This window comes from Trichomycterus rosablanca, chromosome 20, assembly GCF_030014385.1.
Source record: "Trichomycterus rosablanca isolate fTriRos1 chromosome 20, fTriRos1.hap1, whole genome shotgun sequence".
Taxonomy (NCBI): domain Eukaryota; kingdom Metazoa; phylum Chordata; class Actinopteri; order Siluriformes; family Trichomycteridae; genus Trichomycterus; species Trichomycterus rosablanca.
This window is the reverse complement of record NC_086007.1, coordinates 1,625,459-1,767,718: the sequence shown is the minus strand read 5'-3', so window position 1 is coordinate 1,767,718 and position 142,260 is coordinate 1,625,459. Positions and strand designations below refer to the sequence as shown.

At 42.8% G+C, this 142,260-nt stretch overlaps 9 protein-coding genes across 22 annotated transcripts in view; 5 read left to right on the top strand and 4 right to left on the bottom strand.

Annotated features, from left to right (window-relative positions):
- The window catches only part of dusp12 (dual specificity phosphatase 12), a 3,664-nt gene extending 2,192 nt beyond the window's left edge, over window positions 1-1,472 (bottom strand). Inside the window, exons 1-2 of one of the 2 annotated variants that reach the window (XM_063016907.1) lie at window positions 1,407-1,472; window positions 143-416 (exon numbers count right to left, since the gene is read on the bottom strand). In XM_063016907.1, coding sequence (XP_062872977.1) covers window positions 143-393 — 251 coding nt within the window. In that variant the 5' untranslated portion in view covers window positions 394-416; window positions 1,407-1,472. Of the gene's footprint in view, window positions 1-142; window positions 417-1,335 lie in introns of both variants that reach the window. The other variant, XM_063016906.1, reaches the window with a different exon arrangement.
- Window positions 1,473-7,710: 6,238 nt separating this feature from the next.
- rxrga (retinoid x receptor, gamma a) lies at window positions 7,711-19,993 on the top strand. Of its 6 annotated transcripts, none has more exons than XM_063017250.1 (10): window positions 7,711-7,743; window positions 10,614-10,822; window positions 10,980-11,103; window positions 12,072-12,251; window positions 13,085-13,248; window positions 14,736-14,865; window positions 15,802-15,934; window positions 16,068-16,159; window positions 17,067-17,175; window positions 19,627-19,993. In XM_063017250.1, the coding sequence occupies exons 2-10, from the start codon at window positions 10,631-10,633 to the stop codon at window positions 19,772-19,774; spliced, it is 1,272 nt and encodes a 423-aa protein (XP_062873320.1). In that variant the 5' UTR covers window positions 7,711-7,743; window positions 10,614-10,630; the 3' UTR covers window positions 19,775-19,993. The 6 variants fall into 6 exon arrangements, with proteins under 6 accessions (XP_062873320.1, XP_062873319.1, XP_062873318.1 ...); XM_063017249.1 differs by lacking the exon at window positions 7,711-7,743 and adding an exon at window positions 9,211-9,252 and having other exon boundaries at window positions 10,617-10,822; window positions 17,070-17,175; XM_063017248.1 differs by lacking the exon at window positions 7,711-7,743 and adding an exon at window positions 9,211-9,252 and having other exon boundaries at window positions 10,617-10,822.
- Window positions 19,994-26,139: 6,146 nt separating this feature from the next.
- On the top strand, window positions 26,140-32,862 carry prg4a (proteoglycan 4a). The gene is made up of 12 exons (XM_063017291.1): window positions 26,140-26,212; window positions 27,034-27,150; window positions 27,229-27,342; window positions 27,865-27,915; window positions 29,088-29,228; window positions 29,987-30,174; window positions 30,264-30,345; window positions 30,433-30,572; window positions 30,998-31,154; window positions 31,729-31,830; window positions 31,956-32,084; window positions 32,756-32,862. Exons 1-12 carry the CDS (start codon window positions 26,140-26,142, stop codon window positions 32,860-32,862), a joined length of 1,401 nt encoding a protein of 466 aa, XP_062873361.1.
- tpra (translocated promoter region a, nuclear basket protein) lies at window positions 26,948-65,713 on the bottom strand. Of its 6 annotated transcripts, none has more exons than XR_010015502.1 (52): window positions 65,502-65,713; window positions 64,356-64,460; window positions 64,197-64,252; window positions 63,503-63,599; window positions 63,322-63,425; window positions 62,715-62,879; window positions 62,536-62,628; window positions 62,195-62,275; window positions 61,676-61,763; window positions 61,436-61,576; window positions 58,155-58,249; window positions 57,868-58,065; window positions 57,084-57,191; window positions 55,948-56,168; window positions 54,840-54,988; window positions 54,217-54,344; window positions 53,739-53,887; window positions 53,478-53,640; window positions 52,466-52,600; window positions 52,019-52,159; window positions 50,353-50,509; window positions 49,705-49,877; window positions 48,570-48,722; window positions 48,256-48,372; window positions 47,503-47,706; window positions 47,182-47,369; window positions 46,676-46,823; window positions 46,448-46,585; window positions 45,837-45,968; window positions 45,373-45,503; window positions 44,309-44,519; window positions 43,954-44,097; window positions 43,614-43,812; window positions 42,712-42,908; window positions 42,315-42,388; window positions 42,017-42,213; window positions 41,682-41,930; window positions 40,133-40,281; window positions 39,830-39,910; window positions 39,587-39,742; window positions 38,912-39,022; window positions 38,089-38,179; window positions 37,722-37,930; window positions 36,642-36,713; window positions 36,462-36,553; window positions 35,734-35,843; window positions 35,518-35,616; window positions 35,283-35,427; window positions 34,431-34,543; window positions 34,234-34,308; window positions 32,769-33,185; window positions 26,948-27,542 (listed from the first exon to the last, which is right to left on the bottom strand). XR_010015502.1 is itself a non-coding variant. In XM_063016998.1 (51 exons), the coding sequence occupies exons 1-51, from the start codon at window positions 65,650-65,652 to the stop codon at window positions 33,127-33,129; spliced, it is 6,942 nt and encodes a 2,313-aa protein (XP_062873068.1). In that variant the 5' UTR covers window positions 65,653-65,713; the 3' UTR covers window positions 32,490-33,126. The 6 variants fall into 6 exon arrangements, 4 of the variants coding, with proteins under 4 accessions (XP_062873068.1, XP_062873071.1, XP_062873069.1 ...); XR_010015501.1 differs by lacking the exon at window positions 26,948-27,542 and adding an exon at window positions 32,490-32,674; XM_063016998.1 differs by lacking the exon at window positions 26,948-27,542 and having other exon boundaries at window positions 32,490-33,185.
- A 579-nt stretch (window positions 65,714-66,292) lies between these two features.
- odr4 (odr-4 GPCR localization factor homolog) lies at window positions 66,293-76,601 on the top strand. 2 transcript variants are annotated; one of them, XM_063017004.1, is made up of 15 exons: window positions 66,293-66,370; window positions 67,142-67,242; window positions 67,578-67,677; window positions 67,982-68,119; window positions 68,207-68,302; window positions 68,824-68,930; window positions 69,201-69,237; window positions 69,383-69,511; window positions 69,684-69,779; window positions 69,886-69,945; window positions 70,451-70,582; window positions 71,649-71,727; window positions 72,685-72,867; window positions 73,971-74,075; window positions 76,023-76,601. In XM_063017004.1, the coding sequence occupies exons 3-15, from the start codon at window positions 67,579-67,581 to the stop codon at window positions 76,088-76,090; spliced, it is 1,329 nt and encodes a 442-aa protein (XP_062873074.1). In that variant the 5' UTR covers window positions 66,293-66,370; window positions 67,142-67,242; window position 67,578; the 3' UTR covers window positions 76,091-76,601. The 2 variants fall into 2 exon arrangements, with proteins under 2 accessions (XP_062873074.1, XP_062873073.1); XM_063017003.1 differs by having other exon boundaries at window positions 72,682-72,867.
- Window positions 76,602-78,491: 1,890 nt separating this feature from the next.
- pdca (phosducin a) lies at window positions 78,492-85,040 on the bottom strand. 2 transcript variants are annotated; one of them, XM_063016249.1, is made up of 3 exons: window positions 85,028-85,040; window positions 80,055-80,203; window positions 78,492-79,016 (listed from the first exon to the last, which is right to left on the bottom strand). In XM_063016249.1, the coding sequence occupies exons 2-3, from the start codon at window positions 80,106-80,108 to the stop codon at window positions 78,492-78,494; spliced, it is 579 nt and encodes a 192-aa protein (XP_062872319.1). In that variant the 5' UTR covers window positions 80,109-80,203; window positions 85,028-85,040. The 2 variants fall into 2 exon arrangements, with proteins under 2 accessions (XP_062872319.1, XP_062872318.1); XM_063016248.1 differs by lacking the exon at window positions 85,028-85,040 and adding an exon at window positions 81,591-81,636.
- Window positions 85,041-106,365: 21,325 nt separating this feature from the next.
- On the bottom strand, window positions 106,366-111,576 carry ptgs2a (prostaglandin-endoperoxide synthase 2a). The gene is made up of 9 exons (XM_063016247.1): window positions 111,507-111,576; window positions 110,709-110,825; window positions 110,251-110,394; window positions 109,575-109,888; window positions 109,321-109,404; window positions 108,731-108,977; window positions 107,872-108,158; window positions 107,603-107,750; window positions 106,366-106,805 (listed from the first exon to the last, which is right to left on the bottom strand). Exons 1-9 carry the CDS (start codon window positions 111,574-111,576, stop codon window positions 106,387-106,389), a joined length of 1,830 nt encoding a protein of 609 aa, XP_062872317.1. The 3' UTR covers window positions 106,366-106,386.
- A 4,468-nt stretch (window positions 111,577-116,044) lies between these two features.
- pla2g4aa (phospholipase A2, group IVAa (cytosolic, calcium-dependent)) lies at window positions 116,045-137,923 on the top strand. The gene is made up of 17 exons (XM_063017290.1): window positions 116,045-116,059; window positions 118,180-118,258; window positions 118,352-118,500; window positions 120,110-120,223; window positions 120,297-120,334; window positions 120,414-120,558; window positions 121,185-121,321; window positions 121,448-121,670; window positions 123,174-123,288; window positions 125,297-125,434; window positions 126,034-126,123; window positions 127,202-127,267; window positions 127,782-128,021; window positions 133,211-133,395; window positions 134,000-134,189; window positions 136,262-136,419; window positions 136,777-137,923. The coding sequence occupies exons 1-17, from the start codon at window positions 116,045-116,047 to the stop codon at window positions 136,924-136,926; spliced, it is 2,232 nt and encodes a 743-aa protein (XP_062873360.1). The 3' UTR covers window positions 136,927-137,923.
- Window positions 137,924-139,282: 1,359 nt separating this feature from the next.
- The window catches only part of arpc5a (actin related protein 2/3 complex, subunit 5A), a 4,319-nt gene continuing 1,341 nt past the window's right edge, over window positions 139,283-142,260 (top strand). Inside the window, exons 1-4 of the mRNA XM_063016470.1 lie at window positions 139,283-139,518; window positions 139,798-139,806; window positions 140,253-140,323; window positions 141,705-141,881. Of these exons, the coding sequence (XP_062872540.1) occupies window positions 139,365-139,518; window positions 139,798-139,806; window positions 140,253-140,323; window positions 141,705-141,881 (411 nt within the window). The 5' untranslated portion in view covers window positions 139,283-139,364. The remainder of the gene's footprint in view (window positions 139,519-139,797; window positions 139,807-140,252; window positions 140,324-141,704; window positions 141,882-142,260) is intronic.

Here is a 142,260-nt window from a genome sequence, read left to right as displayed (position 1 = left end):
TTCAAACAACATCACTGATTAAAGCAACATAACAAAAAAAAATCTGTTTTTTGTTAATATCACAAGTACAAATACACTTATTTGACTCTATTTAAACCCTTTAAATGACCCAAAATTAAAGGCTGAGTTTCAAAAAACCCACCAGTGAACAAGTACAGATGACGGCGATGAACTCAGGGCTTCACTGATGAACTGAACACAGCTGTCCAGTCTGCTGAGTAAATCTGTGGACGGATCATCCAGTGCGTGGATGAACTTGGTGTGAAGTCCGGTCAGTGTGGGTTGTTCAGAGTCCACAGTAAGAACGTGAGTAATTCCAGTCTGGATCAGAGCTTCACAATCCTTCAGATCTGACACAGAGCCGATATAGAGACCAGCTTCAACCTGGATCATCTTGTATCCTTCCTAAATCTGCACTGTGTAAAAAATGATAAAATTACTACACTAAAAATTGAATAAAATTGAATAAAAGTGGAATATTATACTGTAGTTATACAACACCATACACATTTTCTGTAGCTATTACAGCGTTAGCAGTATAATCACAACGATGTTACTACAACAGTCACAAGGTATTCCTGTTATTACAATATTCATGTTATTATAAAAATATCTATTTATGTTTAACATATAATTCATTTATTCTTAATACAGTCGGTTTCTACAGTAAATGCTCAAACTCAGAGCAGCCAATTCACCTTCTGCATGTGTAAACAGAGGAAACCCACATCCAGTATCATAAATGATGCAAGTTTATGATATATTAGTACAAAGCATATGGTTTTCCAGTGTCTAACTATATTCTTTTGCAAATTCAGAAAATAATTTAATTCCTTTTCTTCAGTGTAACCTAATCATACAATAAAACCACTATTTTACACTGACATTCAGCCAGAGCAACGATATTTTAAATTACATGAAATCTGATCTATAGAGATCAAATAAAACATTTTAATCTAAAACATTAATTGAACTGATAAACAATGATCAATTTAAAACCTCTACAAATACAAACTGTAATAAACTACAGTAACCACGCTAAAACATTTAAACATGAAAACATAATTACAAATAAAAATAAGATATAAAAACAACCAATCACCAAGCGATCATGTGTACAGTAAGTGTAACAGTGTTCCATACAGTTCATTACTGTGTTTTTATATAAAGAGTAAGACAGAAGACAAAAAGAAGACAGTGTGCAAGGCTATACTCTTGTTTGGCTCACAAAGTTAATTACTAATATATTTACATGAAACACACATGTGTACGGAACACTGTGATGGACCTTTCTGTAATTAAATCACTTATGCTAAAACAATCTAGCATACTCACATCCAAAAACATTTGCATTTCTACCCTTTCTGCTCCGTTTGTAAATAATTCATAATTAGTCAGATATTTACCCGTTAGCTTCTTTTTGATAATATTAATCGCTTTAATTTTGTAAAATTAATATAAAACGTGTTTACATGATGTTAAGGGCTCGCAATAACAGGTTCGATAAAAAACAAACGCATAAGATCTTTAGTTCCGGATCTTTCAGTTCCGATGCATTAGCAAGGTCGAGAGTTTGTCACTAGATGGCAATAAACACCGATTCTTTATCGTTTATTCATCTCCACTAAGTTCTTTATCTTGGTTTGGGTCGCGGTGGGTCCGACATTGTGTGAAAACGCTGTGCGCTGGGCCACAAATATACCCTGAAACACTGACTCAGCCAACAAGCGTTATTAGCATGACTGTGTATGCTAAAGTAATGTCAACCCAGCTAACAAAATTACGTTAGAACGTTCTCCAAACGTTCCATTTTGGTTGTGGGAACGTTGCATTGGAATGTTCCCTCAACGTTATTTTGTCCAGTTTTCTTGATGTTCTCAGAACGTTTTTTTAAAGTTATGAAAACGTTCATAGAACGTTACCTAAACCTCATTTGCAACCATAATTTAACGTTCTGGGAACGTTGTCTTGGAATGTTCTAAGAACATTTTAAATAAGGTCCTCTGAACGTTCCCTTAACATTCCATTTTGGTTGTATAAATGTTTTATTAGAACGTTCCTTCAACGTTATTTTGTCAGTTTTTTGTCAGTTTTCTTAATATTCTCAAGACATTTAATACAAGTTAAAGAACAAAAACATTTTATTAATGCTTGAAATGTTACTGTGTGTAATGTGGGTTACACTTGATAAAATTAATATTTTAAAAGCTATTGAAGTTATTAATATGCTGAATACTTTAAATGTTATTGAAGTTATGAATAAAAATCTGTTTTTTATTATGTAATAAAGGGTAAAAGTGTCAGTATAAGAGTTGTAGTATGTAATGTGAGTTACACTTGATAAAATACAACTTGTTTCGGAGCAATTTGATGAATACTTTAAATGCTATTGAAGTTATGAATAAAAATCTTTGGTTATTATGTAATAAAGGGTAAAAATTAACAGAGTTAACAGAATGCTACAATAACTAAACACGATGGTACAAATGCAGGGTTTTAACTGGGTTGTTGGTGGGCTTAGGTGGTTTAAAGCACACATATAACCTATTATTTGAAAGAAAATTTTGGACCTCCAGTATTTTAAGCGTAGAGAAGAGAGGTTTGTGCAGAATACACATAATAAAAGGCTATAAAGTCATTTAACTGAATGATATGTAATGTAATATTGGTCCTGTATGGATGGGTTCTGATAACCGCAGTTTTTAATGCAGTTTTTATAAAATCATGAAAAATAATGGTTTATTAAATAAAATATTATATAAAGCAAAACTGTTCAGTAGAAAGCAATGAATTCAGTCTTACAGTGGTGCATCTTAAGACCTCTTTAAATCAATGTAAATCAGTTGACTGTACTGTATATATACAGTATAATAATATGCGTCTAAAGAATATCACACACATACTCCTTTAAAATTTTGTTCTAAAAAATGTTAAAAGAACGTTCATATAGCATTACACATTGAACAAAATATTTATTAACTTTATTTACAACAAAATTGTATTAACGTTATTGTGAGAACATTTGCTCATAACATTAGGAGAACTTTCACGTAACGTTAGTGAAAGTTGTGGGAACGTTCCCTGTTAGCTGGGAAAGCATTAAAGGGGTAACAAAAGATGAATATAAAATATTAAACTGTTATATGTCATATATGTGGTGGTGATGGGAAGTATTTGAGGTAAAGATAAGTTCAGGGGGTGGGTGTGGGGGTTGGAGTGGTAGTTTATACTCAAATGACATGTTTCTCAAATGTGGGAGATTTGGATGTATAAATGCCATAGGTTTATTAATATTTTTATTGTTAATTATTGTTTTTTTTTTACAGTAATATCCTCTCCGTTCATTGAATGGGCACGTAAGGTGATCACAGTGCACACAGACCACAGAGAGAATTATCAATCAGTTCCAAAAGAAAAGATTGCAAATAATTTAGATCTACAGTATCTACCATACATAATATTGTAAAAAGATTCAGGGAATCCAGGGAAATCTGGATGGAAACCACTGTTGAATGTGCGTGATAATGCCAGGCCTCATTCTACAACAGCGTGGCTTCGTACAAGTGCTTGGCTGGCCTGCCTGCAGTCCAGATCTGTCTCCTGTTGAAAATGTAAGGCGCATCATATAGAGGAGAAGCAGACAGCGGCGAGCACGGACTGTTGATCGACTGAAGTCTGGTCTCAAGCAAGAATCCTGACTGTCATATTATGGGAACCTTTTAAAGCAGTAGGGACTAGCGCTAGCAGTAGTCAGGTTTGGTGAGACAATAAACACTATATGGCCAAATATATCAGGACACCTTACAATGAGCCTGTTGGACACCACATTTAAAAACCTCAGACATTGATATGGTAACACCACCACCCTTTTTAAGGAAGTGACAGCCTTTACTCTTTTGGGACAGGCTTTCAACAAGATTTTGGAGTGTGCCTTGCTCGCATTGCTTGCAGTCAACATTCCAAATCATCCCAGTGGTGTTCAGCAGGATTAAAGGTCAGGGCCCTGTATAGTTTATCCTCACCAAACTTGTCCACCCAAACCACATCTGTATTTAAAGTAGTTTCTTTTAATTTTATACTTACAAATAAAACGACTGATGAAAATGCCTACCTTAAGAAGTTCCTCATCAGGGAATGTAACATCCTTGATTATTCCCCTTTCCCATAAGCACCCGTGCCCTTTTGTCCTTGTTTTGAACTCCAAGTGCATAGTTGGCGTCGTTCGCCCCGCTCTAAGGATGCCAGCTTTGTTAATGACAGGTTCTAAAGCTATTCTCTGTGAACCGGCTTGGCAGCGTGAAGGTGTTTTTCCTGTGAGAGACGATGAGACATTCGGCTTGGACATTCCCATCACACAATGATCTGACCCCTTCGCTTCCTCTCTAAAGTTAGTACAGCTTCGGGTACAATTTCAGCTGCTATTGTAGAGCCTTTATAGATCAGAGCTTCCTGTCAGAGCACGTTCACGTATTTGTCTGTTCTGATCAGTTATTTTTATTTCTATTGTAATCAAATATATTTAGATATGCTTCTGATCTGATTATTGTGTGAAAGGTTCTTCTGCTGGTACTAAATGTAATTAATCAGCCAAAACATGTTCAGTATCTAAAGTTTGCTCTTTAGGGCTTGCACTGGATATTTCTAGCTTCAGTTTAATTTCATTGTTCGTTTTCATCAACCACTTTATGTTGGTCAGGGTCACAACTGGCCAGGTTTTACAGGTAAACACTGGGCACAGGGCAGAAATATTCTGGACAAGGCAGCAAACCATATCATGCATGTCTGTGTAGATGATTCGAACCTAGATCTCTGCACTGGTGGGCTAGCATAATAGAACGCTGCACCATCCGAGCACCTACCCTTGCTGCTAATGCAATGTAAGTCTAGCAGTTCATTATACATCATCCAGTCTGCATGTGTAAATCAGTACACACTCACCTCTGGCTCAGTGGTACCATTTTCAAAAAGATTTGGAGTGTATCTACAAGAATTTGTTCCCGTTTAGCCAAAAAATGTGTGAAGTCAGGTGCTATTGTTGGACAGGAAGGCCTGGTTTCCAATCAAACTTCTAATTTCACTTCCAATTCATCCTAAAAAGTCTTTTTGGACCTCACTTTTATTTGTATTCACCTGTTGGGGCGGCACGGTGGCTCGGTGACCTAGTGGGCAGCACTGTCGCCTCACAGCAAGAAGGTCCTGGGTTTGATCACCAGGTGGGGCGGTCCAGGTTCTTTCTGTGTGGAGTTTGCATGTTCTCCCCGTGTCTGCGTGGGTTTTCTACCACAGTCCAAAGACCTGCAGTCAGGTGAATTTGAGATATCAAATTGTCCATGACTGTGTTTGACATTAAACTTAAACTGATGAATCTTGTGTAAGCAGTAACTACCGTTTCTGTCATGAATGTAACCAAAGTGTGTAAAACACGACGTTAAAATCCTAATAAATAAATAAATAAATATTCACCTGTTAAGTGTCTACATCAGGATTGGTGTCCACATAATTAGTGCAGACAGAGAAGTGTTTTTGGTCTTGATACGAGTTAAAATGACTACTAAGGGTGATCAGACATTCAGATGTGCAGGACAGTAGTTGCTTTGTGTGTGTGTGTGAGTGTGATAAATGTGTGATGATCAGTATGTCATGGGTCATGTCCCTCGAGCTTCTCGTTTAGAGGAAGATTTATTACGTACTTCCTGTAGGAAGGAGGTTGAGGGAGGTCAAGGCTCATCTTCTCCTTCTCAATACATCACGATATCTGCACACAACGTCCCATCATCACACACACGGCCAGACCTAGTCCAGCTTTACACACACGTTATGGCTGTTTTTTTTGGTTTATAGTGATCTATCATCTCTCATCACAAGTATGTCTGTGGGAATTTGTGGTTAGGGGTCTGTATGTAATTTACTTTATGTAATTGATTGATTACAACAAGCTCACGGTCAGGGGTCCAGATACTTTTGGCCTTATAGTGTCAGTGTTGTATCAGAATAAATCAGAAAGTGAGATTTAGATCATGTGTCTGATAAAGCTGCAGATTTACACCTCAATCATCACCCACTTTCTCATTCAGCTATTTACCCTGTGTGTGTGTGTGTGTGTGTGTGTGTGTGTGTGTGTGTGTGTGTTGTCCTGAGGGTGAAGGATTGCAGCTGATGATTATTTCTCCTGTCAGGGCTGTCGGTTCGATCTGTGTTGGGATAAACTGAGAGCTTTCAGTGCTGAGTGATGGATGGAGAGTGACACACACACACACACACACACACACACACACACACACACATACACATACACACACACATACACACTCACAGAGTTTTCAGTGGGTTATGGAATCAGATGTAGCAGAGGTTTCATTACACACTGAACATTCATTCATCATTTACCACCACTTTATCCTGGTCAGGGTCGCTGTGGTTCCAGTTTTCCTGGAATCACCAGGCGCAATGCAGTAACACACCGAACAGGACGGCAAATAATGCCCCCCCCTTCCTCCAACTCAGCCAATCACGTCTGTATGTAGAAGCACGACCGGCCGACAGCACCGCAAGGGGTTCCAACCCTGCACCACCCGAGTCCCCCCGCTAAAACTAAAAAAGGAAAAACTGTTTAGGAGCTTAATAGTTCTTAATTTAAATAAATAATAATCACACTCTGCCACACACTCTTATTTACACACACTCACCCATACACACTCTCCATTACACAAACACACACACACTCACCCATACACACTCTCTCTTACACACACACACACACTCACCCATACACACTCTCCCTTACACATACACACACACACTCACCCATACACACTCTCCATTACACACACACACGCTCACCCACACACTCTCCCTTACACACACACACTAACCCATACACACTCTCCATTACACAAACACACACACACACCCATACACACTCTCTCTTACACACACACACACACTCACCCATACACACTCTCCCTTACACATACACACACACACTCACCCATACACACTCTCCATTACACACACACACGCTCACCCACACACTCTCCCTTACACACACACACTAACCCATACACACTCTCCATTACACAAACACACACACTCACCCATACACACTCTCTCTTACACACACACACACACTCACCCATACACACTCTCCCTTACACATACACACACACACTCACCCATACACACTCTCCATTACACACACACACGCTCACCCACACACTCTCCCTTACACACACACACTAACCCATACACACTCTCCATTACACAAACACACACACACACACCCATGCACATTCTCCATTACACAAACACACACACCCTCTTTTCTACACACTCTTCCTTACAAGCACACACACACACACCCATGTACACTCTCCTACACACTCACACACATTGTCTTAAACACTTCACACATACACACTCACCCTACACCACTTATACACACTCGGCCTAAAACTCCTCTTTCTAAATTGTCTCTCACCCGGTAGTTAGTAAGTTAGTAGTTAGTAAGTTAGTAGTTAGTAAGTGTAACCGCTGCTGACTCCTGAATAACCTTCCTCCACAACACCAGCTCACCCTTAAATGACCCCACATGGTGCAGGGGGGGGGGGGGGTGCAGGGGGTCTTCAGCCTTTCATCAGCCTTGCAGGGACTCATCGGCTGGAATTCGGTGAATTTCTTTCTTCTCAGATTGCTTCAAGCTGGTGGCGCTCTGCAGATCGTCCAGCACATATGGACATACGAGCGGTCAGTAAAAGTAAAAAGTGTGGTGAATAAAACTGAAACCAAACAGAATTATTAATTTAATAACATTTTATACACTCTATAGTTTAAAAACAGCAGCAGTTTATGTATATATATATATATATATATATATATATATATATATATATATAATTTTTTGTTACTGTAAGAACATTTACTATATTTTATTTGTTATTTACAGGGAACAAATCAATCAATCAATTATTTGTCTACTATAAAAACAATAGTTTGAACAAAATGTTTTTATTTAACTGTTTATACATGACCTAAAAATGTAAAAAATATATTTCTTTATTTGGAATTATTTGTGTATTCATTATTAATTGTTATATTTTGATATTTTAAATAAATATTTCCTTGATTTATTCATTCATTAAAATGATTAGACAGCAGTCGTCATTATTTAATTAATTATATTTAATGATTTTTTTATTTATCATTGATTTGATAAGTCAGTATGATGTATTATTTGCCTAATTTAACCATTTATTTATTTATGTATTTATTTATTATTTTTTATGTATTTATGTATTTATTTATTTATGTATTTATTTATTATTTATTTTTTATTTATGTATTTATTTATGTATTTATTCTTTATTTATGTATTTATTATTTATTAGTTTATTTATTTATGTATTTATTCTATATTTATGTATTTATTATTTATTTATTATTTATTTATGTGTTTGTTTAGGCATTTATTATGTATTTATTTATGTATTTATTAATTATTTATGTACAACGATAAAGTACTCTGGCCCACTACTGCTGAGATTTGAGGACCCAGGGTTCCAATCTCAGTGATGATATCATTCTCAGTGCGCTCTCAGTGCCGGTCACAAGCCCAGATAGAAACAGCGGTGTTGCATCAGGAAGGGCATCCGGTGTAAAAAGTCTGGTATGACGACCAGATCTGCTGTGGCGACTCCTAAATAGGGAGCAGCTAAAACAACTAACCGTTGGGTGCCAGGAAAACACGGGGGGCCAGGTGGAATGCACCATAAACCGTGCCAATGTCCTCATGCCTACGCTGCACTGTGGCACCCGGTGACAGTTAAGAAATCCAGTGCATGAATCTAATAATCTTTTCACCCCCTGAAGTTTTAATTGGTTGTATTTATTAATCATTTACTCATTTCACTAATTAATACGTTAGTTTATTTGAATTGTAGTTATTTATTGATTTGTTGATCAGCATGTGAATGGTGGTGTAAGGAACACTCAATGCACCGGTGTGAACATTAAACAGTAGTGGATTCCTCTGTGTGTGTGTGTGTGTGTGTGTGTATGTGGGTTGGGATAGGCGCCCTCCCCTGATTCCCCTCCTTCATCGCTGTGTGTGGTGAGCAGAGCCTCCTCAGCAGGACACACACCCACCCACCCACACACCCACCCACACACCCACCCACACACACACACACACAGAGTTACAGTGGATCTGATTACACACACACATGCAGATGGATCAGATCGAGTTCATGCGTCTGAGTGAGTCGTCCTGCTTTTCTGATTTCTCTCTGATGTTTTTCTGTTATGTGTGTATGTATGTATGTGTGTGTGTGTGTGTGTGTGTGTGTATGTGTTTGCTGTATGGATTGTTGATATGCACTTTGGACCAGATGGCCATAAATCCAGCGCACATCACAGGACTGTGTACTTGTGTGTGTGTGTATGTGTGTGTATGTGTTTACGTGTGTGTGTGTGTGTGTGTGTGTGTGTGTATTGCTGAAGCGTGCAGGTGAACGAGACTCTCATGCAGGGGTGAAAGGTCGGCGTTTTTACTGCGCTTTACAGATTTATGGCTCAGCGGTGTTTGCTCTCACTGGTTAGATGCTTTCTAGAGAGTAAAAATGCTGCTGCTGTAGTGTGGGTGCTGCACAGCAGCGAGGCTCCTGGAGCCCTGGGTTCAATCCTCCTCTGAGGTTCCTGGGCTGAGTTTGAGAAGTTTTGCCTGTAAAACTTTCCTATCTGTGGATGTGTGAGGGACCGACTCTGTCCTGGAGGTTCTCCTGTCCTGTGTCCAGTGTTTTCTGAGCAGAACTCACAGTTTCCACTAGATTTATTAATTCATAAAAAATAATTATACAGCAGCCATCATTAATGCATTCATTTCAATTTAATGATTTATTTATTTATGATCCGTTTGATTTTATTTTAAAATTAAATGTACAGTATATACCATTTGCCTCATTATATTTAATTACTTTTATATTTATTTATTTGATTTGGTTTGTGTCGTTCTGTTCTGTCTTGTAGTTATGTTCTATCTCTAGTAGTTCTGTGTCATCTCTTGTAGTTCTGTGTAGTTCTGTTCTGTCTCTTGTAGTTCTTTGTGTTTCTTGTAGTTCTGTGTCATTTTTCTGTAGTTCTGTGTCGTCTCTTAAAGTTCTGTTCTGTCTCTTGTAGTTCAGTGTCGCCTTTAGTTATGTGTTGTTATTTTGTAGTTCTGTGTGTAGTTCTGTTCTGTCTCTTGTAGTTCTGTGTCATCTCATTCTTTGCATCTCTTGTAGTTCTGTTCTGTCGTTCTGTGTTGTTCTGTAAAGTTCTTTTGTAATTCTGTTCTGTCTATTCTAATTCTTTGCATCTCTTGTAGTTCTGTGTCGTCTCTTGTAGTTCTTTGCGTCTTTTGTAGTTCTGTGTAGTTCTGTGTCGTCTCTTCTAGTTCTTTGCGTCTCTTATAGTTCTGTTCTTTCGTTCTGTGTAGTTCTGTCTCATGTAGTTCTGTGTAGTTCTGTGTCGTCTCTAGTAGTTCTGTCATTCTTTTGTAGTTCTTCGTAGGTTCTGTTCTGTCTCTTGTAGTTCTGTGTCATTCTGTGTCCAACTGACCTTCTGTTTATTGCTCTTGACAGCAGGTTCTTCAGTACAGATGAACCACAGTCACCCGAGGACTCCTCACTCCCATCCATCCATGCTAACACACCTCCACTCATCCGTCATAAGTGGCCTGGCATCACCCTACTCCATCACCACCTCATCACCCTACTCCATCACCTCCTCATCACTGGGCTCCATCACCTCCTCCGTGCACCCTACACCAGACATGGGCTTCAGTCCTCAGGTAACACAACCAACACCACTTTGTGTAATCACTGTTGTATTATTTGTATTAATACTGTTGTATTATTATTATTATTATTACCATTGTATCATGGTGTATTGTATAATTTACAGATGATTCATGATTATTTACAGTACTGATTTGATTTCTCCTGTAGCTAAACACACTGGGCACCACAGTGGATGTTAAACCTCACGAGCAGATGAATCAGAGCTACTGCTGTATCAGTCCTGGTTCTCTGTCCAAACATCTCTGTTCCATCTGTGGAGATCGATCATCAGGTAACGTCTGTATGGCCTGGTACACAATCACAAACACCTTAAATTAATAGTTAGAAGAGGTTTACACATACTTGTAGCCATGAAGTGTGATTTTTGGTGTTTAGTAGAGCTGTGTTTGGGTTCTGAATGACGTGCAGCTCTGTGTTATATTCTACACTCGTTTCTACACTCACTGTCCATTTTATCAGCTCCACTTACTATATAGAAGCACTTTGTAGTTCTACAATTACTGACTGTAGTCCACCTGTTTCTCTACATGCTTTGTTACCCCCTTTTACCCTGTTCTTCACTGGTCAGGACCCCCACAGGACCACCACAGAGCAGGTATTATTTAGGTGGTGGATGATTCTCAGCACTGCAGTGACACTGACATGGTGGTGGTGTGTTGTGCTGGTATGAGTGGATCAGACCCAGCAGCACTGCTGGGGCCTTTAAATACCGTGTCCACTCACCGTCCACTCTATTAGACACTCCTACCTAGTCGGTCCACCTTGTAGATGTAAAGTCAGAGACGATCGCTCATCTATTGCTGCTGTTTGAGTCGGTCATCTTCTAGACCTTTATCAGGGGTCACAGGACGCTGCCCACGGGGCGCTGTTGGCTGGATGTTTTTGGTTGGTGGACTATTCTTAGTCCAGCAGTGACAGTGATGTGTTTAAAAACTCCAGCAGCGCTGCTGTGTCTGAGCACAACACACACTAACACACCACCACCATGTCAGTGTCACTGCAGTGCTGAGAATCATCCACCACCTAAATAATACCTGCTCTGTGGTGGTCCTGACCATTGAAGAACAGCATGAAAGGAGGCTAACAAAGCATGCAGAAAAACAGACGGACTACAGTCAGTAATTGTAGAACTACAAAGTGCCTCTATATGGTAAGTGAAGCTGATAAAATGGACAGTGAGTGTAGAAACAAGGAGGTGGTTTTAATGTTATGGCTGATCGGTGTATATGTATATTTTAGGGAAACATTACGGAGTGTACAGCTGTGAGGGGTGTAAAGGTTTCTTCAAGAGGACGGTGAGGAAGGACCTGACGTACACGTGCCGCGACAGTAAGGAGTGTCTGATAGATAAACGTCAGAGGAACCGCTGCCAGTACTGCCGTTATCAGAAATGCCTGGCAACGGGCATGAAGAGGGAAGGTAAGGTGGCACCGACGCTGCGGTACATCAGTATCACATCAAAATCTATTAAAATATTAATTGGATACGAACCATATAGACACTGTACGGACAAAAGTATTAGGACACACAGCTTTGGAATGAACTGGAACATCAACTGAGGCGTTCTCGACCAAGCCATGCAAACGCTCTTTTAAATTAAAGGGCACAAATTCCCACAGACATGTTTCAAAGTCTGGAAAGAAGCCTTCTCACAGGCTGAAAAGATCTCTGTGTTTTAATAGCATTTATTGTTGAAATGAGACGTCCGACAAGATCATGCTCGGGTGTCCAAATACTTTTGGCTTTATACTAGGGATGTAACGATGCACCACAAGACAGTTAAAAATTTATTCACACGTGTAACGATTCAAATGGGTTTACATGTATAATGAATCGATATTCACTTTAAACTGCAGAGGGCGCTGGCGCTATTCACCTCGCCTGGTTGACGTCACTACAGGGTTGCCAGGTTCGGAATTTTCCAGCCAAACAAGGAAATGTGCAGCATAGTTTTGCATAGTTTGTACCTACCTCAGAAATAAAAGGACGTTCAGTATTTAGATAAATAAAAGATAATCACAAATACAGTATTTTATTGTATTTTTTAAGAGAAATAATAAAAGGAAACTTTGTCATAATTTGTCTTCAATTTAATTTTGTTTAAAAAAAATCGGGGAAAAATCATATCGTGAACCCAGTATCGTGAATCACATGGCATTGTGAGTAGAGTGTATCGTTACATCCCTACTTTATACTGTTTCTTATGGTTTTAATGTCACTGTGTGTGTGTGTGTGTGTGTGTGTGTGTGTAGCTGTGCAGGAGGAGCGGCAGCGCGGCCGAGATAAAAACGATAACGAGGTTGATTCCAGCGGCACTCTGAATGAAGACATCATGCCGGTGGAGAAGATTCTACACGCTGAATTAGCAGTGGAGCCCAAAACTGAAGCGGACATCCAGACTAGCGCCGATAACATAGTAAGAAACCAAGTAACTAGCGTCTCTTTTACTGGAGTTAGCGTTTATCCTCACCACGTCTCTGCTTAGGTTAGGGTTTCACTCATTAACCTTTAATAAAATAGTAATAACAGCTCCGCCATCCGGCTGGACCGGGCAGCTACATGAACAACGATTGGCTGGACCAGGGTTCCTCATAACTGGTGCAATTACGACCTCTGCTGGCTGAAGAGTCGAGGAATAATGCTGATCAGGGTGTGGCTCTCTGTACACAAGGCTGATCCGCATATGAACTCGCCTCGGGCAGGTGAAAAGATGCAGTCGGCTACTGCGCATGTGTCAGAGTTGCGAGGCTTCTCAGTCAGCAGAGGAGGGTTGTATCGGTAAAGGTAAAGCGTAACGCAATCAGGGTAATTGGATACGACTAAATTAGGGGAGAAAAATGGGGGGGATAGTAATAAGTGATAGGCAGTAATCATTTGATTCTAAATGATGCTACCTGGTACTATACAACTATTCCACTCCTGAGTGTTTACAACATGCACATAGGACACCTGAGCATGAGCTTGTCGGACACCCCATTTCAAAAGCAAATGTGATCTTTCCAGCTTTGATATCGGCCGCTCTTCTGAGAGGGCTTCTCACAAGACTATGGAGTATGTCTGTGGGAATTTGTGCCCATTCAGTCAAAAGATGACAGCATTCTGTGGCTGGGTTGGTCAAGAAAGCCTCAGTTGTTGTTCCGGTTCATTCCAGAGCACTGTCACCTCACAGCAAGAAGGTCCTGGGTTCGATCCGCAGGCAGGGCGGTCCGGGTCCTTTCTGTGTGGAGTTTGCATGTTCTCCCCGTGTCTGTGTGAGTTTCCTCCGGGAGCTCCGGTTTCCTCCCACAGTCCAAAAACATGCAGGTTAATTGGAGACACTGAATTGCCCTATAGGTGAATGGGTGTGTGTATGTGTGTGTTTGCCCTGCGATGGACTGGCGCCCCATCCAGGGTGTTACTGTGTGCCTTGCGCCCGTTGAAAAGCTGGGATAGGCTCCGAGCCCCCCCCCCACGACCCTAACTGGATAAGCGGTTAAGTGAGTGAGTGAGTGTTCTTCATGTCTTTATAGACCTCGCTTTGCTGGAACAGAAAAGGTCCTTCCCTAAACTGTTGCTGCAAAGTTGATAGCATATGATTTCCTTTATATAATTAATTTATTACACCTGTTAGCAACTGTTGTGGCTGAAACACATGAATTCAATAACTGAAAGGGGTGTCCCAATACTTTTGTCCATATAGTTAAGGGCTACTGAGTCACAGTCTCTCACACACCTGAAACTAAGAGCATCTTACTTGAGTATTAGATCCCATCAGTCCTACTCTTAGAGAGCGTGATCGTCTGGTTCCAGGCAGGTGAAGATCATGTCCTCAGGTCGTCCACATCAGTGTTTCTCATTTACACTTAGAAAACCCTAACGCACACTTCTCTGTAACGCTTGTGAACACATCCCGCTCTCTTCCAGAACAACGACCCCGTCACCAACATCTGTCAGGCGGCGGATAAGCAGCTGTTTACGCTGGTGGAGTGGGCAAAGCGCATCCCACACTTCTCACAGCTACCTCTAGATGACCAGGTCATCCTTCTGAGAGCGGGTCAGTAAAGGAGGTGAAGTTTGGTACGCTGGTACACTACACTTCATGGCCGAAAGTATTCGGACGCCAGACCGTGAGCTTGTCGGACGTCCCGTTTCAGAAACAAATGGTATTAAAACAGTGACCTTTGTCGCTCTTCTGAGAAGCTTCTCACAAGACTTTGTAGTATGTCTGTGGGGATTTGTGCCCATTCAGTCACTTGTATGGCATATACTTTCCTTTATATCACTGATGAAACACATGAATTCAGTAATTGACATTTACATTTTTGACATTTAGCGGATGCTTTTATCCAAAGCGACTTACAGTAGTGTGACAGTATACTGTCTAATCAATCGAGGGTTGAGGGCCTTGCTCAAGGGCCAAACAGTGGCAGCCTGGCAGTGGTGGGGCTCAAACCAGCAACCTTTTGATTACTAGTCCAGTACCTTAACTGCCCTAATCAGCAATTAGAAGGGGTGTCCCAATACTTTTGTCTATACAGTGTATGTTGAGATCTAGTGATTACAAACTAAACATTACATCGAGTGATGTGTGACATATACTGTACATTCACTGTCTGTTTTACCACTGCTTCATCCTGGTCAGGGTCACAGTGGGTCTGATTCACTGGGTGAAAGGCAGGAAACACCCCAGACGAGTCACCAGCCACACACACACACACACACACACACACACACACACACACACACACACACACACACACACACACACACACACACACACACCTTAGGCCAATATCTAGTAGCTCCAATTAACCTGACTGCATGTCTGTGGGAGGAAACCGGAGCACCCGGAGGAAACCCACACAGACAGGGGAGAACATGCAAATTCCACACAGAAAGGACCCTGGGAATGTGCTACCTACTACACCACTATGCTGCCCACTGTAAACAGAATTAAAAGCAGTGTGTGTGTGTGTGTGTGTGTGTTCAGGCTGGAACGAGCTCCTCATCGCATCGTTCTCTCATCGCTCGGTGTCGGTGAACGACGGCATCGTGTTGGGTTCCGGTCTGCATGTCCATCGCAGCAGCGCCCACACTGCAGGAGTGGGATCTATATTCGACAGGTCTGATCCACACACACACACCCACAGTTATTTTTTTACTCTCTATTTTAATTGTCTCGCCTCTGTCTGATCAGTGGTGTGTGTGTGTGTGTGTGATGTGGTGTGATCGATGTGTGTGTGTGTGTGTGTGTAGGGTTTTATCTGAGCTGGTATCTAAGATGAAGGACATGCAGATGGACCGGACAGAGCTTGGCTGTCTCAGAGCCATCGTTTTATTTAACCCAGGTAAAGACGCTACGTTTCATTATTAACCGTAAATAACACTAAACTTCATCATATGGCCAAAAATATGTGGACACCTGAGCATGAGAACGTTGGAATAACGTTGAGCATGGAAGTTGGAATTGACTTAATGCAAAAGACCTGGGCAATCAGGGTCCTTTCTTTGTGGAGTTTGCATGTTCTCCCTGTGTCTATGTGGGTTTCCTCCAATAAATCCAAAGATGGGCAGTCAGTTCAACTGAAGCTACAAAAAATTGTATGTGTATGACCTGTGATTAGGGATGTAACAATACACTCTACCCACGATGCATTGCGATTCACGATACTGGGTTCATGATACGAAGTATTAAAACAAAATGAAATTGAACACAAATTATGACAACGTTTCCTTTTATGAGTTCTCTTTAAAATCCTGTATTTGTGCTTATCTTTTATTTATCTACATAATGAATGTCCTTTTATTTTTGAGGTAGCTACAAACTATGCAAAACAATGCTGCACATTTCCTACATAAAATAAATAAACAAATAGTACAAGAAAATTCCGGCTGGAAAATTCCAAACCTGGCAACCCTGTAGTGACGTCAACCAGGCGAGGTGAATAGCGCCAGCGCCCTCTGCTGTTTAAAGTGAATATCGATTCATTATACATGTAAAACGATTTGAATCGTTACACATGTGAATCGATTTTTAACTGTCTTGTGGTGCGTCGTTACATCCTACCTTTCACCCAATTAATAAGACCCACCGCAACCCTGATCAGGACAAAGTGGTTGTGAAACAGTGGTTTGGTTAAACATCTAATCTCAATAACTGTGAGGTGTCGACATACTTTCGGCTGTATGGTATGTTTTATTTTTGTTGTATGAGGTTTTACTGTATTTGCAGTGATTGTTTTTAAATTGGACCAGTAGATGCTAAAGGATTATCCAGCGTGTGTAAGGTGGAGGCGCTCAGGGAAAAAGTTTATGCCTCCCTGGAATCCTACACCAAACACAGATACCCCGAGCAGCCCGGCAGGTGAGACTCGATCATACTCACGTACAGGTGAGGTCAGGTGTTCACGCACACTCACCTCGGGATTTCAGTGATGTTTAGTGTAGTTGCAGTAGACACTAACACAATCACACTATTGTTATCCGTTAGTCTTCTTCTTCTTATTATTATTATTATTACGAGACATCAATGCCGTTCCAATTCTAAATCGTCCGGCCTATTGATGACACCGCGGCTTGTAAAGGGTGTCCCAAAATTCACGCAAGATTTGAATTTGGCGCCATTTGTGCGGTAAAGTGTTGCCAACGAAAAAAAAGACAGCGTGACAGCTCACAGTTCAGGGTTATTAAAAATGGAGCGCTACACGAAAGAACAACGCGTTTTCATTGTTGAGCAATATTTTAAAAATAATGAAGGTTTGGCAGCTACAGTTTCGTACAACATATGGTCAGAATAGTGATTTAACTTCATTTCGACAAAAGAGTGCGTATGTGCCAGCAAAGCCGTGGAGGCCATTTACCTGATATGCTATTCCATACATAACCCTATACTGTATACCTTATGAATCAATTAAAATTTTTTATTAAAAACCTGTGTTTACTTCTTGCGTGAATTTTGGGACACCCTATATATAGCTTTTAGATACGCACACCCTCTCACCCACCACGCCCGTTTTCATACCTAATTTTTGCCCCTTTTATTTCCATTAATGTTTTGCATTTTTGAGATATCAACGCCGTTCCAACTCTAAATCGTTCGTCTCAGAGATGACACTGCGACTTGTATACAATTTTTGGATACGCTCACTTGCCACACCCGTTTTTTTGCCACATTCACTTCCATTCATTTGGGGCGACACGGTGGCTAAGTGGGTAGCACTGGCGCCTCACAGCAAGAAGGTCCTGGGTTCGATCCCCAGGTGGGGCGGTCCGGGTCCTTTCTGTGTGGAGTTTGCATGTTCTCCCCGTGTCTGCGTGGACTTACTCTGGGAGCTCCGGTTTCCTCCCACAGTCCAAAGACATGCAAGTGAGGTGAACTGGAGATACTAAATTGTCCATGACTGTGTTTGATATAACCTTGTGTGAACTGATGAATCTTGTGTAATGAGTAACTACCGTTCCTGTCATGAACGTAACCAAAGTGTAAAACATGACGTTAAAATCCTAATAAACAAACAAACATTCATTTTTTTACATTTTGAGATATCAATGATTTCGAGATATTTTTCAGTGATTACAAAATTGCCACTCAGCCACTTAGATGATGAATTTGATTATATACTGTATATACACACTATATGACCAAAAGTATCTGGACACCTGACCATGAGCATAACCATTTTAAAAACAAATAATATTAAAACAGAGCAACCTCTGTGTGATCTTTTTAGCTAGAACAACAACCACTCTTCTGAGAAGGCTTCTCACAAGACTTATCATCCACTCATCCACCCTACAAATCTACCAGTTCATCCATCCATCTATACACCCACTCATCCAACTATCCATCCATCCATCCATCCATCTACCAATTTGTTAATTCATCCATTTACCAACACATTCATTCATCTGTCCGGCATTTGATCATGATGTGGGAGACAATTTTCAACCCTCTGACAATAAGACAAGTCTAATTCAGGACCTCACAGTAGATGAGAGCACGTCTGTGAAATGTTCATGCAGTAGATGTTTTACTGAAGCTGCAGTTAGAAGTCTGTCTGATCTCTTTTTGTTCCCATCAATCACTATCTAACGTTCTAACATTTAATAACATCTTTACTTATAACAGCACTATACGTGTATGGGCAAAAGTATGCACATCCTCTCCTCACGTGCACAAAGCAAGGTCCACAAATCCCAGTGCATATAGCACTTCTATACCACCTGAACCACACCCGCTCAGGCCGCAGGATGGCTGCAGACTGTCAAGCACCCCCCACACATGCACATTATAGCGGCGTAGCTTCTTATTCACCGGCCACCAGTCCAATTATGCCTATTAGACGCCTGGCCAAGTCATTAGCACAGCTGAGATTTGAACTCGGTCACTTCAGACCAATTGTTTTAGAACAGGAGCCTACATTCTGGTGTCCATATAGTTTTGAAAATAGGGCATGAAATCTCCTACAAGGAAGAAACTGTTTGGTTGCTGCAGCAGTCTGTTGGGCACATAACTAACAGATACCCCTAGGGGTAATTTAAAGCAGCTAATCCACCTACTGCATATATCTGGGTGGTGGGAGGAAACTGGAGTAATCAAATAAGACCCATAGACAGCTAGAGCACACTAAACTCCTAACAGACAGACGAGGATTGAACCCAGGTCCTTAGGACTCTGGTGTATGGCACTCAAACCACCTGCTGTGCCAACATGACGCTCCTCTACTGTATATGTTCCACATGTTTATTTGGCTGGATCCTCTGAGATGACCCCATATTGAGGTGCTGACCCAAACTTGTGTTTTCTGACCTGCAGGTTTGCGAAGCTGCTGCTGCGACTGCCCGCTCTCCGTTCCATCGGCCTCAAGTGTCTGGAACATCTTTTCTTTTTTAAGCTCATCGGTGATACGCCAATAGAAACGTTTCTTATGGAGATGCTGGAAACCCCACACCAGATCACATGATGCTACTTCTTCATGTTTCCCACAGCTCACTTTGGCATGTTCTTCTTTTGTACTACAGTGCAAATAGAAAATGATTTTTATTGCTGTTGTTAGGAAATGAAGATGATTGTAAATGTTGTAAATATGTTTAAAGGTTACACCAGTGAGAGATCTCACATCACTACAGCTCACTGACGATTAAAAAAAATGTACAAATAATAAAAACACACCTTAAATGACTATGTGAGCCATTTTGTTTTATTTATTTTATTTTTATTTATTCAACCCAACACTGCTGGAGTTTTTAAACACCTCACTGTCACTGCTGGACTGAGAATAGTCCACAAATCAATAACATCCAGCCAACAGCGCCCCGTAGGCAGCGTCCTGTGCCCACTGATGAAGGTCTAGATGATGACCGACTCAAACAGCAGCAATAGATGAGCGATCGTCTCTGACTTTACATCTACAAGGTGGACCAACTAGGTAGGAGTGTCTAATAGAGTGGACAGTGAGTGGACACGGTATTTAAAATCTCCAGCAGCGCTGCTGTGTCTGATCCACTCATACTAGCACAACACACACTAACACACCACCACCATGTCAGTGTCACTGCAGTGCTGAGAATCATCCACCACCTAAATAATACCTGCTCTGTGGGGGTCCTGTGGTGGTCCTGACCATTGAACAGGGTGAAAGCAGGTTAAAAAATGTATGTAGAGAAACAGATGGACTGCAGTCAGTAATTGTAGAACTACAAAGTGCTTCTATATGGTAAGTGGAGCTGATAAAATGGACAGTGAGTGTAGAAACAAGGAGGTGGTTTTAATGTTATGCCTTATCGGTGTACATCGCCCCAGTCATTCGATGTTCTATTTTAATTGCAAAACAACTTGCACATTTAATAACTCGTCATTCAAAACTGAACATTCTGTATAAAAAAATACAGTAAACTTACACATTTATACGATTCTTCTGGTACATTTAATAGACTTATTAACCATTTTAAATTAGCAGCAACGCATCCCACTGAATCACTATATTTGAATCAATGAATCTGAATCATTTAGTATGAATCATTGACTTTGAATCAACAAAACAATTAACCACAAAACGAACTTTGTTTGATTTATATTGATTTAAAGTTATATAAACATTTTATATTACTTACCTAATAACTATACTGTATATACACATGAACATTACTTAAATAGCTGCAAAAACTGTAGAACACGCTATCAAAGAAGACTACTAATAAACAGTGACACTATTAGCTGAACACACTATTAGCCCACATTCTTGGGATCGGTTAATTGACTAATTAGTCAAAAATAACACATTCTTAATGAACTTTATTACTCAAACAATTCAGTGGAATGTTATAACCTTTCAACAACCCATTATACTTATTTTACAAAGTATTTTAGTGTTTATTTTAGTGAGATTATATACCTGGACCTAGAGATTTTCTGAATTTGCATGGCTCAACCATAAAGACTGTGTTTTAAATGAACAAAAATCTATCATGTTCTTAAATATCCAAAATCCAAAACTTAACATGTACAGTGTATCACAAAAGTGAGTACACCCCTCACATTTCTGCAGATATTTAAGTATATCTTTTCATGGGACAACACTGACAAAATGACACTTTGACACAATGAAAAGTAGTCTGTGTGCAGCTTATATAACAGTGTAAATTTATTCTTCCCTCAAAATAACTCAATATACAGCCATTAATGTCTAAACCACCGGCAACAAAAGTGAGTGCACCCCTTAGTGAAAGTTCCTGAAGTGTCAATATTTTGTGTGGCCACCATTATTTCCCAGAACTGCCTTAACTCTCCTGGGCATGGAGTTTACCAGAGCTTCACAGGTTGCCACTGGAATGCTTTTCCACTCCTCCATGACGACATCACGGAGCTGGCGGATATTCGAGACTTTGCGCTCCTCCACCTTCCGCTTGAGGATGCCCCAAAGATGTTCTATTGGGTTTAGGTCTGGAGACATGCTTGGCCAGTCCATCACCTTTACCCTCAGCCTCTTCAATACAGCAGTGGTCGTCTTAGAGGTGTGTTTGGGGTCATTATCATGCTGGAACACTGCCCTGCGACCCAGTTTCCGGAGGGAAGGGAACATGCTCTGCTTCAGTATTTCACAGTACATATTGGAGTTCGTGTGTCCCTCAATGAAATGTAACTCCCCAACACCTGCTGCACTCACGCAGCCCCAGACCATGGCATTCCCACCACCATGCTTGACTGTAGGCATGACACACTTATCTTTGTACTCCTCACCTGATTGCCGCCACACATGCTTGAGACCATCTGAACCAAACAAATTAATCTTGGTCTCATCAGACCATAGGACATGGTTCCAGTAATCCATGTCCTTTGTTGACATGTCTTCAGCAAACTGTTTGCGGGCTTTCTTGTGTAGAGACTTCAGAAGAGGCTTCCTTCTGGGGTGACAGCCATGCAGACCAATTTGATGTAGTGTGCGGCGTATGGTCTGAGCACTGACAGGCTGACCCCCCACCTTTTCAATCTCTGCAGCAATGCTGACAGCACTCCTGCGCCTATCTTTCAAAGACAGCAGTTGGATGTGACGCTGAGCACGTGCACTCAGCTTCTTTGGACGACCAACGCGAGGTCTGTTCTGAGTGGACCCTGCTCTTTTAAAACGCTGGATGATCTTGGCCACTGTGCTGCAGCTCAGTTTCAGGGTGTTGGCAATCTTCTTGTAGCCTTGGCCATCTTCATGTAGCGCAACAATTCGTCTTTTAAGATCCTCAGAGAGTTCTTTGCCATGAGGTGCCATGTTGGAACTTTCAGTGACCAGTATGAGAGAGTGTGAGAGCTGTACTACTAAATTGAACACACCTGCTCCCTATGCACACCTGAGACCTAGTAACACTAACAAATCACATGACATTTTGGAGGGAAAATGACAAGCAGTGCTCAATTTGGACATTTAGGGGTGTAGTCTCTTAGGGGTGTACTCACTTTTGTTGCCGGTGGTTTAGACATTAATGGCTGTATATTGAGTTATTTTGAGGGAAGAATAAATTTACACTGTTATATAAGCTGCACACAGACTACTTTTCATTGTGTCAAAGTGTCATTTTGTCAGTGTTGTCCCATGAAAAGATATACTTAAATATCTGCAGAAATGTGAGGGGTGTACTCACTTTTGTGATACACTGTATATAATCTTTTTAAGAGTATGTATGTGCTTCTGTGAAATTCACATCATGAATTCATTCATTCAGCATTTAGCTGATGCTTTTATCCAAAGCAACTTACAATCATGACTGATACAGTTTGAGCAATTGAGGGTTAGGGACATTGCTCAGGGGCCCAACAGTTGTGGTGAGGCTTAAACAGACAAACTTATGATTACTAGTCCAGTATCTTAACCACTGAGCTACCACATAATGTCAGAACTCAGTGGTCATCATCCAGTGATGCCGTGCACCAGTGAGGAAACCCAATACAACCAATTTCATTTACAGTATTTAGCAAAGCAACTTACAATTGTGACCTTAAACAATACAAGCATTTGAGTGTTAAGGGCCTCGCTTAGGGTTTACAGTCAAATACCTTAATTGCTAAGTTACCCCTGCTTGGTTGGACTGAAGACCTGCAGCCACAGAACTCTGGATGATACCCTATAAAGCCAAACATATACGGACACCTGACCATGAGCTTGTTGGACGTCCCATTTAAAAACATAAAGGATATTAAAATAGAGCGACCTCTATGTAGAACTACTGAAAAGGCTTCCCACAAGAATCTGAGGAAATGTAGGCCCATTCAACCAGATGTATTAAAATAGCTGGGCACTGATGTTGATGTCACAGATCATTCCAAAGCTGTTGAGTGGGGCTGAAGTCAGGGCTCTTCATGTTCTTCATGTCTTTATAGAGCTTGCTTTGAACACAGCCTGGGCACCATCATGCTGGAACAGGAAAGAACCTTCCCTAAACTGTTGCTGCAAAGTTGGAAGCATTTTCTTTATATAATTGATTTACTACACCTGTTAGCAACTGTTGTGGTTGAAACACATTAATTTAAACACTATTGGACCTCTGAGTTACCAGATGTTCCTGTTTAATGAGGCTGTCTGAGAGTGTTAGTTTTATAAGTAGTGACAGAAGTCAGTAGGCAGCAGCCACACGTCTGGACAGCAGCGTTCTGAAGTGTAATATCAAGAACAGAAACCTTTTATTAATCAGAACCATGTGTTTTTAGGTGTGGAAGGACATTTTCATTAGAAAGACATTACCTCAGCAAAGAGGAACTTCCCACAGAGCGGATATGTTCCCTCACATTTACTTCTGTTCCTCACACGCCCTCTTTTTAATCCTTCAATTAAAATGTTTTTACATCTAACGCTGAGTCATTTAAGCTCTTAGATGAGAGAGTGCCAGTGCTGCACGTGTTAATTAATTCATTTATTTATACCATACTACCGTAGTGGATCCAACACCAAGTGTATACACTAAGCGCAAAGCAGAAATACGCCATGCTCAGGGCGCCAATCCATATCCTGGCATTACATAATCCCATATAGCTAGGGCAAATCTGATGCAGCCAATCCACCTTCCTTCCCTTCCCTTAAGGAAACTCAGGGGCACGACTCTCAACGTGGAGCAGCACCATGTTTCATTCATCTAGTCACAAAAGAGAACAGATGCAGACAGACATGACATTCAGGACATGTCCATAACTCTTATTCCAGCTCTTGATGAAAGTTACAGCTTTTAATCATTCTTACAGAATAAGTTTCAGGTTTCGACGTTTAATTTCTTTATATGAATGTTTGGGCACAGATCTGGAGATGAAATCAGCAGACAGGACGTGCTGAAGTGTTTTGTGTGACTGGTGCATTCCGCTCACGCTAATAAATATTTATTGCATGAAGTGGGAGTCTGAAAAGATGATTTGAGTTGCAGTTTGATCCTGAAGCCATAAAAACACCACAAGAACTAATTGTACGATTGAAATAAAGTCGTTTGGCTTTAGTTAAACCAGCTTCTGTCGGGTCGCTCTGACATGAGTGCGTCTGCGGTCGAATCCATAACAATTAGTGAATGAACAGGAAGGTGAAATGAAACGCGGCTGGTGGTGCTGAATGTTTCTGCAGCTGTAATTAAACACTAGACGAGGCCAGACAACAAGACGTGTTTTCATTCAGTCTCATTTTCATACATGAGCAAAAGTATTGGGACACCTCTTCTAAAGATTGAAGTCACGTGTTTTAGCCACTGTACTTTCTAATCACAGGATGAAAAAAATCCCAACAACACTGCTGCACCTGATACACTCATACCAGAACAACACACTACTATGTTTGTTTATTTGTTTATTAGAATTTTAATGTCATGTTTTACACTTTGGTTACATTCATGGCAGGACAGTAGTTACTCATTACACAAGATTCATCAGTTCACAAGGTTATATCAAACACAGTCTTGAACAATCTAGTGTCTCCAATTCACCTCACTTGCATGTCTTTAGACTGTGGGAGGAAACCAGTGCACCCAGAGGAAACCTACACGGACACGGGGAGAACATGCAAACTGCACACAGAAAGGACCCGGACCGCCCCACCTGGGGATCAAACCCAGGACCTTCTTGCTGTGAGGCGACAGTGCTACCCACTTAGCCACCGTGCCACCCCACACTACTATGTTATGACCATGTTAATGTGATTGCAGTGCTAAGAATAGTCCACCGTCCAAGTAACATCTGGTCAGTGGGGGTCCGAAAGCCAGCAATTTTACACCCACAAAGTTCATCTAAATGATAACTTAAAAATAAATAATGAACGTAATACCAGGTAGGTGCATTTAATAAAGTACTCTGTGCGTGTGTAGTGTGTGTGTAGGAGGTCAGTGTTTGAATCGTTGTGGTTTAATTAAACAGCAGTGGTGAATTACACAATGTCCCGGCGCTTCGGAGGAGAAATCCAGCTGTTCACTGCTATATATACACCGAGTACAGCCAAATTAACCAAATTTCATTCAACTGAGATCAACCTGCAGGTAAGAACTCTTTATCCTCTGTCCTAATATTCATGGTCTAACTGTAAATCACTTCATTAAATGTGTATGGTAACATCTATATACTTCTTCTATGACAAACAAAATTGTCCTCTAAATGCCTTAAATGTATTATATAAATTTCCAGTTTTTTTAAATCTCAGTGTCGCTTGTTGTTAAATCTCAGGCATCAGTGTTGCTTGGGTACGACACTTTTTCTAAACACTACAATGTCTTCAAGTAACACTGAAACACTCCGTTAATACTAGACTTTTATTTTGTGTTTCCTGTAGATTTTACGTGTGGATCGTTTGGTTTTGACAGTGAACATTGTGTTACGATGGCTGGATCGACTCTTGTCTGCTCTGTGCTGCTGATGTTCGGCTTCGTCCTGCAGCTCTCAACTGCTCAAAGTCAGCAGCTTTACTCACACATGACGTGTTTTATTTTTATTGTCTACCAGAGTCCAGTTTTACAATTTATTTTCCTCTAGTGGTTCTGTATTAACTCTTGATACAAGATATATACACACACAGTCATAAAACATACCAGTAATACCATTAGACATCATTGGAAACGTAACCTTGCATGATGTCGAGTGTAAATACTGAATTATTCATGCATTGACTTTTGTTTTTATTTAATAGTCATAAATGTAAATGTTTTATTGATTTTTTATTTCATTTCCATGTTTTACCACCTCTTTATTCTGGTTGGAGTCGCTGGCACAATAACACCAGCACTGCTGGGTATTTAAACCCTGGATCCCAGGGTAGCGGGCTAGCATAATATACCACTGATTATAGAGTTTATAATTCTATTCATCCAGTTAGCCGGTTGTTTCTCCTCTACTGCTGCAGACCTTGACTCTGACCAAGGAGGACCGTTGCTAACACACACACCCCTCGGTTGCCAACCACTTCTTTTCACCAGCCAGAGATGGTTTCACAATAGATCAGCCAGAGGGCGCTATTCTGTTCGACCATACCTGTGTGTGTAGGCACCTGAATGGTCGATAACAGCAGATATTCGAACTTGAATCTCAGCAGTGGAGGGCCAGCGGATTGTACAGATACAATTATTTATGTTACCATTAATGAACCTAAAACGTTGCAGTGACTTTGTAGGAACGTTTATAAAATTTTCTTGAAAGCCTGTTCAGAAGAGTGAAGGCTGATGAATTAATAATTGTTTTTTATTTCATGTGTGTGTGTGTGTGTGTGTGTGTGTGTAGTGAGCTGTAAGGACCGCTGTGGAGAACCGTTCTCCCGTGGTCAGGTGTGTAGCTGTGATGAAGGCTGTCTCACCCACGATGACTGCTGCAAGGACTATGAGGAAGTTTGCACCAACCGTAAGATCCACAAATGTAATAATCATGACAGACGTTCACGTGAGGACGATGAAGATAAAGCTCGCTGTTTTTTGGCAGGTGCTTCATGCCGGGGTCGTTGTCAGGAAGCGTTTCGCAGAGGGAGGGAGTGTGAGTGTGACCCTGACTGCACCCGCTACAACTCCTGCTGCTCCGACTACAGCGCTCACTGCAGTAAGACCCTGCACCCGTGTCCTCTCAGACTCATACACTGTTATACTCGCTTCCTGGACAAAAAATGTGCACCTGGTTGAACGTAGACTAATTCTGAACAGACAGTTGTTGACCCGACTTGTTTGGAGGCTGTGGGAGGTAGGGTCAGATGGGGTTTCTGCTTACTAGCCCAGTACCTTAATCGTTAGGCTACAACTGCCCTAGAGACAGATAGAGACAGACAGATAAATTATTTTAATCACCACTTTTTAATACAATTAAAATGCAGTTTATTTAATTAATTTAGATTATTTAAAACAGTTTTAAATGATTTCATATGTAATTTTTTTAATATTATTTTTCTATTTTAAATTATTTGTAAAAATTTTATTATTAGAAATTGTATTTAAAAACTTTTATTTATAATTTTATTTACATTATGTCTGTGTAAGGCTGTAGTGCACACGTTTTTCAGTAACACACCACTTAAATTTGTGCTATGATTGACTTAAATATGACTTAAATATAATTCTATGATTTCAGATGTGAACGATGCACCAGCAGCCAAGAACGCCAAACAGGCCAAACCAGCAGGTACAGTCCGATCTTCATCTAACACACCTACTGGAAATCAGTTCTGAATAGAAGCAGATGGAGTTACAGATCTTAGTCCTGGGATGTGAACTCATAGCCTTTGTTTGAAACTGCTTTTCCTTCTTGATATGTCCTAGATTTTAAATTCGAGTTGCTATTTCAGTAAATACCTGCTTCAATGAGGCTCGGAATTAAAACAACTGTTTTATTTGTGTATATGTGTTAATTAACCAACAAATAGTCAAACAAAAGTATTTTAAATAAATAATAGTATTTTTTGTGCTGTGTTTATTAAGAATGTGTTGCTGGTGAGCTCATGGTGACGCTGTCGGGTGGAGAACAACGTCCAGATACTTTTGGAGAGGGTGAGTTTTACATGCACAGAATTAAACCATGTACGGGGGGGGGGGTTCCGATGCATGTGAATCAACATTCAATTTCAATACTTTGCATGTATCTGTTTACAGTTACAGTATTTTAATAATATACAATTTTATTATTTTAGATTATGTATAGTTTACACATGATCAGAAGGTTGCCGGTTCAAACCCCACCTCCTCCAAGTTGCTCTGGTGTTAAATCTGGTGCCGCTGATTAAACTGTTTACAGTTACAGTATTTAGTAGATGCTTTTATTCAATGCCACTTACAATTATATCCATAATATCTGATTACAATGCAAGCATTGGAGAATTAAGGGCCTTCATCAGGGGCCCAACAGTGGCAACATGGCAGTAGTGGGGCTTAAACAAGTAACCTTCTAATTTCTAGTCCAGTATCTTAACCACGGAGCTACCACTGAATCCAAAAAAAGTGTCTGCTCTGTTGGTCTGTTGCCTTTGTTGGGCCCCTGAGCAAGGCCCCTAACCCTTAATTCTTATTATACTTGGTCACAACTTCATAAAAGCCTCTGCTAAGGACTCAGGTTCGATCACGTATTCAGTTCTCTAGGTTCTGAATGGCATTTTCTCTGCATTTTATATGACCAAGGATGGGTTTAAACAGAATTTAGGTACTCGAGTTCCTGAGATTTGATTATTAAAGTGATGGTCAGAACCATTTAACCAGTTTTGGTTGTCAGTCATTGACATCCAGGTCATTTTATTTTTGGAACAAGGTAAAAAACAGCCAGTCCAGTGATCTGACCTTCTGTGACATGGTTTACTCTCCCAGGAGCTGGACCCACTGGTCTGGGTGGTACGGGTGAGTTAATGCCCCTGACTGCAGATCTAGGAGCCCCTACTGGGGGCCCTTCTCCTCTTGACGCTGGACTATATCAGGCCAAACCTGAAAGCCCTACGCTCCACACACCAGGTAAGACTGACCGTGAGCTTGTCGGACGTCCCAATTCACGAACAAATGGTATTATAATAGATCTGTGTGTGATCTTTTCAGCTAGAACAGCAGCCGCTCTTCTGAGAAGGCTTCTCACAAGACTTTGAAGTATGTCTGTGGGAATTTGTACCCATTCAGTCAAACGATGAAAGCATTTGTATAGCTGGGCACTGATGTCATTCAACCGAGCTTTTCTTCATGTGTTTATAGAGCTTGCTTTGTGCGCAGGGGCACAGCTGTAATAGATCAGTTATATAAAGGAAATTATACAGTTTAGGGAAGGCCCATTCCTGTCACAGCATGACTGTGCCCCTGTGCACAAAGCAAGCGCAATAAAGACATGAAGAAAAGCTCGAAAAGCTTAAAAACCAAGTAACTCCAGTGACCTGTACAGAGACCCTGACCTCAGCCCCACTTTAAAGCTCTGGGATGAACCGGAACATCTGCTGAGGCTTTCTTGACTGATATCAGGGCCCAGCCATACAAATGCTTTTGACTGAATGGGCACAAATTCCCACAGATATACTTCAAAGCTTGCGAGATGCCTTTTGTTATTATAGCTGAAAAGATCACACAGAGGTCGCTCTAGTTTAAGAGCGTTTGTTTTTAAAATGGGACGTCCGACAAGCTCATGGTGAGGCGTCCAAATACTATTGGCAACATAGTGTACATTAGACGTAGGCTGCTGTTGGCATCACTGTAATATTTCTCCTTTATATGATTCGTATCTGGATCAGACCTTCCTCACGCTGATGCTCTTGCGCCTGGAGAAACCCTCACTATCCCCGTTCAGATGTCCCTGTCCATCAGTGGAGATGCTGGTGGAGCTGTGGATCAACCCTCCAGTGTCTTGGACCTTCACGCGGGCAGACCGAGCACGCTGACTGACCTAGCTCAGGCTCTGCAGGACCATGAAACTGCATCAGTGCCCAGTAAGAGCGCATCTTTATTTCAAGAACAGTAAAATATTTACAGCACCTTTGACCTTCTGAACCTCCTCTAATAATAGATGAGAGCTCCAACTCTGACCTCTGTGATAGCCAGCCAATCGACGGCCTCACCGCACCCTTCAACGGCTCCATCATCGTTTTTCGAGGTAATCCGTTAATCCCAGATTAGCATCCACAACCAATATATCAACAATGGAACCTCTTAAATATCATGTCTGCTTCTGTTTACTCAGGTCATTTCTTCTGGATCGTGGACCCTAAGACCAGAGCCGCCGGTCCCGCTCTGAGCATTACAGAAGAGTTGGGCGTGCCATCACCCATCGACACCGCCTTCACCCGCTGCAACTGCCAGGGCAAAACCTACATCATCAAGGTATGCACAATGACTGATGACTCTTCATTGCCCTGCGATACATGGTGCCCTATCCAAGAGTGGCACCATACCCACCACAACCCTGCTGTTTAGTGGTACATTATGTGGTAAAATACGCTAGCCCAATACTGAAGAGATCTGGGGATCCAGGATTCGAATCTCAGCTGTGCTAACAAAAACAAGGGAGGTTGGTGATGGGTGCCAGCCCCAAGCCTGGACAGAAATAGGATGGTGGCGTCAGAAGGGGCATTCAGTGTAAAAACTGTGCCAAGTCCAGTATGTGGACCAGATACACTGTGAACTGGCTGCTTGAAATTGTGGTGGAGTGGCACCAGACCCCACATTCTTGAAATTAACTGAAATATCGAGCCTTCCTGCCTTTATGCTGGTCTTTTTGCATTTAATATGTAGTTTTCTTTCCACAGGGTGATCAGTACTGGAGTTTTGAGAGCGGTGTGATGGAGCCCGGTTACCCCAGGTCTGTGGCCAAGGATTTTGGAGGGCTGACGGGTGAAATAGTCGCCGCTCTGTCTGTTCCCGCCAACAGGAAAAGACCGGAGACCGTCTACTTCTTCAAAAAAGGTGAACGAGGAGATACAGGGCGTCACTTTCGTCACTATCTTACAAGTTTAACAGTTTTTAGAGTAAAAATAAATCAAATGTGGCAGCCTGGGTCCTTTCTGTGTTGGAGTTGGCATGTTCTCCCTGTTTATGTGTGGGTTTCAACCGTCAAGTCCAAAGACATGCAGTCAAGTCAATCGGAGCTACTAAATTTGCCCTACGTGTGTGTGTGTGTGTGTGTGTGTGTGTGATGGACTGGCGACCTCTCCGGGGTGTTTACTGCCTTTCGCTTAATGAATCACACCCACCACGGTCCTGACCAGGATAAACTGGTTGAAAAGGGATGAATCAATAAATGAACAATGAAAAGATCACTCTCGTGATAAAATCAGATAGTAGGGGAGATCATTTGTAGCACAAGTGCGGTTGTGTTTCAGGCAGCACCCTAATTACATAAAAAAATATATATATTTATTTATTTGGATAATTTACACCGTGCTTACACACTTGTTATAGATAACTCTCATATTTCAGTTTATAGTCCTTGTCAAAGCCTAGTATGAGACGCTCAATAATTAAAAATGTTTTTCTCTAGGAGGTTCGGTGCAGAAACTCTCCTACCCAGCTGGAAGTGCACCAACCTGCAATGGTGGTAAAAAGGCAAATAACTCAGTCGCCGCCAAGAACCGCCAAGCAGGTAAGAATAAAAGTCTGGTGATCGCCTGTCACTGTGCATAAAAACCTCAACTAAAAATAAATTAGTAAAGAAATATACCAACATTATGCCACTCACTGCAAATGCTTTTAACATCTCCCAATCAGAGGTGCGTCTGTCTGGAGAGATCAACATCAAGCTAAAGTGGAAGGGATTCCCCACCCCGGTGACCTCCGCCCTCTCCGTGCCCAACTCCAGGAAGCCTGACGGGTTCGAACACTTCGTCTTCTCAGGACGTAAGTCCGGTTTTAGATGTTTAACCATGTCAAAATGTGTTAACATTAGTGAAACGTGTAACATCGCTAACAGAGTATACAAGTCTGTATGCATGGTACAGATGGGAACACATTGCTCCTGTTAAATTAATAATATTGCTGGCCGATTGTGTGCGTATACTGTTGCTGTATTTTGACAGACCCCAAGAACATGGAACAGTTGTTGCTTGCCAAGGTCTGGAAGAAATGAACCAGTAGTTTTTTCCCCCCCAAGGTCCCAATTAACAAAATATTACATTAAAACATTAAAATGCCCAGTTAACACTTTATATTGAGCAAAAACTGCCAAAAAAGAGATAAAAAGCAAGTAAGGTTTACACTGCCACCCTATGACTGGTACAAATGAATTGCTCCTGCAGTCCATACTGTGTTCCTGTGAAGTGTACAAAGATAATTGGCATTCTGCTTTATTTATTTTACGATTTTAACAGTTTATGCAAGTAAATAGAAGTCAAATTTAGCCAAGAAGGGTCTGGGCTGGATTCCCTAGCCAGGCAGCCAGGGTCCTTTCTGTGTGGAGTTTGCATGTTCTCCCTGTCTGTGTGGATTTCCTCCAACAAGTCATAAGACATGCAGTCAGTATTGTATATGAATTATAATTCCTAACAATGACATTTTCATTTGCGTTACAGCTAAAGTCTTTACCATCAAGGTCGTCGGCGAGATCCCTGCCCTGGCGTCTCCTGCTAAACCGTCCGCTGAGCAGAACGACCTGAGGAACTGGCTCGGCTGCCCTTAAAGAGCGAATCACAGCGCGTCTGCAAGCCACCACGTATTAGCAAAAACACTGAACAGCTTTATTGATTTATCAGCAAAACACTGAAAGGCTTCATCATTCATAAAGTAAAAAAAGAAAAGATCGAATGAAAATCTTTAAGTACAATTAAAAAGGCAAAAGCGAAGTTTTAAACAACATCGAAATCTATCAGCGTATGTACAAAACTAACATGTGGGTCAGTGCACTGGTTATCAAGTGCAAACTGCGATTTCAGGTGTCAAACTATTACAAATGGGCGTTTCTGTTATAACCTCGTCCTCGACCGCCCCGAGTGAAGCCCACTCCTGCAGGAAGGAAAGAAGAAAGAGAACAAAGTTTAATTTAGGTTTCTTTCCTGTAACAACTTTAGTGCTCAGATTAGCCAGTTGATTAAATGACTGTATTTTGTCTAAAGAAAGATTTTTTTGTTTTAAAGCTGCTGCTTTTTTGCATTTACTTGCTTTAATAAACCTTGTAGAAGGCACGGCTGACATCTCATGTGTTCCTTGCATTCATATACACTGTCGGGTCACATTGTTATGAGCAACAGTTAATGTCCAGAGTAGATGGGCTAGGAGTGACTCTAGAAGGTCCTGGTGGGTTCTCACAGGTATCTGGAGCCATGCTGACTGCTGTGCATCCCACAGCTGCTGGAGGGGGCATGGGGGAACATCCATAAAGCCAACACGGCCATCCCACAGATGCTCAAATGGGTTCAGCTCTGGGGAATTAGGGGGCCAGCGTAGTATTCGGAAGTCTCGAATACTAAGTCATGCTCTTCCAACCAGTGTGGGACATTTCTAGCCGTGTGACGTGTCGCATCGTCTCACAGGAAGATCCCACACGCCACAGGGAAGATAATCAACATGTATGGGGGTGTACGTGAATCCAGGGTTTGACTCCCAGCGGTGCAGCCACGTCATGGCAGATTGCAAAAGTACTAAATCAAACAGTAAGTACAGGTGTGTTGTGGATTGAACTCTGATTCAGGGGTAAGGTCAAGGAAACTATGTGTACGGAGGTGCTACAAATTGTGCCATTCACTGCCAACTTGTGAGCAGCTCTGCCACCTAAACCCTAAACAAGCAGCAAATACACCAAGCCAGGTCTTTCTCTTCAGTATAAAGTGGCTGGCTCTTTCTCAGTGTTTTATAGGCTTTAATAAACTGACAACTGGCACAAACGTAACTGGTAAATCACGAACATAAATGCAGCTGCCACCTTTTCTTGAAGCAATGCCACAGCTGCCTGACATGACTTTAAATCGAAGTGTTCGACAGTGATACCGATAGCTTGTGGAGTGTGTGTGTGTGTGTGTGTGTGTGTGTGTGTGTGGTGTGAGATTTTACATACCCCTTCTGATGAGATGCCCCCTGTTGGAGGTTCGAGCTCTCTCTGTAGGTCTGGGCTGCTGACTGCTGCTCGTGTCTGAGAATACAGGGTTTAAAAAGATGTGTTAGCTGTAATTCTGTAGGTGTGTGTGTGTGTGTGTGTGTGTGTGTGTGTGTGTGTGTGTGTCCACGCTCTGTCTTGTGCTCGTGTGTGTGCACCTGGAACGGAGCTGGAGGTCGGCTCTTGGCTGGTGGATGGAAGGCTGGCGTCGTCGGAAGGCTGAGCTGGCACCAGTTCAGACTGGCCCTCCAGCGATGCCTCTCCACTGGTCCTGTTTAACAAGTGAACACATTTCAGACTAGTTCTATACACTGGAAAGCATGAAAAGTGGTGCACAAAAAGTAATTGCCCCCTCCTGATTGTATATTTGGACACTGAATGATTTCATTTTCATACTTCTGCCTGCGCTTGATCCTGGTCAGGGACGCTGTGAGTCTGGCTTTCCCAGAATCACTGGGAACAATGCAATACCACACCCAGGACAGGTCGCCATTCATCTCTGTTGTTTACTTGTCAACATGTTTACGATCTGTCACTGGTTGATGTTTTGTACGTTTAGGCACTGTGACTGACTTCATTGCATCTCAAGATACACTAGATGGCCAAAAGTATTTGGACACCTGACTGAGCCTGTTGGTCAAACCGTGTCAACCGTGTATGGGAATTTGTGCCCATTCAGTAGTACAAAAGAGCTTATGTATGGCTGGGCATTGATGTCAGTTAAGAAAGCCACAGTCGATGTTCCGGTTCATTCCAAAGCAGTTCAGTTGGGCTTTTTTTCATGGGTTCATGAAGCTTGCTTTGTGCACAGGGGCACAGTCATGCTGAGGGCCTTCCCTAAACTGTTGCTTCAATGTTGGAAGCATATAATCTTCTTCAATATATTGATTTATTACACTTGTAAGCAACTGATGTGGCTAGAACACATGAATTTAAACGTTACAAGAGGCGTCCCAATACTTTTGTCCTTACAGTGCAGTTATACAGCAGGTAACATCACAGACGCTCACCCTTCACTTTCCGCTTCCGCCATGAAGACGTCGTCGCCGTCGTCTCCGGGTCCGGGCACGGTCGCTGTGGACGTGCTGACCATCGGGACGGACTGTGAGGCCGACTCGGCCACGTCTGAAGGGTGACTCTCCGCGAAAACGTTCACTTCACAAACAAAGACAGGCCGGCGTTAATACGAAAGCCATCGGGTTAACGCGCTCATTCCGTTAACAGACAAGGGGTGTGATTGGCTACCTGGAGCTGCCACCTGCAGAGGGGTGGTGGGGACGCTCCTGCCTCCAGATTCTTCATCGTGAGCCGCCAGAAATAAAGGACTCTCGTACATGCCCAATCCTGTGTGAAAAAAAAAATAAAAATCACATTCTTTTGTGAATATTAACACCACCTATGTGGGCTTATTATATCCCAGGTGGACATCAGTAAAAAACATATTATTATTAGCCAACTCACCACCTTGAGACGCCAGCTGCCCCAGGTCAGAGTGAGACGAGCCTGTCTGGGAAATAATGTCATCTGGAGGACCGAAACGGAATCGAGGGACTCCGGCAACCTGAGGAGAACTGAAGCAGACAGATAGGCAGGCAGCGTGAGTAAAAGTCAGAGTAATGGGCGCATTCGCATGAGAAGCGGCAGAACAGCGAGTCTCGGCTTGAGCGGTGGTGAGGTACTATGAGACGAATCTGCATCTGTGTGGAATAAGCGTCAGATCCAGGGTTACAGCTCCACGTGTATCTGTGTTTACCTGGATTTTCCTCCCTGTTTCACTTTTAAACTTGTGTTACAGCTCCAGCTTCTGAGAAACGGTGAGAATCAGAATCAGCTTCTCCCAGAGTCAAGAGTCGCTTCTGGTTGAAAATAAAGCTTAACGTGGTTTAATGTAGTAAAAGAAGGAGACAGGAGCACTAAACTAAATAAATACTAAAATTAAATACCTCGCTCGTTGTTTTAGTAAAGCTTTGTTCACATTACCGCCTCATATCAAACAGTTCGTCTCATTGGAGGAGCTTCGAGAGGGTCAGCGGCAAACTGGGTCAATCTGGTTTAATCAGGCAAACTAAGCAGCACCACCGCCACACTCCACAGAAAACATGACACAGCCAACGCAAGTGGTTTTGCTTCTTCTCATGTGAACGCGCCCTACGAGCGAAGCACTTCTACACTGTCTTGTTTGCACTCACTGTATAGCCTCGGCGAAGCCGTCGTTGCGGTGAGGAACCACTAGAGTCGGAGTGCTGGGAACCATACGGTCGTCGTCATCGAAGAAGTGTTGCTGCGAGATGAAAAGAAGCACAAAATGTTCACAAAAGACTCGAACCGGTATGTCGAGTAATTCAGAGAATGAAGGCTCGTTCTTTTACCATGCTTCCAATGCCAGGAGTGAGCTGTGGTACACGGCTCATTGAGGGGCGTCTAGTCTGGTTTGACTGTCTCTGTAAAACATTTTTAATAGTGAGAAAGTTGTGATAAATCAATCATATTGTACTCTTTTAAGCCAAAAGTATATAGACAGACTCTCAGGTATATTTCATCTAATCTTATTTTGGTTAGTAGAGATTTTAATGCCAGGGGCAACTCATAGAGCAGTTTTATGGCATAAACAGGGGTTGCTGTCCCGGGGTCGGATGTGAGGGATTAAACCGTGGGTGTAGGAGCGCCTTTCATGTATATACACCGATCAGCCATAACATTAAAACCACCTCCTTGTTTCTACACTCACTGTCCATTTTATCAGCTCCACTTACCACATAGAAGCACTTTGTAGTTCTACAATTACTGACTGTAATCCATCTGTTTCTCTGCATGCTTTGTTACCCCCTTTCACCCTGTTCTTCAATAATCAGGACTCTCCCAGGACCACCACAGAGCAGGTATTATTTAGGTGCTGGATCATTCTCAGCACTGCAGTGACACTGACATGGTGGTGGTGTGTTAGTGTGTGTTGTGCTGGTATGAGTGGATCAGACACAGCAGCGCTGCTGGAGTTTTTAAATACCGTGTCCACTCACTGTCCACTCTATTAGACTCTCCTACGTAGTCGGTCCACCTTGTAGATGTAAAGTCAGAGACGATCGCTCATCTATTGCTGCTGTTTGAGTCGGTCATTTTCTAGACCTTCATCAGTGGTCACAGGACGCTGTCCACGGGGCGCTCTAGGCTGGATATTTTTGGTTGGTGGACGATACTCAGTCCAGCTAAATAATACCTGCTCTGTGGGGGTCCTGACCATTAAAGAACAGCATGAAAGGGGGCTAAAACAGCATGCAGAGAAACAGATGGACTACAGTCAGTAATTGTAGAACTACAAAGTGCTTCTATATGGTAAGTGGAGCTGATAAAATGGACAGTGTGTGTAGAAACAAGGAGGTGGTTTTAATGTTATGCCTGATCGGTGTATATCGTACATAAGGGGTTCCCTTTGGATGGCCAATAGAGCATACCTGTGTGAGAGGGGGGCCGAGCTCGGGGACGGGGTGGATGTTGAGGCGTGGTGGGGGTGTGTGATGGGGTCTGCGAGGAGACTGGGGCAGTCGGGGAGCCTGGGAGGACAAGGAGCTGCTGGAGGCGCTGGTTGTGCTGGTGGAGGGCTGCACGTCCCTGGTGGGTTCGGCCGCGGGGCTCGGAGCCATCGTGCTGACGCTCGCCTCGCCTACAAAGACAGAAGTTCAAAGGTCAGAATGAGCATGGATCAGAATAGCTGCTTATTGATGTCATACTCAAGTACCCGAGGACTCATGGCCAACCCTAGTGTACGTGTGTGTGTGTGTGTGTGTGTGTGTGCGTGTGTGTGTGTGTGTGTATATATACCACTGCTCTGAGAATCTGCATGTTTCTGGGTCGAGTCTGATGCTTCCTGGCTCTCGTTATTCTCAGTGTCCAGCTCGGTGGCTTCAGCTGCCTGTGATAAAGCAAAACCAAACAAGGTCAGCAACAGTTTAGGGAAGAACCTCTCCTCTTTCAGCATGACTGACTTTGTGCACAAAACAAGCTCTTTAAAAGAACACAATGGACACAAATTCCCACAGATATTTACATTTTCGGCATTTAAGTTAGTTACAGTATGAGCAATTGAGGGTTGAGGGCTTTGCTCAAGGGCCCAATAGCGGCAACCTAGCAGTGGTGGGGCTTGAACCAGCAACCTTCGGATTACAAGTCCTGTACCTCTACTAATAGGCTACGGCTTGCCTAGCCTAATTTAAAGTCTTGTGAGAACCCTGCATAGCTAAAAAGATCACATATTAATACCATTTGTTTATGAAATGGGACGTCCAACAAGCTCATAGTCAGGTGTCCAAACACTTTTGGCCATATAACGTATATATGGTCTGCGGTTTTCCCAGCCGAAACGATTTTCCAATCTGGGCAATAGGAAATGACCACTCAGATTCTTGTCCAGTCTTAAAGACGGGACTGCTGCAACTCCACCCGGCAGGTCATCGTAAGTCGACTATCAGACCTCCATAACTAATGCAGCAGCATTTTATCCACCTTTCAGGACTCAAGGAAGATAAGCATGAAGGCAGGGGAATGACGTCCCAGGACGTTCTAGTTTGTGAAGATATCTACCAAGAGAAGCACGTCTAGATAAGAAAATCTTCAAGTTACAGCTTAGCGTGTACAAACTATGTACCTCAGCATCATCTGCTTCAAACGGCTCGTTCCCGTCTCCACTGCCTTGGTTACTCTCCTCTCCTTCTGCCATCGCTGCCTCTCCATCTTCATCCTCCTCCTCATCTTCATACTGCCGTAGAAGACCGAGAGGTTTAAGACACTCCAACAGTCAGAGTACGCTATCAAACACTTACTGTGGCACAGCGGGATACTCCGATAGCACACCAGCGCCGAGATTCTGAACTCCTCGGTTCGAAACTCGGTGCTGCCACCAGGCATAATTGGCAGTGCCTACAGGGAGGGATGACCGGACGACGTGGGCGGGGTCTTCAAAATGCTGTGTAAGGACCCCGATTGGCGGATTGAGGCACCTGTGCAGAGGCGTGAGCAGCAATATACCCACCTCGACTGCAAAAAATATATATATCGGGGATCCCCCAGCAGTGGAAGACAAACTGACTACACTAATATTGGGGTTTGAATATTAGTTATATGTGATAACTATGGTTACCACAACATCTTTAGAAGCACTTAAATGGAATCTAACCCTGAACATACTGATCTATTGAGCTTCTTCTACCTGTACTTTGGTTCTAACAGGGTCTCAGCAGCAGATGTGTGTTCCAAGGCTGGCGTCTAATTGTATGTCTAAAAGCCATGCGTATCTGCAAGTTCCTATTGCTAACTGTCTGACCTGCCCGGCCTCCTCTTCGCCCTCCTCGTCTTCGCTGTTGATGGTAATGACATCCGGCCTCTGCTGGTCAGTCGAGTCTTGAGACTCGCTCGCCTGATAAGCGGGGGCGGACTGGGACGACTCGTCTTCACCCTCCGCCAACGCAGAGTAACCATCCTGCAAAATCACAACACAGTACATAAGCGGACAATGAAAAGGATTAAAGGTTGTGTTTAGGAATAGGAAAGGTAGGAATAAATTTACCTCACTAGCATCTGGGGCTTCCAGCGCACCTCCAGGAGTAGCAGGATCGGCATCGTTGCTCTCTTCAGTGCCGATATCCTCCTGTAAAGAGAAGGGAGTCTTAAAGACTGTTTTACTTCAAACAAACACGGAAATCTTCCACATACAATAAAAATATTTAATAAAACTATTCTCTTCATTGGTTATAATATCCTTCTGTCAAATTAGGTACCTCACATTCTTACTTAAACTAAATTGTCCTAATAATGGATTAAAAAATTCTAGACGCAGCATGTTTTAGAAGAAATGTGACGTGAAGCGCACCTCCATGCCGAGACTCTGAACGAAGCGGATCTTCTTCAGCACCGGAGGCTCCCCGAGGTCGTCCTGAGTGCTGTCGGTCACCTCGCTGGAGCTCTCCAGATCCTCCTCTCTGACACGCTTCTGTAGAGAAGAACCTGCGCTCGCCGTCACTAGAACACAACACACAAAATAAATTCACTGCAGCCATCCAGCGCGCACACGCACACATCTGACAGCGATGCATCTCAGACGTAGTACCAACACTATTCGATCTAATTAAAAGTCATCAGTGTCTATAAAACGTGAAGCAGGTTTATTAGTTCTGACCCCACTGAAGGCCTTTTCTTAAGTCGCTATGTACAGTAAATGAGGCAAACGGGTCCGGTTCCCCTCAAGGTTTCAATCCTTGTCATTTTAATGAACGTTTTCCTTGCGAGCCGGAGCCTAGTGGTTAAGGTACTGGATTAGCACACGGAAAGTCGCTGGTTCAAGCCCCACCACTGCCAGGTTGCTGCTGTTGGGCCCTTGAGCAAGGTCCTTAACCCACAGTTGCTCAGACTGTTAACTGTAACCGTAATGCAAGTCGCTCTGGATAAAGGCGTCCACTAATCGCTGAAAACGTAAACGCATCTGTTGCCCTTGCCTGCTCATCAGGGTTTTTTGGGTTCTGGAATGTGTTTTTCTAACCGCAGGTTTTCACATTTTAGAATTCTGATGACGGGAATCTGTGTTTTATTTATTTATTTATTTAACACTTTGGTTACATTCATGACAGAAACGGTAGTTATTCATTACTCAAAATTCATTAGTTCACAAGTTTCATGCCAAACACAGTCATGGACCATTTAGTGTCTCTAATTCACTTCACTTGCACGTCTTGGTACTGTGGGAGGAAAACGGAGCTCTCGGAGGAAACCCACACAGACACGGGGAGAACATGCAAACTCCACACAGAACGGACCCGGACCGTTCCAGCTGGGGATCGAACTTTCTAGCTGTGAAGCGACAGTGCTACCCACCGAGCCACCGTGCCGTCCGTGTGTTTAATTTCACGGACCTTTTTTTTCCGAAATCACAAATTGTGCCACATTTCACGGTGGTCAGTAAATTACTCATAAATTGAATGATGGAATAAATGGAAGCTACGATACACAGCATAGCCTGTATAAATGGTTTAATGTAACGCGTTGACACCCCTCCCTTCCCGCAGCCACAGAATTGGTTAGGAGTTTTCCCCCCGAGTCGTTTACCATTTTGTCTACCTGACTGCTAACTGAATTGCCGTAGGATCGCTAGTGTAAGTGAGCGTCTTCAGAGTTTGCCAAGTTTGATCATGTGTGTAGAGAAACACACTTTTCCTTTGACTATGGGACCCACAAAGGAACAAAATGCCTCAGTATGCGATTGAAAAAATGTTAAATTGTTAAATTTAATTGCATAGTAGAAGGGGAAATGCTCAATTAGGTAGGACCTTAGTTATATGTATGCTTTCAATCTTATATTATAGAGGAATTTAAGGGAGTTGCTTTAAAACGACGTCCCTAAATGTGACTTGATAGAGCCAGTTCACCTGTGCCAAACAGGGTGGTGGAGGTGGACGGCCTCTCCATCTGAGAGCTGTGCACCGCCTCCACCATGGGCGCGGCGGCTGCCGGCTCCTGATTGGCCTGCTGCTGAGTGGGCTGGACGAACGCCGTGGTCTGGCTCTGCTGCAGCGAGATGATGGGCTGAGTGCTCTGGACGTTCGGACTGGTCGAGCGTACCGAGCCGCTGCCGAACACGGTGACGTGCTCTACAGGAGCGTCAGACGGCTGCAGGGCTGGAATAAAAAATGTAAATAAAAACACATCATCACTGTAACTGACAGTAAAGGCGAATATAAAGATAGCTTGCATTCTTCGTTACCTTCTTGTGTCTCAGTCTGCGCAGTGGGCATGACCGTGGCGGTGGGTGTCAGCGTGCTGACAGGAGCGGGTGTTATCATCGGCCGGATGCTGGCTCTAGGCGTGGCCTTGCTGCCCGGGATAGGGGAGGGTTTGCTGGCAGCTCCAGCTACAGGAGTGGGCTTGATATTAGCTGTCGGAGGCTCACTGCTGCTGGCGCTAAAGACGAGTTAGAAACGGAGCGTCGTTTTGCGTCAGTGATCAAATTCAGGTGAACTAGCTCATCAGTAGCTCAAATCTATGACCAGAAGGTCCTTTACCTTCCTCGGTCAGCAGCCGGAGTGGGTTTCAGGCTGATCTGTCTGCTTTCGGACGGCCTCGGCTGCTCCTGAGCCTGCAACGTGTAAAAGGTTAAAACAAAAAACATACAACACGGTTTTATGATTAAAAAACATATTAAACAAGAACTGTCTGTGGTAAGTTGACTCTCTTCTTTTTTTTCTACAGCTTGACACGCTCACTGATGCCCTTCATGCAGAAAAACCTACTATTCTTTAGTTCCAGCTGGAAATTAAAGCTCCTGATTCATAACCTGTCTATTTTTGTTGAAAAAGAGCCAAACGGTTCAAAATTAGGCCCTGAACTGGAACGGAACCCATTCTATGTTGGTCAAAACAAGACCTAACAAGCTCTGACTGATTCCAACCGGTCCCGTACCTTGGTGCTTCCCGGCTCCAAAGACTCGTCTCTCTGTTCTCCGTGTCTCTCCTGTTGCTCCCGTAGCTCCCTCAGCTCGCGTTCCTGTCGGCTCATGCGTGCTTCGTACTGAGACTTCAGCGCGCTCATCCTGACCTCCAGCTCCTCCCGCTGCTGCTTCATCTCCTCGTTTTCTTTGGTCAGTTTCTCCTTAGCAGCTAATCACAGTAACACGTGGATTATTAATACTGCGTGTGGGATTTTATACTTCTGGGTATTGGTGTGTCACAATAAATAAAGCAGCAATGCTAAAAGAACTAGAGAATTTGGCAGGGGCGCGGGGGGTGGACCGATATACTTAATGACCAGAGGTATCTGGACACCGGACCATAAGTTTGTCTCTTTTTTAAAAATAGAGTGACCTATGCGGGATCTTTTCAGTTGGAACAGCCACTCTTCTGAGGAGGCTTCTGATGGGCACTGATGTTGATGTTCAAATTCATTCCAGAGCTGTTGAGTGGAGCTGAGGTCAGGGCTCTGTGCTGGACACTGAAGGTTCTTCAAACTGAGCTTTTCTTAATGTCTATATAAAGCTTATAAGGCCTTCCCTAAACTGTTGCTGCAAAATAGGAAGCATGTAATTTCCTCCATATAATGGGGCAGGGGGTGGACAGATATACTATATGACCAAAGGTATCTGGACACCTGACCATGGGCTTGTGGAATGTCCATTTTTGAAAACAGTGTGATCTTTTCAGTTGGAACAGCCACTCTTCTGAGGAGGCTTCTTACAGGACTATGTCTGTAGGAATTTGTGCCTATTTGCCTGATGTTTCTCCACAAACGAGATTTTGCAGCGGCCTACTGCAACCCTAACGTTACATCCGAATGGCGTGGACGTGTGGACGGTCCTCCTCACTCACCGTTGAGCTGGCTGATCCTCTGCTTGGCTATCAGAATGGCTTTCTTAGTCTTCTCCTCCTTCTCGGTGATCTGCTGCCTGAGCTGCTCCTCCCGAGTGCCCTTCTCCTGGAGTTCTGCACGGAGCCGCGTTAGCTCCGGCTGAACCTGAGCCAGCTGCTCCTGCAGGCCCTTCGCCTCGGCCCCTCTCTCCCCGACCGCCTGCGTGTAGAACGTTTAAAAATGAATAAACGAAATGGGCATTTAAATGGTCAAACCGTTGTATAAACAGCAGCTATATAAAACAAACAAGCCAGGAGGATGCAGGGTTTAAATCCTCAGTCATGTAATATAATCTTGTACCTTCTGCATGTTCTCCACTTGGGCCTCCAGCTCTGTGGTTCTGCTCTGAGCCTGGGTTAATGAGCCTTTCAGGTTCTCGACCTCCTGAGCGTCCTGCGGTACCGCCTCCGTCTGCGCAGGCTTAGCAGCTGCTTCCGTGACCATCTAAAATACAAAAAGAAAGACACAGAAAGTATAAGGTACATTAGGACAGTGTTGCTCAGTGCTTAACCCTTAAATGATCTGCAACCATTCAAAAATAAGGGGTGTCCCAACCTTTTCACCCACATAGTGATTCATTCCTTGTGTGTTCTGTCAGGAGTTGAAATGACCAGGCTGCACTTTCCTATGGCTGGAAGAAATGAGTGTGATATACCTTGTCATGCTGTGCCTTGAGCTCCTCGTACTGGGTCTTGTACCGGCGCCCGATCTTCTTCACCTGCATGATGGTTTTAAGTTTCTCCTGGATGTCCTGAGTCTTGGTTTCCAGCTCCTTCTTCAGACTGTCCCTCTCGGCCGTGAGTTTTCCCATGGTCTCCTTGAGGTTCTGGCCCTGGCTCTGTGCCGTGGTGGCGGACGCATTGGCTCTGCTCGCAGACAGAAATAAATGCGGTCTGAGAAAGCCGTCTGGTAACCATATTAGTTGAGAATTCACTAGCAGACCGAGTATAATTTTGACAATGAGAGGTTAATACATGCACATACATCTGAAGGTAGTTTTTTTTATGCATTTTACCCCCTTTTTCTCCCAATTTAACATAGCCAATCCCCAATGAGGGCGTATATTCGGTCCTTACACAGCGTTAATAACCCCACCCCTTAATCCGGTCTTTCCCACCCAGCAGACTGAAAGCCAATTATGTCTGCTAGAGGGCGCCCAGCCGACCGGCAGCAGAGCCAAAACTCAAACTCGGGAGTTCAGAATCCTGGCACTGGTGTGTTAGGGGATTGTCCCACTGCGCCACCTGGGCGCCCACATCTAAGGGTAGTTGACCGACGACTCATAATTCATAACGGCTACCCCTGCTTCGGTCTGATCCTAATTCCCTAAAGACATATACATGAGCAGTCTAGGCTGGAATATCAGACCACTAACGTGAAGTACGATTGCCAAGCAAGTACAGGGGCCTGTTTGCAGGGGCACTGTAAATTTAAGGATGGGGGATAGGATGATTCTAAGGGCCTGTGACTGACCGGGGCCCCTAAATTGGGTGTTTTTATTCAATATTAAATTATTAAACTTTTATTATTAGTTGAATTTTTTACTTAATCTATACTGATAGAGCCTCTGTGTTTATATCATACCCCGCCCCCCTCCCAAACCTTGTATTTACATGAAATGGCTCGGTTCGCTCTCGGATCAGACTGTGAGTGAGAAGTGGAGCATCATGTCTCTAGGCGTATCTCATTTATTATAAGTGAAGTTTTTGTTTGACTGACCTGGCCAGCTCGCTCTTCAGTTTGGCCGCCTCCTCTGTGAGCTGCTGGATGCGTTTCTGCTGGGCCTCCTTCTCTGACTGGAGCTTCTTACTCTCCTCCTGATTGCTGTCCTTCTGCTGGCTCATTAATTGCTGCACGTCGACACACAAACACACATTTTCAACGACAGCCCTTTAAAACTTCTCAGAAATTTACTTTTTAAGATTCTGCAAATCATGTGGCATAAACAGCAGCCCATCCTGATATTTTGGTGCCTCGTGTGAGGATGTGTATGCCACATGTAATGCCCTGCGTGTGTACCCAGTGTACAAACCCCTTTAAAATTGGAACACACCACATATAGTGGCGATTGAGGCATCCCCCCCCCATGCATTTTCCAATATATCCAATAAAAAAAAAGTGATGTTATGGTGTTTTCTACAACTTTAGGTGGGAAATGTTATAATCCAGCAAGGACTTCAGACCTGGTTGCGGTTCTTCCAGCGCTTGACGTCCTCCTCCAGCAGTCGCTTCTCAGCCTGCAGCATGCCATTGTTCATGCTGAGCTCAGTGTTGCTCTCCTGCAGAGGCTTCAGATCCACCTCCAGCTTATGCACCTGATGGAGAAACATAAGAAGATCTAAAAACACTGGTCAACTGAAGGCCACGTTAACCTGCTGGATACCCAAGATGTCTTGGCTGATTAGCTACATTCCTAAACATCAGAGAGGAACTGTCACAGCCCTCTGGGCCATAAATAATAATATATCTGCTAAAGTTTTATCTACTTATATTTTAAATGGCAATAAAATTGACCGATCATATCGTCTCCCTAAATGGGTGAGCTTTGTTATGGCTAAATTTATGGCATGTTCCGTCCACTGTGCCAGCTCCTTATGTTGTCTATATATTCCTTTGCAATGCAAATAGAACTTACATTTAAGAACTTACGACACACTGATAAATTTGGTCTTATTTTGAAGAACACAAGCTAGGGTAAGCTTCTGTATTTCTTTCACATTGTATTTTCTTTGCTTTTTGCTACACGTCTAAGAAAAGCATCATGTTTAACGTTGCTGAGAGAGTCTGTCCTTGCCTTGGCCCGACACTGTTGCATCTCCTGCTCTAGCCTGTTCTTCTCCTCCTTCAGCACTTTATTGGTCTCGGTGAGCGTGTTCAGGTTCTCCAGCCTCTTCAGCTTGTCCTCCTGCTGAGCCATGGCCTTCGCCATGACCTGCAAACATCGAGAAAACATGTTATAAGACAAAGAAACTTCACATCATGGAACACATTCTGTATGATACAGAATGCTTCGTTCTCTTACCTGCAGTTTATCTCGCTCGGCGGTCAGGGAGTCCTGGAGCTCCTTCAGCTCTTTCTCCAGGTGCTCCATTTGCTGCTGGTAGCGTTGAGTTTCTACTTGAGCCACTTCAAAGCGAGCTTCGGCGATCTCCTTCTCCCGACGAACAAACCTACAGATTAGACATGCCATCAATCGCAACACGTTATTCACCACTTGATGCATTTCCACCCTGGTTTTCCTCCCAATCTAGTCGTATACATTCACCGGATCGTATATAGATGCAGACCTCAACCCCGGGGCCGATAAGGGCTATAAACGTGTGCAGTATTGAGCTCTTTTTTTTTTTTAAACCTGCACTGGAGGGGTTCATATGGAGATCTGTATTGCGCACAGAGTGACATACCAATCCCAATAATCCCTAGTCTCTGTGCAGCACCATCAATCAGCCAGCAGAGGTTCTGACGAATCCTCTCCAGCTCACCCTCCCTCGGACAAGCCAATCACTTTCAGGTATGCACCCGGCTCACCTGAGGATCTCCAGGATCTGCTCATGAGTCTTGCCGTCCTCGTTAAGAGACACGTTCAGGACGTCTCGCTCTGCGTGCTGCTGAACCGTGGTGGCCAGCTTCACGCTCAGACTCTCCATCTCTTCGTGGAGCATGTTGTTTTGTTTCTGCAGGTCCTCCACACGCTTCTTCTGCTTCAACAGCTCCTCCTGAAAAGACACAATCGACTCCAGAGTGTGAAATGAGGGACACGGATTAGAAACGCCAGGACTAAACTGGACTAATCAATAAGAACACCTTTATTTTTATAAATATAATTAATGACGCAAATGTAATTATGACCTTTAAGTTTTTCTCCTGCTGTTCCCAGCCAGAGCGACCTCGCTGCAGCTCAGACGTGGCTTTTTGGGCCTTCTCCTCCAGGTCTTTGAGCTTCTGCACTGCCTCTTGGGCCTGTTTCTTAGCAGTCTGCAACGCCTCCACGTCAGCAGCGTGAAGCATGAGCTCCCGCTCGTATTTATTCTGCGCCTCGGTAGCCAGCTTGGTCTAAGAGGTGAGAAAAAAAATGCAGGTCAGAACCTAATGGCTTCAGAACTTAATGCCCGTCAGTGGTTGTTAGCTTTGGGATTGTAAATTCTGCAGAAACTCTTATTGCTTTGGAACTGAAGCTGTAAAATAAGAGCAGAAAGTGGTCAGATTAGCACCATGATTAGGATTCAGACGTCTGGCAACCCTGTGAAGTGATTCTCTGTTGAGTCTATCCTGTTTACTGTTTGGGTCTCACATTTTCGACATTTAGTAGAAGCTTTTAACCAAAGTGACAGTATATTGTCTAAGCAATTGTAGGTTAAGGGCCTTGCTTAAGGGCCCAACAGTGAGAACCTGGCAATGGTGGGGCTTGAACCTTTCGATTACTAGTCCAGCACCTTAACCACTACAACAAAGGCTCCATCTGCCATTCAGGCTTCTAAATGTCAGGCTTGTTCATTCCTCCTCTAATTGTACTCATCAATCTTGTGGCTGGCCGTCCTCTTCCTCTTCTACCTTCAGCTTTTCTAAGCAGCTTTTTATGAAAAATGAGTTCCTCCAGCCTACCTGCTGCTGGCTGTCCTGGGTGGCTTGCTGCTCCTTGGCCACGGCGGATGTGGCTCTCTGCAGGGCTTCCTGCAGCTCCGTCTGCAATTCCGTCACGTTCCTCTTCAGATCTTTCACCTGCCACACAGCAAGAGAGGAAGGACGATTTAAACAATAGAGATGGACAACAATAAAGATGCACTATCTGGTCAAAATGTGTGACCACTACTAATTATTGAAAAATCCTTGCGTTCATATTAATGCTCATGATTTAGGGTGTCCATTAAGCTCCCGTCGTTCTCTAAGCTTTGCTGACGATCCGACAAGTTTCTTACGTTTTTCTCCACGTTCTCCACAGCTTTGGTCTTCTCGTCGTGCAGCTCCTGCTTCTCCCGTTCTGCCTCCTCCAGTCGGCTCTCCAGCTGCTTGTTCAGCTCCTGGGCCTCCTTCAGCTGGGTCTCTACGGCCGCCAGGGCGTCCTCAACCGCCTGGAGAAGTCGAGGAGCAGTGGGTGAGTGAATAACGTTAAAAGGACTAAAAGTAAGGATGAGAAGTATTCAATCTGCGACTCATCATGGGCGTGCAGCCCTTACGCTTTAACTTTGACTAAACTTTCTCAAAAATTGTGAATCTCAATACTCAACTGTATGAATTTTACAAAACATGATACTTCTGAAGTGCAGCATCATTGATCAAAAAAACCTTTAACTGTAACCCCGCGTTCACACTGGCAGCGACTTCTCGCCTCTTTATTACCCGAATCGCTGATTGCTCATCGCCCCCTGCGTTCACACCGGCAGGATCATCTTCGCCTGTGGACGTGTTTCTAAACTTGAGCTGACCCTTGGGTTGCCGTTCATTTACTGTCGCCATGCAAAAAAGCAAACGTCATGGCAGTGCAGTGTAATTTGCAAGCTTATATGTACAAATCGTATAGAAAAGTAATAATTTAAGGTGTTCCAGATAAATTATTAATAAAAATCCTGGAAAAGGTCGCTGGTCTATAAATTTCATCCCAGCGTAGTCATCTCAACCATCACTGCCTGTATAGTCAGCATTTATTGCAATTATTTCTAGGAACCAAATGATCTAGGAACCAAAAATAACCTCCACTGTTGCCACGTGGCAATTGCCATGTTGCTTCGACCCTAATCTGCATAAAGTTAAACTTTCCTCGACTTTTGTCACATCACCGACTCTGCCCACCTAATATGGTCAAGGTTTGCACTTCGCACCGCCTCCTGTCACAGGATATCCACAGCTCTAATTGTCCCCAGTGTGAACGCAGGGTAGGAATGAGCATTTAAACATAATTTAAAGCTTCACAGATGCTCACAGTGAACAAACATCTCTTCTCTGAGCAGACCATCTCCTAACAGTCTGAACTATACATATCAAACCCCGATATCACACACTCGGATTTAAGAGACGACCAGTAAAACGCCGCCGTGATGCAGCCGACGGTATCACCTGTTTGTCCTTGCTGATATAATCCTCTAGGCTGAGCACCATGGTCCTGTACTCCTCCAGATTATTGGTGGTGCTCGTCAGACGCTCCTGCAGGTCGGATTTATCGTCCTCGGCCTGCTGCAGGCGTGCGCGCAGTTCCTCCACCTCCTGTACGGGAACGCCGGGAGCTGCGGCTGGAGAAACAACCACATAAAACAATCACGCACCAGCATGAACCTACTGAACTTAGTGGTTTCAGAAAAACCTTTCAAAGATGAATGGAGTGCGGCACAAATAGCAGCGTCTTAATACTTTGTGGTCTCAAAACTGCCAAATTCTGACCTTAACATTCTTATAAGCTACCTCACATGAGTTGATCAAGTACCAGCGCTACTGGAGCTACTTAAAATGTTGAAATAATTGGCACCAGGTACTTTATTTAGGCTTAAGGCACTTGGTTAGAACAACAGACTCCTAGTAAATCCTACTTGCACTATGATGACAGCAGGAAACATTGGCAACATGTGCCTCTTATTACAGCATGTTATACTCTGCATCTTTCTAAGCACATGGACTTCTAAACCCCCCCCTAATCGGTTTTATGTCTATACAACACCTTATAAGCTTGCCCTCCTGGCTATTAATATTTGCCCTCATGGCACATCCTACCGGTGGATGGTGGTTTGATCGGCTGTTTGTTCTCAGAGTTGTTCAGCTGTCGTCTTAGAGTGGAAACCTGCAGCTCGGCCCTCTTCAGGAGCTCCTTGGTCTTCTGGTGAAGAGCGGTCTGAGCGGAGAGCTGCTTTTTAGCCTCCACCAGCTGAGTCTAGACAGCACGGGTTCGAAGAATAAGTAATTACAAGTTCAATGCGATTGTGGAATCACCAGCTTAAAATAATACGGGTCATGTTAGCAAGGTTTATCATTTGCTCTTAGAGCATTTATGCATTTGAATCCAATGATATAGTTGTATTTTCTTTACTGCTGCAGACCCCAATCCTAACCCCGTTAATCCCTTCAGCATCACTCCATCAGACGGAGCAAATCATGTCTGTGCAGGTGCCCAGCTGGCTGATAGCAGAGCTGAGATTCTTTGCACTGCTGCCTAGTCTTTAAAATGCTAAGATCAAGATCAAGAGCATCACGCCAACCATCACGCGTTGGTGGTATAGTGGTTAGTAGAGATGGACCGATTTCCGATCTCCGATCTCCTTTCAGGGACATCGGCCGATAGCCGATTCCGATCGGGTGGGGGGGTGGATTAGCAGTAAATAAACTTAAAAAGAGCCTCACAGTAAAGATAAACCGGAGCAGCGCGCGTGTGTGTGTTTGTGCCTTTAGAAGAGACGCAGTTACAGAGTTACAGAGACGCAGAGTTCACAGTATCGCTATAAGTGATTCATTGATTCATGAGTTGATTCATTTTTATGTGAAGCGTAAGTTTCTCTTCTCAGTTATCTCTCCGTGTTTACTGTTATTAATTAAATGTCGTGGTTTTAAATAAACACCAGCTACTACAGAACATTCTGTGTGACTCTCTTACATTAAAAAGCTTCATTAAACTGCTATTAGCACAGATCTGTAACCGAGTCAGACTCGTTCCGTCTAAGGAGCTAAAAGTTTTCTAAAAGTTCAGCAGATGATCCTGAACTAACGAATTTGGTAATGAATAAACTTTTGCCTCTGATTGGCTCTGTAACGTCTTCTGTTCTCATCTACATCACAAGTAAGAACCGCTTACGATTTACCAAAGTGAACCAGGAGTTTATATAACGTGCTGATAGAATCCACTCAGATGTGACCGGGTCGAATTATCTTTTTAAAGTAAATATTACAATCGGCAAAATGACATCGTAAGAGCTTTCACGATGGTTTCTGTACGATGGTTGATGAATGGTGATGTGATGGTTGGCGCTTCGTAGCTCAAAGTCTGGATCGATCCACTGAGCTGTTAACTTAACGTGGTCTTTATATATCACACGATCGGATCGGCTACTTTTAGGAGATATCGCCGATCGCCGATAGCATATTTTGATAAAAAATCGGCCGATACCGATTCGTAGCCGATCGATCGTCCCATCTCTAGTGGTTAGCATAGCTGCCTTCGAAGCAGTTGACCACGGGTTCGATTCCCGGGCAATGCAAGCCGTTTCCTTAGTTTCCTTCGGGATTATTAAAGCATCTATCGGTCTATCTATCTAGGGATGAACACATAGATAAAAAGATTGTAGACAATGTGGAGAGTTGTATATACATTAGTTGTTAAGCAAAACGATAATCCAAACACAAAACAATGGCAAAACTCGCTTCTTAACAGGAGGAGAAAGGCACTTACATCTTGGTTGCGCTCCACGGCGTGTCTCCGCTCGACCTCCTGTTCGACTCTCTTTTTCAGCTGGGCGATCTCCTTCTGCAGCTGCACGACCTGGGAGGCACAGCGCTGCCTGCTGTCGGCCTCCGTGCGCTCCATCGTCAGCTAGAACGCCACAGAGCAGAAAGGTGTGTCGAGTTTTTGATTGGAAGTTGAATCAATGCCCTTTAAATTGTACTTGAAGACCAAATTTGCACTGGTCTTTAAGAATGAAAATGTTGTGTAGAATCGAACTGCAGGTAACGATTACGTAATCATTAATTAGCTATCATTTTTTCCCTTATATTAATCAATTAGTCAGAAACATAAGCATTAGGCCAGGAAATGTTGGAAAAAAGACTGAAATTGTAATGAAATCCATTTAAAGCTGATGGAGGATGTACAGTGGCTGACCCTGGTTAAGCATGATACCTGAATGGACTTGAGGTTGGTGAGCAGCAGGTTCTGGTTCCGCTGCTCAGCCAGGATGGACTCCTTCTCCTGGGTCAGTCTGCTCTCCACCTGCTTCAAAATGTCCCGCTCCTTACACAGGTTCTCGTTTCGCACCTGAGGTGAAACAGGTTCATTTACATGCTTGTTATTTTATCTATTTTATCAGGATATTAACGTCACGTCTGACGCTCTTTGGTTCCCTTCATGACAGGACAGGTAGTTTTTACTTCTTACACAAGATTCATCAGTTCAAGTTTAATATCAACACAGTCATGGACAATTTCATATCTCCAATTCACCTCACTTGCATATCTGTGTGTGGGTTTCCTCCCACAGTCCAGACACCGGGAGAACATGCAAACTCCTCAAAGAAAGAACAAGGACAACTCCACCTGGGAACCGAACCCAGGACCTTCTTGCTGTGAGGCGACAGTGCTCCCACCAGGTCACCCTACATGGTTGTTAAACGAAAATAATTCGATTGGTTGTTTCCAGTTACCCTACAGTGCTGTGAAAAAGTATTCGCCCCTTACTCGAATTCTTCTACAAGTGCTAATGTCTCTTGTTAACGGTTCAGATCATGAGTGAACACAAAAAGCAGCTTTTAAATGATCATTTGCAGAAGTTAAATATTTAAAAAAATAAAAAAAACAGCAAAAGAATAAAGTGGCTTCATAAAACTATTGTTTTGTTAATCTGTGGACACGTTCAATCTACGAAGCCATGGCGAGCGACTCCAGGATCAGGAAACGTGGGGTCACCAATTAAAATGCAAACCCACTCTCAGCTTGCTAGTCATCGTGCAGTATTTCCCACAATGCCATGCTTCTACAAGCTCTGGAGTGTCTGTGCTTCGCTTCTGACTACATCATAAACAATTTGTCAGACTGGTGGCGTTTTAAAAAGGTTCAATCAGTTCAATAAGTGGTAGGACGCTCGAGACACGGTGTGATGCATCATGTGTTTTCAGCCTTAGCGTAGGTCCACTAACCTCGGCGAGCGCTAGCTTCTCTCCGACCTCCCTCAGATCCTGGGTCATGGTGTGGATGATCTGTTCGTATCTCTGATTGGTGGCGGAGAGTTTCTGAATTCGGTCTCGCATCGCGTTGATCTCCCTCCTGTAGCCGTTCAGGTTGTCGTGTAGCATCTCGTACCTGTGGGCAGGAAGAAGGTTCAGCGCAGCAGAGTTCATTCAAATAAACAAAAGCTGCTACACTGGAATAATGTGCTGCACCAGGTCAGTCCTGCTCACCTTTTAGAGGCAAACTCCAGCTGAGAGGAGAGCTTGGCCTTCTGGGAGATCAGGTCAGACACCTGGCGCTGCAGACGTTCGTTCTGCTCGTTCAGCAGCTTATCGTTCTCGGCCTTCTCCTTCTTGTAGGTGGTAAAAGCGTCGTTTAGCTACGGAAAGCGACAAAAAACAGACAGCATGTTTTACTGACGTTCCAAAGACATCCAGTGAGACGAACTGTTTAATATGAGGCGGTAAAAGCAACACAGCACTTAACGTGACTTATTGTAGTAAAACAGCGAGTGAGGAATGTGATTAGTGGAGGAACTTATGAGCAGTAATAATGAAGAGAAGTTTAGTGCTCCTGTCTCCTTCTTTTATTACATTAAACCAGAAGCGTTTTAGACTCTGGGAGAAGCTGATTCTGATTCTCACCATTTCTCAGAAGCTCGAGCTGTAACGCAAGTTTAAAAGTGAAACAGTGAGTGGTAGGACTAACCTGCTTGAAAGCCACTTTAGTCTGGATGGTCTGGGCCACCTCGGCAGCTACAGACTTGTTTGAGGCGGACTGAGTGGCGCTGATCACCGGCCTGCTGGGTGCGGAAGAGTCCGAGCCGCCCTCCGAGCCTACACAAGCAAAACACATAATTACTTAACCCAAGCGTCCCGTATAGGTCCAAACGACCTGACCATGAGCTTGCTGTACCTCTTATTTTAAACAAACATGGGCAACTAACATATTCTGCTCTTCTGGACGAGCTTTTCCTTAAGATATTCAAGATATGTGAGAATTTGTACACATAAAGAAGAAATAAGGATTTGTGAAGTTAGGAACTGATGTTGGACATAAAAAACCTGCCTCCTGATTGTTTCCCCAATTCATGTAAATGCAGGTCATTCGTTTTTCATAATCGATTTTATACACCTGATAATGATGGATGTGGCTGAAACCGCTGAGCTTAATAATTTGTCTGGGTGTCCACATACTTTTGGTCATGCAGTGCAAACACATTAAACAAGAATGTGGGCTATTCTGTCACAATCTTTAATATTAATAGCTAATAAGTTATAAAAAGTTATATTTATAAGTTATATAAAGCTTTTAGCTTAGGCTGAGCTTACTCTGTGGAGGCAGGTTCACCCCGGCCGTCTGTAGAAGAATGCGGTACATGTCTCTCTGCCTCGTGGCCGAGTCGGCCAGCTGCTTCTGCTGGTTCCTCTGCTCCTTTAACTGCTCCAGCTCCTTCTGCACCTTCTCCAGCTCGACCTGCCTGTCGGGTCATTAGAAAGCGTTCGACATCAGTGCTAAAGGTGCATGATAAAGCATCTTCTAACAGGAATCAATGGAGCTACAGGTCTCCACACAGGAGCACTATAATGAGCTCAGACTACCGATCTGAGACTAAACCTCATTCATTAACCTCAGTGCACATGCAGCCAGCTGACCGTTTATTAGGGTTTATTTGAACGTCATGTTTTACACACTTTGTGTTTGACTGTGTTTGCCGTAACAATTTTTTTTCTCCAATTCACCCGACAACATGACTTTGGACTGTGGGAGGACACTGGAGTACCCGGAGAAGGACAGAAAGGACCTCGACCTCTCCACCTGGGAATCAAACTCAGGACCTTCTTGCTGTGAGGCGACGGTGCCACCCACTAAGCCACCGTGCCACTCGGTTGACAGTTTACCTGCAGAAAATCTTTATTATGGCTGCATGTTAATCTCCCATCATGTCCCAGTATACATGTAGAACTGAGCTTTATCTTATTTACATTTATGCAAATACAGTTTCAGCATTTAGGGGTTAAGGGTCTTGCTCAAGGGCCCAACAGTGGCAACTTGGTGGCAGTGGGGCTTGAACCTTTGACAGACTTGTGATTACTAATTGAGCACCTTATCCTTGATGTGTTATCTTATACTAACGGCACAAATAAGGTCAGAAAAGCTCTTATACTGACTGCATCGTTAATGAACAGTTCGCTACCAGGTCCAGTTTCCCCGAAATCACTGAATAGAATGTGGTAACTAACACCCCCAGACAGGACGTCAATCCAGCCCTGGGCCTCAACTATTCCATCCCTCAATCGTCTGTATGTAGATACGCGACCTGCCAATAGCACTGCTGCCGATTCGAACCCCGAACCCTCAGTAATAGTGGGCTAGTGTAATTAACCACTGTGCCAGCGAGCGCCCTGTTACTGTACCATTATGCTGCATTAAGCATACCTGGCGGTCTTGACCTCAGTCTGGCTCTTCTCCCGCTGCTCCTCCAGCTCTCTAACCTGGACCAGCAGGTTCTGGTTTTGCTGCTGAAGCTCCTCCACGCTGCGGAAAGCGACCTGCCGCGCCCCTTTGACCTCCGAGGTGCTGCTCACAGCCGAGCTCACCTCCTCACGCACAACCTTGGTCCCTCGGGCCTCCTCCAGCTCCACCAGCAACACCCGCACCTGCCGAAAATGTTAGGAAGGAATTCAATTACCGCCCTATACGACCAAATGGTACAAACTGGAGTATTTATCAGGATTTTACATTCATGACAGTTACTTCTTACACAGTCATGGACAATTTTGTATCTCCAATTCACCTCACTCGCACGTCTTTGGACTGTGGGAGGAAACAGATGCTCCCGGAGGAAACCCACGCTCCACCTGGGAATCGAACCCAGGACCTTCGTGCTGTGAGGAGACAGTGCTACCCACTGAGCCACCCATATAAACTGGAATAAGCCTCCGATGTAAATCCACTTTGATCACTAGAGCAAATTCTTCCAGCATTTGAGGGATCCAGGCTTTTTGTAGTTTAGAAACCAGGATTCAATACCTGTCAGAGCAACCTTGAAGAAAACAACACCTAACGGCATGAAACAGCAAAGAAACTAATTCATCTTGCTTTAAGAATATTTCTGTATAAGCTAGCCCACATTTTGTCCAGGATTACTTACTATCTCTGCCCTGTACAATCTGGTCCCACTGTGGTTCCCAACATGTAACATAAAGAGTGTGTTCGAGAACCTAGTGAGCCCTCTACATAGACACATTTTATGTCCTCCTACGTGCGCTGTTCGAATTCTTAGATGCCTTAAAATGCAGGAAATGCAACCACAGGATTAATTCTTCACATGTTCATTTAATTATGTTTAAAATGCCAAGCAACTGCTAGACTGCAAACTTGCTGGTACAGTTCATTCAGTTCATACAGTCCTGGCTAATAATGTCCAGATTGCAATCGTGCACCCCTAATTTACCTCAATACCTGTGAAATTCCTCATAATCCGCTAAGCGCTCGGTATTATATGGCTGGAACTATGTGGATACCTGCCCATAAGCTTGTTGGTTCACCCATATGCACGTGGCTGAACGTACCTGCTGAGACATATCCGCAATCTGTTTCTCGGACCTCCGATTGTCTTTCTCCAGCTCCGAGGCTCGTTTATTGGCCTCGTCCGTTTCTTTCTGCAGTCTGTTCATCTCCTGAAAAACAAACAAAGAATCAGACGATTAATTCTCCAAATCAGGGCTTTCAAAATTATATACCAGTTAAATTAAATGAGTCTCAATTCGATTCAAAGGCAAAAAAAAAGCAGAAATGTAATTAAAAGCATCATTTTAGGTAAGAATATTAATACATCTGTATATGCTGTGATTAATAAATAAAACAAGCACATCTGAACAGCATTTTCTAGTTACGTTTGTTTATTTTTCTAACATCATGTTTATTACATTTATGTCATTCACCGCAGGAATCAGTGTTGTATTATATACATGATTTCAGTCATATATTTTAAGGACAGTAATGATTATTTCTGTATTATCCTTCGTGAGAGTTTCTTTTAAAGTATTGGGCATATTTACACTTTGTCTTTCAGTGTTGTATTTTGGGCATTCGTTCAGGATGTGTTTATGGTTTTGTTGGTGTGTGGCAGTCTACACAAAGTGTGGGGTCTTCTCCTAATATTAAGTGTGTGTGTGTCAATCTGGAACGACCTATTCTGCGTCTAGTGTCTATAACCTGATCTGTACGCTTTCCGTTTAGCCTATTCCTGATGTTGAGGTGTTTGTGTGTTCCACTGAAAATGCCATTTATTTTGAATGTAGTCATTTATAAGGGGCTTGATGTCTGTTGGTGACATAATTACCGTACACCCACCTTCATAGCCTGCTCTAATTTGGAACAAAGGCTTCCCATAGACTTATTCATGTTCTGATACTCCTCCTTCTGCCTCTTGAGCAAAGGCGCCTTACGCTCCACCTCCGTCGTGATCTCGTTTAGCGTCTTGCTGAGGCGCCGGTTTTCCAGCTTCTCCAGCTGCAGCTGGTCCTGAGCATCCACGAACGAATTGTACAGCTGTAATAAGAAATAAACAGACAGAGTTAATATCTCAGTGCCGTGCAGGACCACTCCCGAATGCTGGAGGAGGCTTTTATTTTCTTTACCTCCATGAGTTTCATGCCCGGTTTGACGATTTTGGCCACTGCAGCTGCCGTTGGAGACATGTTGGTCAGCTCTTCTTCAGACAGAGCGGGAACTCCTGTCAGGAAAAACGAACCGATTATTTATTATCATGCCACGCCACTTATGACACTTATTAGCAAGGAAACAGAGTGAATCCGTACTTTGGTGGGCCATTCCCCCCAACTGTGCCAATTCCTTCCCCAGAACCTTATTTGTATGTATATGAAAATTAACCCCTTTATATATATATATATAAATATATACAAATATATTTTATATATATATAGTTTATGTATTTTCTCCCATTTTTCTCCCTTTTTAGCGCGTCCAATTGCACAATTGCCCGATTGCATCATGCTTCCTCTCCACCAATCCCCGCATTGATTGAGGAGAACGAAAGCCAACCCACGCCCCCTCCGACACGTGGGCAGCAGCCGTATGCATCTTGTCACCTACACTTTGACGAGTGCAGTGCAGATCATCAGTGTACGGAGAGACACACCCTGACAGCACTCTTTTCCCCGTCTCTGTGCAGGCGCCATCAATCAGCCAGCAGAGGTCATAATCGCATTAGTTATTCAAGAGAGACTCTATACGACTTAATCCCACCCCTATCTGAACAACAGGCCAATGGTTGTTCATGTGGTCGCTCAGCCTAGACGGCAGGCAGAGCTGAGACTCGATACGATTTATTCAAGATCCCAGTGTGCGTTTTCACCGCTGCGCCACCTGAGCGGCCATTAAAATTAACTTTAAAATGCATTTTATATTGAGCAAAGTGTCCTGCACATTGATCTAATTGCAAATTTAGGCGACATAATTTTAAAAGTTAATAAAAACTCCCTATAACACTCTCTAACACGACACTCCAATAAAATATAATAATAGTAGAGTAAAATCTGCCAGAAATCCTTTTTTTCTGCATAATTTGGTGACTCCAAATCCATCTACATTTTTAATATTTATTTTCCATAAGAAATTCATAATAATGTGGTTAAAATCCATGTTTTAATCACTCAGTCCTGTTACCCTCACATATTCACCCTTCTGATAATAAAATTGTGGAAATATTCTCATTAATCAAGTCACATTTTAAACAGAAACGTACATGATCTGTATCTACTGAAGCTCACGGGAAGAGCATTAGCAGGTTCTCCCTTTTCCCCTGTATGTTTGACAATATTGTAACGTACAATCATGTTACCTACATTTTATCCTTAGTTGTTATTAGTTATACAGTGTATCACAAAAGTGAGTACACCCCTCACATTTCTGCAAATATTTCATTATATCTTTTCATGGGACAACACTATAGACATGAAACTTGGATATAACTTAGAGTAGTCAGTGTACAGCTTGTATAGCAGTGTAGATTTACTGTCTTCTGAAAATAACTCAACACACAGCCATTAATGTCTAAATAGCTGGCAACATAAGTGAGTACACCCCACAGTGAACATGTCCAAATTGTGCCCAAATGTGTCGTTGTCCCTCCCTGGTGTCATGTGTCAAGGTCCCAGGTGTAAATGGGGAGCAGGGCTGTTAAATTTGGTGTTTTGGGTACAATTCTCTCATACTGGCCACTGGATATTCAACATGGCACCTCATGGCAAAGAACTCTCTGAGGATGTGAGAAATAGAATTGTTGCTCTCCACAAAGATGGCCTGGGCTATAAGAAGATTGCTAACACCCTGAAACTGAGCTACAGCATGGTGGCCAAGGTCATACAGCGGTTTTCCAGGACAGGTTCCACTCGGAACAGGCTTCGCCAGGGTCGACCAAAGAAGTTGAGTCCACGTGTTCGGCGTCATATCCAGAGGTTGGCTTTAAAATATAGACACATGAGTGCTGCCAGCATTGCTGCAGAGGTTGAAGACGTGGGAGGTCAGCCTGTCAGTGCTCAGACCATACGCCGCACACTGCATCAACTCGGTCTGCATGGTCGTCATCCCAGAAGGAAGCTGACGCACAAGAAAGCCAGCAAACAGTTTGCTGAAGACAAGCAGTCCAAGAACATGGATTACTGGAATGCCCTGTGGTCTGACGAGACCAAGATAAACTTGTTTGGCTCAGATGGTGTCCAGCATGTGTGGCGGCGCCCTGGTGAGAAGTACCAAGACAACTGTATCTTGCCTACAGTCAAGCATGGTGGTGGTAGCATCATGGTCTTGGGCTGCATGAGTGTTGCTGGCACTGGGGAGCTGCAGTTCATTGAGGGAAACATGAATTCCAACATGTACTGTGACATTCCGAAACAGAGCATGATCCCCTCCCTTCGAAAACTGGGCCTCATGGCAGTTTTACAACAGGATAACGACCCCAAACACAACCTCCAAGATGTCAACTGCCTTGCTGAGGAAGCTGAAGGTAAAGGTGATGGACTAAACCCAATTGAGCACCTGTGGCGCATCCTCAAGTGGAAGGTGGAGGAGTTCAAGGTGTCTAACATCCACCAGCTCCGTGATGTCATCATGGAGGAGTGGAAGAGGATTCCAGTAGCAACCTGTGCAGCTCTGGTGAATTCCATGCCCAGGAGGGTTAAGGCAGTGCTGGATAATAATGGTGGTCACACAAAATATTGACACTTTGGGCACAATTTAGACATGTTCACTGTGGGGTGTACTCACTTATGTTGCCAGCCATTTAGACATTAATGGCTGTGTGTTGAGTTATTTTCAGAAGACAGTAAATCTACACTGCTATACAAGTTGTACACTGACTACTCTAAGTTATATCCAAGTTTCATGTCTATAGTGTTGTCCCATGAAAAGATATAATAAAATATTTGCAGAAATGTGAGGGGTGTACTCACTTTTGTGATACACTGTATATTAAAAAGAACATTTTGTGATGAATCACTACACTGTGCCTGGCGTTCTCGGGCTTTTAGCATGTTCTCCATGCTGCTATATTTTATGCATGCACTAATTCTATGTTAAAAACTCCTAGTCCTGTTACTTTCAGTCCGGTTACTCATACACAGCTCATTTCCACTTAGAAACCTTGTACAAATGAAACGAAGGTGCCTGAGATTCGACCAAAACACCTTCTGAGTAGTTAAGTGTGTGTGTGTTACTAGATTCAGTGTTTAAAAAAATGCATTTTTATTTAATTTGGCACCCATTTGGTGGAACGGCCCAGTGACCCAGTAGCAGCAGACTGCTTTGCTAGGGTTGCCAGATTTCAACCATGCTAAAAATGTCCCATCGTCCCACACCATCATGGGTCTGATGTTAACACCATACAAACAGTCCACTGCACCTCTGCGCTTGAAATCTGCCAGGCTAGTCTTAGCGTTCTCCAGCTCTTTTTCCAGACATTTGATCTTCTCCTGCAGTTCCGCCTCCACCTTCCCCTGGGAGCCCTCCAACTCGGCAAACTTCTTCTCGGTCGCTTTGCTACCTGTTGGCATGAATGGTACATCCACAGCGCTTACAGGCTTCTCATAAACTACCAAAAACCTTCAATATTTAACACAAATATGAGACTCATGTGTCCTACATTCTGCTGCATCTTTTAGTAGTTTGTTGAGTTCTTCTACGGCTCTGGTGAGCTCTACGTTCTTGGTCCCGGAGTCAGCCGCCGCGCTCTGAGGAGAACAGAAAGCTCAGAATATAAGACACCGGTTGCATTCAGAAATATTTAACCCCCCACACCCTAAAAGAAGCATCAATTTGTTTGTTTATTAGGATTTGAACGTCATGCTCCACATTTGAACATTCACGACAGAACAGGTCGTTACTGGTTCAACAGGATTCATCAGTGCACAAGTTTTGGACAATTTTGTATCTCCAATTCACCTCACGTGCATGTCTTTGCACTGTAGGAGGAAACCGGAAGTCCTGGAGGAAACCCACACAGACACGGGGAGAACATGCAAACTCCTCACAGAAAGGACCCGAACCGCCCCGCCTGGGGATCGAACCCAGGACAGTGCGACAGTGCTACCACCACGCCACCCTTACTGGTAGTAAAACTTACCATCGGCACATGTTTATTTAGATTTATTAAACACTTTACCTTGTATAAGTTGCAGAGTCGTGTGTTGGCATTGAGTTCGTTGCGATATTTTCCCTCCATGGCGATGCGCTGGTCTTTTTCCTGCAGAGAATGAAAGCTCATGTTACGTTTATTTTGTATTTAGCTTCTTGGACCTTGGCTGGGGAACATGAGCACAGTCATGGTGAAAAAATAAAGTGAAAATTAATTTATCATCGATTTAACACACTTGGGTGTTACTAAAAACCTGCACGTAGTTATTAGAAGGGGTGTCCACATACTTTTAGCCACCTGCCCTGGGTTACAATCAGATCAGACAGAACAGAACTGAGCTCTGAGGAAAGCAGAAAACACAGACAAACCTCTTTTAGTTTGGCCAACAGCTCCTCTGTGTTCTTCTGCAGGTTCTCACATGAACTCCTCATAGTTTTCACCTCCTCCTGAAGCCTGGTTACCTACAAGATGCATCACTTTCATTAGTTAAAGGCAGCCGACATGCTAATACACACTAACAGTGACCGATCAGGCTTATATATCCAACCTCTTCAGTTTTGCTCTCTAAGGAGCACCGGAGCTGCAGGATCTCTTTGCCTTTATCTCTGGTTACTGTGAGCAGCTCGTCCGTTTTGCTCTTCAGCTCAGTGTTTAACCACGTGTTCTGGTTCTGGAGAAGTTCCTTCTCCTGCTCCATCCTCTTCTCTCGATGCTGCACCAGGACATATACAGTATTTTAGCCCTTGAGACCCAGACACACCATAAACTTGCCATAAAATACACAGGACACCGCTGTGGGATACTCATTCCTCCTTAATATGCCTTGGTACAGGGTCAGAAATACTACTTAATGTCCTGAAATTACCCTGGGGGACCCAATCAGATACTACCATCAAAATCAAAATTAATTTCAATATGATCCCGTATTTATTTGATGTTTGAAATGAATACTTTGTGTGTTTGTCTAATATTGTCATCAGCCTTAATGTATTAATCAAACAAATAAATAAAGTAAGTAAACAAAATAAGTCACGGCAAATGAAAACACACAGCAGCTGAGAGACGTGTAGCTGAAACACTATCTAATAACCACAGCGGTCAGTCCTAAACCCTATCATAACCTGTGTAATCATAAGCAGAGTCACTACGCTTACCTGTATGGAGAGCTCAGATGACTGAAGCTCGTCCAGTTTGAGCTGAATCTCCATTTTTGCTGCACTTACTTCTTCCAGTTTGTCAGTGATGCGCTTGAGGTCCTCTGTACACAAGGCAACAGAGTCACATTTATCATGAATCTATTAGAAACTGGTGACATGAACTGTATGTTTTACTTACCAGTGAGATTTTCCACCTCCTGTGCTTTCTTCTCAAGCAGGCGGGACAGCTCCTTGTTTTCTGCTTCAATCTCAAATTTGGCTTTCTGGGGTTTAGCCTGTGACAGATAATCACATCATCTTCACTGTACTGTTATAAGAGATGCTGGATACCCAGATAACCAAAAACACAATCAATTCCACTGGCGCATTTAAATACCAGCTAAAAACAGTACAGTGATGTTGAAGCTGGCAGTGTGATTACACATCAGCACTTTGGACAGTATTGATTGAAAAGGAACGTCTACAGACTTAAGAGGAAACTCGTACAGTCACAAAATGTTCAGGGCAAGGAGTTCCAGAGCTTAGGAGCTACAGCACTAAAAGATCTGCCTCTTATTGGGGAAGGAACAGTGAGAGGACTTCCATCAGAGGACCTAAGAAAGCGAGGAGGTTTGTAGCTCCCTGAACATATAAGGTTTATTAACAGGAAATCATTTCTGCTAATAAAAAAAAACTGGCTGGTGGGTCACTGACTGTATTAATACAGCATTAATTAGGCATTAATATGATACAAAAAAATGAATAATCAAATCATCAGCCTTAATAAACAACTTAATAAACAGGATAGCCGAACCTTAAGCTTACTTTGGCAAGCAAGCAAGCAATAGGTCATCACATAAATAAGCCTTTATGCATAAAATGCAAATACTTACCAGCTGTGATGACGTTTCCTGCTCCTCATTTTCTTTAAATTTCTTGAGTTCTTCAGCTAAACATGATGACAGTGATATTATTAGATTAATTTAGGGTTATCTGAATGAGCTGGACTATAATTTCAAGTCCTGCAGAGATTATTTCACAAAGTTACTCACTCAGCCGAGAGTTCTCCTCCTTAAGAGCTTCAAATTCTTTACTGTTGGACAGCAGTTGTTCCTGCATGTCAATGAGCTTCTTCTCCACGTTGAAATACTGCTGCTCTGTACACACAACACAGAATGTACGATACAATTACAATGACTGAATAACAAACCTCTGCAGAGCTGCCTATGTTGCTCCTGTAATATAAATAAACACTGAATGCCCATAGCACCAGCAGGATTTGCTCCTTTTCATTAAATGCTTCATTCTGGTCAGAGTCGCCATTGGTCCAGTGTCATCTGGCATGCATAGCAGACAATCAAATGCTTTCATAGCAACCAGGCAGGAGTATTTACCTGAAACAACTAACCAGTTGTGTTTATGTGTGTATGTGTTTGTGGCCCCACTGGCACTTTGTGGATATCATTGGACACCCTTGACACACACCAAGGGCCAATTCCTTACTTTGGGGAGTTGGGAGGTAACCAAAGTACATGGAGTACACCACATGGCCATCAAAGAACATGTGTCCAGAGTGAGTATCAAACCCAAGTGATGAGCTGCTTAGATATGGTAAAGACTGACCACAGCTATATGGACTTCTGTTAATACTACCAGTATTCCATACACAAAGACTGGCAATATATATGGTGTTTTATTTATGAACTAAATTAATAATGAGGCTTAATTATGTAAGTAATGCATTGTCCAAGCAAATAAGTCCAACAGTCCTGGAGCTGGATGAGGTGTGAGGAGCAGGAATAAGCATAATGTTCTGCAGGTCAGTGGACTTTCAGGTCCAGAGGTGGAAAAACCCTAGAATCACGTAATGAATCGTTATCTAGCTAGCTTCATGGCATATTGCTGTATTTAGATTATTCTATATGTATTAATTTAATATACTGTTAAACACGTTTTATTGATAATTGTATTTACATCATGCATTCTTTAAAGTTTCACTTTCTCAACACACCAGGCGCATGAGAAACAGTTCTATAAGCTAGGTTGTGTTCCAAGTCACAAACTAAACTACTACTTAGTGCGCCTAAGTAGTGAGCAATCAATACGGTAGCTGAACACTATAAGGGGGAAAGAGCGCGATTTGGAACACAGCACCTATGTTGCGTCTCCCCGTTAGTTAGCTTAGCATAGTTACCCACCGGAGTCAGTTTTAAAACGTTCATGGTTGATTCTGAGAGACTCCAGTTCCGTCTGCTTGTCCGTGAGAAACTTCTCCAGTTTGTTCTGAACGGCTTTCGGGATTTTATTTATTTCCGTCCGTTCCAACGCCTGCTGTAGAACTGTCGCCATGTTGACCAGAACAAATGCTAACGCTGGCGCTAGCACAAGTTAGCTAAAGCTAAAGCGACATCAATCGGCACAGTTCAGTTAACAAGAAGGGGGCGCGAGCGCTTCTCTCCACGTTCCTGGTTGGTCGGTTTTCTGGTGACGTAAGGAACCGAGTCATTTGAACAACTCTTTGGAGTGTATCGAATTTACCGAATCACGAGTCTTTACATTTCAGGCTCACACCTAGGAGCAATTTGGAGCAGCCAATCCACCTAACGCACTGTATGTCTTGGCAGGTAGAAGAACATTAAAGTACCTGGACATAAGCCAACATAGACACAGAGAAAACAGGCCAAAGTTAAAAGTAGTCGAACTGTAGTTTCGAACCACTAAAGAACGAATCAGTTCAGCTCGGGATTTGAATCATTTGAATCAAAGCGCACTGAACCGAATGAATCGACTTACTTCAATGAATCGTTTGTCCAGCTGTCCAATCAGATTTTTTCTTTGGATGACGTGTAATTTACCGAGCGACACATCGCACCAGGCCGTATTTCAAACCAACTACATATTTCCTAGAGTAGTGCCCTTCATAGTGTACATGCGCACTGATTTTTAGAAGAATATAGCGCACTTATTAGGAAGTAATTTAGAATTTAGGATTGAACCACCTGCCTAGCTGAAACTCCATGCCTCGGCTGCTTATTCTACACACTGGAAGTTAGATAATTAAAACCAGGTTAGTATAAAGGTTTTAATGTTTAGTTTGCATTTTATACTATTTTATGTGCTTTTTGAACATACGTGAACATACAGCCTGGTTGCCATAGATGTCAATCAGTTCTAAAAACTAATAACTTAACAATATGTTCAAAATCATCTCGGTATCACGGTATTCCGCACACTTTTGCACTGACTCTTTAACACGTCCGTGTAATGAAGCAGCAGATGAACCGATGCTCTCAAACGTTAGAGGAAGATCTTAGCTGCATTTTATCACCTGATTATTTACAGTTCCACTAGTTAAACACAAATCACAGACCAATATCCACTGACTGCAGTACTGTATGAAGCACTGTGACTGTTAACCCTAATCCATATGCCAGGGCGGGTGCGTCCTGGTGCTCCGTTTTCCTCCCACAGTCCAAACACATGCAACCAGGTTGATCGGAGCTGCTAAAATTGCACTGTGTGTATGTGTGTTTGCCCTGTGATGGACTGGCGACCTGTCCAGGGTGTTTCCTGCCTTTCCCCCAGAGAATCGGGCCCACCGCGACCCTGACTAGGATAAAGCAGTGGTGAAGAGAGACAATTAATATATAATCCATACACGCTGTTTACCCGTCGCTGTTTTGACCCAAATGCCGAGGATGCTTCCTGCCTTTTGCCCAGTTAATTGAATCTTACGCGACCCTGACCAGGATAAAGCTGTGCTAGAACAGACAATGAATGAATGAATGCATCTCCAGTGATCTCTTTCATCACTAGTTTCTCTATCTTATCATGACAGCTGCTCTGAGTTCCCGCATTCTACAACTTGTAAAGGGACACGTGATAGCATCCTGTTTGCAGTCCAGCAAGCTTCATATTGCCGTGCTGCTGTTCAGAAAGGTTTGTGGACTGTATCAGCCTTTAATTCATGTCAGATCTGTTTAAGTGCTTCTTTGATTACATGTTATATTTTGACCTAAGAATTTCTCGTGGTATGGGATGATGGTTTGGTTTTTCTTTTAGTACTTACCACAAAGACACAACTGTACAGTGTGCATTTTAATAGGCTGAGTAGGTCAATTTATATAGAAAGGTCACCAGCTTTAGTCAATCATAATCACTAATGAGGAATTGGGAGGATGCAACCAGATTATTCTCAGGAAAGTGTAAGTGGAGCAGTCTTGATAATTCAAACAATTAGCAGTGTGTAACGATGCACTGTGTTGTTTCTGCAGAATGGGACGAGGCTACATCGTTGAGGAGAGTGTGGAAAAGTACCTGACTAACTTCTCAACAGCTTCGGGATCATGTGAGACTGGACTGTTCATCGGTCAGGTAAGAAAACTTTGTTTACGATTTCCACTGTGAGCCCTTTTAAAGATTCCTAATGGAAGGGTATCCATAAATGAAGGCTGTTTGACCCTACGTGTACTCTGTGTAAACCCAGTGTTTTCTGGCGGCTCTGGACCCACCACAAATCTTTTTGGTCTGTTTTAAAGAAGTTATAAAATATTTAGTTACCAGAAATATACGTGAAATGTTTGACACAGCCAGAAAAAACAATAACGGTGACATTTCTTGTGATAAAAGTAGATTGTGTGTAATCCTCCACCTCATAATATCGTGCTTATATTTTTAGTCTTCAACACAGAGGGACTTTGTGGTTCTGGCTGTGCCGACACCTCACCGAGAAAACGAGGGGAACGCGGAGGGCCGGAGACAGCTGACCTCCCTGGACAGTATTGATGTGGAGTGGGTTGCAGAGCATGCCAGACAGGTGCGGTACCTGTGAGCGGAAACTAAAACCAAATGTCCGAGTGGCAGCTAATCGTGATTTATGTTGTTCTGCTCTGTGACCGTGTAGGTGTCCCGGATGTTACCGGGAGGCGTGAGCGTTCTCGGATTGTTCCTCGTCGCCCCTCCTGAGACATCGAAAGAGGCCCAGAACACGCTAAAAAGAGTGAGTGTTTAATTACAGTCAGGAGCCGCTGCTTTTAATCCTGATAAAACGGCTCAGATTTTGTGTTAAACATTTTATTCTTCCATAATGAATAATGGATATATTGGACAGTGTAACAGGAATTCAGTTTAGGATCCATCGTTGGCCATAATAAAGCATTTTGGCTGCTAGATGTGGTCAATGCACATTAAAGCTAGCTCTGTTTGATACCACATTCATCCTGCAGCTCCTACAACCTTCTGAAAATGAAATAAAAACAACGATAGAACCCAGGAACCAGGCTCGGCTCCTTTGTCTCCTCATGCACTGATCTAATCTACTTCTGCAGAGCAACAAGCAACCTAATGAGCTACTGATTACTGATTCTGATTACTAGTCCAGTACCTTAACCACTGAGCTACCACTGCCTTATTTATTCACAATCCCGGCTGGAAAAAGGAAATGTAAATCATTGTATTTAATAGCTACATTCTAAAACGGTGTTTTTATTTAATGTTATTTTATTTTATTTCTCTCATTAGCTCGTCTTCGCTGTGGATAAATCCATATCTAAGAGCCGGCTGTGGGATCTGAGTGAGGATGACGTGACCGAGCGGGTCACGCTGCACATCTGCTCCAAAACACGGAAGTATCCTTCAAAGCATCAAGGAGCCTTTAATAGAGTTTAATAGAGTAATTAAATAAAGAAGTGGATAAAAAAAGCTGTGCCAGGGTGCTGCGTAAGAGCCAACAAGGTCCAGGAACGTCCTCACGGTTAAGCGATGACAGGAAAACCCACTCGCACGCCCAGGCTTCCTCCTCTAACTTAAATTTTTTGTAATCTGAAATGTTGAATCATTGTTTTATTTAGTTGTCTGAACTCTATTGCTGTGAAGTCTCCTTAACTCGATGCACCCAGAGCTGTCTGCAAAACGTTTGATGTTAAAGATCCAAAGGTACGAGAGTAACATTCCTACACAGCCATATAAGGAAATTTGCTAAAATTATGTGGACACCAGTACTAATTCTAACTCTACTGTAGTTTTATTTCCTGCTCGATTTAAAGATGCATCACTAATACGCATCTGAAATTCCCTCCAGTGCACAGCGAAACCTGCAGACTGGAAGTATCAGAGCGGCGTCTCGTCCCTGTGGCCCGTCATCACCTGCTCTGTGAAGCTGGACCTGCAGATCCCGGTCACCTCGCAAAACCTGGACATGTGCATAAAGGTAAGTCTGTCGCTTCACCAGCAGATGGCACTAAAGGTTATCAGTACAGTTATGCACAATTCAGCTGGTAACTTCTCTGCGGCCGTATAGTCATTTGACTGGCGTCTGTATACTTACACGATTGGCTGTGTCTGAGGGGGGAGGTGTACTGATGTTGGTGTGTTTTATACAGAATGGACTGAGAAGCTGGGCGAAACAGATGGACTCTGCTCTGTGTCTCATAAACGGCAGACCAGTATCAGACGAATCCGAGCTTCTATCAGGACCGGTTAGTATTTTTATGTATTTATTTATTTATTTATTTTATGGGGTGAGTTGCTGGCAGTTGTTTAGCGCTTCTTTCTAACATAATTTCTGTGTTTGATTGCTTGTAGAAAAAGACGCAGAAGACGAGCCAGCAGCAGACGCTCCGGGCACAGATCCTCGTCTCAGTGGTGAGTAAAAAACAGACTATTGGCGGTGTCTGAGGGAGGGAAGGCTGGCTGAATCAGCTCCTCACTGCTCAACAGTGACTCCTACTGTCGTATCGAGGCAACAGCACGAACACCAGACGAATACAGATGTAGTAACATGGTCCTCAGTACGTGCTGAGGCTCTCTTGGCCATACTTGTGCAGCAGACAGGGGTAGCTTGTCAAAATTGGGTGCAAAGAGAGGTCAAACATGCCAGCAGACCACTGTTGAGCTCGTCCACAAAAATACAATTGGCCGTGTCTGAGGGAGGGAAGGTTGGACGGGGTCTATTTTCTGTGCCGCTGTGCTACGTGGTCACTGAGACTGCTCCGGGACGTGTCGGGAGGTCGTGTGGGGATCCGGATCTCCTTGATCAGATCAGGGTTTGTAAAAGCAGCAGCGCATTCACAATCGCAAATCAGAAATAACTTGACTTGGAGATCAAAATCTAATTTTGTGTGTGTGTGTGTGTGTGTGTGTGCATTAGGAGGATCCAGATGCAGAGCAGAGGTGCACCGCGGTGCTGCTGGAGTGCAGCGGATCACTGAGCGTGAGAGGAACGGTTCACTGTAGAGCTTTCATTCACACCAACAAACCCAAAAGCGGTCACGCCAAACAGGTGAGCAGGACGACACCTCAGGCAATCAGATTCTTCATATAAAGATTGTCAACAGGGGGCGCTCAGGTGCCACAGTGGTAAAACAGCTCACCAGTGCTGAGATCTCAAGTTCTTAAGTTCGAATCTCAGGATCAGTGACTGAATCAGGATTCCTCGTTGCTGGTGCTGGTGAAAAGAAGCGAATAACTGCACAAGGTGGTGTGTGACAGTCTCGCCCCCCCTAGATTGATGATTGGGGCCACGTTAGCGATGAGAGAGAGATATGGGTTATAACTGGCCACGACTAGAGTGATTTAAAATTCAGATCATTGGTAATAAAAGCCAGCATTCAGCTGAAGGTGAACCTGAGATCAATAGTTCATGCTGAACAGTGTGTTAGGTGTTAAATGTTTGCTTTATCTTTAGAAGATTGTAGGGTTTAGTCCAAAAGAGCATACTATTTGGCCCTGGTCTCTGGGGTAAGGAGGGGGCAGTTTATTGGACTCTGTAGGCTTCCTAAAACCCCTCGTGACAGTACTTGAGACCAGGAGGCAGTGGCTGGCATTACAGGTCAAAGAGCGCTTTCTAGTTCTAACCCTGCCCAGTTTGCCGCCGACCTTTTTAAAGCTCCTCTAATGAGACAGACTGTCTGATACGAGGCGGTAAAAGCGGCTCAGGCCGTATGAACAAAACTTTGCGTGACTTATTGTAGTAAAACAGCGAGTGAGGAATGTGATTAGTGGAGGAACTTATGAGCAGTAATAATGAAGAGAAGTTTAGTGCTCCTGTCTCCTTCTTTTAGTACATTAAACCACGTTAAGCTTTATTTTCAACCAGAAGCGTTTTAGACTCTGGGAGAAGCTGATTCTGATTCTCACCATTTCTCAGAAGCTGGAGCTGTAACACAAGTTTAAAAGTGAAACAGGGAGGAAAATCCAGATAAACACAGTTACACGTGGCGCTTTCAGACTGGTTTTGATGTTTATTCCACACAAATGCAGATTCGTCTCATATTCGCACTTTGACGAAGTTGAACAAAGCGGCAAATTGAAACTGTTGCTGATGTGTGTTGTGTTTGACTTTATAGGCCATCAAGAGGGACGCCGTGAACACGGTGTGCAGCCGAGTGGAGATGCTTCTGGAGGATCTACAGATGAACGACGGAGGTAACTAATACGTTTTAATTATCATCATCATATCTAAATACGTTTCAGTATTTAAGCAGGTCAGATTGAACTCTTCATACATTAAATCAGAGCTTCAGGACCTGAATACAGAGCCGTGGTGAGCAGCGGCGGGCTCAGTTACAGAATCATGTCCTTCTGCCTTCTCAAATATGGCCAGCAGAGGGGGCATGGAGGGGCAGATGATTGACGTGTCGGTTCCTTTTAACACTGTTAATTCGCTCCAGGTGGAAGTGATTCTATTTATCATGGTTGTTATTTATTAATTAGTATTTTAACGTCATGTTTTACACACTTTGCTGTACAGGACAGATAATTACAGGTTACACAAGATTCATCAGTTCAAGTTTTAAATGTTTGGACTGTGGGAGGAAACCGGCACTCCTGTAGGAAACCCACACAGACGTGGAGAACATGCAAACTCCACACAGAAAGGACCCGGACCACTCCACCTGGGAATCGAACCCAGGACCTTCTTGCTGTGAGGCGACCATGCCACCCCAGTGGTTACATTGCCGGATTAGTAATCACAAGGTTGCCAGTTCAACCCCCACCACTGCCAGGCAACCTTACCTCTCAATTGCTCAAGTTGTATTTAGTCACAGTTGAGTAAAAGCGTTTGCTAAATGCCTTAAATGTAAATGTATAAATGTTTTATTGTACAGTATTTTATGCAATGCTTCATGAGCTCAGTAAGCTGGGGAGTTTAAAACAGACGCTAGGCGGCGCCACCAGCACTTAAAATCTTAATTTCGACGCTAAGGATTGCCTCCATCTCATGACCTGGGTCTGAAACTGAAGAGCAGATGAGGAACTCTTGTTCAGCAATGTTTATATTATCATTAATAATATATAATTCATTGTGTTGTGTGGAAAGTTCCAGACCGTGTGCACTTAATTAAACCACCGATATACTTCATTTCATGTCCATGTCAGCAGGTCTGGGCTCTGGGCAGCAGGATCTTCCCCGGCGAGTGTTCGCGCCCCTGTCCGGCCCCGGCCTGAGCGTGTGTGATTACGTGTTTCCGGACGAGGGCGCCGCGGACGTGGCCGAGCGTCTGAAGGAGATGCTGGGCTGCGATTTCTCGGAGGGGGACGTGGACATGAGCGTGGAGGCTCAGAGTAATACAGTGTTATACACAGTACAGTATCAATACGTCACAGATGCTACCTGTATTGGTATTAAAATGCTTACATACAGTATATGACCAAAAGTATTTGGACACCTGACCATGAGCTTGTTTTATGCCCTGTTTCAAAAACATGTACTATTAAAACAGAGCGATCTCTATGTCTGTATGTCTGTGAAACCTCAGTAGGTATTCTGGTTCATTCCAGAGCTGTTAAGTGGGGCTGAGGTTAGGGCTCTGTGCAAGTCTTGCTTTGGGCCTTCCCTAAACTGTTGCTGCAATGTTGGCAGCATTTAATTTCCTTTATATTATTGATTTATTCCACCTGTTAGCAACTGTTGTGGCTGAAACACATACATTCAAAAATTAGAAGGGACGTCCCAATACTTTTGTCCATGTAGTGTAGTTTATGGATAGGCTGTCGTTATTCCAGTTTGTCTATTTAAGTTCCATATATATTCAATGATTTATTTGCAATTATTGAACTGCTGGCGCCTTGAGCAGACAATAGGAGGCGCTGTTTCATTGACTCCAGTCAAGAAGCGGTCATTTCCAGTCCAGCCCTACTGCCTTAAAACACAGTCAGACTGGTGGCATCACAGAGACTGAAATGAAGAATCCTTTTTTTTTCTTTTTTTTTTGCCAAATTTTCTTCAAATTTAGTCATATCCAATTACCCGATCGTATTTCCTTCTACTGCTGCAGACCCCTTCTCACATCTGATACATGTGCGCTAGCTGACCGCTTCTTTTCACCTGCACTAGGTGGGTTTATATGGAGATCAGTATCCTGTATGGAGAGTCACGCACCGATCTCCATTATCCCCCGTCTCTGTGCAGCGCCAGCGATCATGCACTGCCACCCTCGGACGAGACGATCATTGACGGTGTAGCACCCGGGCAAGAATGAGATGCCAGCACTGGTGCTTTACCTCTGTGCCACCCGCGCACCCCCCAAAGATTGCACTTTTCATTCAAGTTCTTTAGCTGATTATACGATTTGCAATGAAAAATGTATTACAGTCATGACGAATGCACAGAAACAGTGTGTATACACAAAGATATGGTTGTAATAGTATGTGTGTGTGTGTTTCAGCCTCTTGCTCAGTAATGGAAGAGGAGGATGGTCATGATGATGCAGCCAGTTACGACACATCCTCTACTGAAGCGTCACCCAAACAGACGGTCACCCAGTACGCTGGTACGTTTTCTACTATTTACTTAGTAATCACGGTGACATCGCTGTCTGGGTCCGGAAATACATTTCAGTTCCTAATGAGTAAGCGCTCAAGAATGAGTAGTCCGATCCGATCCAAACTGGAAAACATAGCAGCGGAGTTACGACACAAGTTAGTCTTAGAGATTTTCCCTAAAACGATGTCACACTTGAGCCGTGTCGCAATACTTTTGCACCATGCTGTTACACACTGTGATCGTTTAGTGTTCTGGCTTGATAATTTCATGCTACATGGAATTCTGACCCAACCGTCTTCATGTCGCATCAGAAAGCAAGTTTTTTCTGGCATAGAATCTGTTGTGATATTTTTGGCTTGAACCAGTTTGCCGATTTTTCTCCGACTTCTTTTATCACCTAGGTGTTTTTTGCCACCAGAACTGCCGCTCACTGGATGTTGTATTGTTTGTTTGTACATTTCGGTACACTTCAGAGATCATGAAAATCTTTTGAACATAAAAACCACAAGAGATTTTGGGGTGTATGAAAACAGTGGTCCCCAACCACCAGGACGTGGACCGGTACCGGTCTGTGCGCCATTTATTACCGGGCTGCACAGAAAGGATTTCCAACACACCTCGGGTGTTATTGTCTCCAATCACCCCTAGGTGGGAGCAGCGTCTCGTTGCAGCGAAAAAAAGCTCATCTGTGAGCAGTATTGTTATTGTATTTTAAATCCTCTCGCCCCCGCCAGTCCGTGAAATTATATCTTATATGAAACCGGTCCCTGGCGCAAAAAAAGGTTGGGGACGGCTGCTGTAAAACATCGTCAGTTTATAGCGGTTGATGCTGTGTGTCACTTTTTTGTGACTGACAGTCAGAGCTTTTACATCTTCTATAATTAATAGATGCGGTTTAATAGAATGATCTGATCAGACTTACCTGTATGGCTGTTAGTAATTGTAACTCACTTTAATGGCAAGCGGTCATTATATTGGCTACTGAGGGGCGCTAAGATAAATACCATGGACTCATCAGCTCTACCAAGGGCGACGAGTTCTCTTTATTTTTTTAGCAGTTACTGTATTTAGGAGGATCACTCTGCTCTGTATATTTGATTTGGCACAGTTTTGATTTGGCACAGTCTATTACCCTTACTGATACAACCCTCATATTTTTATCCGGGCTCGGATCGGCACTTATAACACTTTTCGACCAACGGGGAACGGGTTCCGTTCCAGTTCCCACACCTTATTTTGAACCAGGGACGTTTGTTCCCAGCTAAAACCAAAGAATAGAAGTTTTTTTCAGCACAAACCGTTACAACATCCATGGGCGTGTCAAGAGGAGAGACAAAGGAACGATGTTGCTGCAACTCCCTTCGTTAATGACGCATCCTTGGTTCCAATAAAATTGCACCAAGGTTCTAGGAAGCCTGAATGGAACCATTTCAAGATACAGAGATATTATGATCAAAAAGAGCTGTGAATAGCTAGGTAGTTCAGCCACCTCCCTCAGACACAGCTGAATATGTCCATGCAGAGGCCCGACCGGCCAACAGCATCACTGAGATGCTGAGATTCAAACCCAGGATCTTCGGATCTCAGCGTTGGTGGGATAGGGTGCTTAAATACGGTTTTATAAATCAATAAAGCAGATCAATAAAGTATGAACGAAGTTTGGTAGACAGTTTATAGCTTTCTGCTTTGCTGTTTTTTTATTTATGTTATTAAAATGTTGTACTGAAGGGTGCGCTGTCCCCCCATCACTTCTGTGTGCTTGGTGGACTGCAGGAACCTCCTCCTGTTTATCCATGAGCGCTCCAGGTTGTTTGATGTTCGGTTCAGGCTTCTCTCAGAGCCACTTTTAGGAAGCGAATCATCACGAGAAGAAAGTTCATGTTTATAAATGTTATCAGTGATGCATATTTTTCCACCCTGACTCTCCGTTTCCTCTCGTTTCTGTGTTTTCCAGGTATGGCGGCGGCAGCTGCAGTCGCTCTTCTGGCCACAGCTGCTTCTCTGCTCTATCTGAATGAATAAACACCAGGACATTCACACGGTTCTTTGTATACAGAATGAAATGATGAATTGTTGACATTTCGCTTGAGTTTTTGTTGATTTTCTCCACTCGAAACCCACGCCGGCCAAGCAGGCTGCCGCGTTCCTCCTCGGACACGTGTGCGTGGGTTTGTACAGAGAACTTGTGTTGTTGGTACACTCCCAAAAAACTAAAGGGCGACACGGTGGCTAAGTGGGTAGCACTGTCACCTCACAGCAAGAAGGTCCTGGGTTGGATCCCAAGGTGGGGCGGTCCGGGTCCTTTCTGTGTGGAGTTTGCATGTTCTCCCCGTGTTCGCGTGGGTTTTCTCCGGGGGCTCCGGTTTCCTCCCACAGTCCAAAGACGTGCAAGTGAGGTGAATTGGAGATACTAAATTGTCCAGGACTGTGTTTGATATAAACCTGTGTAATGAGTAACTACCGTTCCTGTCATGAATGTAACCACAGTGTGAAACATGATGTTAAAATCCTAATAAACAAACAAATAAACCCAAGAAACTAAAATATGCAAAGAAATATTTTTTTAAACATTATTTTCTTGGTGAGACCATTAAAGGGTTAATAATAATTAAATAATAATACTTTTATTGCAGTTCTCAGCTGATACCGGTAGTTGTCTTACTTTAGGAACTGGTGCGTGTTTCCATTAAACAGCGTAATAACAATAATCAACAATAATACATGATGTCCACCCACATCAGTTACACAAACGATGCCAGATACGTTTCACTGAGTTCATCTCTTTATTATAGCTGAAGCGCTGGGGTTCTAATTGAGCTCTCTGCCTGTTTCAGACATACAGTCGTTTATTTCTCATAGTTACAGCTGATACAGTAATGAGGGTCGGATACAGAGGTGCTACTTACATTGCAATTCTACTACTTCTACTACTACTAATTAAAGCTAACAATCAACTAAACTTATTAAAGATGTAGCTAATCATGCAGATTGAGCTGATGGGTGATAGGGGGTCACACACTACACCATCTATCACCAACTGGAATCGCAGGTGAGCTTCTCTGCTCTCCCAAACACGAAAACAAACGTGAGAGGTGACGAGGGGTTTAATGATACCACGTCCAAAAATGCACGTCAACAAGTAACGAGCGATCAAAGTTTGTGCGCTGATGTGCAGCGTAAAATCAAGGAGAAAAAATAAATGAATCTGAGTGGATTTGGCAACACGAACAGCATGGATTGTTCTATAGTGAGTTGGAGGTTAATAAATATTTTTTGCAATGCAGCGTGGGTGTTTTGTAGAGAACGATAAGATCAGAAATACTGTAAAACTTGTGTGTGTGCTGATGTATTCTGATATAAACTATATTACACCCCTGTGCCACCTTTTTATACTCCTCCTCTGTGTTTCCCCTCACCCTGTATCTTGCGTTCTCATTGGCTGTTCGACATAGCACTCATTGCCAGTCGGGCAACTCAGATCCAGATATCTGACATGCTAGAAATCTGGCTTCGGTCGCCGAGCCGCTCAGATCGAGTTGTTGCGTAGTTCACACACATCGATTGAGAGCCGAGTTTTAAACGCTGAGTTGCTCCCGAGTCGGCAAACTAGTGCCGACCAGTCGCCGAGCGAAAATCAGGGAATAAATCATGTAGTGTGAACCGGGCATAACTGCGCTTTGTTTGAGATGCAGATTTGAAAAGGTGAAATTGAAAGAAAAAAATGGGGAAACTGGTCGACTATAGAACTCGCCCGTATCTCAGAGGTGTCTGTTAGGGCGGAGCCAGTGCGAGGCTAAAACTAATGTAATAAAATATGATTATGATATAAGATCAGGACAGCAGGGTGGTGCAGTGTGTAAGCACTGTTGCGTCACACGAAGAAGGGCTGGGGTTTGATTCCTCGGCCGGGCGGTCAGGATCCTTCCTGTGTGGAGTTTGCATGTTCTCCCTGTGTTCGTGTGGGTTTCCTCCGGGTGCTCCAAACACACTCGGTCAGAACAACTCGGTCGGCCTAGAAGTTAAGATACTGGACTTGTTATCAAAAGGTCACTGATTTAAATCCCACCACTGCCAGGTTGTCACTGTTGGGCCCTTGAGCAAGGCCTTTAACCCTTAATTGCTTAGACGTTATACTGTCATAGTACTGTAAGTTGCTTTGGATGTGTGTGTGTGTGTGTGTGTGCGCCCTGTGATGGACCGGCGACCTGTACAGGGTGTTTCCTGCCTTCTGCTCAATAAATTGGACCCACTGCAACCCTGACCAGGGTAAATTGGTGGTAAAACAGACAACAAATGAATGAATAATATAAAATAGACTTCAGTCCTTTTGTTCTTGGTTAAAGTAATAGTTTGATTCAAATGAGATAAAAGGGGGAATTGATCATAACCCATCTGTACACTCAGTCCCAAACATTTGAGGAAATCACTCCACCCCAAGCTCTTCTCCACCATCATCATCGGGACAGGCGGCGAACTCCTTCTCCGGCAGCAGGCCGTACTCGTTGAGGAAGTTCTCCACGTCCGTAGCGAAGAACTCCTCGTTCAGGTGCTTGGTGAGACAGATGAAGTTCCCCAGCATCTCTCCAGCCCTGTACACCAGCAGGGTGGGTAAGACATCATCAGAGAAGCGCTCCCCGGCCCCTGTGGCGGACGCCCGTATGCGACAGAACTTGATGCCCGGGTACTCGGCCGCCAGGCAGTCCAGGCAGCCGTTGAGACCCTCGCAGCCCTTGACGCCGTCCTCGTAGATGTGCACGATGACCAGCGTGAGCCGGTGCTCCTTCTCGACGGCCTCGAGGAACGCCTCGGCGCTCTCCAGCTCCGACACGGCGCTGAACCTGGGGCCGAAGCTCAGGCGCTCGTGCATCTCCTGCATGCACTGCTTGCGGTACTGTCTCAGGCACTGCTCGTCCTCCTCCCGGATCATCTCGTACTCCTGGACGCTCATCTGTGTTGGGTGGCACAGGAAATCTTGAGCAACGTTGTTTTAAATAGTTTGTGTGTCTTTTTATATCTAAGACTTGGTGTTAAAGTTTAATCTGATGCAAGAGTTTCCACATGAGCTTGTTGGGCATCATAGGCATTAGCACCATAGCCATTTATATGGCCGGAGCCCCCACCAGTTTGTAACTATAACAGCCTCCACTCTTCTGGAAGGTTGTTTTCCCTATTTCATTCCCGCATTTTCTCTCCTGATTTAGCGTAGTCAATTTTGTCTTCCACTGCTGTGGATCACTGATTGCATCGAGGTGGGTATATTGCTGCTCACACGCCCTCCTTCTTTACCCTCCTACTTCTGCACAGATGCCTATATCCACAAACACAGCGTCTGAAGACCCCACCCACTTGGTCCGGTAATTTTCCCACCCAGCAGACAGGGTGGCTAATTTTGTGTCTGCTGCAGGCGTCCGTGTTTTACTTCACAACCTGGAAAAGTTTGGAGGTTTTTAATTATAAGCACGTTTACAAAATAACGGATTCTGTTCCTAATGGGACACACGCTTATAAATTTAATAGCATCTGGAAGAACAGAAGCTAAGGTAAGCAGTATTATGGATTTTTTTATGTGTTTGGGATTTTGGCCGCTGTGCCGTGATTTGCAATGAAAACAAAATGTCAGTTTAAGCTTTTAACTGGTACAGAGGAAAGTAAAGGCACGACGTAAAACAGCTAAATACAGTCGCTAATCTATTGTTTTTTATCTGAACTTACAGATTATTTGTTTATTTCTAAGCTACATTTCCAATATACAGTATGTTTTGTGTAGACTATATTGACTCGTGACTCGACTCGGACTTTCAGGGCAGGGCTTTGTGCTGACCATTGAAGTTCCTGTTACCAGCGGTGTTGATCTTCCCATCATGCCACATGAGATCACGTTTTCAAGTAAAAATTAAAACCAGTCTGCACATAATGTAAAATATATGACTAATAAACATATATGTAATAAACATGCAGGATTAGTTTAATGACCAGGACTACTGACCTTGCGGTTAAGTCTATCACAGTTGTTCTCGTTGTTAGCTTTGGGGTTAGACATCTGTCGGAGGAGCTCTCTTCGTTTCTGCGGCGTGCCCTCGTGGTCCTCGCTTTCCAGTTTGAACTTCCTCCAGTCGTGGATCACACCTTTAGGACCTGCACAAATAACAGACATCAACTTTTCAATCATTATATTACAACAACTCAAAATAACCTTTACCTATTTTAGACCCTTCTTGACACGGAGAACCAGAAATGTAAACAGAATCTTGGGTGCAGTTTTTGAAATCGCTTGTGTTTTGTTTTTGACCAGCTAGTGAAAAAACCTGAATATTTCATAAAGAAAATAAAACATTCATCTTACTTTAACAATGACTGAATAAAAAATAAAAAGTACACGTGTATGTGTGCTTGGTTAAACCAACCCCGGCTGATCCACTTTCTGCCACCTGTTTAATTTGCTTAGTTAAAATTTTGATTATTTATGTATTTATTTGGTATTTTATTGATGCATTGTCTTCTGATTTTTAGATTAATCATCCAATTACAGTACATTACACTTCCTCTCTACTGAGACACGTGAGCAGTACCCGACTGCATCTTTTCACCTGCACGAGGCAAGTTCATATGCGGATCAGCCTTGTGCACGGAGAGCCACACCCTGATCGACACATTCCTCGACTCTGTGCAGGCGCCATCAGTCGCATCAGTTATGAGGAATTCCCATTCCGACATCCTCCCTGAATGAACAACAAGCCAATCGAAATGACGAGTTCGTGATGTCAGCTCTGGTGTGCTAGCGTGTTTTACTAAAAAATGTTTTAAAATTTTGATTATTAACCATGAGAGAAAGTGGCCAGATGGTCAGCAAGATGACTGTGCCCATGTTTTTTTTTGTTAGACATAGTTGACAAACGTCCTCTCCACGTCAACATTCCTCATAAAGCCAAATAAGCTGACTGCAAACAATCGCACGTTACTAAGTAAAACTAGACAACACGCTACGCTACAATCATCAGACATGTTTTAGTTCATAACTGGACGAACTGGATGAGTAATAGTAGATACAGCTGTGTGACGTCAAACAGGTCATGCGCTACATATTTTCTAAACGTTAGCCAAGTATAGTGAAGGAAAGACGCTACGTAATCCACCCACCACTCAGCGTCTGTTTTTTTAAAGAAAATCCAGACTTAGTAACATCATATTGCAGGAATTCGGAACCTTGTCTGTGTTAATGCTTCTCTATTTATCACTGATAGGCATGAAGGCCTACGAGGAAAAGAGGGGGAACCTGGGCGTGGCACGCTGGGCTTTTTCTTACTGGTGTAAATATGGCCTGACATTTACATTGTCTGCATTTAGGAGACGCTTTTATCCAAAGCAACTTAGAGTACCGTGACAGTATAGTGTCTAAGCAATTGAGGGTTAAGGGCCTCACTCAAGGGCCCTTAAAATCCTCCACTTTGCTTTGGTTACTCATCGTGTTAGTTTGTCTTTATAATGAAAGTCATTGAGCATCATGGCATGTAGGGTACAGAACCTGTTTGTGCGGCCGATAGATCTTCTTCCTGCTCTGAGCTGGACATCTGTACGGTAAATCTGCTGCTTCCCGTGGACACAAATAGCACTTCCTGTGTCTGAAAGGAAAAAGCTGTAAATAAAGTGTATAAAAGAAGAAATAAATGAATTTTTGGGCTCTCAGAATTGAACTTCCTCTTGGGTTTCTAGCAGAGGAATGAAAAAAACCCTTTTAGTGAACTGAGGATGTTGCAACATCATGAACGACAGATCATAGATATCAAGAAGTTCAAAAACACATAAAATACACATATTTTTTATACACATAAAAATGTGAGTGGTTGGTTAATGGAAGGTGTGTGTGGTCAGCAGGCGTGGTGGATCACGTGGTGGACTGAGCAGCTGTGATTATGCTGATGTAAGCGGAGGAAAGTGGATTAGTAAAGTACAGAGAGGTGAGATAAAGATCCAGACGGGATTATGAGATTATAGGCATAATTATACACCAGCATTAGATCTGAATGGCCAGCTGTGGTGTGTGTGGGTGAGTTTAGGTGGAAGTAGTAATTACACCGGCTGGATACTCGCTATGAAGTCTCTGTGTGTGTTAGACAGGAATGTAATTATTACTGTGGTTGTGCTGAAGCTCAGGTGTGTAACGTGGCGTTATTGAAGGCTGTGCAAAGGTGAAAGGCGAAGCCCAAATCAATGCACAGCAGCAAGAAGGAGGTCCTGGGTTCGATTCCTAGGTGGAGCAGTCTGGGTCCTTTTTGTGTTGAGTTTGCATGTTCTCCCCGTGTCTGTGTGGGTTTCCTCCGGGAGCTCCGGTTTCCTCCCACAGTACAAAGACGTTCAAGTGAGGTGAACTGGAGACACAAAGTTGTCCATAATCCATAATAATAGTTATAGTAATAATAATAATAATAATAATAATAGTAATAATAATAATAATAGTTATGGTAATAAAAATAATAATAATAATAATAATAGTAATAATAATAATAATAATAATAATAATAATAATAATAATAATAAAATAATAATAATAATAATAATAATAATAATAATATAAAAATAATAATAATACTTATAATAATAATAATAAAAAGAAAAATTATAATAATATAAAAATAATAATAATAATAATGATAATAATAAAAATAATAATAATGATAATAATAGTAATAGTAGTAATAATATTAATAATAATAATAATGATAATAAAACAATAATAATAATAATAATAATAATAATAAAAGAAAAATAATAATAATGATAATAATAATAATTAGGGTCATAATAAAAATGGTAATAATAATAATAATGATGATAATAAAAATAATAATATTAATAATAATAACAATAATAATAATAAAAGAATAATAATAATAATAATAATAAAAGAAAAATAATAATAATAAAAAATTATAATTAAGAAGAAGAAGAAGAATCTTAGGCAGGTGAATGGACTGCCTTTATTTGTCTTATATATACATTTATACGTCTACAGTACGATAAAATTCTTTAGCTTTTCTATAAGCTGGGCTGAGAGGGTTAAGGGCCTTGCTCTAGGGCCCAACAGTTCAAACCCACAACCTTCCAGCCAGTAACCTACAGCTTCATCCACTGGGCTACCATCCAAACATCGATCTCCTGTCTTACCATCATCATCACATACCTCCCTTTATACTAATGATGAGCATTATGTCTGTATATAGACGCCCGACCGGCTGATAGCGCACTAGTGTAATTTCACTCTCGCTCCCCAGGATTATAGGGTGGAATCACTACATGTGATGTAAATAATGATACGTGTTTATGGTGTCTCCTACCTTAGTGTCTGACGTTCCTCTGGCTCCCGGTCGCAGGGTTTGGTCACTGGTGGCCCCACACTGGTGTGGACGTGTGTTGGTGTAACATAAGGGTCTCTGAGTATTAGATATGGGTGTCATTCTGACACGGCAGCTTTAATTTGATGATGTGTAATAGGATTAAAGCTGCAGAATTAAGCTCTCTGTATAAGCTGATCCCTTCATGAAGACAGATGAAAGACAGACAGACGTCCTACACTGATGATTATACAATATATGACCAAAAGTATTCGGACGCCTGATCGTGAGCTTGTCGGACATTGTTTTAAAAACAAACGTATTAAAACAGAGCTTCTCACAAGACTTTAAAGTACAGTGTATCACAAAAGTGAGTACACCCCTCACATTTCTGCAGATATTTAAGTATATCTTTTCATGGGACAACACTGACAAAATGACACTTTGACACAATGAAAAGTAGTCTGTGTGCAGTTTATATAACAGTGTAAATTTATTCTTCCCTCAAAATAACTCAATATACAGCCATTAATGTCTAAACCACCGGCAACAAAAGTGAGTACACCCCTTAGTGAAAGTTCCTGAAGTGTCAATATTTTGTTTGGCCACCATTATTTCCCAGAACTGCCTTAACTCTGCTGGGCATGGAGTTTACCAGAGCTTCACAGGTTGCCACTGGAATGCTTTTCCACTCCTCCATGACGACATCACGGAGCTGGCGGATATTCGAGACTTTGCGCTCCTCCACCTTCCGCTTGAGGATGCCCCAAAGATGTTCTATTGGGTTTAGGTCTGGAGACATGCTTGGCCAGTCCATCACCTTTACCCTCAGCCTCTTCAATAAAGCAGTGGTCGTCTTAGAGGTGTGTTTGGGGTCATTATCATGCTGGAACACTGCCCTGCGACCCAGTTTCCGGAGGGAGGGGATCATGCTCTGCTTCAGTATTTCACAGTACATATTGGAGTTCATGTGTCCCTCAATGAAATGTAACTCCCCAACACCTGCTGCACTCATGCAGCCCCAGACCATGGCATTCCCACCACCATGCTTGACTGTAGGCATGACACACTTATCTTTGTACTCCTCACCTGATTGCCGCCACACATGCTTGAGACCATCTGAACCAAACAAATTAATCTTGGTCTCATCAGACCATAGGACATGGTTCCATTAATCCATGTCCTTTGTTGACATGTCTTCAGCAAACTGTTTGCGGGCTTTCTTGTGTAGAGACTTCAGAAGAGGCTTCCTTCTGGGGTGACAGCCATGCAGACCAATTTGATGTAGTGTGCGGCGTATGGTCTGAGCACTGACAGGCTGACCCCCCACCTTTTCAATCTCTGCAGCAATGCTGACAGCACTCCTGTGCCTATCTTTCAAAGACAGCAGTTGGATGTGACGCTGAGCACGTGCACTCAGCTTCTTTGGACGACCAACGCGAGGTCTGTTCTGAGTGGACCCTGCTCTTTTAAAACGCTGGATGATCTTGGCCACTGTGCTGCAGCTCAGTTTCAGGGTGTTGGCAATCTTCTTGTAGCCTTGGCCATCTTCATGTAGCGCAACAATTCGTCTTTTAAGATCCTCAGAGAGTTCTTTGCCATGAGGTGCCATGTTGGAACTTTCAGTGACCAGTATGAGAGAGTGTGAGAGCTGTACTACTAAATTGAACACACCTGCTCCCTATGCACACCTGAGACCTAATAACACTAACGAGTCACATGACATTTTGGAGGGAAAATGACAAGCAGTGCTCAATTTGGACATTTAGGGGTGTAGTCTCTTAGGGGTGTACTCACTTTTGTTGCCGGTGGTTTAGACATTAATGGCTGTATATTGAGTTATTTTGAGGGAAGAATAAATTTACACTGTTATATAAGCTGCACACAGACTACTTTTCATTGTGTCAAAGTGTCATTTTGTCAGTGTTGTCCCATGAAAAGATATACTTAAATATCTGCAGAAATGTGAGGGGTGTACTCACTTTTGTGATACACTGTATGTATGTGGGAATTTGTGCCCATTTGGTTTCATTAAACCAAGCTTTTCTTCATGCCTTTATAGAGCTTTGCTTTGTGCACAGAGGGACAGTCATGCTGGAACAGGAAAAAGCCTTCCCTAAACTGTTGCTACAAAGTTGGAAACATATGATTTACTTTATATCATTCATTTTTTACTCCTGTTAGCAACTTTTGTGGCTAAAATGCATGAATTTAGTTATTAGAAGACAAATACTTTTGTCTAGGGATGCATCAATACCATTTTTTTCCCAACCGAGTACAAGTACAAGTACATGTATTTTTGTACTTGCCGATACCGATACCGATACCGATACCAATACCTATTTAGAATGATGGAGTTAATGAGTTAATGAGTTGGAGCTTAATAAATATTTTTGCAATGTTGGTGTTTTGTTGTTATGTTTTGTAAAGAACAATCAGGTCAGAAATACTGTAAAAGGTGTGTGTGCCGGTGTATTCTGATATAAACTATATTATCCCCCTGTCCCACCTGTTTACACTCCTCTCCTGCGTTTCCGCTCACACCGTATCCTGCGTTCTCATTGGCTGTTCGACATGTCACTCATTCCCAGTCGCACATCTCAGATCAGATATCTGACATGCTAGAAAACTCGATCCGGTCGCCGAGCGCTCGGCAAGCCGGTCGGATCGAGTTGTTGGATAGTTCACACTTAGCGATCGAGAGCCGAGTTTTGATCACCGAGTGAACGCCAAGTTGCTCCCGAGCCGGCAGAGATCTAGCGCCGACCAGTCGCAGAGCGAAAATCAGGGCAAAAATCGTGTAGTGTGAACCAGGCATAACGCAGCAACGTGCACTAGGCACACGGTATCGGAGCCTCGTTTGCGAATCTGGGGCGGGTCCTTTCTGTGTGTGGGTTTCCTCCCGGAGCTCTGGTTTCTTTCCACGGTCCAAAAACATGCAGTCAGGTGAATTGGAGACACTGAATTGGCCTATAGGTGAATGGGTGTGTGTGTATGTGTGTCTGCCCTGCGATGGACTGGCGCCCCATTCAGGGTGTTACTGTGTGCCCTGCGCCCATTGAAGAGCTGGGATAGGCTCCAGCACCTCCCCGCGACCCTAATTGGATAAGCGGTTAAGAAAGTGAGTGAGTGATGTATATTAAATGACTTAATTTATATAAAAGCTGCAATATAGCAGTTTGTGAGGATGTGATTAGTGGGTTACGCAGCCTAAAGCCTAAAGTTTATACATACTAAGTACACTATATGGACAAAAGGATGTGGACACCCTTCCTAATGATGGATTGTTGTCCTTTCTGCCACTTCCATTGCTAACAAGTGTATAAAAATGATATACGGTCAAATAAAAGCTTTTAACATTGCGGCAACAGTTTGGGGAAGTCCCCTTTCTCTTTTAGCAAGCTCTATAAAGACGTGGTTCAACTAAATGTGTGCAAAGAAGCTGCAGTTTTCTACACAGAACCCTAATAAATACTCAACTTAATACTTTGGCATGAATTAAACTCAGACTGTGGGTCAGGCCTTCTCTTCTCTTCTCTTCCAAGACCAGTGCTTGCATGACCTTACTGACTCTTTGACTGAGTAAGCACAAGTTCCCGTACACACACTCCAATGTCTGCCAAGTAGACATGGAGAGTGGATGATATTAAAGCTACAAAGGAAAACGGGAGCAATAATATATAAATGCTTGTGGTTTTGGAACGGGACGTTTGGACAAGCTCATGGTCAGGTGTCCAGATACTTATACAATAATAGTCCATATATGATTAATTATAATTATCTGAGGCAGAGACACATAGTATGAAGCTACAGGATCTCTTAATGATCACTAGACGGGGGTAAAATGGGTGTAAAGTGGAGCTGTTGAGGAGACCTCGCCCTCCCTGAGGCTGAACAATGGCAGGTGGAGGAAAACCAGAGGCTAAAGAAAGCGGAAACCCTCAGTCGTGCCTCATTTCTTCTCAACAATGTAAATCTGACCCAGAGGGAGTCACGGTTTCGGTGTCATGATTTACTCTTACACACCAGAGAACCGGGACTTCTTAAATTGACATCCATCCAGATCTGACCAGCATCCACCCCACCCACACAGTACACAACACGTGCGGCGGTGAAGAAATGTTGCAAGGCGGCATTGCGTGCATTCTGGGCTTTGTTATTCTTCTGCGTTTACATCATACTGATCATCCTGCTAAGCTCTTTAGTGAAGGGATTCGGTCCGGGGTGTATAAGGATGACTTAGTGTTTCGTGTTCAGTTATGATGTGATTGGAGAGGATCGCGGTCGAACAGCTTCAATTTAACAAAGCAAATGTTTTTTATTTATTTATTTTAATTTATTTAGTGCAGTAATTTCAGACCCCTTGATTTTTTGCACACTTTATTGTGTCAGAATTTAATTTTAAACAGATATTATGGAAATTTTTCCATTAATCTGATAAAAATAACGCCTTTATTTATTTTTCTTATATGCATTTACACACGTACAGTAGAATAAAAATAGTTCTTCTGTGTAATCCAGCTTGTTTGGCGGTCAGGGTCGAAGTGCAGGGTCAGAAGTTGTACGGTGCTCCTGGAGCAGACAGGGTTAAGGGCCATAGCAGAGCCTGGATTTGAACCGACAACCTTCCGATTGATAGCCCGAAGCTCTACCTATAATTATGCTTTTAGAGTTTAAATTAAAGGGAGGCACGGTGAGTAGCAGTCGCCTCACAGCAAGAAGGTCCTGGGTTCGTTCTCCAGACAGGCCGATCTGGGTCCTTTCTGTGTGGACTTTGCATGTTCTCCCCGTGTCTGTGGAGCTCCGGTTTCCTCCCACAGTCCTAAAAACATGCAGTCAGGTTAATTGGAGACACTGAATTACCCTGTAGGTGAATGTGTGTGTGTGTCTGCCCTGTGATGGACTGGCGCCCCATCCAGGGTGTTACTGTGTGCCTTGCGCCCATTGAAAAGCTGGGATAGGCTCCAGCAACCAACAACCCCCCCTCCCGCGCGACCCTGATTGGATAAGTGGTTAAGAAAGTGAGTGAGTGAGTCTTAATTAAAATAAAAGAACGAAACACCCAGGTGGTGCAGCGGGATATTCCACTAGCACACCAGCGCCGAGATTCTGAACTCCTCGGTTCGAAACTCGGCATTGCCACCGGTCGGCTGGGCGCCATCTGGCGGGCATAATTGGCAGTGGCCACCGCATCTGCTAGGGTGGGACAACCGGACTATGTGTGGGTGAGATCTTCATACACTTTGTAAGGACCCTGATGGGCGGAAGAGACACCTGTGCAGAATGCAGGGGCGAGAAGTAGAGGGCTGTGAACGTGTCAGAAGAGGTGTGAGCCTCAAGGCTAGATTAAGCTTAATCTCGTCTTGACCTCAACGTGGACCATTGTCCCGCCCCTTACAAACACACAGCCCATCGTGTGTCTGTGTAAGCGCCCAGCCGGCTGATAGCAGAGCTCCTGATCTCAGCCGTGGTGGGTTAGTGTATATTTATCTCTTTTTTTCTCTCGATTTAGTGTGTAGTCAATCTGTCTTTTGCTGCTCTGGATCCTTGGCCTTTTTGCCCATGCTTTCTGCATAGGCGCCTCTATCTGCTAACCAGGGTTTAAAAACCCCACCCACTTAGTCCGTTCATTCCACCCAGCAGACAAGGTAGCCAATTATTGTCTGCTGCAGGCACTGTCAGCTGTGCCCGCTAGATGGCGTCCAGCTGACCGGTGGCAGAGCCGAGACTCAAACCAATGTGGTTAGTGAGTGTTTTTTACCGCCACGCCATCCAAATGGCCCCGAATCTTCTCTATAATAAACACCTGATAATGCATTCATTTGTGCAAAATATATTTCATGGCGCCCAGGTGGTGCAGCGGGATATTCCACTAGCACACCAGCGCCGAGATTCTGAACTCCTCGGTTCGAAACTCGATCGGCTGGGCGCCATCTGGCGGGCATAATTGGCAGTGCCTGCAGGGTGAGATAACCAGACTATGTGGGTGGGGTCTTCATATGCTGTGTAAGGACCCTGATTGGCAGATAGAGAGGCACCTGTGCAAAGTGCATGGGTGAAAAGGGTTCCGCTAAGGGCTTCTAGCGGGTCGGAGGAGGCGTGAGCAGCAATACACCCACCTCAACTGCAATCAGGGATCCACTAGCAGCGGAAGACAAACTGACGACACTAAATTGAGAGAAAAAGCATAAAATATAATAGAGAAAAAAATATATACTGTATTTCATATCAGTTTTAATTTTTAAATGATAAACCCATGTAGCCGTCATGCTGTGAGACTGAACATCTTTGCATTGATGCATTGACGCAGGGTGGGTTTTGTTTTTGCTGTGGGGTCACAAAAAATTTCAACATGAATATGGGGTCACTGACCAAACAGGTTGACCGAGGCAGCTTCAGGTGTAAATACAGTGTGAGATGGAGTCAGACGGGTCACTATAAGCTCGACGTTTCTTTAAAAACATTGAACTGACTCTCGAGTTTCTTCCAGCGTGTGTTTTTACTGGACTGATTTATACATTTCCTCATGAACTCATCAGTAAACATTTAGCATTTACACAACTCTGGAAAACCATGTTGTCACACTTCAGCAGAACGTAGCAGTAATCATTTCAACACTGTAAATTCAGTTCTAACTTCTTTACTTATACAAGATGGTACCAGAAAACACCGGAACGAACTCCTGCGCTCTCAGATTACACAGCACTGAATACACAGCACAGGCATTTCAGCTATTTGTTCATTACTTAGTGGCTCACATTCGCATCTGTAATGGTTTCCGGTTTCATTAGAGAGATGTTTTACAGTATGATACAGTACGATCAGCTACATAAAATAAACAAGGTTCTTTCCTGTTCTATTATCACTGCAAAAACACGTGGTTTTATGGTTTTGATGTGGAGGTTCCATGCAAAGACTTCAACCCCAATAAGCACCTTTTGGGATAAACAGGAATTTTAATGGTCCAACAAGCTCTCAGCTTTCCTGCCACAGTTTTTAATCAAAAATAGATTATATAGATCTATATACAAGGGATTTTCAAAAAGTTTCAACACTTTTATATGTTGGTTATAAGCGGTGAGGGAGGGAGGAGTAATAATCAGGCGTGTCTGACAGACTGACAGACGCTTATAGTCCGGATTTAGCTCCATCTGATTTCCACCTTTTTTGACGCTCAAAGAAGCTTTAAGGGGAAGAAGATTTTCATGTGATGATGATGTGAAAGCAGCGGCGCATCAGTGGCTACGAGCTCAACCGAAAACATGTTTTGCTGAAAAAATGCATCAGAAGGCGACGATGTAGAAAAGTGATGGAGTTTGTTTTTGAAATTCTTAATAGAGATAAAAAGTGTGGAAACTTTTTGAAGAACCCTCAATTATATATCTATTACAATCCCAAGTCAGAAAAAGTTGGAAAAAATATGACTTTTATTTGATGTCAGACAGGATGAAGCTGAGATATTTCATCTTTTATCTGCTCAACTTCATTTCATTTATTAATAATGCAATTTAGGGCTAGTAAACAGGTGATTGTGATCATGGTTTGGTACAAAAGCAGCATCCAGGAAAGGCTGAGAGTTTCTGATGAGTGAAGATGATCAGAGGATCCAGTTTGTCCACAAATGTGTGAGAAAATGATTGAAATGTTTAAAAACAATGAACCTCAAAGAAAGATTGGAAGGGATTTGCATGTTCTCCCTCTACAGTGCAGAATATCATTAAACCATTCAAGGAATCAGGAGGAATTTCAGTGTGTAACGGTCGAACAGGGTACGGGTACTGGACTGGCCTGCCTGCAGTCCTGACCTGTCCCCAATAGAGAATGTGTGACGACCCCCCGTACTGCTGCACATCTTAAGACGTGTTTGCAGGAAAAACGAGACAAAATAAAAGCTGAAACATTAAATCACTCGCTCTCCTCGGTGCCAAAACCTCTTTTAAGTGGTGAAAAGGAACGGCAACATTACAAAGTGGTAAATGCTTTACTGTCCCAACTTTTTTTGGACTGTGTTGCAGGCCTGAAATGCAGGAATGGATGTTTATTAATAAATGAAATGAAGTTGAGCAGATAAAAGATGAAATATCTCAGGTTCATCCTGTCTGACATCAAATAAAGGTCGAAGTCAATGTAAGAAACTCTGTGTTTTTATTTTATTAGCATTTTCCATCCTGTCCCAACTTTTTCTGATTTGGGGTTGTAGATATATCTATCTATATTTTTATAGATCTAAGATTACTAACTAAACATGACTTAAACAGACTGAAATTAGGTAGGAAATGGGTCACAGAGCCTAAGAACTCGAATTCATAATCAGTTTATTTCATTTTTTAGTTTTTATTGATATGCAAGCAGATTAGGTCCAGTGAAGAACCTGAAAACAAACACAGCAGAGCAAATACATTTTGAAAGGTAAAAAAAAAGAAGAAGAAATAATAAAAATAATAAAATATAATGTTAGAATGTTAGAGCTGCATGGATGAGTCAAAAATTTGATTTAATTTTGTTTAACAAAACATCTCCAGTGTTTATTTGTTCTATTCTTTAATTCAGTAGTACTCGCTTATCGAGGTAAAAATGAGGGCTGTAAAACTTTCACCACTAGACGTAAGTGCGTCTGTAACTGATAAAGGAAAATATTTGTGGTTGAAATCACACCGGTCAGAACTGGTCAGTACCTTGCACTTTCAGCTCAGTAAATTCCCACTTCCGCTTGTGTAAGAGGAGAAATTTAGAGGAAGTGAAGCCCTGCTGTGACTGTGAGACCTGACAGGATTAAGAAATGACGTTCGCTTTCTCTCGGCGCCCTTTCTCTTATTGTTTAGTCACGTCCGATTACCCGAGTGTAATTTTCCACCGCTGCACCGCCTCCACCCTGACCGAGGAGAGCTCCAGCACAAGTGCAGTTTCCAACCGCTTCTTTTCACCAACCAGACACGGAGCCTCACAGAGGGGAGTCTGGTCATGCACCGCTGTTTGGAAATCATCCATCGCTTGTGCAGGCACCCTGAGCAGCCAGCAGAGGAACATCCTCCCTCAGGCACAGCAGGTTGAGATCTCAGGAGCGGTGGGCTAGCGGGTTACACAAAAAGCATAAAGAAAAGTCGATTCTTTAATGTTTTGTTTGTTTGTTTATTAGGATTATAACGTCATGTTTTACACTTCGGTTACGTTCATGACAGGAACGGTAGTTACTCATTACACAAGATTCATCAGTTTACAAGGTTATATCAAACACAGTCATGGACAATTTAGTATCTCCAGTTCACCTCACTTGCACATCTTTGGACTGTGGAAGGAAACAGGAGCTCCCGGAGGAAACCCATGCAGACACGGGGAGAACATGCAAACTCTACACAGAAAGGATCCGGACCACCTCACTTGGGGATCGATCCCAGGACCTTCTTACTGTGAGGCGACAGTGCTACTCACCGAGCCACTGTGCTGCCCAAATATCTGGACGTATTAGCTGCTTTATTTACACACACACACACACACACACACACACACACACACACGGTTCTTTAATGTAAAAATATAATAATTCTTATTAATCAAAACGCACAAACACAAGTTTAAAGAATTTAAAATAAGTAAAGCTATTAAACTCTTTGAAATGTAAATAAATAATTACATTTTACATAAACAATAAATTAAATTAAAACAGCATGTTGTTTTCAGTTCTCATTTCCAGTATAAAAGAGAACCGAGAACTATGGGCGTGTCCCAATCCACTCTATCAATCCCGAGCCAGTGCTGATCCCTCGGATCACTCCCAGTGGTGCCAGGGGTGGCGCTGTCGCCTCACAGTGAGAAGGGCATGGGTTCGATTCCCTGGCAGTCCTTTCTGTGTGGAGTTTGCATGTTCTCGCTGCATCCTTGTGGGTTTCATCCGTGTCTGTGTGTCTGTCTGTCTGTGTGTGTGTGTGTGTGTATCTGCCCTATAATGAACTGGTGACCTGTTACCCACCTTTCACCCAATGAATCAGACCCACCATGACCCTGACCAGGATAAATTAATAGATGATAACGACGACTATGAACTCAGCTCGTGTTATGTGTATTTACACCGGAAGGGGGCGAGATGAAACCATTTACGTGGAGTTTTTTTTCTCGTTTTTTAAAGTGCTCTATTAAGTGCATTCTTTCTTCAGGCCTTTCTGATTTCAAGTCCCAACATGTCGAACACACCTCCAGCTCACCTCCAGCTCACCAGGAGCAAATATATCATCAACCACTCACCCAGTTCCTTCCTTATATCTACAGCCAATTTAGGGTCGCCAATCCATCTTCTGCATGGAAACCAGACATACACAGGACTTACCGAGGACATGAGAAGCTCCTCACGGTGACTGGAAGTGAGGATCAAACCCAGGACTCATGGTGCTGTGTGGCACCCACACTACCTGCTGTGCCACAATAAGAGTTTTAAATCAACAACTAAATAAACACTATATTTCCAAAAGTATTAGGACGCCCGACCAACCGGTATTAAAACTGAGTGACCTCCATGAGAGCCACTCTTCTGAGAAGGCTTCTCACGAGACTTTGAAGAATGTCTGTGGGAATTTGTCGATGTTCCGGTTCATTCCAGAAGCTGTTGACTGGGGCTCAGTGAGGTATCTGGACACCTGACCACGAGCTGGTTGGACACCCCATTCCAAAATAGAAATGTCTCTGTTGGATTTTGTCCCTACTGGACCATAAGACCTCGCAATTGACATTCCAATTAATCCCAAAGCTGTTCACTAGGGCTGAGAGGTTAAGAATCTGTTCCAAAACTTGTTGAAGCTTGTCTTTATGGATCTTGCTTCCTGCACAAGGGGACAGTCATGCTGGAACACGAAAGTTCCTTCTCCAAGCTACTGCCACAAAGCTGAAAGCATATAGATATACACTGATACTTTTGGGACACCAGTTCTGTTTATTGAGTTCCACAGCAATCGCAAACAACTGGAATAAATCAATGATATAGCAACAGTTTAGGGAAGGCCCTTTCCTGTTCCAGAATGACTGTGTTTGGTTTAAAGAAACTCCAGCATCCTGCACAGAGCCTGACATCAGCCCCACTCAGCAGCTCTGAAATGAACCAGAACACCAGCACCAGTGCCCTGCCACACAATAGCTCTCTTCTTTTGACTAAAGGAGCACAAATTCCCATAAACGTATTTTAAAGTCTGATGAGAAGCCTTCTCAGAAGAGCGGCTGTTGTTCTAGCTGAGCGCTGAATTCCTACATCTCATCCAAGCATAACAAGCTCCAGCCGAGAACCACATCAGGAGCAGATTCAGTGATTCAGATCGTTTCCCGTTAGTGTTCATGGTGTCTGGCAAAAACACAATCAAACAGGGATCACAGGGACTTCGTTTAAAATTTCCCAGATGTATTTATTAGGATTATAACGTCACGTTTTTCACTTTGGTTCAATTCAAGACAGGACTGGTTACAGGCTACCCATGATTCATCAGTCATCAAGTTCTTGTGGGAGAAACCGGAGCACCCGGAGGAAACCCGTACAGGATAAAGCGGTGGTAACACAGACAACGAATGCATGAATGTTAATACAAATCATTAATCATTAAGATCAATCATTGTCTTCGTTTCACCCAATGAATCAGACCCACCGTGACCCTGACCAGGATACAGCGGTGCTAAAGCAGACAGTGAATGAACGAATGACTCTATAAGTCACATGTGTGACTGATGACAAAGTGAGACTGTTATAACAGCGATTATAAGCGAGACTCATTGTTTGAATCATTGCTGAACAAACAGTCGCTCAGGTCTTTTTATCGGTGACTTTCAGCTGATTGGCTAAATCGGACACGATTACACAAGGACAGGACGTCTCGCTCAGGTTAAAATCATTCATGTGTTGGTTCTCATGCATGAGGTCCAAGTTCAGGTGAACATCCTGCCAAGTCATTCATCATTCATCTGCTTCATCCTAATCAGGGCTGCGAACAAAACGTGGTCGGTACCGGAGTCTGTACAGCGTACGATGATGACACCCCTCCTAATTACTGAGTTCAGGTGTTTCGACCACGCCCAACAAGGCACACAGTAGCACCCTAGACAGGGTGCCAGTCATTTGCAGGGCAGACACACACACACATATACACACACAGACACACACACATAGTATATACACACACACACATACACACACACACATATACACAAACATACACACACACACACATATACACACACACATATACACACACACATACACACACATATACACACACACATATACACACACATACACACACACATACACACACACATATACACACATATACACAAACATACACACACACACACATATACACACACACATACACACACACACATATACACACACACACACATATACACACACACACATATACACACATACACACACATATACAGTGTATCACAAAAGTGAGTACACCCCTCCCATTTCTGCAAATATTTCATTATATCTTTTCATGGGACAACACTATAGATATGAAACTTGGATATAACTTAGAGTAGTCAGTGTACAACTTGTATAGCAGTGTAGATTTACTGTCTTCTGAAAATAACTCAACACACAGCCATTAATGTCTAAATAGCTGGCAACATAAGTGAGTACACCCCACAGTGAACATGTCCAAATTGTGCCCAAATGTGTCGTTGTCCCTCCCTGGTGTCATGTGTCAAGGTCCCAGGTGTAAATGGGGAGCAGGGCTGTTAAATTTGGTGTTTTGGGTACAATTCTCTCATACTGGCCACTGGATATTCAACATGGCACCTCATGGCAAAGAACTCTCTGAGGATGTGAGAAATAGAATTGTTGCTCTCCACAAAGATGGCCTGGGCTATAAGAAGATTGCTAACACCCTGAAACTGAGCTACAGCATGGTGGCCAAGGTCATACAGCGGTTTTCCAGGACAGGTTCCACCCGGAACAGGCTTCGCCAGGGTCGACCAAAGAAGTCGAGTCCACGTGTTCGGCGTCATATCCAGAGGTTGGCTTTAAAAAATAGACACATGAGTGCTGCCAGCATTGCTGCAGAGGTTGAAGACGTGGGAGGTCAGCCTGTCAGTGCTCAGACCATACGCCGCACACTGCATCAACTCGGTCTGCATGGTCGTCATCCCAGAAGGAAGCTGACGCACAAGAAAGCCCGCAAACAGTTTGCTGAAGACAAGTAGTCCAAGAACATGGATTACTGGAATGCCCTGTGGTCTGACGAGACCAAGATAAACTTGTTTGGCTCAGATGGTGTCCAGCATGTGTGGCGGCGCCCTGGTGAGAAGTACCAAGACAACTGTATCTTGCCTACAGTCAAGTAGTGGTGGTAGCATCATGGTCTTGGTCTGCAGTTCATTGAGGGAAACATGAATTCCAACATGTACTGTGACATTCTGAAACAGAGCATGATCCCCTCCCTTCGAAAACTCAACCTCCAAGATGACAACTGCCTTGCTGAGGAAGCTGAAGGTAAAGGTGATGGACTAAACCCAATTGAGCACCTGTGGCGCATCCTCAAGTGGAAGGTGGAGGAGTTCAAGGTGTCTAACATCCACCAGCTCCGTGATGTCATCATGGAGGAGTGGAAGAGGATTCCAGTAGCAACCTGTGCAGCTCTGGTGAATTCCATGCCCAGGAGGGTTAAGGCAGTGCTGGATAATAATGGTGGTCACACAAAATATTGACACTTTGGGCACAATTTGGACATGTTCACTGTGGGGTGTACTCACTTATGTTGCCAGCCATTTAGACATTAATGGCTGTGTGTTGAGTTATTTTCAGAAGACAGTAAATCTACACTGCTATACAAGTTGTACACTGACTACTCTAAGTTATATCCAAGTTTAATTTCTATAGTGTTGTCCCATGAAAAGATATAATAAAATATTTGCAGAAATGTGAGGGGTGTACTCACTTTTGTGATACACTGTATATCAGTTATGTTCCATACAGTTTGAGGTCTTTTGCTGTTCCAGCTGATTTGACAGGTTTGGTGTGGAAGTGCTCTGGTTTTGAGCACTATCAAACACTTTTGGGATGAACTGGAACATCGATTGTGAGCCAGGACTTCTTGTTTAACATCAGAGATGCTCTTTCGACTGAATGGACACAAATCATCACAGACACACTCTAAATCCTGTGGAAAGTCTTTCCAAAACAGTAAAGGCTGTTATTGGCACAAAAGGGGGGTGGGAGAGACGGTTACTGTTAATGGATTTTTATGAAGCTGGAACAGAAAGGGGACTTCCCTAAACTGTTGCCATTAAGTTGATTTATTGTATATCACTGCACATAAGAAGGAGTGCAGAGCTTTCATCATGTCAGAAAGTTACACAATGACTCGAGGTTACTCAGCTCTGTTTGTATGATAGTACTCAGATATAACTAATCATGACTGTCTAGAGGCAGGGCCAGCTGATAGCACCGCTTAGACACATCCACACACAAATGACTTTGGTGTGGCTAAATTTGACTACAGCACTTTATGAGTGAAAGTACAGCGTGTAATACATCAACAGCATAAACATACAGGCGGGATTATCAAACAGTCTGGTTTCACTTAGTCAAAATACTAAACACCACAGCAACCAGAGAACATTAATCATGTAGCAACATGTACGACGAGCGGGAACAAAGCCGTTACGAGACGGACTGGCGGCGTGACGAAGGTGGAGCCGGTCGAGCCTCGATTTTTATAACTGACTTTTTATTTTGCGCTCTATAGAATTTGCACCATGGCTACCGTAAAACCTAAATAAACTGAGTCACGCTGTATTTAAACATTCAGAGAACAGAGAATGTCACGTCTCTTTGTCCGTTATTTTAGCGGAGCTCCAAACTCACGTCGCTTATGTAACAAGTAAAGAAATAAGTAGCCGCCTGTTTAACGTTATGCTAACGGTCTGATAGATTCAGCACTCTCAGAATCGAAAGGAAAATAAAAGGAGCAGGAAATAGAAAGATAATCAGCTTCTGTTTTGCCAGTAAGCTTTAACTGGGAAGGAAGTTTGTCTTTCTGGATTTCAGGGGGGAAGCCAGACCTAGCGTGACCCTGATCAGGGTCGCTTGTGTCTGATTTACTGAAAATGCCCCGAACTGGTTGCCAGTCCATCACAGAGCACACACATATACACACACATATATAGCTCCAGTTGGCCTGACTGCATGTTTTTGAACTTGCTCTCGGAGAATATCCACACAGACACAGGGAGAACATACAAACTCCACACAGAAAGGACTCTGGACGTCTGGCCGGGGCATCAGGCTGAGGCAACAGCGCTGCCCAATGAGCCTTTGTGCTACCTTAAAAGCAAACACACAAGGTTTAATCAGACTAAGTAGAACCACAGACCACAGGGTTGAAGGGTACAAAAAAGAACGGACGGTACACATTCCTGCACAGTAAAGAAATCTTTTTCTAAAGGTGTGGATGGGTATCACAGATGTATTATTTGGATCTGTGTTCCACCGCCTCTCCGCTTGGTATTTTGGGTCTACAGTACAGTATATTACCTGTACCTGTAATTACCTGTGAAGTCAGACAGGATGGTACATGCCTGTTATTGTCTATGGAATTAAAAGGTGTCCCAATTCTACAGAAAAAATAGTTTCATTTTCTCAAATGAAACAATCGACCATGGGCCACTTCGGCTGTACAAACTCTATGTGGCTAAAAGTATCTGGACGCTCTTAAAACAGAGTGACCTCTGTGTGATCTTTTCAGCTAGAACAACAGCCGCTCTTCTGAGAAGGCTTCTTACCAGAAGGAAGTATACCTGTGGGGATTTGTGCCCATTCAGTCAAAAAGAAATAAGCATTTGTACACTTGGGCACTGATGTTTGTCATGAAAGGTCTAACTTATGTTCCAGTTCATTCCAAAGCTGTTCAGGACTTTAAACCGAGCTTTTCTTCCACATGCCGGAATAGAAAAGGTGGTGCAGGTGGCACAGCGTGATATTCCTCTAGCACACCGGCGCCAAGATTCTGAACTCCTCGGGTTCGAGACTCTGTGTTGGCTGGGCGCCATCTAGCAGGCATAACTGGCAGTGCCTGCAGCAGACACGGTTCTGCTAGGGCAGGATGACCGGACTATGTGGGTGGGGTCTTCAAACGCTGTGTAAGGACCCTGATTAGCAGATAGAGAAGCGCCTGTGTGGGTCGGAGGAGGCGTGAGCGGCGATATACCCACCTCAACTGCGATCAGGGATCCACCAGCAGCGGAAGACAAAAGGGGCCTTCCCTTAACTGTTGGTGCAAGGTTAAAAGCATACCATTTCCTTTATATAGTTGATTTATTACACTGGTTATCAACTGATGTGGCTGAAACACTGGGTGTCCCAATACTTTTTAATATCACACCAGTTTAGGAGAAATCTTGGTGTATATAGTGAATGTTGGTCGTTTCATTCCTGGAAAACCAGTTTAGCGGCTCATGTTGCTGTGTGTGTGTGTGTGTGTGTGTGTGTGTGTGTGTGTGTGTGTGTGTTTATTCTGTGATGCAGACCGAGGGCAGAAGGTGAAGCGGAGGTGAGGATGGTGGGATGGTGGGATGACATTACAGGTGAACCGGTTCCGGGCGGATGTGGAGGTCATATAAGGGTTTTCCTGGACTAAAACGTGAGAGCTTTTGCTTCAGCAGCAGCTGCTTCGTTTCTGTTACGCAAAAGTGACCCGTAACACGTGCAAACATCTGCACGACGCACGACGACTTTCCACCCGCTCAGTTCAGTTCAGCTCAGAGCTCACGTGTCCGGTCTTGTTACAAGATCTAAAGATTTCGGAAGGAAAGTTCGTCATGTAAATATTTACATTAGCAACCAAACGTCAGAGGCAGAAATACACAAATTCCTTCTAAATCCTCATCAAATAAATAATTATTTACATTTATTTACATGCACACACTCACTAACCACTTTATTAGATATACTCACCCACCCACCGGTCTATCAGCACTGTTTAGGAATGTTAGCCCACTCTGTTTGACTGACCTACACCGTAACATTAAAACCACCTCCTTGTTTCTACACTCACTGTCCATTTTATCAGCTCCACTTACCATACAGAAGCACTTTGTAGTTCTACAATTACTGACTGTAGATCTGTTTCTCTGCATGCTTTATTACCCCCTTTCATGCTGTTCTTCAATGGTCAGGACCCCCACAGGACCACCATAGAGCAGGTATTATTTAGGTGGTGGATCATTCTCAGCACTGCAGTGACACTGACATGGTGGTGGTGTGTTAGTGTGTGTTGTGCTGGTATGAGTTTTTAAACACTGTGTCCACTCACTGTCCACTCTATTAGACACTCCTAACTAGTCGGTCCACCTTGTAGATGTAAAGTCAGAGACGATCGCTCATCTATTGCTGCTGTTTGAGTCGCTCATCTTCTAGACCTTCATCAGTGGTCACAGGACGCTGCCCACGGGGCGCTGTCGGCTGGATGTTTTTGGTTGGTGGACTATTCTCAGTCCAGCAGTGAAAGTGAGGTATTTAAAAACTCCAGCAGCGCTGCTGTGTCTGATCCACTCATACCAGCACAACACACACTAACACACCACCACCTTGTCAGTGTCACTGCAGTGCTGAGAATCATCCACCACCTAAATAATACCTGCTCTGTGGGGGTCCTGTGGGCAGATTGTGAATCTGAATCTGAACCAAACCGATGCTGACTGAATGTTATATAATCATGTCTGTGTTTTCTTTGTAAACAGTACTTCAGTTTCACTCCTCTTATACCAGTGGGTGGATTTGCCAGTGAGTTGCCCCCAGGGCCTGTACAGTAGGATGTAGAACTAGGAGTTCTTCAGATCAATTTCACTTGTTTCCCAAGACAAGCCCATTCCTGCTGAGGTAAACCCACATCACCACAATCACTTCATCACTTTCCCACTGACTCATGGGTAAAACCAGCCCGTCAGTTGTTGTGGTTTAAGTGTTTTTGGTAGCTATGAGCACAGTGCCACCTCAGTGCTAAAGATACTGGACTGGTAACTGCAAGTTTGCCGCTGTTGGACCCTAGAGTAAGGTCCTAATGTACCCTAATGGGCCCCGGCCCCCCAGTTGGGAACCACTGTCCTATACTGCCTCATTCACTGACGGCACTCATGCTAAGATTTGGGAAATTTTGGATGCACGCTGGCTCGGTGGGTAGCTCTGTCACCTCACAGCGAGAAGGTCCTGGGTTCGATTCCCAGGTGAAGCTGACCGGGATGTAGCGATGGTAAAACATGAACATGAAACGAGAAAAGGTTCCAGCCACCCAACTAATTAACATAAAAACACAGAAATACAGTAATAATTAAATAAAATTAGAAATACATAAATAAATAAAATTAGTAATACAAAATAAATAAAATTAGAAATACAGAAATAAATAAATAATTGTAGAAATACAGAAAAAATAAAATTAGAAATACAAAATAAATAAATAAATGTAGAAATACAGAAAAAAAAATAATAACAGAAAAAAATTAATTAAGACTTGTGGAAATACAGAAATAAATAAATAAAACTAGAAATATAGAAATAAATAAATAAAATTAGAAAAACATAATCAAATAAAATTAGAAATGCAGAAATAAATAAATAAAATTAGAAAAACATAAATAAATAAAATTAGAAATACAGAAAAAAATTAAATTAGAAATACAGTAATAAATAAATTAAAAAATATGAAAATAAATAAAATTAGAAAAACAAAAATAAACAAATACAGAAATAAAAAAATGAGAAATACAAAATAAATAAATAAATGTAGAAATACAGAAATAAATAAATAAAATTAAAAGTATAAAAATAATCAAATTAAAAAATGTGTAAAAACAAAAATAAACAAATAAAGAAATATTAAAATAAAAAATAAAATTAGAAACACATAAATAAATAAAATAAAAACATAAATAAATGAATGAAGAAATGTAGAAATACAGAAATAAATAAATAGTGAAATACAGAAATACACCAAAATAGACACGAGTACAGATGTATGGAAATAAATTTTTGTTTATTTTTACTTTTTTTTTTTCTGTTTTTCTTCATTTGAATGAAGAATGAAATTTAAATATTCTCTTTTCATGACTAACATTTCTTTATTTATATATTTAACGATTTATTTGTGCATGTATTTATTTCTCGTCCTCTATACAGAGTGAGTCCGGGTTAGTTGAAATGTTGCTGACTCACCCGTCTCCCATCACTCACTTATCCACTTATCCACCAACCAGTTCCAGCTTGTCCCCTCTGATAAATAATTAAAGCTTGTGTGGTTCCACCTTGTACAAGCATCCTGTGGGTGGTAAAGACCGGAGGATCCTGTAATACAACCGCAGGGATTGTGCAGCACCAGTGAATCATTTTACTGCTTCCTTACAAGTTCTGGATCCCACTGAATCCCAGGTCACGACTCGTCGTTACTCAGTCGTTACACGCACGTTACACTACGTGAGCTCTGTCATGAACCTTTCTAAATGCTTTATTCATTATTATAAACATTCAGCCCTCAGTGATTTTACTCTCAGAGCTGAAGGTCTTATAAAACATTTAAAGCTCTCGGAACCTCCCATTTAAAATAACAAATGATATTAAAACAGAGCGACCCTCTGTGTGATCTCAACTAGAACAGCAGCCGCTCTTCTGAGAAGGCTGTCTGTGGGAATTTGTGGCCATTCAATTAAGACAGCATTTATTTAAATAAGTTAATTAATTAATAAAAGTAGAAATACAGAAATAACTGAAGAAACGTAGAAATACTGAAATAAATAAATTGTGAAATACAGAAATAGACCAAAATAAACACTGACCTACAGAAATGAAGAATAACATAAAAAATATGCTTTTTTATTCATGGCTAAAATGATTTTTTTTTTTTTTTATTAATATAATAAACTGTATTAAAGTTCATTTGTGCATTTATTTGTCTGTGTGATCTTCTCAGCTAGAACAGCTGCCACTCTTCTGAGAAGGCTGTCTGTGGGAATTTGTGCCCGTTCAATCAAGAAAGCTTTGGTATGGCTGGGCACTGACGCCTCGGTTGGTGTTCCGGTTTATTCCAGAGCTGTTGAGTGGGGCTAAGGTCAGGGTCTCTGTGCAGGACGCTGGAGCTTCTTTAAACTAAGCTTTTATTTATGTCTGGAACAGGAAAGGGCCTTCCCTAAACCGTTGCTGCAACGTACTATGAAGAAAGCATATCATTTCCTTTACATATCTGGTTTATTACACCTAGTAGCGATTGCTATGGCTGAAACACATGGATTCATTTGTGTATACTGTGTTATTCAGGCGTTACACGACTTTATCTTTATTCTGAAGCTTTGATGAATTATGTTTGCAGTTCATAGACCAGCTTGATCAGCCATAACATTAAAACCACCTCGCTGTCCATTTTATCAGCTCCACTTACCGTATAGAAGCACTTTGTAGTTCTACAATTACTGACTGTAGTCCATCTGTTTCTCTGCATGCTTTGTTAGCTCCCTTTCACCCTGTTCTTCAATGGTCAGGACCCCCACAGGACCACCACAGAGCAGGTATTATTTAGGTGGTGGATGATTCTCAGCACTGCAGTGACACTGACATGGTGGTGGTGTGTTAGTGTGTGTTGTGCTGGTATGAGTGGATCAGACACAGCAGCGCTGCTGGAGATTTTAAATACCGCGTCCACTCACTGTCCACTCTATTAGACACTCCTACCTAGTTGGTCCACCTTGTATATGTAAAGTCAGAGACGATCACTCATCTATCGCTGCTGTTTGAGTCGCTCATCTTCTAGACCTTCATCAGTGGTCACAGGACGCTGCCCACGGGGCGCTGTTGGCTGGATATTTTTGGTTCGTGGACTATTCTGTCTAACAGCGCTGCTGTGTTAACCGATTGCTAACTTAATTGCCGTAGAAATGTGAGTGTATCCGAGCGTATTTAGCGTATTTAAAGAAAGCAATAAACATAACATAGACAAACTCTGGGGAGCAGAATACTTTACTGGCTTGTTCTTTTGAGGCGCAGCACAGACAGAGATGATCACGTGTGTAGAGAAGCACACTTTTACATTGATTATGGATCCACAAAGGGACAAAATGCCCTCAATACATAAACACACATCAAACATTATCAGCACAGCACACGACACCACAGAAAAGTTTCTTACAGTAACGTAATTGATGTATGATTGCTAGGACGCTTCATACTGCATATCACTAATCACAAACCTTACATTTGAAATCTCACAGCAAATTGCATATTATAACCACCTGAAGGGAAACTCCCAATGCCGTTGAACGTGGAACATGTTGAAGTACATTTGGACACTTAACGTCCCATTTTAATTAGAGCGACCTCTATGTAAGCCGGAACAACAAAAAGACTTTGAAGTATGTCTGTGTGTGGGGATTTGTGCCCAATCAGTAAAAAGATGCCAGCGTTTGTATGGCTGGGCACTGTTGTTGGTCAAGAAGCCTCGGTTGACGTTCCGGTTCATTCCAAAGCTGTTAAATGATGCTGAGATCAGAGAGTTTCTTTAAACTGATCATTTCCTCATGTCTTTGTAGAGCTTGCTCATGTTGGAACAGGAAAGGACCTTCCCTAAACTGTTGCTGCAAAGTCAAAAGCACATAATTTCCTTTATGTATTTGATTTATTGCACCTGTTATTGCATTTAAATTTGCAGCATTTAGCGGACGCTTTTATCCAAAGCAACTTACAGCACAGTGACAGTATACTGTCTAAGCAATTGAGGGTTAGCCTTGCTCAAGGGCCCAACAGTGGCAACCTGGCAGTGGTGGGGCTTGAACCAGCAACCTTTGGATTACTAGTCCAGTACCCTAATCGCTAGGCCACAACTGTTATTGCGATTGCTGTTGCTGAAACACGAATTCCCGTGCTTACAAAGGGTGTCCCAATACTTTTGTCCATACAGTGTAGAACAACCGACAGAAAATTTTTTAAAAAATTATACAAATGATTTATTCTGATGCACCAACATAAAAAATAAATAGACAAGAATCAAAAACATCAAGACAGACATTACATTTCAAGGGTGCGTTTCCGGATAACGACTGATCTTAGCGATTTACGAACAACTTTAAGAACGACAATTTTGTGAGTGTTTCCCAAAAGCCCTCGTAAGTCTCCGAAACTACGAACGAGGTGTAAGTAGTTCTTTGTTGACTCCACCTCTTATCATCCCGATTATCATACAATTTCTCATTATTAAGTCACAAAAAGCAAATAATCATTAAGAAAACATTTTTTATAAACTACTAACCAATAGATCTTTAAATTAGTGGTATAAAAACTTTACATTTGCAATCGCTTTCTGTTGCATATCAAGCCTATAAATGTGGGGGTCCTGACAATTGAAGAACAGGGTGAAAAGAACTAACAAAGCATGCAGAGACACAGATGGACTACAGTCAGTAATTGTAGAAAGTTATTATGTAAGTGGAGCTGATAAAATGGGCAGTAAGTGTAGAAACAAGGAGGTGGTTTTAATGTTATGGCTGATCAGTGTGTGTGTGTGTGTGTGTGTATATATTAGGTAAGCATAATTCAAGTATAAAGTAAAATTCTATTCAATACACAGTATATATTTCATAATAGTTCATATTTTTTATAAAGGTGATGTTGCAGTGTATAGAACTTGTGCGTCTGTGAGCTTTTTTAAAGGTAAATTGGCTTAATTTATCGTTTTTGTGCACGCAAAGTTCAAGAAGTACTTAGTGAGTTACGAATGGGTCAGACTACTCGTAATATACGAACGATTTTAAGTACTACGTTAGTTACAAGGGGTTTCGGAAAACACTCGTAAATTTAAGAATGTTTGTAAGTACGAGGTTACGAAGTACTTAGCGTTACGAACGTTTTGGGAACCGCACCCCAGTACAATAAATAAATAAATAAATTACACATGAAATAAATACATTTACATTAAATACAAACATTAAATAATACATGATTTGTTACTCCTGCAGTGCTGCAGTTTGTCGTCCTCAGAGCTCGGAGGCTCGTTCCTTCAGTAAAACCGTCGGCCTGATGTCGGCCTCTCTCGAGGGGGTCGAGTTCAAGTTCTCGTTAGCGTTCGACAAACTGCGAACCTCGCCTTCGGGCACTTTGAACGTCACCATCGGGCACGGCCCTCTCACGTTCAGACAGACCAGCTGCTTCAGAGACGCCGTGTTGACGATGTCGAATCCCACGCTGCCGCCGAACGTGCTGGGCATCCAGTACTCGGGGGAGCAGATGGGATTTCCCATGAGTCCTTTGAGCGAATAGGGGGCGCCCATCTCCACCATGGTCTCTCCGAAGATGGAACCGGGTCTCGGTTTCTCCACCATCAGGCCGGTGTAGAGCTCTACAGCGTTGACGTCTCCGTACAGGCTCTCCAGGTCGGCTGCCAGCTCCTGATCTCCTGAAATACACACACGGATACGGGAGGGATTAGCACAGTCTCGTATCTGCATGTGCTGTTTAATTTAAACAACTGATGGAATTTATTTGCTCATTTGTAAACAGTGTAGTATCCAGGATGGACCTTTAAGATGGAACGGCACAACTACGTTTGACCAATTAAACAAACTGCCAAATATCTTATGGAGGAAGATGATCACCACTGAGCAAGTGTACGAGACGGCCAGAACAGAAAAGGAGCTACTAAACCATGTTAAATCCAAGAAATTCCAGGACTAGAAGATAAGACAGACCAAGAACAAGCTAGATTCCATTATCAGGCTAGTCTGCTACAAATAACCTTTTACTTTTGATGAAATTCCAAAACGGACAGAAGTTTGTTGCTAATTTTGCTCATTTATAGACAGTCTAGTGACCAAGACGGTCCCTTGTGACGGAACAGGTCCCGTAATCCTTACAAAGAGTACCTTTGGATACCCATTCCACAAGGTTAGATACTGCATCACACCCCTGTTGGCACAACTATATTAAGAAAACTGCTGAGAATCTAATAAAGGAAGATGATCATCACTGAGCGAGTGTACGAGACGGCCAGAACAGAAAAGGAGCTACTGAACCACATTAACTCCAAGACCAAGAATCAGCTGGATCTCATTATCAGACATTAGTCTACATTAGCTACAAACGACACGAGACAGTTGGAGAAAGTTGACCCATCTGTGCAGCCAACCATCACAAAGCAATTATGGTGCAGTGACGTGACACACAAAGCTTCGAATCAGTGTCTCAGTTTCTCACCTGTCAGCTCCTCAAAGGAAGCGTAGGGCTGCACGTTGAAGCGTTTCCTGTACGCGTTAAAGGACTGATAGCGCATCTCTCTGCTGTGCTCCAGAACCTTGGTGGCCATTCCCTGAACCACGAACGGCAGGTTCCTTCCACCTGAGATCTAAAGAGACACAAGATAAAGTCAAACACGGTGCTGATGGACAACTGCTAAAGGTCAGGTGTCCAAATACTTTTAACCATATATTATATTTTGAGACTTGATGAGAAGACGAGGTACCCACCCTGCCAGCCTGTTGCCTGCTGAAGCTCTCCACCAGGCTGCTGATGCCATGCTGCGCTACGATGGAGTTGTTGAAGAGGAACTGTGACTGGGTGTAGAGCTGATCCTCCACCTGAAACATGTCAGGCATGAGCGGGTGCCAGTGGTACAGCGTGTTGAACTCAGCGGAGATGCGGTTCTGATACTGGAACCTCTGGTTGAACAGGAGCGAGGGGTCGAACTTCAGTTTGAGGTTGTAGCCGCTCAGGTGCTGGACGTAATCCTCGATCACGATCTTGATGGTTTCACCTGGAGGATCAGAGACAGCGTCGTGGGGTTCAGTCTTTCTATTCTTGTTTTGTTGACCAATCTTTGACCATTTACATTTTATTTTAGAATGACTAAAAGTGGGTCTGGGTGGCACGGGGGTGCAGCAGGTGGAGTGAGTGTCTCAGAACAACATGGGACCTGGAGACCTGAGTTTTGATCTTAGCGGTGATATCGGCCGACCAAGCGTCTACACAGAAATGATTGGCTACGTCTGAGGAGGGGGATGACCGAAGCCCTGCAGTTGCCTCAAGCCCTGTCTGCCTGTCCGGTGTGTATTCACGCCTAGCGCCTAATGATTTCAGATGGAACTGGACCCATGGTGACCCTGTCCAAGATGAATTTTCCTCCCAGTTTAGTCGTATCCAATTCCCTGATCGTATTCCTTCTCTACTGCTGCAGACCTCGACTGCTGACTGAATAACTAACACGTGTGCAGCACCGACCGCTTCTTTTCACCAGCGCTACTCAGGTTCATATGGAGATCCGTATAGCGCACAGAGAGATGCTGACATCATTGAGTTCCTGAAAAGTTTAATATTTATTTTTCTCACCGATCAGAACGAGACGCGCGGTCTGAAACAGGCGCTCGTCGTCCCAGTCTGGATGCTCCTGCCTGAGGACGTCGCACACCCGGTTGTGCTCTCTCAGCCAGATGGTGGCGTACATCATGAGGCCGGGGATCAGCCCGAACGCCTCGTGGCCCACGGCGAAGCGGAACTGCTCGGGAACGTGAGGGGGGTAGTGCATGTCCACCTGGACGTCTTTAACCAGAGGGGGGTACACCTCGCCATCCAGAACCTGGGGTTTGAAGACGCGTTCAGTTAGAATTACAAGCTAAAGCTTCCATGTAGTGATCACAGAGATCAGCACAGATAACATACACTGTATGTCCAAAACTATTTGGACACCTTTCCATGATCTTGTTGGACATCACATTCTAAAATAACAGGCAGTAAAATGAAGTCTTTCTCTCTATGTGGCTATAACAGACTCCACTCATTTGGATAAGCTTATCACAAGATTTTGTAACACTGCTATGAGAACTTAGACAGGGAGAACATGCAAACTACACACAGAAAGGACAAATCAAATCGCACCCAGGCTGTTCTTTCTGTTTTCTGTCCAATATAGTGCAACATACCTGATATTTCAGCTTTCCATCTTTGAAAAGCCTCAGTTTGCGCTGTCTCTCCAAATCGACTCCGTAAATATGACTCAGGTCCACCTGAAACATACCAGAGTAATCGAAAAGTCAGATTTCATCCCCCGTTGAACTGCAACAACACACTCTTTATGGTATCTCATGTTTCTTTAGGGTAAATAGTGCTGATTGTAAATCTTATAATAATAAAAACGAACAGGTGTGATTGCTGTGTGGGCATGAATGGAACTCACCCCATGTCCGGGGGATTTGATAAAGCCTGGTCCTTTCTTAAAGTCGGTCTTGAAGAACTGGTGGGTGAAGTGCTGGGCGAAGAAAGCGAACATCAGACTGGTTCCCTGAGGATCGGGAATGAATCTCCGTCTCAGCAGGACTTTCTCCACCACGTGCTTGGGATCAGGAAGAGCGGCGGAGCTCGCTGACGGGCAGTGTTTGGGCAGCGGGGGCAAGGTGCGGGTGTAGTAGGACGTATTGGAGTACGCCTCCCAACTTTTGTAGCCGTAATCAGCATTGTACGTCGGCGGACTGTCCACCAGATTTGACCTTGCTGTAAATGAAGATGGGAAATTATTGAGAACAGATGCTAAAATATTTATACTGTGTGTTTAAATTACTGGAATTTTAAAAATAGAGGTAAAACAATATAATAAATCTGTGTCATTATGATTGAACAATCCAGAACGACTTTAAATGCTGTAGAACAAACCAGGAGGATGTTCTTTTAGTAATTCATAAAAATGATTTAAAACTAGATATACTAGGTTAAACAACTACCACAACTGAAAATAAATACATTTTTACATATAGTTAGCTCAGCCATAATACAATTTGAGCTTTCAGTATCACTGTGCACCAGTATATTGTCCCACCTCTACTTAAAACCATTTAAGAAGACTATGCATAGCGTACATGTAAGGACGTAGCGCATGAGAGCATCCCTCAGAAACGAGATGTTGTTTAAAATATCCCACATCCATCTGTAATGCGTCAGCAGGTGATGCACTGTGTTCGGGCTGGGCTTTAGAACCGAGCCGATCCACGTGGAAAATTCCGCTGAAGAGACAAACAAAACACAAATTATTAGAATCATAGAATAGATTTATAGTCCATAGCGAGAGAGATTATAACCTAAATATTTTTACATATACTAGAGCTAGAGGAAATTTCTTAGACTGGTCAACTGTAATTCAAGAACCAATAAAAAACAGTCAGGTGAGCTTTACACCAACATGGGCTTAATGGTGCAGCTTCTGGATCTGTTTTGGCCCAGTTTTGGTGTTCTTGGATTACATCTGAATATCAAAAGCAACGATAATCATCAAAAACTGGTTCTGAAGCACAAGTCTAAGAACTGTAGCAGGACTTACGTGTGGTGCAGTTTTCTCCGTAATATCCAGTTCTGGTGCAGTCACACTCATAAGCATCTACACCTTTAGATACACAAACACCTCGGTTCTGACAGGGGTCTGAGCAGCAAGGGTCCACTGCAAAGAGAAAACACAAGCTAGTTAAATTCTGCAATATGTGGACATTAATTTGTTAAAATTAAAAATGAATGACAGAACAAGTGAAAATGGCTTTTTAATGATATCACATTGAAGCTCATAGACTTAAAAGTAATAAATAAATACATTAAAGGTTTGGAATATTCAGATTTATCAATTCTCCAAAGTGCTGTGCATCTTAAACAGATCTTCAAGAATCCTAAATATGTTTTGCTGGCTAACTACAACGTGAAGGTGTTCTACCAGGAACATCCAAAGAAGCATTAAAATCATTTTCCCCAAGTAAAAGAACCAGGACAAGAAAAAAGCTGCAGCCTAATTCAATAAAAATGTCTCTGTAGTAATCGATTATTAAAAGAACCACTCTAAGAAGAACTCTTTTGACAGCTTACAAAAATCCAAGAAATCTAAAAGAAATCTACTACTACTATCTGTAGAACCATCTAAATGTATAATGTCAAAGAAATAGATAAATCAGTAATAATTCTTCCAAATCCTGAAGGTTTACTGCATGTAGACTGCACACAATTTTCTCAAATATGCTTGCAGGGCTCCACACTGTACCTCCAAGGGTTACCCCAGAGAGACAAAGTACAGAACTCCTGGAAGCCTGGATGAAGTTTTGTTTCTAACAGAAATGCTAGAAGGATCTATTAAAACACAAACCTGCATCGCAGAAAAAGATCTTCAGGCTTACAAGCAGGAGCAGACAGATCTTCTTATAACTCATTCCAGAAGTGTCACACTGGGTTAAAGTCAGACTCTCAGTATTTTGTATTGCAGTGGTGGTTTTTTGTGAATCTGAAGCTTTAAATGTCTCTTCATGCTCTCCTGGCTGCTTAAATACTAGTGATGGGTGCTGCTGAGTGCTGACGTCCTTCCTTCCTTTGAGATTTTTTTTTTGTAATGACTAAAAATGTAAGCCTGTGCGCCACTCTGTGGAAAAAAGTGTAAAAATGAACTAGATTGTAATTGGTGTGTTTATCAGGGCCAGCTTTATAACACGACTCATAAATTAATAACACTTAGGACACATTTGAGTAAAAAATTAAAAGTATTTTCCTGAAACTACAGACAGAATCCAGTAACTCTGACAGAACTAAATGCCAGTAAGAATAAAACATGATTCATCAAGCAAGAGCTTCATGTTTGCTTATGCCAAGTTCACACTACACGTCTGGATCTCTTGCAATCGGGAGTCTTTTGAGTCGTTGTGTGTTTTACACTACACGACTGATCGGTGATAGTGGGTCACACACTACACCATCTACCACCGGGATTATCTGGTCTCCCAAACTACGTTTTGTCACGAAAACACATGCAAGAAGTGACGAGGGGTTTAATGATACCACGTCCAAAAATAAGCGTGCGATTAAAGTTGTTTGTGCGCTGATGTGCAGAGGAAAATCAAGTAGGAAAAATAAAAGAATCCGGTTGGATTGGGCTACACGACAAGCAGGGATTATCTGTTCAGTAGTGAGTATTACAGTTTGGCGTGGATGATAAGTCACAAATACTGTAAAGCTTGTGTGTGCCGTTGTATTCTGGTATAAACTATATTACGCCCCTGTCCCACGGTTTTACACTCCTCCCCCGGGTTTCCCCTCATCCTTCCAAAAAGAAAAATAATTTCATTGTACTGTACACGTGTACATGTATATATGACAAATAAAGGCATTCTACCTCGTATATTGGGTTCCCATTGGCTGTAGTTCGACTGGCACTCGCTGCCACTCACAACCTGCTCGCAACGCCTTACACGCTACACGATTTTGAGTCGCTGACTGGTCCAGATATTTAACATGCTAGATATTTTTCTTGAGCCGCTCAGATCGGTTCACACATAGCGATCGAGAGCCGAGTTTTGAGCCCTGGGCGAACGCCGAGTTGCCTCCGAGCTGCCACATCTAGCGGCGACCAGTCGGCGAGCGAAAATCAGGGCAAAAATCGTGTGTAGTGTGAACTAGGCATTAGCAGCCAGTTACAAAATAATAGAAGACAGTAAAGATATTGGAATAAGAATAGAAAATGAAGGACTTGGTAAAGGAAACACCAACTTTACTTTTGATTTTTAATATATATTACAACAGCCAGACTCCTTTTGAGTGACTTTCACTAAGTTTCTTAGTTTATTTGTTTACTTACTTTGTTTACTTTTTTAGGTTCTGGTTAAGCCTTCTGCACTTTAGTTCATCATTTTTTTTCTTTCCACCCTTCGATAACTGTAAGAAATTTGCTTCCTTACTTAATGCTTTTGTTATATCCTCTGACTATGGTGCCACCACTTGTTTATGGACCATGAATTCTGGTCTTGTCCAGCTTTTCAGTTCCTGCCTCATCATCATCCATCAGTCCTTGATCAAAAAGACTCTTTTCATTTAGCATACACATCACCTGCTGAATATTACTAGTTATTTCTGTCACATTTTAGTTGTCTAATTTCATTTTTGTAATGCTGCTCCATCAAACAATGAGTAGTTTAAGTTTGGGAGGAATTTAGGGGGGATAAAGTACGTTTAAAAAAAATATTCAATGGAACTTTGAACTTTTAACAAAAAATTATGACTTTTTTTATCACCTACTGTACATCATACTAGGTAAATTCACTAGGTGGCAGAATGTGGCTGGTTAGAAGTCATGACTGACTTCTAATGACGTTTTGGCACGTCATTTTTATGTTTTAGTTCCACGTTGCCATAATAATTCCAAACACCGAAATGGTTGCACCCAGGACCCATACCTTATGGTCAGACTATTATGTTTCTTAATGACATGAGTGCAGTAGATGTGATGTTGGATTCGTAACTGCAAGCTTTATTAAACCTTCTTCCACTGAGAATTTTTATTCTTAGTTTATGTATTTTTTGACAATAATAGCCATATTTTACTGTCTACTTCATTCAGCTAGAATTTTTTAGTCTATCAAAGAGTTTGGCAGGTTATTGTGATGCCACACTCGAGACTTATCACAACCATAGAAGTGAAACCTAGACATGATTTTACCTTTTTTTGAAAGGAAGACTTAAACTGTTTAAATATAGCAAAATAAAATCAGGATAATTATATTTTATACTTCCATGCTTTACTTTGTGCTGTGAGAGTATTTTTCAGCAAGCAGGGGAAGTGGTAGCTCAGTGGTTACTGGAATATTTATCGCTGGTTGAAGCCCCACCTTAGAGTTGTCAATGTTGGGCCCCTGAGCAAGGCCCTTAACCCACAATTTCTTGCATTTTATAAAAGCGTCTACTAAAATGGAAAAAATGCTATCTAAATCTAAATAAAATAAAATAAAGATCAAATCATTTTTAATAATATTTAATTATATAAATCAACCAAAATTAGCACCACTGTCTAAACCTGCAATGCATTTACATTAACAGAATAACTAATACTTTTGCATTAGTTTATATTCCAGTGACATTTGTTTTTATTTTGTTCGTATTATGCAGTTTTATAATGTTATTTGGTTGCATAAAAAGTTGTATAAAAGCAAAACACTTATTAGGTATTATGTATTATTTTTAATAACATTATAGCTGTGGTATGGCTGTGATGGTATTCATAATAACACAATCCATCTTCTGTTCTACCATGTAAACCAAATGGTAAGTATAAACTTTTAATAAGCAATTAATTGCTATTTAATGTCAATCTCTCTCCCCAGTTCATGGTGTGAAGGCCCCACGTTTATGGATTCATTGGTTTCCCTCAGTGGGTGGGACAGGAGTAGGCAGGTCTATTCGTAGCTTCTCCTGTTTCTTTTTTTCTTTCTTTCTTTCTCCACATTCACAGAGACTGAAGTAAACAGAGCTGAGAGATGAGAGTCAAATGAGAAAGAAATGTTAATAAATGAAGAATATAATTCTACCAGGTGATACAGGTGAGCACAGATAATGCGTGTATTACTATTACTATTGACTATGATGTGACTTATTTCCAGGAAGAAATTACCTAAGTGAGACAGTGCTGTATAAAAGATTAAAGTTAGACAGCTAACAAGTTTTGCTGTTTCGATGTGCTTACTCGAATATAAAGCCTGCATGGAAGAAAGTACTTAAACAATTTATAGAAAAATGGACGCTCAGCTGAACGTCGATACTAAAAAGAGTCGGCTCTCCGAATCCAGGTGTGTGAACACATAATAGACTACAAAGCTAGAGAATCGATTCCTTAGACCCTATTTGATTTTGTCAGACAAAACTTCCTATTTTAATCGTAAATTTAGGAGGTATTTTAGTATTTTACTTTTATAAAAGCAGAACATGACTTTAAGTGTTACATTTGTGACAAAATGTGTGGTTTTCATTGAAGCAAAACCGTTAATGAATGCTAAAGAACGTTCCGGATTTAGCTCTAGTTAACCAGCTAAATGAATCCAGTATAACCTCGTTAATTTAACATTATTAACAGTATTCCGTACAGCAGTTTACATAGTTTAACGTAAAAGTTTACATAACACTTGTAAAGGTCACACGTCAATGGCAGTTTTAGGATTTCTGTGATTTCTTTAAATGTTTTTGTAACTAAATGACTTGAACACACTTATATAAAAATAGCTTTTTATTAGTCTATTGTGTGTTTTCTGCTTAATTTGGTGGTGCAGTTCTGTAACTTTATGAACTTATAAGTTTACATTTGTGACACAGCCTTCAAATTCCTCATAACTGGTTGTGTACTACAGCTGATGGCTTATTCGTGCCTATATAAATACGGCTGGTTTACTGCATTCATACAAAAGTGCAATTTGTCTGGTAGGATTTAATCCAAAAACAACCAAGAAAAAAGAAAATCAGGTCTGACGTGGTTTTGAACTCAAACAAAGGCGAGACAGTCCAAGAATAAAGATCAGAAGCCACAATAAAGGCCCTGCTGTAATAATGGGAAGGTCCTGTAACCCTGACTCTTGGGAAGATCTGTCTGTTTTAGCAGCTTTGGGTGTGGGTCCAGCACTCGGAAAGAAACTTCTCTAACATCTGCTTGTTCTTGTGTGAAATGTCCTGAACATTTTACCAGATGACAAAGAAACCAAAAGAGTCTGGGGTGGGTTTTATCTCTAAACCTTCTGCTAGCCTTCTTATGTTGAAGCTTGGGTTCTAATAACCCACTGGATTACACAGGTGCAAAAGCCAACATCTGTCATTGACACAGAGGTATATATTGGGATATTACATTTACATTATACATATGATGCCATCAAGATGACGTATTTTCACGTGAAATTCATGGTGTAACAGGCCCACATGTCGTACAGATTGTTGACAGATGGATTACAGTATCATGCCCACCTGCCATGCCAGTAAGGGCCGGCAGAGGTCGTGAAGCTGCGTGTGACGGACAGCGCCGGTTCCTTTATTCTGCAGTCTCTGCACCTCATTAGCTGGGAGCGACCTTTAAATACTGGCTTCCCACTGCTGGCCCATTGCCTAACTACCTGCTTTTTCCATGAGGCCGAGACACTGGGCTTATCTCTGCCCATTTTTTTCTGCCAGCTCAATTACCGGCATTCTTTTTATCTTTGTTTTTCTGGTAACCTTTTGAAATTGACCGCTACAAGCAAACTGCCTTGGTGAGCTGCCTTCAGTGAGTTGTGGTAGCATTTCTTTTCCCTTTTTTCCTCCCTTTCAACTGATAAATAGTGTACAATGGTTTGCCAGAGTGTACAAAGCAAGAGATAGGTTACAGTCAGTAATTGTACACATGCAAAATTCATGTCTATGGTGGATATAGCTTATGAAACAATCAGTGAATGCACATATCAGATACATACCTTGACACAACTTGTATAGCTCACCCTCAGGTACAAACCTACAGAAATCAATTCATACAGTAGACATTTATTTGCTGTTAAATTACATTTGGGACTAAAAAAGAACTATTGTGTGAATGTGAGAAGCAGATCCCATTAATCACGCGATTCAATTGTTATTACATCTTTATTGCCTGTCAGAGCCTCTTATGTCACATTTTTCTAGTCCACAGATGCCGCCCAAGAGAAATAGAAGCTTTTCCTGAACTCTAAATGTGTTTCCTCACTTCGAGCCTTTCAGTGCTGCCAGGATGTCCTACTCAGACCCCCATCAGTACATTATAGTAAGTCTGACCTTTAATATCAGTCAGAAACTTCTAACAACTCATACTTTACTGGAAATGTGATTGCATCATTCGGGATCTAAAAAAAACACACATTTCCCTGTCTAGACAGAGATATACCGAATACATGCACGGCCTATTTCCTTATCGTCGTAGGTTTTACCATATTGCATGACAGTAAATGACCAGTCTATAATAGGTCTAAGAATTGTATTTGGGTTCTCTATAATTCTGTATAGTATAAAACTGCTTTCCTTACCGTAAGTGATTTGCATGTGAAAACCCCCTAGTGCTTCCACCACACGCATGCTACTACGCTTTTAGTAGCCTAGCATAGCTGAGACATTTAAACTGCTTGAGTGGTATTAGGGGGGGTCCCCACTTGAGACTGATGTAGCCCGTTCTGTCCACCACAGTTTATAAGAGTGGCACAGCGGTCTGTTACGCTAGCTCACCAGCACTGAGATCGGGGTTTGAATCTCACAGACGTGATTGGCTATGGCTGAGGGGAATGGACTGGCCTGTGCAGGGTATTCCTGCCTTGCTCCCAGCGGTTGATGAAAATTGAATTATTTAAAATAATTACATGAGGGCACTCAGGTGGCGCAGCGGGATATTCCGCTAGCACACCAGCGCCGAGATTCTAAACTCCTCGGTTCGAAACTCGGCATTGCCACCGATTGACTGGGCACCATCTAGCGGCCATAATTGGCAGTGCCCGCAGCAGACACGTTTCTGCCAGGGCGGGATGACCAGACTATGTAGGTGGGGTAGCAGATAGAGGCGCCTGTGCAGAGTGCATGGGTGAAAAAGGGTTCCGCTAAGGGCTGTGCGGGTCAGTGGAGGAGTGAGGAGCAATATACCCACCTCGATTGCAATCAGGGATCCACCAGCAGCGGAAGACAGATTGACTACAAATCTGAAAATGGGAGACAATGCGTAAATAAAATAGGAAAAAAGGAACTAAAATTGGTGTCTATGCGGCAATGCTGAAAATTACTGAATAATTAAATTTACTTTAATAGTTTACCTTTTCTTTTAGTTTTTATACATTTTATACATTGAGATATGTGTAAAATTGTTCCTCTTTCACATATTAGTGTGATCAATTAATAATACTTGCGTCATTTTCCATTTTTAGACTGCTGAGAGCCCACGCCCATCACTATATATTTGTTGTTATGTTTGAATAAGCATTGTGTCGATTGTTAGTCACCCATACAGGTTTGTTTTGTGTCACCAGGATCATCAGTTTTCCCACAGGTTACATGTGACGGTGGTGAAAGCGGAGAATGTTACTAAAGGAGCGCTCGGTGACTTGTGTAAGTGTGCACTTCATTTTTTTAAAAATTATTCATTTATTTTAATAACGTGTAAAAAAGACATCTTTAACTAAGCATGCTGTGTGTGGGCAGTGGACACGCCGGACCCGTACGTGGAGCTGTCTATTCCGACCGCTCCGGAGTCCAGAAAACGGACGCGTCACATAGACAATGACATCCATCCGACGTGGAACGAAACGTTCGAGTTCCTCCTGGACCCCAAACAGGAACATGTGCTGCAGGTGAGCAATTTATACAGGGTAGAAGTCAGCGTGCAACATAAACTGCTGTTGTAGAACATTTACAGTGTTTCAGACAGAATAAACTCAGGATATTTCATGTTTTGTCAACTTCCAGACCCATGTGGTTATATCAGCTGTTGATGATGCAGTTCTGTCTGATGGATTGGAGATCACGGGTCTTCTTAGGCTTGCACCCTTGCCCTTTATGCACTGAAATTCTTCCAGATTTCTTAAATTATAAGGAGTAATATGCAAATCCTTTCCAATATTAATTTGAAAACATTGTTTATACACATTTTAATAATATTCTCACACATTTGCTGACAAACTGGAGATCCTCTGGCCATCTTTGCTGCTCAAAGACTCAGCTTTTTGTGGACACTGGTTTGTACCAAATGATTACAGTCACCAGTTTTGTTATCCGCATTATTGATTTGGCACAGTTTTTACGCCGGATGCCCTTCCTGACACGACCCTCCCTATTTATCCGGGCACTACAATGGTATCTATAGGACAATTCAGTGTCTCCAATTAGCCTGGCTGCATGTTTTTGGACTGTGGAAGGAAACTGGAGCACCCGGAGGAAACCCACGCAGACACGGGGAGAACATGCAAACTCCACACAGAAAGGACACGGACCGCCCTGGGGATCGAACCCAGGACCTTCTTGCTGTGAGGCGACAGTGCTACCCATCGAGCCGCCCAGTTCTTTACCTCATTATTAGCCCTATATTGCCCCTGTCCCAACTATTTTGGAGTGTGTTGCAGGCCTGAAAAGCAGGAATGGATGCATATTAACAAATAAAATCAAGTTGACCAGACAGAGCATGCTTTGTCATGGTGGAACAGGAAATGGCTTTCCCTATACTCCTATACTCTTGCTGCAAAGTTAGAAGCGTATAATTTCCTTAATAATGGGGATTTTACGATGCACCAATACACAGTTAAAAATCGATGCATTTTTGTCACGATTTAAATCAGTAATTCAAGTAAAATGAATCGATATTCACTTTAAACAGCAAAGGGCACTGGCGCTAGCCACCTCGCCTGGTTGCCAAATCGGGCTTCATTCAAAGTGGGTGAAAATTCAAAGGTTGCGGTGGTGATTTATGCCTGACTTGGCAACCCTGTCACTACACAGTTCTAGAAAAAACACTTTTCCAAGCTTAGAAAGAGCACAGGCAAAACCTTAGTTTATTTATTTGAGGTTACTTTTTTATTTGTATTATTTATTTAATGTGGGATTTGTTTTAAAATTTCATTTAAATTGTTTTACACAATGTGAAATGTGAGGGGAAATGTGCAGCATTGTTTTGATTGTTTTTTATTTAGATAAACAAATGATAAGCACAGATAAATGATAAAAGGAAACTGTCATAATTTGTCTTCAGTTTCATTTTGTTTAAAAAATCAGGAAAAATCGTATCGTGAACGCAGTATCGTGAATCGTATCGCATCATGGGCAGAGTGTCTCGTTACATTCCTACTTAATAATGATTTAAAATTGATAAAATTGATTTATTACACCTGTTAGTAACTGATGTAGGAGTGTCAATACTTTTGCCCATATAGTGTATCACAATTAAGATCTTCCTCTGTATGTTTTCAGATGACCCTAATGGATGCCAACTATGTCATGGATGAGACTTTGGGCACTGCGAAATATCTAATCAACAACCTCAAACTAGGGCATAAGGAGATGGTGACTCTGCAAATCGGCAAGGTAATCAAACGAGGGTTTAATCTAATGTTTTTTACTGGTTACGAAACTTAATCGATATGTTTCATTCCACCAGACCACCAAGGTGTACCTGGAGATGTCACTTGAAGTTTGGTAAGCGCGTCGTAGTTCATGCATCGTCTGTAATGCTGTGCGCATCGCTATAACAGTGCTGGTAATGGTTCTTCTGTAGTTCCTCCACAGACCTGCGCTTCAACATGACCCTCTGTGATCAGGAGAAGGTGTTCAGACAGACGCGCAGGGACAGAGTCATGCTCGGCATCAAGAAGCTCCTCAGCATGGAAGACCCACACTCCCTTCCGACCTTGCCGAAAGAGGTGAGCTCAGAACTGTTTAACGTTTAGTTCAGTTGTTTAGTTCAAACATGATACGCCACTTCCACTGAGATCCACTATCAACCAGTTGGGCGTCTGCACAGACACAGTACATCAAAGCCCCCACAAAAGTACAGTACTTAAAATACATGTGTGGGTGCCACACAGCATTAATGTTCTGAGAACCAAGGTTTGTTTCTAACCTTCTTTCACTTCCAGTAAAGAGTTTGGCATGTTCTTTCAGTTTCTGTGTATAAACTTTGGGTTCTTCCGTTTCCTACCACCCAATATACATGTTTGTAGGTGGATTGGCCGCTATTAATTGCCTGTAGGTGGATTGGCTGCTATGAATTGCCTGTAGGTGGATTGACCACTATGAATTGCCTGTAGGTGGATTGGCTGCTATGAATTGCCTGTAGGTGGATTGGCCGCTATGAATTGCCTATATGTGGATTGGCTGTTGTAAATTGCCTGTATTGGGTTGACTGCTATGAATTGCCTGTAGGTGGATTGGCTGCTATGAATTGCCCGTATGTCTATGTAAATAAGTGCATGGATGTGTGTGATGCCGAGAGAACATATCCGACCCGTGCTTGGACTCATTGGTTCTTATTCCTGTGTGTATCTAGGTCCCCACCATCGCTATAGTGGGATCAGGAGGAGGTTTCCGAGCCATGGTGGCATTTTCTGGAGTGATGAAGGCTCTGTACGAGTCTGGAGTCCTCGACTGCGCTACCTACGTGGCGGGGCTCTCCGGATCGACGTGGTATATTTTCCTTCTTTTCCTCCCTAAATGAGGACCTTCACAAATGTCTCTAAGTACTACTGACACACTTTAATACGCACCCATGACATTCCAGAGCGCTGATCCTAATTGTATTTATTTATACAGGTACATGTCTATGCTTTACTCCCACCCCGAATTCCCGGAAAAAGGTCCCCGAGAGATCAACCAGGAGCTGATGAAGAGCGTGAGCAACAATCCTTTAAAACTGCTAATGCCGCAGCACATCAAGCGATACATTAAAGCTCTGTGGAAGAAGAAAGCGGCGGGTCAGCCTGTAACCTTCACCGACTTCTTCGGCATGTTAATCGGAGAGACGCTCATACCGGGGGTGAGGAGACCAAGCGCACACGTTTATACCCCTGTAGACAATTCAAACATACATAGTGTTATTTTATTTTAGTACTAAGAACTGAAAAATTTACACCCACTAGTGTGAATTAAAAAGTAAAAAGTAATCATCCTCCAGCATCCAACGCGGGATTCCATTCTGAGCTGTAGAGCGGCATAGACGAGTGCGCTATAGCATGTGATGACCGGCAGCTAGGCGGCAAAGATGAAAAACATAAGTGAAACTAGGTCGGTAACACAACAAACAAGCTACTCAGTCCACCAGGGTGCCATAACCCAAGTGTGGACCAATGCGTCTCTGTCTAACCCTAACTAATCGAAACAAAAACATAAAGATTCAGCAAAACCGGGCTACTGAATCGTTTAGCCTGATTCGTTTGTAAGAAAGGAGTCAAATGCTCAGGTCACTGATCCGACTGGAACGCTTGAATTTGGGTAAAGAGTGCTGAATGGGAAATGTCGTTTACTTGGAGCGTGCTGTGGTAGGAACAGTCTGGGTGGTAGCACTTGGTCTTTATCCGTCCTCCCTATACTGGCTGTCTGCTGCCAAAAAATACATTTAAGCAGCCAAACACAGGAAATCCTGTTACCTGAATAAACGTGTGAGTGTAATGATGTTATTGGTACAAAAATACATTAAATTCTCATTTCTAGACATAAGTAAACAAGTTCTTGCATCGCTCTTGTTATAATAAACAGCTTATGTTTGATCCTTCTGAATAACATTGAAAATATAACAGCAAGTAAGTCATTTAAATATAAAATATGGACCAAAGTACTTTGTGTTTCAGCCACAACAATTGCTAACAAGTAACAAATATATGCTCAGGGGTTGCTCAAGAATGACCCGCTGTGGTGACCCCTAACAAGAGTGCGGCCGATAGAAATGCATGCACATGCACGCAGACTGGACGTAAACAAACAGACGATGTCAGACGATCAGTTCTGTGATAAGTTTATGTGCAGACCTTGTATTGTGCTTTGTTTCTTTATGAGTGATGAGGCTGGATGCAAATGACCTTTCCTCAAGTGGAGAACATGCTGGCTACCTAAACATTAGTTTGTAATCGTATAAACAACTACGAAAATATACAAACGACACGATTATGTTACACAAACGCTGGGGTTCATGGTATGAAAGTCATAAAGATGGTGGAGCAGGCACAGCGTAACAGCTACAAACCTCATAATCGTCGCTACTTTCACGTTTTACCGCCACTTTAACCTGGTCAGGGATGCGCTGTGTCCACTTTCAATTTTGGAATCACTGGGCGTAGTGAGGACACACCCCGGACAGGACGCCAGTCCATTACATAGCTTCGACTTACCCCATTTAATACATAGCACCACTGGGGATTCGAAACCTGGATCCCAGAGGTAGCGGGATAAGGTAATTTACCGCAGTAAAACATCATAAAAGAAGTCCTAAACTATGCAAGGAATTCAGACCTCTGAAACGTCGGATGTTTTTTGTGTGTTTCAGCGAATGGACATGACGTTAAGCTCCATACAGGAGAAGGTGAACCAGGGTCAGTGCCCACTTCCTCTCTTCACCTGCCTGCACGTCAAACCCAACGTCTCAGAGCTCATGTTCGCTGGTAAGAGGACATTATTTAGATAGAAACCCTCAGTAAAATTAGCTTCTGCTTTTTAGATGTTATATGTTTTACATTCATTTGTAGGGTCTCCACATAGATAATACTGTCTGGGTTCTCGGCATTATTTTCTAATATATATATATAAATTTGTATATATATGTTGCCTTTCGGCTGCTCCTGTATTTAGGAGTTGCTACAGATACTAGTCTTGGCACATCCTGATGCCACCCGTCTTGTCAGGAGATATTAGATGTTCCTCAAATGTAGAAATGTTTAAATCCAGGTTAAAAACCTTTCTTTTTTCTTGTGCCTATGATTGAGTTCAAAATTTTTGCTATTACCCTCATTTTACTATATTTCTTTTAGTCTTGTTTTAATTTCATATTCCCTAAATTGTAGGTTATATTTTACTATATTTTCTTTTAGTTTTCATGTTTTTAATTGCTTATCTCTCTTGTTTTAATTTCATATTCCCTAAATTGTAGGGTATATTTTACTATATTTTCTTTTAGTTTTTCATGTTAATTTTTATCTCTCTTGTTTGAATATCATGCTCTCTTAATTGTAACTAAATGTTTGCAAGAAGTCTTTCTGAGGTTCTAGATCTCAAGAATGTTTTAATAGCCTATCATGTCTGTGTAGACACCTAAACAGTCGAGACTAGTATGGGCTAGTAGGAGAGTCTGGTGTATTTTGCTGCTGCGCCACCCTAGCACCATGTTGTAATAAAACTGACAAGGACAGATTGAGAAGATGCCCCCTGATGCCCACACTGAGACATGGCCAAAATATGTACACAACCCTTAGAACTAGTTTTTTTGTAATCTTAGCCAACTATTTGCTAACAGTTGGGTTTTATTCAAGTATTACTGTATCCTTCCACCTTCCAAAAACATGAAAGAGGTGAACGGGCGGTTCAAAATTCTCCTTAGGTGAGCGTGAGGAAATAAAGAACCACAGCACACCTGATCAGGATTAAACTGGAGCGGTCTATTATTGGCCGGCCATGCGAATACACAGGCATGATTGGCTATGTCTTGTGTGGAAGGTTGTGGTCATGGCCTAAGCTTTGCAATGATATTGTGCCTCATCCTGAGTGTATTCCTGCCTTCGCCCAGCATTTCCGGGGAAAACGGACCCACACGACCCTGACCAGGATTAACCCCTGGTAAAACATTTACATTTTCTGCATTTGGCAGACGCTTCTATCCAAAACGACTTACTGTAGTGTGACAGTATACTGTCTAAACAATTGAGGGTTAAGGGCCTTGCTCAAGGGCCCAACAGTTTGGCAGTGGTGGAATTTGAACCAGCAACCTTTTGATTGCTAGTCCAGTACCTTAACCGCTAGGCTACAACTGCCCACAACAGACAGAAAATTACTAAATAAATAAATGAATAAATGTTTTGATACCTGGACGAGACATTGCTGCCCCTGGGGCAGGTCAGTAGAGTAGAAAATTAAATTACTGCAGAATCCGTGGGCATTTTGCATATTGGCCGTATGCTATTCAAATCTAAACAAATGTGTTTGGTCTCTGTTTGCGTGACACAGCCACCAACCACGTTTATGCCCTACAGGAAGAAAAATGCTGGCTCGATTATGTGATTGTGTATATACAGTATACTACAGATGTATACAATCTGTCACTTTTGTCAAGATTATTTCATTTATTTTCATTTTTAACACCAGTTTCATCCTGGTCAGGGTCGTGGTGGGTCTTATTCATTGGGCAAAGGGTAGGAAACACCCCGGACAGGTCGCCAGGTCATCACAAGACACGCACACACACACAGAGCAATATTTAGTAGCTCCAGCTGACATGATTGCATGTCTTTGGACTTGAAACGGACACAGGGAGAACATGCAAACTTCACACAGAAAGGAAGCCTGGCCAACTGGCTAGGAAGTTAAACTCAGACGCCCCGCCCCTCTACACCTCTAGACACAATAGCTTTAAATAAATAAAACAGATTTTGATGACGTTTGTGATTTTTTTAACGACAGACTGGGTGGAGTTCAGTCCGTATGAGATCGGCATGGCCAAGTATGGAACCTTCATGACTCCTGAGCTGTTTGGCAGCAAGTTCTTCATGGGAAGCGTGGTGAAGAAATATGAAGAGAACCCCCTGCACTTCCTCATGGGTAAGAGTACGGGTAACATCTACAAATGAATAAATAAATCCTGTTACCAGGTCCCTAACTTTAGCATCGAGTAACAATATACATTATGTGGAATGTATCTCGAAGTATTAAGTGCAAGTGTTTCAGCCACACCCATTGCACACCTCCGGGATGAATCGGAACATCGATTGTGATTCAAATCAAATGCTTGTTTGACTGAAGGAGCACAAATTCCCACATCCACACTCCAAACGTTTACCAGGAGAGTGGAGGCTGGGTTTTAAAATGGGATGCCAACAAGCTCATAGTCAGCTGTCCAAATACTTTTGTCCATTTAGTGCAATAATGATGAGCCATACTAGTGAACTTTGTGTTCGAATCCTGCACTGTTAATGGCCAAGGGTTAAGGGCCTTGCTCAAGGGCCCAACAGTGGCTGCATAAATAAATAAACATACAATCTTCCGATTGAGAGCCTAAAGCTCTACCCACAACTCCACCACTGTCCCTGACCAATAATGACACACTGGTAATAAGGGTGTGTTGGACACAGTATTGGAATGTAGGGTTTGACCACTGGGGCCAGTTTAGTCATGCGCTTTGTTTGTGTGTGTGTGTGTAGGTGTTTGGGGCAGTGCATTCTCCATCCTGTTTAACCGGGTCCTTGGTGTGAAGGAGATGACCGGCTGCAGCACTATGGAGGAGGAGCTGGGTAAGCTTGGTGGTATTTTATCACTCTGGAGGATCTTTATTATCGTCTCTGAGATGGTAATCTGTAAAACGTGATGGTGGGCCTGCTGGCCCCTCTCTCTCCAGGGGCGCCGTACAATGGCTAACCCTGCGCTCTGACCCCAGCTTCCGAACAAGATGGGATATGTGAAGAAAGAATTGTGTTGTACTGTACACGTGTATACACCGATCAGCCATAACATTAAAACCACCTCCTTGTTTCTACACTCACTGTCCATTTTATCAGCTCCACTTACCATATACATATACAGTTACTGACTGTAGTCCATCTCTTTCTCTACATGCTTTGTTAACCCTTCTTTCATGCTGTTCTTCAATGGTCAGGACCCCCACAGAGCAGGTATTATTTAGGTGGTGGATGATTCTCAGCACTGCAGTGACACTGACATGGTGGTGGTGTGTTAGTGTGTGTTGTGCTGGTATGAGTGGATCAGACACAGCAGCGCTGCTGGAGTTTTTAAACACTGTGTCCACTCTATTAGACACTCCTACCTAGTCGGTCCACCTTGTAGATGTAAAGTCAGAGACGATCGCTCATCTATTGCTGCTGTTTGAGTCGCTCATCTTCTAGATCTTCATCAGTGCTCACAGGACGCTGCCCACGGGGTGCTGTTGGCTGGATATTTTTGGTTGGTGGAGGATTCTCAGTCCAGCAGTGACAGTGAGGTGTTTTAAAACTCCAGCAGCGCTGCTGTGTCTGATCCACTCATACCAGCACAACACACACTAACACACCACCACCATGTCAGTGTCACTGCAGTGCTGAGTATCATCCACCACCTAAATAATACCTGCTCTGTGGGGGTCCTGTGGGGGTCCTGACCATTGAAGAACAGCATGAAAGGGGGGTAACAAAGCATGCAGAGAAACAGATGGACTACAGTCAGTAATTGTAGATATACAAAGTGCTTCTATATGGAAAGTGGAGCTGATAAAATGGAGAGTGGGTGTAGAAACAAGGAGGTGGTTTTAATGTTATGGCACTTACAGTCAACATTATTAATTAATAATTAAAGTTCTTTATTATCGTTTATTATTAGAGCAAATTAAACCGGAGCACATACTTGGAAACGACTCGACAGATAACGAAGAGGAACCTCGCAGGAGTGAGTCCATTTTTACCCTCCTTTTTTAAAGATGTGCCGAGAAATTGAGAAAGAATTGATTAATGAACAAAAGTATTGGGACACCTGACCATGAGCATGTGGGACATCATATAGATTTTGGAGTGTGTCTGTGGCTCATGTGAATTTGTGCCCATTCGGACAATGAAGTCAGTGATAAAAGCTCACAGTCTGGGTGTAATTCATCCCAAAAGTGTAGAGTTGGGTTGAGTGTTCATCAGGGTTCTGTGTAAGAAGCTGGAGCTCGCTTTGTGCTCAGGGGTGTAATTATGCTGGAAGAGAAAGGGGACTTACCCAAAGCTTATTATTTATGTTATATATATATATTTATTTATTTATTTATTATTATTTTTTTTTTTACCTGTTAGCGACGGATGTGGCGGAATTAACAAAATTCAACCATTAGAATGGGTGTCCAGATACTTTTGGCCATATAGTGCACAGTCTTTGGCTTTTTCGGCCTGTTACCTTTTGTTCTTGGCTTTTTATCTTTCAGTGGGCACGGAGTCGGCGGAAGCGGAGGAGGAGCGCCAGCGTAACGCCCAGGCCAGCTGGACGCAGCGGATGTTCAACTCCATAGTGGGCGACACGTCTCTGTTCAACACTCGCGAGGGCCGAGCGGGCAAAGTGCACAACTTCATGCTGGGGCTGCACCTGTACAAGGGCGAGAACAACACGCACCACCCGCACCTCGCACACCAGGTCTCCGTGGAGGACGAGGTGGACGCCGTCACAGGTGAGCAAAAAAAAAAGTGCTTTCTCATTTATAGTCAATCTGGGAAGCATTTCTACAAGACTTTGCAGTGTGTCTGTAGGGATTTGTGCTCATTCAGATAGTAGAGTCGGTGAGATCGTGTGGGCACTGACGCTGGAAGAGAGGACTGGCTCGTAATCCAAATCCAATTTATCCCAAAAGTGAGACCAGGGTGCTCCCAAAGTATTTGGACACCTGACCATGAGCTTATTGGACGTCCCTGAGAAGGCTTCTCACAAGACTTTGAAGTATGTCTGTGAGAATTTGTGCCCTTTCAGTCAAAGGATGACAGCATTGTTCCGCTATCACACCAGAGCAGATATTCTGAACACCCCAGTTCGAATCTCGGCTTTGCTACCGGTCGGCTGGGAGCCATCTAGCGGGCACAATTGGCAATGCCTGCAGCAGACACTAATTGTCCACCGTGTCTGCTGGGCGGGATGCCCGGACTACGTGGGTGGGGTCTTCAAACGCTGTGCAAGGACCCTGATTAGCAGATAGAGGCGCCTGTGAAGGGGTCCGCTAGGACTGAGTATGCGAAGGAGGGCACGTGAGCAGCAATATACCCTCCTCGAACGTAATCAGGGATCCCCCCCAGCAGCAGAAGACAGATCGACTACGCTAAAATCGGGAGAAAAAGGGAGAGAAAATAAATCAAATAGAAAAAAAGATGACAGATGACATGGCTGGGCAGCGATTTTGATCAAGAAAGTCACAGTTGATGTTCCGGTTCATTCCAAAGCTGTTGAGTCGGGGGGCTGAGGTCAGGGTTCTGTGCAGGACTCTGGTACTGGAAATGGGCCTTCCCTAAACTGTTGCTACAAAGTTGGAAGCATATCATTTTCTTTATATAACTGATTTATTACACCCAATACTTGTGTCCATATATAAGCCAGTATAAGCCGGCGATCGAAACTCGGCTCTTAATCGCTATGTGTGAACTACTCAACAACCGAAGAGAGATTTGTAGCATGTCAGATATCTGGATCTGAGTTGCCCGACTGGCAATGAGTGCTATGTCGAACAGCCAATGAGAACGCAAGATACGGTGTGAAGGGAAACACAGAGGAGGAGTGTAAACAGGTGGGACAGGGGTGTAATATAGTTTATATCAGAATACATCGACACACACACACACACAAGTTTTACAGTATTTCTGACCTTATTGTTCTCTACGAAACACCCACGCTGCATTGCAAGAAAATATTTATTAACCTTCAACTCACTATAGAACAATCCATACTGCTCTTATTTTTCCTACTTGATTTTACGCTGCACATCAGCACACAAACTTTGATCACTCGCTACTTGTTGACGTGCATTGTTGGACGTGTTATCGTTTAACCCCTCGTCACTTCTTGTGTTTGGTTTCGTGACAGAACGTAGTTTGGGAGACCAGAGAAGCTCGTCTGTGATTCCAGTTGGTGATAGATGGTGTAGTGTGAAACCCCTTGTCACCCATCAGTCGTGTAGTGTGAAATACACACCGACCTGAAAGTGTAGTCGTGTAGTGTGAACTTGGCTTTAGCCGCGTGAAGCGTTAAACTGACCGACTCAAATTCAATAATCTGTAGTGATAACGGGCCAAATCACTAAAATCGTGGCCCCCAGTCGACCCCCAGTTCCTCACCACTCCCTTGCGGTACTGAAGATAAACAAACAAATCCATTAAAAGCAGAATAAGTGCATTGTGAAATCCGCCCTTTCAAAATATTATTCCTGCGTTCCATTACTGCTCAACCCTGCCAACAAACACTACACTACATAGCCAAAAGTATTTGGACACCTGACCGTGAGCTTGTCGGACGTCAAAAACAAACTATTCTTTTTAGCTAGAGCAACAGCCGCTCTTCTGAGAAGGCTTCTCACAAGGCTTGGAAATATGTCTGTGGGGATTCAATTCCATTCCATCGAGCAAGGCTCAGTTGATGTTCCTGTTCATTCCAGAGCTGTTGTGTGGGGCTGAGGTCAGGACTCTTCCCTAAACTGTTTCTGCAAAGTGGAGGCGCATGATTTCCTTTATATAACTGATTTATTACGCCTGTTAGCAACTGTCGGTCGGTGGACTATTCTCAGTCCAGCAGTGACAGTGAGGTGTTTAAAAACTCCATCAGCGCTGCTGTGTCTGATCCACTCATACCAGCACAACACACACTAACACACCACCACCATGTCAGTGTCACTGCAGTGCTGAGAATGATCCACCACCCAAATAATACCTGCTCTGTGGTGGTCCTGTGGGGGTCCTGACCATTGAAGAACAGCATGAAAGCAGGTTAAAACAGTATGTAGAGAAAGAAAAGGACAACAGTCAGTAATTGTAGAACTACAAAGTGCTTCTATATGGTAAGTGGAGCTGATAAAATGGACAGTGAGTGTAGAAACAAGGAGGTGGTTTTAATTTGATGTGTCTGCTTCTCACGTGGAATAAACCATGCTGAAGTTATTCGGGCCCACTCGCACCTCTGCAAGCCCCTGCAGGTTTGGCCCTAAGCACTTAACACTAATGCTTTCAGTTTGTGGTGCTAATTAAAGGTGTGTCCTAGTGTCTCATGTTACAGTGAGTCAGCCTCAGTGTTGGTTCTTGTCCACGCTCGGGCGGGGTTCACACACATTATCTTTAAATCTTGTTAAGAGTCCCCACATCCTGTGATAACATTATAATAATATTATAATAAGCGCAAGTCAGAGAAAGCTGCTGAAATGTGCAGAAGAACCTGGGACGGTGGCAGCTCAGTGATTATTCTAGTGTAATATCGAGTAAAAGGTTGATGGTTTAAACCTCAAATCTATGTATCATGTCTTAATTATAATTGTTTAATCACTGTAGATTAAAGTTTCTCTCTAATGGTGAAATGTAGTTGTTTAAAAACAGCTAGACACACAAATCAGAACTTTTAACAACTAGCTAACCACTTTATCCTGGCAGGGTCACAGCAGATCACAGCGCACGAAGCAGGAATACCCTAATCCACATGTCAAACTCAAGGCCCATCAATCGTACATACAGTGTATCACAAAAGTGAGTACACCCCTCACATTTCTGCAAATATTTCATTATATCTTTTCATGGGACAACACTATAGAAATAAAACTTGGATATAACTTAGAGTAGTCAGTGTACAGCTTGTATAGCAGTGTAGATTTACTGTCTTCTGAAAATAACTCAACACACAGCCATTAATGTCTAAATAGCTGCAACATAAGTGAGTACACCCCACAGTGAACATGTCCAAATTGTGCCCAAAGTGTCAATATTTTGTGTGACCACCATTATTATCCAGCACTGCCTTAACCCTCCTGGGCATGGAATTCACCAGAGCTGCACAGGTTGCTACTGGAATCCTCTTCCACTCCTCCATGATGACATCACGGAGCTGGTGGATGTTAGACACCTTAAACTCCTCCACCTTCCACTTGAGGATGCGCCACAGGTGCTTAATTGGGTTTAGTCCATCACCTTTACCTTCAGCTTCCTCAGCAAGGCAGTTGTCATCTTGGAGGTTGTGTTTGGGGTCGTTATCCTGTTGGAAAACTGCCATGAGGCCCAGTTTTCGAAGGGAGGGGATCATGCTCTGTTTCAGAATGTCACAGTACATGTTGGAATTCATGTTTCCCTCAATGAACTGCAGCTCCCCAGTGCCAGCAACACTCATGCAGCCCAAGACCATGATGCTACCACCACTACTTGACTGTAGGCAAGATACAGTTGTCTTGGTACTTCTCACCAGGGTGCCACCACACATGCTGGACACCATCTGAGCCAAACAAGTTTATCTTGGTCTCGTCAGACCACAGGGCATTCCAGTAATCCATGTTCTTGGACTGCTTGTCTTCAGCAAACTGTTTGCTGGCTTTCTTGTGCGTCAGCTTCCTTCTGGGATGACGACCATGCAGACCGAGTTGATGCAGTGTGCGGCGTATGGTCTGAGCACTGACAGGCTGACCGCCCACGTCTTCAACCTCTGCAGCAATGCTGGCAGCACTCATGTGTCTATTTTTTAAAGCCAACCTCTGGATATGACGCCGAACACGTGGACTCGACTTCTTTGGTCGACCCTGGCGAAGCCTGTTCCGAGTGAAACCTGTCCTGGAAAACCGCTGTATGACCTTGGCCACCATGCTGTAGCTCAGTTTCAGGGTGTTAGCAATCTTCTTATAGCCCAGGCCATCTTTGTGGAGAGCAACAATTCTATTTCTCACATCCTCAGAGAGTTCTTTGCCATGAGGTGCCATGTTGAATATCCAGTGGCCAGTATGAGAGAATTGTACCCAAAACACCAAATTTAACAGCCCTGCTCCCCATTTACACCTGGGACCTTGACACATGACACCAGGGAGGGACAACGACACATTTGGGCACAATTTGGACATGTTCACTGTGGGGTGTACTCACTTATGTTGCAGCTATTTAGACATTAATGGCTGTGTGTTGAGTTATTTTCAGAAGACAGTAAATCTACACTGCTATACAAGTTGTACACTGACTACTCTAAGTTATATCCAAGTTTTATTTCTATAGTGTTGTCCCATGAAAAGATATAATGAAATATTTGCAGAAATGTGAGGGTTGTACTCACTTTTGTGATACACTGTAAGCTGCATCTCCCACAATGCATGCCGAGTTTGTGACATGCTAAATGACCTCACCCCGCCACTAGATGGCAGCATTTTCACATCAGCATTTAACTGAGGCGGTTTTCCAACAAGTGATGCTGAGAAATATTTACAAATAATCCCGAAATGTACAGAACGAGAGAACTGAAGCAGAAGGAGGAAATTTAATGACAGATGGGAAAGTGAAAACAACCGGTGCGTCTCTTGTGTTATGAGGCGTGTCTGTGGTAAAGGAGGACAATATAAATGCAGTCGCCTTTATACTGTATATTTATAACGTATATCTACAGTCACAGCAGGATACGTTACGATCGGCACTTTGAGGGCCACCGTGATGCAGACGTGGCCCTCGGCCGTTCCCTCCATTCAGAAATAGCCGATCATGTCAGTGTAGATGCCCGGCCAGCCGATAGCACCGCCAAAGCCAAAACTTCAGTGCTTCTAATGTTTTGGCTGGTCTTTGTAAACTCTGTTAAATAGAATAAAAATTACTGCAAAGATCTAATTAATCTTATAACTTAACCCGTATAAATAAACGTCGATTTGTTTTGCAGATCCCGACGAGTTCGAGCGCATCTACGACCCCATGGATGTCAGCAGTAAGAAGATCCACGTCGTGGACAGCGGCCTGACCTTCAACCTGCCGTACCCCCTGATCTTGCGATCCCAGCGAGGCGTCGACCTGATCATCTCTTTCGATTTCTCAGCCAGGCCGAGCGACTCCAGCCCGCCGTTCAAGGTCGGTTTGATTTTCTTGTTGTGTGTCCACAAATATTGACCCTGTTTGAACACATCAGCCTAAAATTCTTTATTCTGTACCAACAAGCTACAAACTCAGCCTGTACCATTAATGGGAGCATTGAGTTTTCTCTGTCGAGGGTTTTTCTTTGTGTATGTGTAAACAAACTTTTGTTTTGTGTAGGATTGCATCCTTAAATAAGCTAAATACCATAAATGAATGTCTAGGCGCTCAGGGGGTGCAGTAGTTTATTGACCCTTAGGTGGGTTGTGAGAGGAAAAAAATGGGTTGCAGGGAAAAATATTAATAATCAAATAAACTTGTAGGCAAACGCCCCCTTGTGGAGGCTTTATGTTACGTTTTGTAAACCACAGTGCGACCAGATTGAACCGAAAGAGTAAGATGCGTCACTTGTGTTGCCTGGGTTGCGTAAAAAAAAAAGAAATGGACAAAATGTGGGTCGCTTGAAAAAAAGATCCGGGTTGGATCATGTCTACATGTTTGTTTCCAGCCCTGAATTTTCCTTTAGTCTGATTAACGTTTCATGAACGTTTGGATACGATTGAACCTTCTGATCCCGTTCCGATTCCGATTCTCCTATCAGGAGCTGCTGCTGGCCGAGAAATGGGCGCGCATGAACAAGCTGCCGTTCCCTAAGATAGACGTGAAGGTTTTCGATCGCGAGGGCCTGCAGGAGTGCTACGTGTTTAAACCCAAGAAGGAGGACGAGCACTGTCCCATCGTCATCCACTTCGTCCTGGCCAACATCCACTTCAGAGAGTTTAAAGCTCCGGGTAAGAACAAAAGATGCTTTTTTTTTACCGTATTATGTACTGTTGCTCACTTACAGGCGCCATGATAATCCTGAGCGTCTTCTTTGCCATGGACACCCGCAAAAGTCTGAGTTTTGTAAAAGTATTGCATAAATAAATGTAAATAAATTGCCATAAAGGAATTCTGTTTCATTCTTCTTTGCAGAATAGTTTTAATTTTGCTATACTGGAGGGTTTTCAGGCACAGACTGCCCTTTTATGGTCCTGCCACGACGTCTCATTGGAATTCAAGTCAGGACTTTGACTCGGCCGCTACAAAACCTTCGTTTTGTTTCTTTTGAGCCTTGCTTTGTGCACTGGGGCCATCCCCAAACTGTTTGTCCAAAATCTCTCGGTATGCTGAAGCATTAAGAGTTCCTTTCACTGGAACTAAGGGGCCGAGCCCGACTCCTGAAAAACACCCCCACACCGTAATCCCCCCTCCACCACACTGTACACTCGGCACAATGCAGTCAGACAGGTACCGTTCTCCTGGCGACCGCCAAACCCAGACTCGTTCATCGGATCGCCAGACGGAGAAGCGGGATTCGTCACTCCAGAGAACACGTCTGCACTGCTCTAGAGTCCAGTGGCGGCGTGCTTTACACCACTGCATCCGACGCTTTGCATTGCGCTTGGTGATGTAAGGCTTGGACCGGTTCTGTTAAGGTTTCTTCGAACCTCGGTGTTTTGTAGAGAACCGACGCACGTTTTGGGAACCAAGCCTGTCATCAACGGTGGGCGTTACATAAAGAAAGTAAAGAGTAACATGATGGTGGAGTGTGTAGGTTACCTGTGGGGATTTGTGCTGTTGTTACAGATGTTCGTTTTTATGTAAAAAGCATGGATCAGCTGTTGGTGATAAGAAGACGTGACGTTTTTGTCGCAGTTGTTGTTTTCTTTATTTCATTGACATGAGAAGTGTTTGCACTTCGCTCTCACCGCGACCCTCGACACAAATAACCGATTTGCTCAGCTTGAGCGATAAAACATCATTAAAGTTCCATGACACGAACATCCATTTGTGTGAAATAACCATCAAATCCAGTCTAAAAGCTCTACATGTATCTGTGTTTAACTGGATTTACTTACGTGTGCTGGTTCTGCAGCTTGGAGTTCTGAATCCACAAAAAGCTTCAACTAAATAAAGCGTAACGTTGCTGAATGTAGTAAAAGTACCACACAGAAAGACTCAATTTATCTCCGTTATTACTGGTTATAAGTGCTCTGTATTGGTTATAAGTGCCCTGTACTGGTTATAAGTGCTCTGTGCTGCCCAAACTCATCGGTCATTGTTTTAGTGCAACAAGCCACGTTACGCTTCATTTTTCACGTTAAGCGTTTATACTGTCTGGGTCACTTTTACCACGTTATATCACACAGTTAATCACTTTGAAAATATCAGCGAATATCAGCGGCAGACTGGCTCAAAATGTAATCAGGTAAACTTTAAAAGATGAAAGTGGTTTAAATTCTATATAATGTTATAATGTCTCAAGTGAAAGCACCCAAACCTCTACACTGTGACACGCCTACAGATGGACGTCACGGTTCGCGCTGAAAAACCAAGTGTTCTGTGGTGCCAGATTAGAACGCTAGTTCGCTGTCTGGAACCTCTTTTTTTCGGTGGAAACACGCGGAATCGGTTCAAAATCAAGTTCGCGAACCGGAACGGAGCCGGAGCTGGATCTGCGTCGGTGGAAAAGGGGTATCTGTGGTTCGCCGGACTCCCATAGCTTTGGAAATGGCTTTGTAACCCTTTGATTTTGTTACTGGTTGATTTCAAAGACTTGTTTTGCATCAGTATTTGAATTCATTATTATGCGAATATAGCATCATGAGCTGCTTCTTGAGACCTTCTAGCCTGCTGCTCGCCGCCAAACAGGTTCTATTTAAGTGATGTTTAGATTTGACAGGTCTGGCAGTAATCCTGCCTGGGTGTATCTAGTAAAATTGAGTGGTGGATTTACTAGGAAAGCATTTTGTTTTGACTTTGATGCTGAAATTGGGATGGGGGTGAATACTTTTTCACGGCGCCGTCGCTTGTGTTGTAGGAGTCCGCAGAGAGACGGATAAGGAGAGGGAGTTTGCCGACTTCGATATATTCGACGACACGGAGACGCCGTTCTCCACGTTTAACTTCAAGTACTCCAACCAGGCGTTCCAGCAGCTGCACGACCTCATGGAGTTCAACACGCTCAACAATATCGAGGTCTGGGTGTTTTATTCCTGTTTCATTTTAATCTACTTACACCAGCACTCGAGGGATAGAATCCTCAGCGGTGCTATCAACCAACCAGGTGTATACATACAGACACGTCTGTGAGGTGGGGTTCCTCATTAGTGCTGCAGTTACGACCCCTGCTGGCTGATGACGGCGCTGCACATTAACCCGTGAATTTAGTAGCGCCCTTTTTATAGCTGATAAAGCTATGGACAAGGAACAGATTTTGGCTGATTGCATTAAAGATCAAAAGATAAAAGGAAAAGTGTGTGTGTGTGTGTGTGTTTTAAATAAATCCTGGACCATCCATCCATTCACTCTGTTTTTTTCTGTATTGTTTTGCAGACTATAAAAGAAGCCATCAAAGAGAGCATTCGCCACAGACGAGCGGTTCCGTCCCGCTGCTCCGTCTCTCTGTCCCTCAACGAAATCGAAAACAAGAAGTTCCTGAAACGAGAGATGAGCAGCGCCAGAAGAGACACGCCCAACAGATAATTGACACGCTCGCACGTTCAGTCTGTGTGCGGCTGTGATGTGGCGCCAGCGCTTCCTAAACACAAACAAGCCCGACTGGATGTTCTATATTTGGGCCGAGCACGTAACCGGAGCCCTTTTGTTTCCTCACGTTCTGCATGTGAGCATAACTTTCATTACAGCCGCTGTTGTGATGGTGTGTTTACACGGTCTTACACGATCTCTACGTCTTGCGTACGTCCACCGTGGACTCTGACGTGCGATACACCCAGTCTGGAGGTGTTCACAGCCAACCTTCATCATCCCAGGCGTCTTTTTGCAGGCCACTGTTTTATACACTAGAAGTCTAGTTTAAAAAGTGCAATTATTTAAAGGATTAAGATATTCAAATGTTTACTTTCCATTATGATGATTTTTAATGACACTTTGTAAATATCCAGTACAGACAGACATACAGACAGATAGAAGATAGATAGATAGACAGACAGACAGACAGATAGACAGACAGATAGATACTTTATTTATCCCGAGGGAAATTACTGGCCTCCAGTAGTTAAACAAGCAAAAGAAGAAGAACTAATACAAATATAATAAGTAGTGCGTAGTGAATATACAGTACAACGTGCATATATACAATATATAGTGCAAATTGTGCATCTGCAAAATAATAATAATAGTAGGAGCAGTAGTGTCTTTTATTTATATAGCCGCCTTTTTATACTAGACTTAATATGTTTATAAAGGCAAAATCACTAAGAGAAACAGTTACGTCCTGGAGAATCTGAACCTGTTCCCATATCGGTCTGGTCGGTTATGTTACTTTATAATGTAAAATATTTACACATAGTGAGTTTATGTTAACGTATTTATGAATCCAACATGTTTAACATCATCTCATCTGAGTTCTGTTTGTGTTTGTATGTAGTTTTCTACATTTATTTTATGACTTTGTAACCACAAAAACAAAGATACTGTGCAGCAGTGGCTCGTTTTTATTGTTTTGTGATTATTTGTGTACTAGAGATTTAAATTACAGCTTTATGTTTTAAAATATTATTTGTAATTTTTTTTTATGTGTAATTAAACCGATAGGTCTCAAGCCCGGATAAAATAGGGGGATTTTCAGGAAGGGCAAGTCTGGTACGTGGACCAGAATGATGCGCTGTGGTGACCCCTTAAAGCATCCGGGTTGCACAGTGGTTTATTACGCTAGCCCACCAACACTGCCTCAGTTTCGGATGTGTATAGTGTGATTGAAGTCAGGGCTCTGTGCGTGACACAGCAGTTCCTCTGCATGTTTATAGAGCTTTTGCACAAGGACACAGTATTGCTGGAACATAAATGGCCTTCCCCAAACTGTTCACCAAAAAGTTAAAAGCATGTATATTATTGATTTTATACTGTTTGAATCGGGTGTGGCTGAAATACTTGAACTCAATAATTAAGAGAGATGTTTCTTCAGTGTTAACTTTAGTAATCCTGATCAAGGTTGCAGTGGATCGAAGCCCACCTGTACACTCAAGGCACAAGCCAACAGGGAGCCAATCGACTGCAGGCCGTCACACACTCATCCATCTACAGGAATGTAAATTACTGCAGTGCAAAATCAGTGGATTGGTTACATTAAATTGACTCTAGTCTTTAATAATCAGTTCATCCTGATCAGGGTGCCATGGTGCCAGCACCACACATAAACACATGCTGCTGGACAGGAGTTTACCCTGAGTGGGGCACTATTACACAGGGCATCACTCACTCACTTGTTTACTTATTCGCTTAAACTTGGGGGTAATTTAAAATAGCTAGTCTACTTACTAACGTTTTTGGGAGGTTGAGGAATCCCATGTAAGCATTGAAACCCTAATATGAACCCTGGTGCTGTTACACACTATCTGTTGTACCACATGCCACCCTAATAATAACATTAACTGGTTTAGGTGCCATGGTGGCACATCACATGTGTTTTACAGTGTCTGTGAGAAGTTTGCCATATTCTTCTTTTGGCCTCGTGTTTTTCCCACCTCTCAAAACATGCCAGCAGGTGGATTAGCTGCTCCAAATTGTCCCAGTGTGAGTGAAAGTGTGACTGCGTGTGTGAATGAGACATTAAAATACACAGAAGGCTGAACAGCACCACCTAGTGGTTGTATTTAAGTATTGCACAGACCAGCAGTCGAATTTTATAACTGGGCAAACAGCACCACCTGGCGGCCATGTGTGTGTGTATGTTGAATTAGAGCAAATTCCGCTGTTTTTTTTATTTAGATAAACAGCACCATCTGGTGGTCATGTGTGAGTATTACACTAAAGGTGGCAGTGAGGTGCAGTGGCCACCTGAGGGCGCTCTACGCGGAAGACATTGCGGAAGAATCGCTCTCTTCCTGAATAGTACCGGGGTCTCGGTCTGATTCTTCACGTTTGTTGTACTGTTTAATGCTTTTTTGAGACGTTTTATAAACATGTCGAGGAACATGTTGTCGGACAGATTCAGGAGGGTGGACGTGGATGCATTTGACGAGAACAAATTCGTGGACGAGGAGGAGGAGGAGGAGAAAGGTGGAGAGAATCAGCTCGGACCGGACGAGGCCGAGGTGGAGTCTCTCATCAGACAATATCCTTTCTGAGATGAGTTTTGAACATCTGTGCTAATAATTCGATCCTTAATGCGTCTGGCTTTTATATTGTAACGTTTTTTTTTATCCTACTCGAGTGTTAGAAGTGTTATTAATGACACTGAGTTGATGTTATGGGTGTGGCAACGCTCATTCATTCCTTACTCCGGCTGTATTCCAAATTACTTCTTAAGGGCACTTCATGTTGCCAGACGGAACGACGTTCCACCGTGTGTCTAGTGCACTTTATAGTGTAGAAGGCATTGATTTGAGACGCGACCACTTACTGGTCGCTGTTGCAAAGTCGATCAGCTCTGACTGACAACTATTTTAAAATAATTTGTTCATTTAAAAAGCATAATTATAAGTATAAATGACTAAATTGTCTGTAAAAAAGTACACACGAATCTGTAGACTGTTCATAGCCTTATGTGTTCCTATTAGCAGATCAAGTCTGGCTCTACACAACCAGTGTTTTAATGCTTAATGTGATGTAGAGATGTATGTTATATGATTTATGACAAAGTAAAACACCACCATGTAGTGAACACCAAATTTGAACCCTATTATTCATTCTTATCATGCATTAACAGCCTGTAACGGACTAGTGGTGGTGAACCTGTGCCCACTGTAGACTCTCCGTAACTGAGAATCACATATATGTGTTGTTTAAATATGTTGTTTTTCTAGTCGTGTGATGCTTTCAGAGACGTTTTTCCTCAGCGCTGTGTACAGGCAATATGATGGGGGCTCTACAGGCTGTTTTGAATAATCCACCCATTAACACCAAGAACCAAACCGTCAAGGTGAGACTGAACTGAACTGCATTGTTTGATCTGATTTACACCGAGAGAATCACATTCACACTTCAGCATGTTTTTAAATGTATATTTCAAATTAGTTACAGTCAAAGGTTTACCAACATCCTCAAGGTTTTTTTTTGGAGGTTCTTGGGTTACATCTGAACATCTTGATGAAGTTGCTCTTAGCATGAGGTGGTAGTTTAAAATGTCTCCTGGATGCTAATTTGAGACTACTCTTCAGTGTACTATTTTTTATAGATCTATGATCATAACTATCGAGTAATCATTCTAGTTACACTTTTACACTGGATTTCCTTCCTGACGCAACCCTCCTGTTTCTATCCGGACTTGGGACCAACACTAGTGGTGGGCGGATCGATCCACATATCGATATTATCGATAACGACGTTGGTATCAGATCGATACTTTAGTTTTACTTTTTCTCCGCTACATTCAGCACGTTTCTCCAATTTCGTCAGAAAGTGAAGATCATGTGTGTACAGACTCGCTCCTCTCACATCTTACACGCTCACCTCGCTCCTCCTCTCCTGCTCTGCTGTGTTTTGTTGATTATAAGTTTTTGAATACTTTGCTTTGCAGATACAAAAATAGGGTCAATTTTATGGAAATAATATTGTAAACTATATTGACGTGAAGTACGGACGCACCTTACTAAAAACGTACAAATTCATTCACCCAGCAAACACAACTATGTGATATGAGTTAGCCGCTCGGTGGTGATACGCCATGATGGTAACGTTGTGAAAAAGTAAAGCACCAAAAACAAGAAATCGAACCGCTTTAAACAACTGAATTTATTTACGACCCTACCCAGAGCAGCTACTTACAAAAAAACCTAAATGTCACAAAAATTCATTCAGATTTAGCAATTTAATGATGCATCTACCTTAATTAATAAAAAGTATCTGTAATGGGAATTGGCGATACTGGCCCTGTATTTACTTAGTATCGAATCGATACCAAATTTTGTAGTATTGCACACCACTAACCAACACTGAGAGCACACTGACAAGTGCATCTCCTAATGGTTAGGCTGTTCGGCCAAGACCTTCCCCCAAAAAATACCTCGACAGTAATGTCTGTGTAACTGCCCAACCAGTGATATCAGTGATAGGGCTGAGTTTTAAACCCAGATATCAGTGGTGGTGGTCTAGCCTTATTTACCACTTAAACAAAACTATTATAATATAATATAATATAATATAGTTGTTTAAGTATGCGTGTGTGTGTGTGTGTGTGTGTGTGTGTGTGTGTTCTAGTCATTTAGTCAAAGAAAAGAATCATGAAAATGCAAAGATTGCTGTGAAGTTTAAACTGTATGTGTACAATATTTTTGACTTACTCTGTGTGTGTGTGTGTGTAGAAGCATGCTGAAGGTCTGGTGCTGAAGGTGTTAACAGGGTTTAAAAGCAGTGAGATTGAGAAAGCAGTTCAGTCTCTGGATAAGAATAAAGTGGATCTGTTGATGAAGTACATCTACAGAGGGTTCGAATGGCCATCGGATAACAGCAGTGCCGTCCTGCTCATGTGGCACGAGAAGGTACACTGTGCCAGGTTTAGGTTTAAGCATCTTACATTGTTTATAAATAAATCGTTATTTAATGTAAAACTGATTAATTTCGAAGGGTAATGTGCAATTTTTCAGGCAATGTTTACAAAGGGTCATGTGCAAATTTCCACCAGCTTGCTACTGAACAGAAAGTCTATTTTTTTGTCTAAAATTTTTACATTTTGATATTTTGTAAATTCTAGTTTTCTTTCTTTAAATATTGTTTATAACACTTGAGAGTATGGCACTTTAATTTCGTTATATATAATGACAAAGATATTCTGTTGCTGATTCTAATCATTTAGTTCTGTCTAATACTGAGCTGCAAACTCTGTGTGTGTGTGTGTGTGTGTGTGTGTGTGTGTGTGTG

Coding starts and splice junctions, on each gene's coding strand:
- pla2g4aa (XM_063017290.1), top strand. Junction 118,501..120,109: donor AACAGGAACATGTGCTGCAG/GTGAGCAATTTA, acceptor GTATGTTTTCAG/ATGACCCTAATGGATGCCAA. Junction 127,268..127,781: donor CGAAGAGGAACCTCGCAGGA/GTGAGTCCATTT, acceptor TTTATCTTTCAG/TGGGCACGGAGTCGGCGGAA.
- prg4a (XM_063017291.1), top strand. CDS start 26,140: ATGGCTGGATCGACTCTTGTCTGCTCTGTGCTGCTGATGTTCGGCTTC. Junction 27,151..27,228: donor TGAGGAAGTTTGCACCAACC/GTAAGATCCACA, acceptor GTTTTTTGGCAG/GTGCTTCATGCCGGGGTCGT. Junction 32,085..32,755: donor ACACTTCGTCTTCTCAGGAC/GTAAGTCCGGTT, acceptor TTTGCGTTACAG/CTAAAGTCTTTACCATCAAG.
- pdca (XM_063016248.1), bottom strand. CDS start 81,636: ATGTCCAGCTCAGAGCAGGAAGAAGATCTATCGGCCGCACAAACAG. Junction 80,204..81,590: donor TCTATCGGCCGCACAAACAG/GTTCTGTACCCT, acceptor TTATTTGTGCAG/GTCCTAAAGGTGTGATCCAC. Junction 79,017..80,054: donor GTGATAGACTTAACCGCAAG/GTCAGTAGTCCT, acceptor CACCCAACACAG/ATGAGCGTCCAGGAGTACGA.
- ptgs2a (XM_063016247.1), bottom strand. CDS start 111,576: ATGAGTTATAAGAAGATCTGTCTGCTCCTGCTTGTAAGCCTGAAGATC. Junction 108,159..108,730: donor CGCGCGTCTCGTTCTGATCG/GTGAGAAAAATA, acceptor CTGATCCTCCAG/GTGAAACCATCAAGATCGTG. Junction 106,806..107,602: donor TTCCTTTGAGGAGCTGACAG/GTGAGAAACTGA, acceptor TGTGTATTTCAG/GAGATCAGGAGCTGGCAGCC.
- odr4 (XM_063017003.1), top strand. CDS start 67,579: ATGGGACGAGGCTACATCGTTGAGGAGAGTGTGGAAAAGTACCTGACT. Junction 70,583..71,648: donor AAAGCGGTCACGCCAAACAG/GTGAGCAGGACG, acceptor TTGACTTTATAG/GCCATCAAGAGGGACGCCGT. Junction 74,076..76,022: donor GACGGTCACCCAGTACGCTG/GTACGTTTTCTA, acceptor TGTGTTTTCCAG/GTATGGCGGCGGCAGCTGCA.
- tpra (XM_063016998.1), bottom strand. CDS start 65,652: ATGGCGACAGTTCTACAGCAGGCGTTGGAACGGACGGAAATAAATAAA. Junction 48,373..48,569: donor TGGAGAACGTGGAGAAAAAC/GTAAGAAACTTG, acceptor GCTGTGTGGCAG/GTGAAAGATCTGAAGAGGAA. Junction 35,844..36,461: donor GGCTTCGCCGAGGCTATACA/GTGAGTGCAAAC, acceptor TGTCTGCTTCAG/TTCTCCTCAGGTTGCCGGAG.
- rxrga (XM_063017246.1), top strand. CDS start 9,219: ATGCAGATGGATCAGATCGAGTTCATGCGTCTGA. Junction 14,866..15,801: donor GGTCATCCTTCTGAGAGCGG/GTCAGTAAAGGA, acceptor GTGTGTGTTCAG/GCTGGAACGAGCTCCTCATC. Junction 15,935..16,067: donor GTGGGATCTATATTCGACAG/GTCTGATCCACA, acceptor GTGTGTGTGTAG/GGTTTTATCTGAGCTGGTAT.